Source organism: Girardinichthys multiradiatus, chromosome 9 (genome assembly GCF_021462225.1).
Source record: "Girardinichthys multiradiatus isolate DD_20200921_A chromosome 9, DD_fGirMul_XY1, whole genome shotgun sequence".
NCBI classification, from domain to species: domain Eukaryota; kingdom Metazoa; phylum Chordata; class Actinopteri; order Cyprinodontiformes; family Goodeidae; genus Girardinichthys; species Girardinichthys multiradiatus.
Window position 1 is genome coordinate 20,668,151 of NC_061802.1, and position 144,179 is coordinate 20,812,329.

Genomic DNA, 144,179 nt, shown 5'->3' on the forward strand with positions numbered 1-144,179 from the left:
TCGCCCACAGAAAAGGACATTGTTACTGTCCAACCTCACAGTTGAGTTCCAGAGGCATTTCAGCAGTTCGTAGAGATTACAGGTGACGAAAGAATTCACTTAGCACATTTTGTTTTCTATTTCAAGCTTTTCTTCCCCTACTATTTGCTCAGAAGCGAATGAAAGGGAGGGTTTACACCAAAATGGGATTGGTGTCTATCTGTTGCGTGTAGGTATTGGCACACCACAACTTCAAAGGTTTAACCAGTGCTTTGAAGTGCATCATAAAGAAAGACATCTGCTTTTTTTCCCCTCGTTGTAATAATTGTTCACCATGCTGATACCTAACAAAATGACAAGCTTGAATTCTATGAACATAACAGCTGTACTGGCTTCAGAAGTCTCATTCACATACAAGGGCCTGCAATAGAAAAAGTCCATAGGAAACACCAAATGATACCCTACTTTGGGAATTTTGAATTGGCTTCCACACCAAGCTGTCTCAAGTCAGATTGGAAACACAAACGTTTTTATAGCCCACTGCAGAATGCAGTTTTTTCATGACTTTTCACTTTAAAAATAAATTTAGAATGTCTTGTAAATACACCTTGGAGTTTTTCACATGTCGTGTTACAACTATAAACTTTGAAAGTGCATTTTATTGGTATTTTATGAGATAGATCTACACAAAGTAGTAAATAATTGTTAAGTGGTAGGAAATTAGAAGACTTTTTTTCTTTTAAAAACATAATTCTGAAGTGTGGTGCATACTTGTATGCATCCCCATTTACTCTAATAAAATCTATTGCAACCAAATTACTTCAGACGTGACCTAATAAGTGGAGTCCACCTGTGTGTAATTAAGGGCAATAACTTAGAACTTTTTCCAGTGTCATGGTAACTCTTAAGGAGCTAGAGATAAACAGTTAAGGTAGAGAAAATTCACCAGCAGGCTTTATATAGATGGGTCCAAATGTGAAATGTTTGGCCAAAATACAAAAAAAAAAAAACATGCGTGTTGAAAAATTAATAAAGGACACAACCCTAACCCTAACCCTAACCTTTCCAACAGGACAGAAACCCTAAACAAAGACAAAACCTAATGGTTCAGAACAAAGCATATCGATCTTTTAGAATACACCAGTCAAAGACAAGATCTAAGTCCAATTGAGACTATGTGGCAAGTCTTGAAAATTGGTATTCATAGATGGCCTCATCTAATCTGACTGACTTTGACCTACTATATAAAGAAAAATGGGCAAAATCTTAGCCTATAAAGTAGAAAAGCTGGTCAAAAATATACCCTAAAAGACATGCTGTAAATGGCAGCAAAAGTAATTCGATAAATTGTTGACTTAAGAGGGCTAATGATGGATGCATGCCACACTTTTTAGTTTTTTTTGTTTATTTAGAAAAAACATCTCATTTGCTTTCACATGAAAATTATGCACCACTGTGTGCCACTCTATACCTAATCCCGCTAAAATACTGTACATACATGACAACACGTAAAAAACAAAAACACAAAGTTCAGGTGGGCGACCAGGAGGTCGTCCCGAGTGGGCACAATGTTCAGGCGGGCAACCAGGAACTCCTCCTGTGCAGGCATAAAGTTCAGGTGGGCGACCAGGAGGTCGTCCCGTGCGGGCATAAAGTTCAGGTGGGCGACCAGGAAGTCAGGAGGAGTCCAGGACCCGCTACTCAGAGGCCTGATCAGCTGGCGACGAAGACCTGGAGACCGGCAGAGATGTAGAGACCTGGGCGGCTGGCGGCGAAGACCTGAAGACCGGCAGAGATGGCGAAGACCAGGCAAACCCTTAGAGGCAGACGGGGCATCTGGCAAACCCTCAGAGGAAGAAGCGGCGCCTGGCGAAACCTCAGAGGCAGAAGCGGTGCCTGGCGAACCCTCAGAGGCAGAAGCGGTGCCTAGGGAACCCTCAGAAGCAGAAGCAGAGCCTGGCGAACCATGGGTTCAGAGGCCAGAACGAGGACAAGCTGCTCCTTTAAGCCCTCAGGATCAGGGTCCGGGGGTGGTTCGTCCTGTGCCATTAGGTATGATTAACTTATCCTTAGTAAATGGATATGTACCGCAGGCTTTTAAGGTAGCTTTAATTAAACCTTTACTTAAGAAACCTTTGCTTGATCGAGATGACTTGAAAAATTACAGACCTATATCCGTTCTTATCTGAAATTCTTGAGAAAATAGTTGCTAATCAAATGTGTGAGCATTTACACAGCAATGACCTGTTTGAAGAGTTTCAGTCAGGCTTCTGAGCTCATCATAGCACTGAAACAGCTCTGCTGAAAGTCACTAATGATATTCTTAAACCCTCAGATAATGGACTTGTGTCTGTACTTGTCCTCTTACAGGGATTGGACAATGAAACTGAAACACCTGGTTTTAGACCACAATAATTTATTAGTATGGTGTAGGGCCTCCTTTTGCGGCCAATACAGCGCCAATATACAAGTCCTGCACAGTGGTCAGAGGGATTTTAAGCCATTCTTCTTGCAGGATAGTGACCAGGTCACTACGTGATACTGGTGGAGGAAAAAGTTTCCTGACTCGCTCCTCCAAAACACCCCAAAGTGGCTCAATAATATTTAGATCTGGTGACTGTGCAGGCCATGAGAGATGTTCAACTTCACTTTCATGTTCATCAAACCAATCTTTCACCAGTCTTGCTGTGTGTATTGGTGCATTGTCATCCTGATACACGGCACCGCCTTCAGGATACAATGTTTGAACCATTGGATGCACATGGTCCTCAAGAATGGTTCGGTAGTCCTTGGCAGTGACGCGCCCATCTACCACAAGTATTGGGCAAAGGGAATGCCATGATATGGCAGCCCAAACCATCACTGGTCCACCCCCATGGTTCACTCTGGGCATGCAACAGTCTGGGTGGATTTGGGCAGCCGTGGTTTTATGTTTTTTGGATAAAATCCAGGTTAGCACCCGAACATCCCTTCAAACAGCTTCCTCTTGCGTCCACAGTTAATCCTGTTGGATGTGGTTCGTCCTTCTTGGTGGTATGCTGACATTACCCTGGATACCGTGGCTCTTGATACATCACAAAGACTTGCTGTCTTGGTCACAGATGCGCCAGCAAGACGTGCACCAACAATTTGTCCTCTTTTGAACTCTGGTAAGTCACCCATAATGTTGTGTGAATTTCAATATTTTCAGCAAAACTGTGCTCTTACCCTGCTATTTGAACCTTCACACTCTGCTCTTACTGGTGCAATGTGCAATCAATGAAGACTGGCTACCAGGCTGGTCCAATTTAGCCATGAAACCTCCCACACTAAAATGACAGGTGTTTCAGTTTCATTGTCCAGCCCCTGTTGATCTCAGTGCTTCATTTGATACAGTCAATCATAATAGTCTCTTAGAAAGGCTGGAATATGCTGTAGGAATCAGGGGAACGGTGCTAGGCTGGTTTAAATCTTATCTGTCTGACAGATTCCAGTTTGTTCATGTAAATAATAAATTATCTTTAAACTCCGGGGTTAATTGTGGAGTACCACAGGGTTTAGTAATTGGGCCAATTTTCTTTACTATATTTATGCTTCCAATAGGTCAAATTATCAGGCAGCATAGAATAAATTTTCACTGTTACGCTGATGATACTCAGCTTTACTTATCCATAAATCCTGATGTGCCCACCCAGTCAGATAGACTATATGCATGTCTTGAAGACATAAAAACTTGGATGACTTTAAATTTTCTGCTTTTAAATTCAGACAAGACAGAAGTTGTTGTCTTTGGAACAGAGTCTTTAAAAAAGAAACTGCTTAATCAATCACTTAACCTGGATGGCATTAAATTGACCTCCGGTAATAAAGTAAAAAACCTTGGTGTTATTTTTGATCAGGACATGTCATTTAAATACCATATTAAACAGGTTTCTAGGATTTCCTTCTTTCATCTCCGGAACATTGCTCTAATTAGAAATATCCTATCCAGGAGTCACGCGTAAAAACTAGTCCTTTAATTTGTTACTTCAAGGCTGGACTATTGTAATTCTTTACTATCAGGATGTCCACAAAATGCAGTTAAAAGCCTTCAGCTGATTCAAAATGCTGCAGCACGAGTTCTGATGAAAATTAAAAAGATAGATCATATTTCTCCTATTTTAGCTTCCCTTCACTGGCTCCCTGTTAAATCCAGAATATAATTTAAAATTCTCCTCTTCACATTTAAAGCCCTTAATGATCTAGCTCCATCATACATCAGAGATCTGATTGTTCCATATGTACTTAACAGAGCACTTCATTCTCAGACTGCAGGTTTACTGGGGGTTCCTAGAGTCTCTAGAAGTAGAATGGGAGGCAGATCCTTTAGTTATCGAGCTCCTCTCATGTGGAACCTTGAAATTTTCCTTTTTGATAAAGCTTATAGTTAGAGTAGCTTAGGCTATCTTCCTTATTTTTTACCTCCGCCTTCCTCCCTCCCTGTTGGGACGGAGTAAGGGGGAGTTAGGTTCAGACTAAACTGGCTAAACCTGATTTGGTGTCGCCGAGACCCACAGTGGCGTGGGCAGGAGCCGAGGCGTTGCTGGGGTCCCCGATGACTTGAGCCGAGGCATCGCCGGGACCCCTGATGACTTGAGCCGAGGCGTCCCTCTTCCTACGTCCTCAGCGGCCTGTGGAGGAGGTTGAGGCAAAATTGGGCGCTGGAACACAGTCAGGGGGCACTGGAACACAGTCAGTGAGCAGTCCACCCTCGGATCCCTGGAAACTCTGCAGCAGGCTGTAGACCTGGCGTGGACTGCTCAACAGCAGCTGCAGTCAGGAGACATGGCGTGAGATGTGCTGTGGCAGCAGTGATCAGGTAACCTGACGTGGACTGCTCTGCAGCTGCAGTAGAAGCACTCTGGAAACATGGCGTGGGCTGCTCTGCATCAACAGCAGCAACATTCAGGAGACATGGCGTGGGCTGCTCAACAGAAGCAGCAACCTGGAGACATGACGTGGACTGAGCTGCAGCACCGCTCGGAAGCCTTGGCGTTGGAAAAGGTGGATGGCAGGAAAACTGCCTTACTGCCGTCTCATAATCCTTCTCCATCTGCATGATTTTTTCCATCAGCTCAGGAGGGGAATACTGGTCCTCCTGAAATCTTTAAGCTGGTGGGCATAAAACCTTAAACGTTCCTCCAGTTCATCAAGCGTTGCCTCAGAACACCGGGCTGGAGCGAGCGAAGGCGGCATAGGTGGAGCTGCAGCGAGCCTGGGAGACATGGAAATACTTGCTGCTGCCCCCCGTCAGCTGGCAGAGAAACCACTGCTCCAGACATCTCAGCAGAGGACATGGGAGGATGTGGATTTGACCGCCGAAGCAGGAGCAGGTGGAGAGCGTGACCCTAAGTGAAAATAGATTTAATAACAAAAAACTCACTGACAGGAAGAAACAATAAACGGGCAGGCAATACAGGCATGGCATAATCCAAAAAACAAGACATGAGCATGATCGAGAAAATGTTTCCACCAGGAATAAACAAAGGTGGTGTATATATGGAGCGTGAACCAGGTGAAGTGAGGAGACAGATTTGCTTAGTGCAGGTGAACCGAATAAAGTTGATTAAGACAGGAGAGAACAAAACGTGACAGCAGCAAAACAGAGACTCTTGAATACAAACTAATAGAAACTAGAAAAACATTAAACTAAATCATAACCAGATCCAAAAACCAAACTTGACAAAACATGAACTAGAAGACAAAAACTAAAGCATGACCAGGAAAATAATAAACAGAAGCATGATTCAAAACTTCCACTGTGAATAAGACCAACAAAACCCAAAAACACCCACAAATCATAACACCTTCAGAATATTTTATTGTCAGGTGTATGTGTCCATAAAGAAAACCTTTCACTTTACACAGTAAACAACTAAATATATGTTAAGAAATTAGATAATCAAATAACTAAACTAATTAAATGTACTTGATCTTAGTTTGTCCAGTTGCTAAGTGTCATCAATAACATTCTGCTTTCATACGTTTTAAAGCTTCAGGAGAAGCTTGAAAGAAACATGTTTTTTCCACCTTGTATGCCTATTTTTCACTCGAAAATATGCAACATTTTAGTTAAAGACAGTGTGGACTCCCTTGATTTTGGGATGCATTACGGAGGAGGTCTGCCTAAGTTAATTTGTCATACCTGACTTGTTGATCTGTAACTTCTCAGTCTCACCTTCTTTCTGACCTAAAGCCAGACGTTAGATACTCCCATCCCATCTCTATTGACTAAGCTGAGCATGTCTTAAAGCATTTCTTACATTCTTTCTGCTAGCTTCTCTCATTTAAACGCTTTTACTCTAAGAACTGAAGCACCAAAACCATGCATTTTAAACCTTGGCCATTTAAACCTCTGTTTATGTACTCATTCCATTATGCAAAACCATGCATATTTAGCATATTTTGTAGCATATTTAGATTGCACTGTATAATTCTATATAATGACACTGTTTTTGTCATGGAGTTTAGTTTGACACATTGTAGTTATTTTGAATGTTCATGAAACATCACAACAGATAGCAACTAGAGGATCCCAGGAACAATGACAAAATCTGTTCGTCCCTCTGTTAAGACAGCAAAAACGGCCTGCTCCTCACTGAATCATTTCACCAGTAAATGTCCTTCACCATAAGCTTTTATGCAGCACAGCTCCCTCACGCAGACCTCAGGCCCTGTAAATGGCAAGCAGGGTCAGAGTAATTGAAATCATTAATCGTGTTTTATTCTACTTTGGGGCAAAGTAAGCTTGAATTTAACAGAAGCAGGTAATAGATTTGGAAAATATGCCTGTCTTGAAAGAAGTGACTGAAACAATATTACAGTGTACATGATATTGCGTTTTCAGTGGAGAAATAGCAGCAGATCATTTATTATTATGCGGTCACAATAAAACCATGGATTTTATTGATGGAATTAACTTCACACTGAGATGATTTATTGCTATATATCAAAGTCATTTATAGTACAGTGACTGAAAATAAACCTTACACATTCACATACATCTCAGTATGTCAGTTTCTTTTAAATAAAATGGAAAGATTTATATAAAATGCCCTATTGTGGTTATCTCAAACTGGATGTTTAGAGTTAGTTAAAGGACCTGTTTTAAAACAAAAGACAACAACTAAATATATACCGTGACCCAAAGTCATGTTGTTTTTTATTTATTAAGTTTTAAGTATTGATTTTATTATAGATACATCAGAAATCTCATTAATTATAAAAGACCATTTAAGAATTATTTTTACCTGTATTAACATTGTTTCTGTTCTCAGGTGCCTCAGCCGTAGCTACTATCATATGTGTCTTGGAACAGTCAGGCCTCATGTTCCAGAGAACACAGCATCCTTAGGTGAAGGGGCACAACATACAGCAACTACATGGCTGCTAAACAGCAGGCTGACCTCTAGAGCCATGCCCTTAGTTTGGCTATGACCTCAACATGTTCCCCCACTGATTCAGCCAGGCAAGAAGTGTTAACTTTATTGACCTATTAACATCCCTCCCTGTTTGTGTTTCCAGATAAACAGACACAGGGGGTAAAGAATATGAAAGGAATGTGTGTGCAGTTGTGAGTGTGATTGGGTGAATTTGGCTCTAGTGTAAAGCGCTTTGAGTGGTCAGTATGACTGGAAAAGCATTATATAAGTTCAGTCCATTTCCAGTTTTCCATTTTAAGTGTTAAGAATAACGACTGCTTTTTAGTTATATCCGCTGATGCTTAGTTTTGGTTAACACTAATGTGGTGAAACATTTAAATTCATATATTTTAAATAGGACATACAATTGTAAGGTAGCTTAAGGTCCCACAATCATATCCTGGCTAAGGCCATTTTATGTTGCCTTTCTCTGGCTTCTCCGAGTTTCTCCAAAACATGTGTACATAGATGCTTGTCTTGTGTCTTTTCAAATTAGATGCAAATAATATGAAACAAACAATAAAAGTCTCATGGAAACCAAACCAAAGTGAAGCAAACAAAAAAAGAACTGCACTGCCAATTTATCCAACTGTATTACAGAGTCAGAGAGTTTGCCAGTCAAAAACAAAAGCACAGCCTTGTCTTAGTTATGGGTGTACATGCTGTATGTGGACTTACAGATGTAAATATCAGTTTAGTAATCATAAAAATGAACATAAACAGGAAAAAAAGCAATGGTGATGTAGTTAATTTATGGTCTAAGCCACAGCTGGCTTATGACTCTGTTGCCCATTCTTCGTCTTCAAGCACACTGCATTGTGTATTCCTTGGAGCTTGTCTTTTCAACAGTGGCTGCTTTTCAAAATTAAGATCTCTGTAATCTTCTGTACCCATCAAAGATTTCTTCTGGTGTCAAGTAAAACACAAAAGCCTTTTTTGCTACACAACAGTCAACTTTTCCAGGAGCAATAGTAGCTGTCACAAACCTGTTAACTTCTCTTAACCCTAACACTCTTCTTGCATTACTTCAATCACTAAGATAACAAATTGTGAAGCACATAGAAAAAAAGCTTTACCAAACCATTAAGGTCAAGTCTTATTTGGAGACCACACATCTGGTATATTCATTCCTGATGCAAAAGTGAAATCCATAAGTGGTGGGTCAATATTATAATAAAATCAGAAAGGAAAGTCAGCCTACACCACAAAGGTAACTGCTTAGCATTAGAAGTAACTATCCAATCCCACATTAACTCAATAAGGTTAGAAAATAATGTTTTGTCCCAGCTATGGATTTCAACATTAAAACTCACACTTTTCTGGAACTTTCAAAATAAATTGCATTTAACTGACTTCCAGCAACTGAGGAAAGGGGGGCAGCAGCAGACTTCCCATGATGCCACTGTCTGAATAAGAGAACCCCCTCTCCAACAAGCCGACCTCTTCCATACGGCCTTTCAGAGGGACCGGATAGGGGAGACAAGCACGCTGATATCTCATTGCTGGCAAACAGACATAAACTCTTCAACTGGATCCAAGGATGTCATACGATCATATGCAAAGTTAAGTATGAAGGAAATACTGTCTGTGTATCCGGTATTTTCATTCATGAACGGGGAAATTAAGGTGTAAGAATTGCTTACTTTCTCTCTGAGGCCTGCTAAAGCAAACTGTCCCAGAGAAGTTCCCTACAGAGAAGCAGTCTCTACGAAGCCGAGCGGAGCAGTCTTCCAGTCTGGAAGGAAGATACCAGAGACCCCATCACCGTGGTAACGGTAGTGTGCAGTGTGGGTAGCGGACAGAACGGGCCGTCTTTCATCCACAGCTACGGAGGTCAGCTAGAAGCTAACTGTTTGTTCACAGACTGGCCGACAGAGCAGCCGCCACTCCCCACAGCTAAGGAGGTAAGCTGTAGCTAACCGTTTAAAGACTGTGGACGTTTCTTCAAACTTCTCCGCCTTTGACAACATTCCTCACCACAGTTCATGAGGTTAAATGTTTGGGCAGAAAAACATAGAAGTGATTTAGATTGAAATGATCTAAACGTTTTTCATTTTATGAAGTTTGGTTTTGTTTGCGTTGAACTCAGCTATCTTGGTGCTAGGAGAATATCTGCAGCACACGTGCTCGGGTTGTGTTCTTTGTGTGTTTTTAAAGTTAAGACAAACTTTATTAAAGGGTGATTTTAAACAGAAGATTGATCATAACGCGCCCTCCGCACTTATGCATTTTGCTAGCAGCTTCTTTGTTAGCTTAAGTGATAACAGTTAAGGACAGTGCCTGCTGCTAAATAATATTTACCCAGAAAGGTTTAGTTTTCAATCCAGTAAATAATGTGTCCCTAACATCAATTTACTAAATTTGATAACTAAGTAAACACCATTAAGCCCCATTTCTCCAGAAAGATTTGGCTCTTCCCCAAATATTCCCATAATAATATTTCTTCAAATATTATTTGTATATTTATTATATTTATTTATATAATAAATAAAGGCAGCTAATTAGACACCGTTGAGAAATGGTCATCCAGATGGTTGGTTTTATTCAACAGATCATTCTTTAAAACATTATTTTATTAAAATAATATTTGATCTGATCTTGCATTGTGAATGGTTGTCTAAACATTTGCTTATTGTTGCTTAAGTTAGTTCCAAGACTAACTTAACTTCATTTCCAGATTCTTCAAGATAATCCTTGGTTCTCAAACATAAACATTGCATGGTAATGTTGCATCACTCTTTTGGTCATGGTTTCAATCATCTTTAATCAACTTGTTTATATTGTACATGGCCCATTAGTCTTCGTTATTCTTTAATTCTGCTTGGTAGTTTAGTTGGATTGTTTTAGCATAGTAAAGAGTTTGTTGATTGAAATATATTTGACTTTGAGTTCACTTATTTTTGTTCATAAATTCTTGTATTTTAAGAAATTGTGTGAATTCATTCCATATATGTGCAGAGTTTTGCTGTTCAATAATGTCAGAGCTCGTCTCACACCTTTCTATTTTGTCCTAATACCATCGCCTTACTGGGCTGGTATTCACAGGACAACCCTTAACAGACCGAAATATTATTTGACAAAATATTAAAATATTAATATTAAATATTAAATCATATTCTCAGATTCATAATCCCAACAATAATGACAAGCTATAGTGAGCAGGTGTTATAAGCCTTTGCAAACAACTACATTACCCCAAGCAACTCTGTTCTGCTAACTTAAACAGATGATCAAATATGTATCTACAGAGTGAGAGACTTTGCTTATTTCATGGATTTTGGACCACATTAGATTTTACCTCTGGGTCTACATTTTCAGGCCAGGCTTGCTGATTTCTTTGGAGCAGATCTGATAGGATTTTCCAGAAAGATGTAATCAGCACTGTTTGCTGCTGCCCAGCTCTACTTTCAGCAATATGCAGTACAGAACTGGTTGCTGTGTCTTGGTGGCATAGAGGTTTTCTGGAACTCAACAAAGCAGCAAGCAATTTGAGTTACTGTTATTCCTCTGTGGGGATGCTGTCTTCTCACTGTGTCCTGATATAAGTCAGTCAACACAGTTGGAATATAAGTGTGTTTGGGGCTTTTTTTCGTGACATGTGAACAACTGACAAAATAGTCAAAATACCATGTGTTCATCCAGTACATGTTGATTATACGCTTACTATTCTCTCTCAGACAACTGCCAGGTTTGCATTACCCTGTCAGATTTGTATGACTTAATGTTTTGTATTATTATCATTCTAGAAAGGGAATGTCCCTAATTTAATTAAAAATGCTATCTGGCTCTTGTTATAAGAACAGGAATAACTTTTTGTATGCTATTGATACTTTTGAATTCCGTGTCGGTCTGTACAAACTTGCCAATAAAACTGATTCTGATGCTACTTCTGATGCTGCTTTATATTATATTGATTCATAGTACATTGATATGTAAATACTGACAGTAAAATGTTCTAAATGTTCTAAAGTAGTTCTTTCATCATGCACTATATTATGCATCAAGATAAAAAATCAGTATAATATATTTGTGAAAATATGAGGGTGAAACAGTATTGAAGAAGCATGTACTGGTCTGATACCAGGTATCAGTTTAGGATCCTCCTTAAAGCCTATTTAATATTGAAGTCCCTGACAAAACTCAACTAACAATCCCTGTTGTTCATGCAATGGAGTTTTGACGAAAATTCAACTTGGAAGACTCACCCCCACTTCCGGCTCCGTCTAATTACTCCCCCACATTCTCCGCTCCAACCAATGAGCTCCTTATCCACATTTCTCTTTTTGCCAATCATCCCTCCTGGCTTTGCTTTAAAAGACCTTCAGACGCAGAATCTCCTGCTCTTGAGCTGAGCTTCGACCCTCCTCCACCCCATCTCCACCATCAGGCTTCCAGCTCTTTCTGACTCCCTTATCTCCTCAGGCCTCCACTCCACCACCAGTATCAGGACCCCGGGGGGGGAAGACTTCTCTAATTTTAACCCTAAGATGTTTATTCAAGCTCATGTCATTATCAGCATCCATGTCTTCCACCGGGGTTCAAGCGCCAAAAGAAATCAAACATCAGCTAATAAACTCCTGTAATTGCCATCTCTGTGTTTCTCTCATTTGTGAGTCTTTCCAGGTTGAATTATCTGTGATTTTTCAGCTGCAATCCCAGTGAGTACTGCTGACACTGGTCATTAACTTTTAAATAATTATTTTTCTGCAAGTTTTTTTTTCACACACAATTAGCTGAAACCGACTAAAATATATTGCAAGTTGAATTCATCACCAAGTCAAAACAAAGGGTAATCATGCTAGTATTAGCCTAGCACTTCAGTGCTCTGTATGAAAACATTATATTAGATAGACATCAGTTTATTGAAGACCGTAGCTGTCAAGTCAAATTAAACTTCAGAAAGGAATGATAAAATTATGCTTGATTTAGGTGATGCATTGTCAGAATGTTCTAGTAACAAAACCTGGTACACATCTTGGGACAAGATATCTGTTGCTGCCAGGAAAAACCAACAGGAGAGACTGCAGCATCCTAAATGTCATTTGTAAGTAAATTAAGTGCTAACCCATCTTATGTAGACCATGTAATCTGATGGAATGCAATATTATATTTCTGCATACACATAGCATTGATTGTGATAAACTATTGTGACTGGGGCTCAGTCTCTGAAATGCCTATTCTTACATGACTCCTATGAGGGATAAAAAAAAAAAATCTTTTTCCGACATCCCTACTGCTGTATTTGATTGTCCAACACGCCCGGTATGACCAGTGCCCAGATTTTTTGTTTCACACAAGAAAAGAAAGTCAGATTAAAGAAAGGCACAGTATTTTATTATATAACACATGGGGAACATGGAATTTGCTAATCAGAATTCAATTTAATAATACAATGATTACCTGCCTTTGACACATGGAGCACGGGCAGATGGTCATGGGATTGAAACCAAGGCATCAGACAAGGTGATGGCCTGGTGGAAACATGTGAAGGTAACAAAAGGGGTGAATGGCTGGAAATTAAATCTCCTTCAGAGGGGTTAGCTTTACTCTTGCTTCTTTAACATTTCCCTTTGGTATATCAAAGATAAATTAACATATCTGTAGCTATTCCACTTACATCAAATCAATTCCATTCCCCTTTACGAGAAAAATCATTATTATTGTATTTAAGGTGAATCATCTGTACTCTTGTATACAGGAATATGCTTGTGAACGTGTGTAATGTGTGGGTGTGTTTAAGAGAGAAAGAGAATGCTGTTTGCAAGAATGTTCTCTGGTAGAGGAAATGCAGTCTGACAATAATCAACAGTCCAGTAAATGGGAGTATGTCCTGAGTAAAAAAGTCAGCACAAGCAGTAACCAGGGTCACATTATCTCAACTACACATGGCAGTCCGTTGAGAATGAGAAAATTAAGCATTTAGCCAGAATTAGCAGCTAAAACCAGTTTAAAAAGTTGGAAAATTAAGAGTTAGAAAGATATTTTTTGATTTCCTTTTTCAGTAATCCAGCAATTTAAAAACTGAGGCTCCACAGATGTTTGTGGATGTCATTGTTAAATGATGGACTGAGGTGCTCTTGTTGATTAATCTACATTGTCTCTTTCAAATATACCATACATGAGGTTCCCTTAACCTTAAAACAATTTTTCTTTTGTGGGTTTACAGAAATTTGTGCATATCCTAAAACCAAATTAAGCTGTAAAAACTTTACAATCTTTCAGATCAGCGACTATTACAGTAAGCATAGTTAATTTTTTAGACTTATGTTTTATCTGAGAATTCACAAAGTGTTTGTGGAGGCCCCTTATGCTTTGGAAAGCACAATCAAGGATTTAGTTCTCCTGGTTTGATTCTAATAAAGATGAATGTGCTGTAATTGAAAGACAACAACTGGCTACATCATGATATGTTCAAGGCAATGTGGCACCATAAGGCAAAGGTTTTAACCAGAGTAAAATGAAATTTGATAAACACATTTTCAGGATTAATGTATTTTTTTCATTTCCAACAACACATTTAAAAAGGCAAGGGTAATGATATAATTGAGATTAAAATACACCAGGTTGTATGACATAACAAATAAAGCAAATGTTTTCTTATTTTTACAACTTTTAGTTAGTTGACAACTAAAAGTTGTGAAACAGTAATTTGTATTTGTTTTCATAAAAGTAATATGGAAGGTGTATGATTTTTCATCTCGATGTTATTCAAAGTTGCGTGCCAAGAGAGGTGAGGCTTACTGGATGATGACGTACCTAAACATATCTCACAATTGACTGCCGTGCCCCTCAGCCCATATGAGAGTTTTTGTCATTTCACACGGGGGCCATTTCAGCATACGTGGTAGAAGGTGTGTTTGTACTGTTGTTGTCAAGCATGTCTGGGTTTTCTTTCCTTTTTAAACCTACCACTAATTCTCTTTTCAGCTCCCATCAGGCAAGGAGAGCATTTGGATGTCAATGCAGCTAAACCACCTCTTCTGAAGTAGCGTGCTCTTTGCAGCCAAGTGTGAAAGTATAAAAGCAAATACTGAAAATACAGCCAGAGGAATTAACCATATACATGCACACCAGTCACCAGTTGCATCTAGCTGCAACCAGGTAAAAGCATAAAAATCACAAACCGTCATTCAGGAAAAATTATTAAACAAATCCTAAATATTTCTAAATATTATATTTTGCATCTAAGGCTTTTTTGGTATTGACTGATCTAAAACTGTAAGAAACTTTGGAGGTTTGCATCTTTTCTTGTAAATTTCAGGAAATTCACTCTATCTGGATTAAGAAAATGCATTAAGGTTTAAACTCCTGTGCACTCCTGTCATAGTCACAGAAGCATCACTGTACTAGATAGTACTGCTTCATGAATTAGCACATTCTAATCTTAATCAAGGGCTGCGTTTATTGGCTGCTTTTGAGGTGTGGAACATACTTTTTTATTTCACATCTTCCTGTTAGGATTGTGTTCTGTTTCCAATCTACGCACCTGTCCTGGATTCTATGGAAGCAAATCATTACCATATTGCAAAGTACTGCCCAGAACTCAAAAATTGAAAAGCATTCAGAGCGGCGGGCGCAGCAGAGTGACTTCAGCAGCTGCTCTTCCTCAGCTCCCTGCTGACCGAGCTACCCAGCTTGTTCGGTAGGGGGCGCTGTGCACGTCTGCATTGTATTACATTGCAAACATGCCGAGAAATTGATTGAATTGCAGCAGGGCCAAGCTCAATTTGTGGCAGTGGCAGGCAGAACTGGCAGTTCCGGAACTGCCACAGCCTGCCACAGGGTGGCAGGGGATTCCGCGAGGATTCCAGAAGGTGCCACACCGGCCGTAAAAGCTTGCCAATGCGGTTGCCGCTGTTTTTGTGGAAGCTAATGCTGATTATCGGCAAATGGGTTGTCATGGTTGTTATAGCCTGTTACCTTTAAATAATGATTTCATTATTGATTATTATTTAATAAACAGCTTTAGACCCATAACATAAGGTGATTGTATTTACATGACATGGAAAATAAATAGCACTATGTGTATGTGTGACGTGTTGAAAGGATGACGAAGATTTATTGCACAAACAGCGGGTTTATTATAGAGCATGAGCTGAATTGTCACTCACAGAAAATTATAAATAAATGCTTGAAAACACACTGGATGTCCCAGGCCAGAAGGCTGCCACGAGGATGCCAAAGACTGCCACCGGAAATGCCAGTTCTCTCTGCCACTGCCACAAATTGAGCTCGGCCCTGGTGCAATTCAATCAATTTCTCAGCACGTTTGCAATGTAATGCGATGCAGACGTGCACAGCGCCCCCTACCGAACAAGCTGGGCAGCTTGGTCAGCAGGGAGCTGAGGAAGAGCGGGTGCAGACGTCACTCTGCTGCACCCGCCGCTCGGAATGCTTTTTCGTTTTTGAGTTCTGGGCAGTACTTTGCGGGCAGACCACGAAAACGAAAAAGCAATGTCTGCTTTGTTTTCTTTTTGATTATGGCATAAAATGTGCAGTCATGAAGAAGAAAATGCAAATGCAAATAGGATGGATTACTAATTTTATTTATGGGTCAAATAATTCAGCCACATTCTTAAAATGAAAAAGTATTTCTGGAAATGCTTTTTAATTTTCAAATTTTACATTTCAAATTGAATTTTGGTATCTATTTCGTGGGGTACATTTTGAAAAATAAATCTCAAATGTCTTTTTCATTTTAATTAAGTGAAAGAATGAGCAGTCTTGAAGAAGAAAATTAAAATGCAAATAGGATTATTGATAACTAATTTCATTTATGCAGCCAACAATGCAGCCAACAATGCAGCCAACTTCTTCCTATTCCCTTCCAGGACGAACCCACTGCTTTTTGCATTCACTGTAAATAAACATCATTTAACTTTTCATCTTGTCTCTGTGTCATTGTTCTGTTTTTGCCTGAACTTGGGTACTCCTCTAGTTAAACCGCAACACTTCCATGTGGTTAATATGATGGCGCTAACGATCTAGACTATAATGGGATGCAATTGCCAAGAATAACTATGCCTGTATCGAAAGCCTTTATTGTTCTTTATTGGACACTATTTACACTCTCATTGTGCACTTGGCTAAATTAGGCTTGATGCAAACCCTTGTTAATGAGCTATAAGTGGGCACTGTGTGTTTAGTATAGTCTCCATACAGCTATTAAACACAGCACTTGCTGTTGTGTGATGACAACAGCTATCCTTAATGTCTGATTAGTTTATTTTTATTTAACATCTGCCTAGATTAGCAGCAACGGCTTTTGTTTACTAGCAGTCACTGTTTTTTTTTTTGTTTTTTTTCTTTTTATAACCACCCTAATTGGAAAAAGGGAGAGAATTTCACCCAAAATGCATTGCGATCTGGCCTTTTTGTGACCCCCAACAGTCATGATGTTAGGGTGGGGTAATACTAATTTTTATCCAATCAGATTCATGTTTTGAGACTGAGTTGCTGTGATTGGCAGTGAGATTGAAATGCAACTGGAGTAGCGTCCAATGAAACAGTAAAGTAGGTTTATGTAGCCAGGCTTAAAGAGTGAATTTAGTCAATGCCCCACTTTTACAATCCTTCTTGTTTTACTGGACAAAAAACACTTTACTAAGACAACACTTTTTTTACCGTCTGCCTTTCTTGTGTATCAACTCCATGGGATCTGCGTTGTTTAAAGGTTAATGGTGGTCCAGAGGGTTTAAGCAGACTTCGTAATGAGCTGACACTTGGTCCCTCAGAAAACCACCTACATAGCCCTCAAAACTACACAGCTGCAGGAATGTTAGCATATTATCTGACACCCCCTATTGTCACACCTTTGTCTGGCTGCCACCTTATATTAGTCTCCTTAACATTTGCCTTGTTAAAGTGCATTAGCAGGGTCAAGGAGAAGGACTGAATATTTGACGTTAGACAAGAACAGATTTGTGTGAACAAGAAATTAATTAGCCACTTTGTCTTTTTTTCTTCTTGTTCTCTTCTTTGAACAGATATGTTAAGCAGTAAGTGTAATATGTATTGTGAGTGGTAAAAAAAAAAACACTGACACTAAACTGAAGCAAACCTTTTTATTCTTTCATTTAAAATGGCTTTAGCAATAACAACTTTTTCTTGATGCCTCAATTTTTGTGCTGTAATTATTCCTACCTCCTGCTGGCTGTGTTAAGCTGTTGGATGTGTATTTGAGTTTTCTTTGAAACTGCCGAAATAGTTTGCTTGCAGATCTTTCATAAGAAACAGCCTATCAACAAGCTAAATTTAGTTAAATTTCCCTTTGGGATTAAGTATTTTTTAATTTAATTTTAATTGAATTGAACTTCAACTGTACTCATGTCACCCGCAAAATGATGTGTCTGTATACAAAAGTAAAAAACATGTAACAGTAAGATAATATTAGAGTTTGTATGGATCCCATGTGTTTGTATGTGTGTCTGACAACGTCGGGGGATGCTGCTTATAAGACGAGGGCTGGTGTTCTGGGGTCTCTCTCCTGGACAGTCTGAGGTGCAACCTGCCTGAGTTAGATTGACCTAAACATGATGTCCCAGAGATTATGTATTGGACTTTGGTAAGGTGAACACGGAGGCCAGTCAATGGTATCAATTCCTTCATCCTCCAGGAACACCCAGCATACTCTTCACACATGAGGTTGGGCATTATCATGCACCACAAGTCAGTGAAGAGTCTAACAATGAGTCTAAGGATGTCATCCTAATTAGGTCAGACTGCCATTGTTTTTCTTTTACAGGTATGTGCGTCCCTCCGCTGATATGCCTGCCCAGACCAACACCGACTCACAACCAAGCTGATCAAGCTAAACAATATTGCAGGCAGCATAATGTTCACTGCAGCTTCTCAAGACCCTTTAATGTTTGTCACATGAGCTCAGGGTGAACCTGCTCTTAACTGGGAAAAGAACAGGGTGCAAGTGCCGAACCCTGCAAATACCAGTTGAGCTCCATGGTGCTGGGCAGTGAGCACAGGACCTACTAGAGTTGGGCCCTCAGCCACCCCCCCCCCCCCCCCCCCTCCCTTATTAACATTGTAGTCCCCTATAGTGCACTTGTTCATCTCATTGCCACCAAAACAGCTGACACTGTTGTGTGTATACATACAGGTCCTTCTCAAAATATTAGCATATTGTGATAAGGTTCATTGTTTTCCATAATGTAGTGATGAAAATTTAACATTCATATATTTTAGATTCATTGCACACTAACTGAAATATTTCAGGTCTTTTATTGTCTTAATACGGATGATTTTGGCATACAGCTCATGAAAACCCAAAACTCCTATCTCACAAAATTAGCATATTTCATCCGACCAATAAAAGAAAAGTGTTTTTAATACAAAAAACGTCAACCTTCAAATAATAATGTACAGTTATGCACTCAATACTTGGTTGGGAATCCTTTGGCAGAAATGACTGCTTCAATGCGGCGTGGCATGGAGGCAATCAGCCTGTGGCACTGCTGAGGTCTTATGGAGGCCCAGGATGCTTCGATAGTGGCCTTTAGCTCATCCAGAGTGTTGGGTCTTGAGTCTCTCAACATTCTCTTCACAATATCCCACAGATTCTCTATGGGGTTCAGGTCAGGAGAGTTGGCAGGCCAATTGAGCACAGTAATACCATGGTCAGTAAACCATTTACCAGTGGTTTTGGCACTGTGAGCAGGTGCCAGGTCGTGCTGAAAAATGAAATCTTCATCTCCATAAAGCTTTTCAGCAGATGGAAGCATGAAGTGCTCCAAAATCTCCTGATAGCTAGCTGCATTGACCCTGCCCTTGATAAAACACAGTGGACCAACACCAGCAGCTGACACGGCACCCCAGACCATCACTGACTGTGGGTACTTGACACTGGACTTCTGGCATTTTGGCATTTCCTTCTCCCCAGTCTTCCTCCAGACTCTGGCACCTTGATTTCCGAATGACATGCAGAATTTGCTTTCATCCGAAAAAAGTACTTTGGACCACTGAGCAACAGTCCAGTGCTGCTTCTCTGTAGCCCAGGTCAGGTGCTTCTGCCGCTGTTTCTGGTTCAAAAGTGGCTTGACCTGGGGAATGCGGCACCTGTAGCCCATTTCCTGCACACGCCTGTGCACGGTGGCTGTGGATGTTTCTACTCCAGACTCAGTCCACTGCTTCCGCAGGTCCCCCAAGGTCTGGAATCGGTCCTTCTCCACAATCTTCCTCAGGGTCGGTCACCTCTTCTCGTTGTGCAGCGTTTTCTGCCACACTTTTTCCTTCCCACAGACTTCCCACTGAGGTGCCTTGATACAGCACTCTGGGAACAGCCTATTCGTTCAGAAATGTCTTTCTGTGTCTTACCCTCTTGGTTGAGGGTGTCAATAGTGGCCTTCTGGACAGCAGTCAGGTCGGCAGTCTTACCCATGATTGGGGTTTTGAGTGATGAACCAGGCTGGGAGTTTTAAAGGCCTCAGGAATCTTTTGCAGGTGTTTAGAGTTAACTCGTTGATTCAGATGATTAGGTTCATAGCTCGTTTAGAGACCCTTTTAATGATATGCTAATTTTGTGAGATAGGAATTTTGGGTTTTCATGAGCTGTATGCCAAAATCATCCGTATTAAGACAATAAAAGACCTGAAATATTTCAGTTAGTTAATGATCAATGTACAAGTTAGGTTTGCTATTTGTATCTTGGGGGTACGGGTATGAATAGTGCATACATCTGTGAGGCAAATCAACGCAAAGAAGTACTGAATTCAAATGCATCCCACAATTTTATTTTACAGTCATGCAGTACTTTGTTTTGGTTTATCACAGAAATTCCCAATGAAACATATTGTTTGATTATTAGGGATTGCTAGGTAAAATGCCATATTCTGATGAGGCATCTTTGAAAAAATATAGTATTTCTCATGCTGTTAATGAATTATTTTCAACAATGTATTAAACTTTTGGGCTATATTTTTCTAAACTCTTTTTTTTTTTAAACACACAATTAACACTTTGTTGAGTGTTTGATGAAGCGAATGGTCCCTATTGCTCAGGTTTCTTACTGAAACGTTTATGTATGTTGTTTTCACCATTCCCAGAGATAAGACAGAGACTGGAAATGTGCTCTTTTCTATTCAGTCTTCTTTTTTACACAGCTCTCTCAACCTTCCTCAAACATGTCGGAGTGTTTTTCCCTCAATAAATCAAGGACAGTTGGGAGGACGAGGTGTGATTGCTTTCACACGCAGGAAGTAATCACACCGTACCTGTCACAGCTCTGATTAAGACTGATAAATATCGACGAGGAGTTAATGAGATGTCAGGCTGGAACAAGGCCGTTCCCTTCATGCCTACCGATGACATGAAAAAAAAATGACCTTGACTTGGCAATGTCGTGACCGTCTTTCATAAGTACAAAGCAAGAGCGATTAATTATGTTTGGCTGGTGTGCATAATTGTCAGCGATGCAACTTGAATATTCACATCCAAGAAAGAGTGGCCGGCAGATGTTTGTTAAGCTGTTATTGTGTAAACTGAAATTTCTTTTTTTTTTAAATTCTTATTCACCAGACTGATGTACTTTGATAAAGATTCAACATTGGCAGAAGATAAAAAGCATGGCAATGCATTAATTCACTAGAGATCACGTATGTATGCTGTATGTGTGAGATAAATTTCTATAACTAGCAGCCCCATGTAAATAAGGCTTTGTGTTATGCATAGTGGTACTAGTATTACACAGTGTTTACTGTAAATTAGGCCTCTATCTTATTAACTTCAGCTGTGAGAACAGTCTATCTCTCCTTGCTGACATTTTACTATGCTTGTTCAATGGCCTTCCTGCACCTGAAGGCTGCCATATTTTCAAATGAGACAGATCCCCACTGACTGCCCAGGCTTTGACAATGAACCCTAGGTCCCTCGGCACAGCCCTGTTTAATATTGTTTCCCTGGCAGACATGCTTAACCCGTCAGACAGAAAGTCCATGCAGCTGCACTGAAATACCCAACAATAGGATACTTGTTTTGATGCAAATAAAACACATGCCCCCCTGTTTGGGGTAGGGGGCAATGAGAGTTTGTCACCAAAGGCTTTCAGATGTTTATTTTCTTTGGGGCAATGGTGGCGACAGTAGTAGAGGTTTGTCCTGTTGGCGATTAACGGGCTCGGTGGCTGCCTGTGTATGGCAGCCTCACTTCTGTCAGTCTGCCCAAGGGGAGATGTGGCTACAATGTAGCTTACCACTGTCCGTGTATGAATGGGTGAATAAATAATTAGTGTAACACGCTTTGGGGTCTCTCGGGACTTGGTAAAGCGCTATACAAGTGCAGGCCATTTATCATTTGTATGGAACTATCATTTACGCATATAGGTAAATTTCAATATTTAATGAAGAGAAACAGATCTTCTCTATATGAATTATTTATATAATTAAAAAAATTAGTACTGTGTATTTTGCACATACCACGTTTTATTTTTTTATATTCCAAGAGTAAGCTACTTATTGTCACGATTCACGGCTGTTTGTGTTTTGTGCTGACATAGTTAGTGTTTAGATCCATTTTGTGCCCATGAGTCTCCTTTTCCCTCAGTTACTCTGCATTCCGCTGATTGCATCATGTAGCTCATTATTCCTCTGCTGTATTTCAGTTCCTGGTTTCTATTTCCTCTTTGCTGGATTCTTGTGTTGCTGTCTCCCTGGTTCTTGTGTTTCCCTCAAGTATTGTAAGTCTTCAGTCTGATTATTAAAATCTATAACTTCATCATGTGGGGCCCCCAACAACAAGGATCAACAGTTTTTTTTTTTTTTTTTAAAGGCACTTACCTGGAAGTAACAGCACTGTCACAGCTTATATTAAATGCCAAAAGTTTTTATAAGAGAATGTTGTTAAGTGTGGCACTGTTATTTCAGCCGAATAACTTCCATATTACTATGTGGAGTTCTGTTGGTTGAGGCTGCTGAGTGTATCAGCCTGTCTTAGGAGCTGCCACTTATAGGTCATCTCTAGGTCTGTCAAGAATGGAGTAAACCTTTGGATTTTGGATCAAATTGAGAATTGTGCAACAACATCAAAATGGTATATACATGTGGTTTTTCAGGTCTAGTACAGAATCATCCAGTTCATAATCATCTGATCCACCAAATCACCTGAGGAGGATTGATACAGCCGGCAGGCAAAATCAGCAAACATTCCTGTGGTAACACGGACATTGCTCAGGCGTATAGTTTTTGTAATTTCTACAAACTCACTATGAAGTAACGTCTATCTGCTGTATGTAAAGGACTATCCCCTCAACTTCAAAAATGTTGAACTATTATTTACCTAACATTGAAACAATTGTGAAGAAAGTCTGGACTTAGTTGAACCAATACAGTAAATCTAATTAGCAGAGTGATTCCAGGATAACACAATGGCAACAACACTTGTAATTAATACCACTGCAGTGTTTTCAAATTTTTTTTAGTTTTCACATCTGCTGCTGTTTTTTAAGTATTTCATTTATTTCACATGCCTTTTTATTGAAGGGAGAAAACAAATGCACTGATTAACACACACACAAAGATACCTATATTTCTATATTTCTTTGTTAGGAGGATTTGCCAATTAGCGAGTTGTGAGGCTAAAGTGGTAATTAGGCTTTCCAGTTGGTTGGTGTCTGTGTACAGCTTGCTTGAGACAGGTCTCAAGCTAAATGCCTCACTATTTGTCCAGCAATTATATCAGGTCCCCATGTCACTGTACAGACGTGACCAATTAGCTGTTCTGAGCCAAAGTAAATCAGAGGAATTATGGCAGAGGAGATGAGACAAGATGAAAAGTAGTGAAGGAATGGGTGTGTGGGTGTTATTGGGGAACTCATGGGGAGAGAAAACAGACTAAGGGGACTAAGACTGAATGAAAGCAGCCCGGCTTTGAAAATCAGGAGTCAGCAAGGATGTTGTAAGAAAGCGGATTTCTTTTTTTACTGCTGTGTGATCGTGTTTTCATTGATCCTACTCCTGACCGACATGTGGTTAAGGCATGTGAATGCATGACAATATTTATGCTAATGCTGCCTCACAGACCAAGAGGGGATAAGAAATTCATCTTTATTGACTTCTTAATAATTTTATTTTGCGTTAAATGACATATTTTGATGAAATGGGCCTGCAGATAATCAATATTCTCCAGCTTGGAGTAATGTGACACTATGTCAATAGCTGGAGGAAAGTATACAGTCTTCCAGTTCATTTTGGCATTGGTCCAGATTTACCTCAAACTGACAGATTCTACTACACATTGATCACTAAAGAAGTAGTTACTGACTGAGTTAGCCTAAACAAATTAAAACCTATATTAAGCTCTCTGTGTCCATATCAGGATGTTTACAGTTATGCATAATATTATTTTTTTATATGGGATTTGTAAGACATTTTTGCCAAGGCAGTGCCATAATAAACATATAAATATTAATTATGAGAACAAATTACGAAAAGACTACTGCCACATAAAACAACACCGGATCTTATAGTTATCCTATCCAAAGATAATATTTTAAAACAAGGTTTTACCATGGCGCTAACATTTATTCTGCCAGCTGTGATGCAAAGAATACACTTATGTATAATATTTTGAAGTATATTTTCTTTACAGTTACCAGCCAGAGAACAGACTAAAGGCTCCATGTTTATTTGAAGAGAGTAAATAAAAAGAGAGGAGCTACGGGGTAAGACAAAAACTGGATATGATATCTGAACATTACTGGTTCAGGGATATCATCACTGTCAACACAGGAGCTCCACAAGGGTGAATGCTCATAATGTGTGCTGCATTGTTTTCGTGCTCATGCTGATTTGGTCCCTCATAGCTCCTACACTCTTGTTAAGTCTGTAGATAAGACAGAGGGAAAACAGTCTATACGGAAAAGTATAAAGTCTTAGATGTTGCACATCAATAAGGCAAATATTGATGATAAGTTTCAGCAAGAAACACTGCAAGACCCTAAACATTTGCAGGACCCTCTTGGAGAAGATGAGGAGTAGGAAGAACCTAGTTGTCCATATCTCTGACCAGACCTGTTCCAACAATATCCAAACTCAGACCAAGATGCCAAAACATAGTCTGTACTTCCTGACTGAACTGTGGATATTTTGGGTCTTTGAGCGATGCCAAGGGTTTTCTATTCTGATGTTGTGTAAAGCACACTGTTAGGACCCACAGCCATGGATTGCAACTTTAAAATTCGGTACAAACATTTCTGGAACTTTCAAAATAAGGTGCATTTAACCTATTTCTGGCACAGCCAAGCAAACTGTAACAGCGGACTTCCCATGATGCGACTGCCTGTATAAAACCCCCACTTCTCCCACAAGTTGCTCTCTTCCATGACGGTGACGACCGTGACAGGGGAGGCACAGCGCACTAATGTCTCTTTGCTGGCAAACAAACATAACTCTTCAACTCGATCCAAGGGTGTCATAAGATCACGCGATCATATGCACAAGTTCAGTACGAATGAATCACTGTATGTGTATCCGGTATTCATTCAAGAACGAGAATAATTAAGGCACAAGCATTGCCTGATTTTCTCCCTGAGGCCTGCAGAAGCAAACTGTGTTCCAGAGAATTCCCTGCAGAGACGATGTCTCCACGAAGCCGAGTGGAGCAGTTTCCCGGTCTCAAGGAGGACAACAAAGACCGCATCACCGTGGTAATGTGCAGCTTGGTCAGTCCGACAACGAGCCGCCCCCCACCCTAACAGCTTCAGAGGTTAGCTGAAATTAACCTTCGTTCAAAGTAGACGTTTCTTCAAACTTTGTCATCGCCCGAACAACTCCTCCTCAGCACGGTTCATGAGGTTAGGTTTGGGCAGAGTGACAGCGTGAAAGATTTAGGATGAAATGATCTGAACATTTTTTTATTTCATGAAGTTTGGTTTTGTTTGTGTTGAACTCAGCTATCTTGGTGCTAGCAGGCTATCTGCTCACCACATGCTCAGTTTTGTGTTCTGTGTTTGTGTGTTTTTAAGGTTAAGACAAACTTTATTTAAAGGGTGATTTTAAACACACAAGATCGGCCATAACGCGCCATCCACGCTTATGCATTTTAACCCTTTTATTAACAGTATTTAAAGGTGTGTGTTTGATTCTGGTGCTAAGCTATCAGGTAAGAACACGTATTGTGAATGGTTGTTTAAAGGTATGCCAATTATTGCCTAAGTTAGTTCCAAGACTAACTCAACTTCATTTCCAGATTCTTCAAGCTAATCCTTGGTTCTCAAACATAAACATTGCATGGTAATGTTGCATCACTTTTTCGGTCATGGTTTCAACCATCTTTAATCAACTTGTTTATATTGTACAAAGCACATTAATCTTGCTTATTATTTAATTCTGCTTGGTAGTTAGTTGAATTGTTTTAGCATAGTAAAGAGTTTGTTGATTGAAATATGTTTGACTTTGAGTTGACTTATTTTTGTTAATAAATTCTTGTATTTTAAGAAATTGTGTGAATTCATTCCATGTGTGTGCAGAGTTTATGCTGTTCAATAATGTCAAAGCTTTGCTCACTCTTTTCGATTGTGTCCTAATGCCACCGCCTTACTGGGCTGGTATTTACAGGACAACCCTTAACAAACCGAAATATTATTTGATAAAATATTAACGTATTAATATTAAATAATATATTCAGATTCATAGTCACAACAACACTGAGCATTACATCCTGGTTTAGTAAAAAGCTGTATTTGGGAGTCAGAAGGTCTACCTAAGCTAAACTGAGGATTGGGAGGCTACTGAAGGTCAGCTGTCAAATTCTTGAAAGACATTCACATGAAACTATGTTTTGCCAGAGCTACACGATTTGTCAAGGATTAGTACCACCCCAACAACAGCCCGTTTCAACTGCTGAAAACAGGCAACAGGTATAGAACCATTTTGGCCAACAATCAGCGCCTTTGGAAAATAACTTTTGTCCTTAAACTACAGGACTTTGTAATGAATCACATACCACTGTACAACCATTTAGGGTATCTGAACAGACTGTAATTTTCTGCACACATCCAGCATAACCTTGGGAATAAGGTTCATTATGTAATGTATCCCTAAATTATAATTCTGTAGTTTTTTTCTGCTTGTTTGCTTTAAATGTGAACTATCTCAGTTAGTCTTGAGTCCCTCTTACTGTCTCTCTGCAGAGCCTGCATTTAAGCTCCATGGAGCAGCCCCAGGGGGTGGCTTCAAACTTTCCCAAACTTCACTCTGGGAGCAGTTTTCAAATGTAGTCGGTTTTGCAAATGTAGTCTTCATGCAGACAAGATTCCCTACCTGAACAAAATGTTTTGTGGATACTCTCAAACCTGGCTTCATGTGGATGTGGCCTAAGAGGAGCTTGCCGCTCGTCATTCGAGGCCTAAGTGTCAACCTATCTGGTACCTGTGATTATTTCCAGAGTTGTTAAACTCTTTGTCGGTTCCATTTGCTTTATGGCACTTCCTATCTTTCTCAAGGTTACCTTCCAGGTTCTTATCTGGAGTTTCTACTCAGTGAGACTTCCTGGATTCTTTCTCAAAACCTTCTAAAGCCACAACCTTTCGGACTACCATTTCCCATGACCAGCAACCTTCAGCTCCCCCTTTCTGGAACATCTTAGCCTCAACCCTCCCATGCTTAACTCAACCTCACTCAGTATTTCCGCTCATAGACCTATTCACCACATAGACCAACATCCCCTAAACTCTATTTATTCCTCCCTGGCTTACATCATCAACCTCGGACCTGTAAGAACAGATCACAAACGCTCATCTCCTGTTTTGTTCCACTCATCTATCAGACCTTCCCCTCGCAGTGAACTAACCTACCTGTGTTAAAGGAACCTCAAGACACTGCATCACCATCTTCATTGTATTCCAATTAATCTGTTAAACTTTGAAAATTGTCTCCTGAGAGTTTCTTGCATGTGTGTCAGAAGTTTGCCTCAAAAAAATAACATTTTATTCCCTTTAGAGAGAGGATTGTCTCAATTCCAGCCAGAAACAAATTTATTGGTTCAATGAAAATAAGTACATCTAACTCTGCCAGGGTCATGAATATTTTTTGGCTTAACTCTGTATAGAGAGGATCAGCATACAATTCACTCTTGTACTTGTATAACTGCGTATGTGACAAGATATCTTGAGTGTTTTCAAGTTTAGCACATTTAGCAAGTATTTGATCAGTTTTTTTATGATATTTTGTTTTGTATATTTTTTGCAGTGCTTTTAGCATTTACTTTTATTTTTCCAAAGTAGGCAGACAGGAAGTGTCTGGCTACTCCCAGGTATAAGTCTCTGGGGTCAGGATTCAAACCTGGGATGGCTGCATCGAGGACTAAGGCGTCCGTATAGGGGTTGTATGTTCTACTGCCGCGCCACACGGTGCCGCTTCCCATAATTGTACTTTTTTAAAATTTGTATTGAGTATTTTGTCCTTTGTCTTTGTAAAAGTGAAAGCTAGCAAGCTTAATTTGATATTTGAATCAAACATATGAATTGTGATTATGGTGGAACGATTATTTATTTTCATATTGGCAGCTGCAGCAGAGACCTAAAGCAGCATTAAAAGAGGTTAAGTCTGGATTATTGCTTTTGTTTGTAGCTAAAGACAGGTTATATAAAGCACATTTTGAAAATCAGCCACTTTGAATGACCTCAGGTTTTTCCACAGCAGGGGCAACACTGCAGCTGAAATCCTTCTGGAACAGAAACAGAACCAACATCGCAAAGCTTTTGATGAAAAATGAGCAATTCCGTATGAAAAAGTGCAGTTAGTTTTTGGGATTTCAAATGCATACCTAAAACGTTTTTCTAGCTGATTGTTGGCTATATTAAAGTTAAAAATGAAATTTTAATAAGTACTGAATGGCTAGTTCTGGTAATAATCATAAAAGGAAGAGAATGAAAACATATGTGGTGAGATTGAATGTGTTTGTCTTGGGCAATTACTTGACTGCGGAGCATGAGTGTGATTATAAACTGGCACGGTACCTAAAGAACAGAGAACACTTTCCATGTGGAGGAATTATCAATGCAAAGACCAACAAAGAACCAGATGGGAGATAGGGTCACATTTCTTAAATAATTTAATTGCAAAAAAGGGTCTTTTAAAAATATTTCTACAAGAATGCATCTTCTTTTAGTAATTTGTTGTGTATGTCTGCACCATTAAATACATCTCAATGCTTTTCAAAGAAGACGTAACAATTGCATTTCATTCTTCCAGCCCCACTGTTCCTATTTTACTAATCATGTACAGTACTCTCTGACAAATGTTGCTTATTATTAGAAAAAACTAAAAAGTAATATAAAAGTGACCAAAAGACAACAGGCCTGTGGACATGTTAGAGCACAAAAAAAAAAATTCACTGTGTATATTTATTTAAAACAGACATGTATGGAAACAAAACTAGAGAGTGCTCAGTGTGTGGAGGGTGAGAGTTCTTAGTAGGGAGTGTAATCTGCCATGTTCTGCAGTATATGTGAAACAGAGAAGATAAAGTGAGGAATGTTTGGATGATTAGATTCTTATTGGCACACAAAATGATAACCATAACTGACAGTCTATACTCTGGTGGTCAAACTGTTTTTCCTATAAAATAGCATTGGTTTTATTCCACACACACACACACACATACACCCATAAATGTAACAGTCCATCTTAAATTCAGTCACATGCAGCATGATGGATGAACACAAAAGCCAGCAAATATGTTTTTTTTTTCCTTTTTGTGCACAGTAAACGCATAAAATTTGCACAACTGAACAAAAAAATAAACTACAGATTAATAGTTAGCAGTTAAAATGCGTTAATCTTTTAAATAGGTGAAAATGCTGCAACTTGAGCACATCACTCATGGCCAGTTTGACTCTAGTGAACACAGCTCCAGACCTCAAAGCATCATGTGCACTTCATCAATAGTTTACAAAGGCTCCAGGCTGCCACTTCTTTTGAACATGTATGTATGCCATCTGATTGTGTTTAGCCCCTTTATCCCGCCCACTTTTCTGTATTTCAGTGCCCATCAACAGCATTTGATTTGGAGTCACATGTAAATTATAGTGGCAGAGGAGCTATGCCTGGAGAAGAAGAAGAAAGTGATATTGGGAATTCATGGCAATGCTCAAATTCTATTTGCCATCACTATGAAAACATGTACTATATCAGTCTTTTTCAATAAGGTGAGTTCTGCCAAAATATTTGAAAAATCTGAATGTATTGTTTTGATGACGACAAATTAAAAGTTCTTTACTACACTGTGTTAGTACAAAAATGTTAAACTGCTATTAACTGTTACAGGTTAGGAAGCTCTTCATAATTTTACATTGGTAAAATGATCTGCTCATGGTAAAAAATGGATCATTACAAAGTAGGGAACATATGTTGTTTTGCATGTTACCTTTCTTAAAAGAACTTGAAAAACCTACTGCAGTGCCAAAAACATTGCAATATCATGAGGATATGTATTCACATGTTGCACTGATCAACTCCAATTCAAACAATATGGCGGCTATCTTACAGATCACAGCAGAGATACGGCCCCACTCCCTGATCTACCGGGCCCAAACACCCTAATGTGAGAAGCACATATAGCATGGCCTCAGAGATGCAGCTGCTGTGAGTTAAGATGAAGCTTGCTCCAGATTTTGGCTGGCCTGTATTCCTCATACTGTTGATCCTGCTCTGTGCTAATCATGCAGAACCCAGAGCTTGAGACAGGGTGATTGCAGGTCAGACAGGAAATGAATGAGAGATAATGATAGGTATGCCTGCCCTGTGTCTGCAAATGCCTGTGTGCTGCACATGCATATCCCTGCAACGCCTGATTGGCTGCTGCATTAATCGAGCTGACAGAAAAAGACCAATAGGTTTCTCCCGCCAGACAGCAGTGGATTCTCTAATGAGGATCCTGTTAGATGGAGCAGAAACCAGAAGTCCTGTAATAGACTCCCCCCCCCCCGCGTCAAGTCTGAACAAAATAACACAAAGTTGAAGCGATTAGTTTGATGCAACACTATTCCTTGGACTGTTCCCTTACAAACCTCTTGACAGGCTTAAGTAAAATGGGTTGGACAACAGTTCAGTGGTTCATGGGAGATAAAAATTATGTGCCTAGAAGACAATTAGAAACAGCCCAGTGCTTCACAAATGCTCTTTATGTAGAGAATGAAAATGGGGCTGGGGAGGCTGAATATCAGGTTTATGCAGCACACATAAACTCGTACACACCTACATAGTCAACACTGAGATAATGTATACAGAAAAAAAAGGCAGCACGTTATTACCAGCAATTGAACATGAGCAGTGTTCGTTTCTTTCTCTCTCTTGACATCCATTACGAGCTGATGATTTCACTCTGAGACAAACACTTTACAACAACTCTTTCTTTAGTCATTTATCTTACTTTTGTTACAAAACCTGTACAGGCTGTTTAGAACAACAACAAAAATACAAAATCCAATATATAGGCAATTACTTTGTTTATTAATCATCAATTCATCAGATGACTTCTCTTGGAGTTTCATTTCTCTCTCTGATTGTTTTACTTTCCCCAAACAGCCTGGTCCATCCTTATTTTGATGAGGGATCATGGGTTGGTGGGTAAGGTACAAATAAATACACAGGGCAGGATGTCAAGAAACATAGAGAAAAAAAAAAGATTATTTCTAAATCCAGATAATAGTAAGTAGAAATAAAAGCATCAGTCATGATTGTGTGTGGGTGGGATGTGTGTGTGTGTGTGTGATCAATGTCCATTTTGGGGATCCAATAAAGAAAGGTGAATGTTTAACAGCTGTCCACAGAGTATAGCGTAATTATTTTAGATATAGTGTCTGCTTATTACAGTTCAGTTCATGCGTTAATTCATGATGTCAAATTGCGGAAGCTGTATTGTACAGTATATTTGTATGCAACCAGGTGCACTCTAGCACGTCCAAACACTCGTTAATCATACATACATACACACATGTGCGCACACACACAAGTAGACACTCACATTGAAAAAAATGCACACAAAAGGCCAGGAAATCTTTCAAACAGTGTTGCCACAGTCCTTTTTCCCCTTGTCACATAAAGTGTCCAGAAGACAGGGTACTGGTTGGACTGGCCACGGTTCTCTCAAAAATGCATATGAGAGAAAAAAAAAAAAACTTCTTATGGAAACAGAACATTTGCGAACAGAGGAAATTATTTCATGTGTAAAAAAAACATAGTTGATTAGTAGGTGTCATCAAGGAGAGGAACAATCCTATGCCACTTCAGGTCGTAGTGAAGAGGGTGCCTGGTGACCCAACAGTCGTAGCAGGTGTCCAAAAACCGTGTCTCCCTTCCTTTGACATCTGTCATTCTCTTAATCTTTGACTGCAGCACGTTTAAAGTTTCCTTCACAACTCCATGTCTCTCCAAGCTACTGCCCTTTTAGGTAACACACCTTCAATATGAAGATGGAGAATAACACACATGCACAGTAAAACAGCTTCTATTGGGGAAATTCCTCTGCCTCCTGTGGTCTGGCACAGATATGTCCTATCACCTTGATTACCTTTGCGCAAGGGAAGTTCATCCTTTACCATGTCTTATTACGCTCTGAAGGTCAAGAAAATAGGGTCTTGCATGAGGATCAGACCATGACTAAGGCCAACTTGACAAATAAACATGCATGCAAACATCAACCCGTTCTAGAGTTGGTGAGGCACACATGGGAATTGGGGAAAGGTCCTCATCTTTCAAAAACATACCAATTCTTGATGGAAGAAAGAAACAATGCAAAGAACAAAAGAGTGGGCACAGGAAATGTAAGTGGTATTGAATTAAAGAAAAAAATATTCTTAGGCACTGCAAGCCAGTTTCATAGTGTCTAGTTGGCAGAGATGGGTCAGGCAGCTAGGGTTTTCCTGTGGCCCTCTCTGGCACAGTTTCTCCCCTTTTCTTGTCTGGCTGTCCTTTGACTGCATCCGTCTTGTGTGTCCTGCTGCTCACACCTGGACAGGAAGTGTTTGGTTCATCTGTAGTCTCATGTCCTGAATGCTACCAAGAATTTTCTTCTGATGACCAGCCAACGTCACCCCTATCCGCAGCAGGTCCCTGTGGAGAAATAATTAATAAATGAGAACAGGTGTCTGTGTCATAAAAAAGGAGGACAAACATCAAACCAGCCAAAGATAAAGGGGTAGTTTCACTTTCAATCAAAAGTGAACACTAACTGAACCAGGTGGGATCAGGCACCTGGGCAATCACCCATAAAACGGCTTCCGGAGTGCATGTTAGCAAAACGGATGGAAAGAGTGGCAGTCTTAATGAAACAAGCCTCTGTTACCCAGAAGGTGGGCGAGAGGAAGAGTCAAAGGCCATAACTATGGTTAATGATTGAAGAACAAACTCAACTACTGTTTGGCAGCTGGCAAACTTCACATTGTTTACACCAGCCCATAATTTAACTCAAGGTAGGGAAAAATTAAGAATTGCGGACACTAGTTCTTTTCATTATTTCTTTGTGATTTTGGAAGGTCTATTAAAATTTTTTCTTAAATCAGCGATTGCTTTGTCGCTACTTTCAGTCAAGAACCTGGCTATTTTCATGGGAATTTGCTTTGTTTGTAAAGCTACTTAACTGTGGCCTGTCAACCACTTAGGCATTAAAATACACCTCAAACAAAGGGATAAATTGAAGATGTGTCAAAATGTAACTGAGTACCACTTAAACATAGGCTGGTTATTAAGGGCCAAAAGGTTATAAAAAGTTACTGTTTCCAAATTACTAAAATTGTTTGCCATTCCGTTCCTACGAATTAATGTCCTTGCAACAGGATGCCAGAAGAAGTGCTGGAGTGACAGCAAGTTTTGTCTAGTTTTGTGATGCATAAAGTAATGTAGCACTGCTCATGCCAAATGTGTTGCTGATTACTGCTGGCCAACTGGCTGATAGAAGCCTGGTACACTTTTTCTTTATTTACTACCAAATTGGGCTGCTTGGAAATAATTCTGGGTTAAAAAAACATGGACAGCCATGCCATGGAAACTAAAGGAGCACCACCCATCAATCTAATTAAGGTGATACTGCTTTAAAACTATAGTTTAATCTTATTATACTAATAAACACAGTGTTAGCTTATTTTAGATTTGATAATAGTTGCTGTTCTGTTTAAATATAGCACTGAGGGGCATTGCATGCTGTGGTGGTAGAGCGGTACCCCATATACAGAGACTACAGTCGTCGATGCAGCAGCCCTAGGTTCAATTCCTGACCTTGGGACCTTTGCTGCATGTCTCCCCCCCTTCTCTCTCTTCCAATTTCTTGTCTGGTAACTGTCAATAATGGCCAATAGTGGCAAAAAATGTTTTACAAAACCATTAGATGCTGCATAACATTTTTGTTTAAAATGTTTGAGTAAAAACATTTTATTTTTACTGAGGATTATCATATCATGGGAATCTTATGCCGGCCCAATTGTAAATTGGACATTTAGACATTTTCAGCGGTCCATCATAAAAGTACTATAAGTTTGTATTTCTATATTTTAACTTGTGAAAATTACTAAATCTAAAACAATTTTGAAAGACTAAACTGTTTTTTTTAGAACAAATAAGCTAAGTGAAAAATTGCAATAGCAGAGGGTGTACTGAAGGATATGCATTTTTTGGATATTTGCTATACTGTAGCTAAGCTCAACATTTTTTCAGAAGCCTTTTATCTGCTTTAGGTGTTATTTGTAGGCCTGATACTTCTTTTGTCTTCCAGTTGTCCACTTTTTAAATTTTCCAATGCACACTTTGGAGGACTCTCTGGAAGCCTAACGTACTACTGATAAAACCTTCTTTAGAAGATAATCAGAGTTTTCAGGTAAACAAATAATCTCAGGTTTAACACTTTTTTTTAGTACTGTAGACACTTATAATAAATACTTTAATGACAAAATTAATCTTTAATCTCAACTTAAAAATATTCAGAGAGGACTCATGAATTTTCTGTCATTGTTTATATGGTGTAATTTAATGATAGGGTCTCTAGCACTGTCCAGCAACATTAAAGGACCCTCTAGCTTCCTCTCGCTTATTTGATGTCACCAGCGAACAGGTGGGAAGAGAGCAGATCTTGTCTCTTATTCTTATTCTAAATAGAGATAGCACCAATGACTCTGTGGCTCTGAGTATGAAGATATGGACTCACAGAGAAACAGGCACACATATTCACGTCCATTCTGATTCTGTCAAATCAAAGTGCAAGGAACAAATGAAGAGTGTATTTTTTTCTTTCATATTTTGCCATCCCCTTCACCATAGCAGCGGTGGATGAAATTAAAATAAATGGGAACCATTAGAGGAATTACTGGCCATTAAGGGCAACAGAGAGCCACAGTACGCCACACCTGTCAGCCTAGCCAAATTGAAACAAATTACCCCCACCTCCACTGCTTATTATACAGCTAATGAGAACGATTTATTTATCATTATATTCCTAATTCACTTATTTGATCATCACCAGCCTCTGATTTACATGGTTTCTGTGACATCATTTCCTGTTTGTAAACATGACAAATGCTGGGTCAGCTATCAGCTAAAAATGATAATTACGAAGCTTGTTTTACAAGCTGCAATGCTCTTTTATACTGCTTACATTTAAGTTTTGCAACAAATGTGTTTCTTTACAAGGCTCATGATTATCTAAATTGTCTGTTAAATATTTGTGTTAATATTATTAAAGAATGGTGTCTTTACCCAAGATATATTGTGCATACTGTCAAACAGTAACAGTATACAACAATTTCCTTTTTTTCAAAAGAAAAGCGAGATTTCTATTAAACCAACTAAACTGATAAAATATGCTTTATTGTTAAGGTTTTGACTTTGTCATTCCCTTAGTTTCTGCTAAAGGCCAACTGCTTCCACACCCTTTTTAATTTAACTACGAGGTTATTTTTACTCCCTCAAGGTCAATTCGTATAATTCTAATTTGACTCTCAAAGTCGACACAGTCAATCACTTTAGCCCTGATTAGCTCCACTCACTCTGCCGTCATCTGGGCTACCAGGTCAAAGGAGGCAAATCCGGCGTTGACAAAGTTGTCACGGTAGCGGCCCATCTTGATGGCATCCAGCCAGTCCCCCACAGTGGTGAAAGTGGTATAGTCTGGCACACAGCGATCAAGCAAGGGCTGGGATACCCTACATCAGGGGAGGAGCAGGGAAGGAGGAGAGAGAAAGAGAGACAGAGAGAGAGGGTTAAGCTCACTGCTCTATTGCCTCTACCGGCCAACCTCACCCCCCAAGCGCCACCTCTCCATTTCTCTGAATCTCCTTCTCTTTTCTCCTACTCTCCTCCTCCATGCAGGATGTAAGGAGTTTTGTGCAATGAGGCTAGGGACTTTTATGGTCGTGGAGAGACTGGCCGTAGGCTTGGGTGGTGGATGCTGGCACTGCTGCTGGTGAGGCATGGTCATGTGGTAGTAATCAATGGATTTTTTAGCATTTCTGTCTAACTCATGTAAAATTTCCAGAAGCCTCAATGAATCCTGTAATCATCTTTTCCTTTTTTTTCTTTTGTCTTCCATTCTGCTCATTCTTTTGCAATGCAATGTCAATGTGTGTGTCACTGGCACTGGCAACACAGAAAAACACCTTTGAAATTCAATTTATGTTGTTGGGTGCATTCCCATTCGTAAACCTTTTCACAAACATGGTTTAAATCTGATCTGTAAAGAATGGATTTCATGTGGTTGTTTTGGTCAGTTAAAATCAAATCTAGACCATCTGGAAGAACATTAGTTTGGCTTGCGTTGTATGAATGTTAGGCCTTTAGGCAGGCAATTGCTGGATTTACAGTACTTTCTGTAAGAGCTAACACAACCAACGGATGAATGGAACACAGATTCAAAGAGGTGGACAGACACACTTTGAAAACACAAAAATATCTCTGGAATGTAATCACAGACCATGTTCACATGTACTAGTGGTAACCTGTGACTGACTCATGATGCAAGAATACACTGTGTGCATTTAAGTTTCTTAAATGTCTTCTTTGATCCTTAAAATTTAAGTACAGTATTTTGGACATTTTTGCAAAAAAACAAACAAAAAACAAAAAAACCCAGCCCTAATCATTGCTAAAGATAAAGAGACCACCTTGGAAGTTTAAATAAAATTGTGTAAAAGCTAACAGTGAATTAGAGAGGATAAACAAGAGTTGAGGTGGAGGTGTATAGGATGACGGAGGAGGTGAGGGAAGGTAAATGAGCAGAAACAGTTGAGGGAGCAGGCCCAGAGAAAGAGCACCACTGTCTCTTCTCTTCTCTGCTCTGTTGATCTCTGTCATCCTTTTTGAAGGTATTAGATTCATTAACAATTAAAAGGGGAATGAAAAGAGAGAAAGAGAGAGGAAAGGCATAGTAGGGGGGGAGGTAATAACAGTGATACAGAGGCTCCATTGAGTGGTGCAGATGGAGTGATTTTTAACAAGGCCTGTGCTTCGGAGCCCAAGGGCCTCAGGCTGTCGTTAACGCCAGACTCTGGCTTCTCTTAATTGAGTATTGTTAGCTCTGTTTCTCTAAAGTTGGCTTAGGCTGGGCTGAAACTATTGCCGGCCACATGTAAGCCAAAGGCAGTGGCACAGCAGCAAAGGTTGATAATCCTGTGAGCTAGCTAGTAAGTTTGCTAAAAGTCAAACCTAAATTCACAAAGAGCTATGAGAATCCTAACAGAGGAGGTGTATCCGTTTCTACAAAGGGCCTATTTGATGCTTTACATTTTAAGAAGTTTGGGGACATGCTATGTTGAGTTTGTCAAGTGTGAATTAGGCATGGACCCTTACTAATATAAAGGTTATGGTTTCAAAATCACAACATTTTTACCTCATATCATTCCTACGGTTTAAAGTCTTTTTTATAAAATACCAAAAAGCAGGAGTTTTCTCTAGCTATATGGAGTAGAGAGTAATGCAGCAATTCCCCTTCCCCACTTGTTGTTTGGCACTGCCAAAGACGGCTGCTAAACCTTTTCTGATTATTTCTGGACACACAAACATGGACAGTCATGGTATGGAAGCTAAAGGAGGACCACCCGTTACCCATTAGGGTGACACTGTTTTAAAACTATGGATGACAATCTATGAGAGGCATGTCTTTTAGGCATCCAACTGTGGCCTCTAGCGGAGCAGTTAGCCTGACTAACCAGCTCATATCAGCTTGTCATACTTGTTTTATAAAAGAGCATATGTAGAAAAATAAAATCATAGAATTCTGTGCAATATGCATGTTTACTGAAAAACTAATAAGAGCTTAGGACACATTATTTTCTCTTGTTCAAGTCTAATGAAAGTAATAAAAAAATTATATTGTTAAATTATAACAGCACTCATACAAAAAACTGTAGCTTTTCTGTTTTACAGAGAATTATTTGAAAACTTAATGCCTTAATACCATGATATTCTTAAATAAGGTTGTACCATGAGTATTTTATACAGGCTCATGCCTAATGTGAATCTATTTTGTTATCAAAACAGCAAAATATAAAGTGGAAAGGACATTATTCATGGCACCGGCATGAAACATCATGGCACTGAAGCCATTTTGGTAATGTACTTCTAAATTCATTGTACAACAATTAAAGGACATCATGTCAGACAGTGTTTTTGAAACTTCAGTCGACCGGCTCTGCAGTGCCATCTCACACTACTCCCCTGTTAAGTTTGTCGGCAGGAGGCCACCCCTCTGCTGGCCCGCTTAATATCTTGTTAGTGGCTAATTAAAAGACGCTCACATCTCTTTTTTACATCGCCCTAATCGAGCTAATTAACCACAAGCCTAATCTTCTAAGAACGTCACTCCAGTGGCCAATCGAGACCCTTGTCTCCCTCGTGAGCCCAACCCAGGATTGTCTGAGGCCCTCCCTCAAGACAGAAAGATCCTGATGCAGGGACAGAAAGGTAGGTCACCCCTTTACTATATCCTCCAACTCTACAGCCTTCTGAGCTCTGAACTATTTCCAAGAAATACGTTTCAAATGTAGATTAATCAGCTAAATGTAGATGCAACGTTATTGACTGAACTCCCAGTTGCTGGATGACCTGCTTTAGGGGCGATATTGAGCAGTGGTAATTTGGATGTGTGTATTGTTTAACGCTCCATTTGTGAGTAATAAAGATTTGCATGTACACTTTATATGGTCTCAAATCACTCCTACAGCTGAATCAGTTATGTACACTTTGTCCAGAATCTTTGCAAACCATTTGAGCTCAGGTGCAAAAAGACTGACCAGACATAACACCCCAAGTCAAACAGCCCATTAGATAACCTTACTAGCAAATAAAATATATTTCATTACTCTTGAAACATATGCCTTGATCACACCAGAAGAGATTTTTGCAAAGGTTTCAACACAGTTGAAAACCTTATTGAAACTGAAAGCATCTCCAACATTTGTTTTTTTAATTGCCTGTACATCTAAAACAAATAATCAAGTATTTACTTTCAAGCTCTTACTGACAGAACTGATATGCACTTAATGTGAAATGTCCATAATCCTATATAGGACTTACCCAGTGGACTGTGTGCTGTTGGTGACCAATTTGAGGCTGGCTGCATTGCGAATAAGTTTATCCAGCGTGGCAACAATCTGGGTGAATTTGGGCCGCAGGTTCCTTTCCTTCACCCAGCAGTCCAGCATGAGCTGGTGTAGGGCTGTGGGGCAGTCCATGGGTGGGGGCAGTCGATAATCCTGCTCTACGGCATTTATCACCTTAGCAAAGAAAACAGAAATATTACATTTACAAATAATATTATGTTTGCAAATAATTTTCAACTGTCGATATTTTAAAAACTTCATAATTCCATTCAATCTAACAAGGTTCCCAGGTTAGGTACTGTATGGTGGATCATCCACTATACAGTACCTAACACTGAAAGTTCTTCTCCACATATTCATTCAAAGTCCATAAAGTTTAGGAAAGTCAGTGCTTACATTTGTGATGGCAGGAAAGAAATGACACACCCTGTTGGCATTTACAGTTAGTGCCAAAATTGTTAATACCCCTAAGAGATTTAGTTTTGAAATGATTTTTATTCAACTGAGAAGCTTTTTTGTTTTTTTGGTTGACATGACACATCTATCCTAAAGGAGAATAAACAGATATACTGGGGGTATTAAAAAACACTTTCTCAGGATGAGTTCAATTTCAAAAGAACATGCCATATCAAAATATGTTTATTACCTTCTCAAAAATCTTTTGAAAGACTGGCAATACAACTGTCAAAACATTTTTTATAACGATAGATAGCATCTGACAGTTGTTACAGAGATTTGATGACCCTAAAATGTCACTCTCTGTTGAAGTTCCAGTTAGCTTTGGAGATTGTATGAAGAACAATGTGTCTAAACAAAAAAAAAAAAAAACTAATCCAACTAACTTACATCTTGATTGCTCATGTCCCAATACGGCCGCTCGCCATACGACATAACTTCCCACATGACGATGCCGTAGCTCCACACGTCACTGGCCGAGGTGAACTTCCTGTAGGCAATAGCTTCAGGAGCTGTCCAGCGGATGGGAATTTTCCCCCCCTGTGGATATGCGAATGAGTAGGTGAGCATGAAATACTGGAGGGATGGAGCACAGACAGAGAGGCAGAATCACACACACAAGAGGGGAAGAGAAAGGGTGAGAAACAAAACTCCAAAGGGATGTGTTAATGCACAACACATGGGTGCATGCTGTAGAACTCAAACACCCAAAACACACAAGGTTAGTCAACATTTAGACAAAAATGAATACAAACACATGAAGCTTTTAGAATATTTAATGTTCTGCAAAATGTTTTGTTTTTTTTCCACCATGGTTCCAAAGTCCTTTCATGCAAACAGATAACAAACTCAGTTGTTAGTGTGATGTCAGAGGTCTGATGCTTGCAGTGTTTCTCAAAATATAGAATATGTTTAAATTTTAATAATGGTGTTTTTTGTAAACAGAAGACCTGACATTACTCTTTTTTTTGGACATAGCTCTTGATGCTTTTTTCTTTTTAGCTTGTGTTTTGCAACCCTAAAGAGATTTTTCAGTCAATCTGATTCACAGGTGAAATCCACAGGAAGAGCCATGTTTATGCCTTACAATACAAGAAGTATGAAATGCACATTGTACTGGCAATAACAGACAGAACAGTGGAGCAATGTGGGCAAAATCTGTTAATTCATGTGTGAAAGGTGCTGAAATCAAAACAACAGCCAATAAAAACAATTAACATACCAATGTTAAAACATGCAGTCACCTTGTAAACATTTAAACATGTAATGTGTACACTGACTCACAAGAGAGCTGGTATAGGTGGGATCTGTGGGGTCGTCTTCGAGGAATCGGGACAACCCAAAATCTGACACTTTACACACCAGATTGCTGTTAACGAGGATGTTGCGTGCAGCCAGGTCTCTGTGCACGTAGTTCATGTCTGACAGGTATTTCATGCCTGCTGCAATACCACGCAACATACCAACCAACTGGATCACTGTGAACTGCCCGTCATTGAGCTGGTGAAGGGAGACAGAATGACAAAGTTAAATTAGATAGTGGATCAAAGTTGCATATTCAAAGGAATCCATGGAACATTCTTCTCTCTTTTAACTATTTATACTGCTACATATCCTTTTATTTTCGCTGTCTACTTCTGTCTTATCTTCTTCTTTCACCTGTAATCATAACACTGCAATCATATCACATTGTCTTTGTGCTTTTCCTGCAAACTCATTCCTCACCACTCACTTCTCTATACCTCACTGTTTTGTTTCATTTTATTTGTCAGTGATTGTGTGCTGTGACCGAGGCAGAGAATCATTGGAAACTGACTTTGAGGCGGAGATTCATTGGAAATTGAGCTCTTTAAAAGTCAGCAGCATCACAAAAGCCAGATTTTCCAAATATCTGCCATGAACACTGTGGCTGATTTTAAGTAGACCTTTCGATGGTCAAAACATTCTGACACAAAAATCTGAATGTTCTCATTTGCTAAGGAGTTTTGATAATTAAAAACATCAAAGATTCATATTTTAGAGAGATAATACATGTAAGGCACTTGGGTTACATCCACCAAAAAGCAAAAAGGTTCAATGATATTGGATACAAATTTTTGGCCTTATAACATAACATCATAAATTAAAGGGAGGAAGGACAAATTAATAGTTTATGTTTATAAACGTAACTGAAATCCATTCACTGTGTATTTGAAAGGTTTGTTCCTGTCCTGTTGGGTTTTAGGGTAAAAATTGTTAAATAAACCATAGAAAAAATTGACTAGTAAACATTTCTCATTGATGGTCTGTTTAAAAATTTTTTGCTACTACTTGATAGGATAAAATGTTCTGCACTGTGTATCGGTGTAAAATTACAACCTCAAGATAATGTAAACAGAATTCAACTAAATAAATCCGAAACCTGTTTTTGGATTTAAGTCTTGAAATCCCTAGCTCATTCCCAGTCCCAATGACCAGCAGACATGTCTGGGTATGTCGTAGAAAATTGTTTAGTTTTAAATAACTCTTTACATCACTAAAAAGAAAAAAAGGTTCAATGACTGTGATTGGATACAATTGTTTGGCCTTATAACATAACATTATAAAGTAAAGGGGGGAAGGACAAATGAATAGCTTATGTTTTTTGTTTCTGGTTAACAGACAGGTTCTCTGTCAATCCCAAAAGGAAACCCAATGATCTTATATTGCATTTACACAGATTGTCTAATTTCAGAGTTACAGAATGGCTGACGTGTTTAATTGTAACTGTTTTTCTTACCCTTAGAAAAGAGTCCAGGGCCCCGTTTTCCATGAATTCAGTCACAATCATCACTGGCCGACTCTTGGTGACTACTCCTTCCAGTCGAATAATATTGGGGTGATCAAACTGGCCCATGATGGATGCTTCAGACAGGAAGTCTCGCCTCTGGCGATCAGTGTAGCCCACCTTTAGGGTCTTGATGGCCACAATTATTTCCCGACGCCCGGGCAGCTTCAGGCGACCACGACATACTTCCCCAAACTCTCCTGTGAGAGTCCAGGTAAGACAGCAGGAGAAACAGCAAAAGAGGAAGAGGAGAGATGGAAGAGAGGCATGATGGAAGAGTGGAGGAGAGTGGGGGAAAAGAGGGGAAAGGGAACAGTTAACTGGTTAGAACCAAGGAGCCAGGGAGGGGGAGGAGGAAGGTTGAGTCAGGGGCAACTTTAAGAGAAGCCAGGACTTAAGGCTAGTCTTTGAGGGATGGTGGTGAAATGGGACAATAACTTTGTATTGTTAGGCTAAACACTAAGATAAGCATGGTGATGGACAGTTATGATACTTATGAGTGAAAAATTATGGAACTTGAACAAACAAATTTGAAATTAAAATCAAACAGAGTGGATTAAGTTGGTAGGATAAGTGAAGCTGGGGGGGTGGGATTGTGGATCAGGAAGGAGGTGCTAAGCTTCATTGGGGCTGGAAAGACGGGAGCAGGAGGAAGAGATGGGTGGAGACAAAAGTTTTGGGGGTTTTGCGGTTGTGGATGATTTATATTTATATTCTACACCAAGCATGTGCAAGAAAAATTAGGTGATGAGAGTGACATGTGTCAGTGGGTGCAAAGGTGACAAAATGGGGTAAGTCAGGGAAGGGTCAGCAAGGGGAATGGATGGATGGGGGTTGGATTAAGGAAGGGATAAAGGAGATGAAGGGGAAAGGAAAGACAGGGGTTGAGGGTTTGTCACTTTGAATGCGAATGCTGGAAAGCGACTGGTTTCAAGTTGTAGCCTCAGCAGTAAACTGTCGTAGTAGTAGTAGCAGCAGCAGTAGTATTGGTAGTAGTAGAAGTAGTAGTAGGGGATTCCCATCTCTGCCATCACAACGTCCTCCATAATTGCTCATATACATATGTTAATAAAACCAACCTCACACGGCATAGTCCTGCAGCTTTTAAGCAGAGACATTACTTTCAAATATGTCAGATTCATAAAATAATTCACTCTCTACAACATCATGTTGGGATTGGGGGCTTTTAAATTAAAGGAGAGACAACCACATGATGGAAAAGGTGGAAGTAATAGAAACTAGGGTCAAATATAATGATTCAGTGGAACCTCTTTTTCTTTAATGAAGAGGTTCTCCAGATAATAAGTGGGTAGGGATACAGACAATCCTGGACAAGAGACAATATATATAACATTATGCCATTATCAGATGGATCCTGTGTTTGTTATGCCCTTTTAGGGAGAAGGGAATGTTTATTTTAATAAAACATTCTCCTAAATTTATTTTACACTAATATACCAAATATTTCAAATTCAAATAATTTACTGTCAAATTAAAGCAAAACGTTTACACACTGGCATGCAGAGCAGAAAAAAATATTATCTTCAGTAACAGATCTTGTATGCAAGGGGCTATTGTATTGACATCATGCAAAATCTGTCTGCAGTGGATTCAAAAAGACTTGTCTATGTCTTTTTGTTCTTATTAGTTTTCTTGTTTCAGGATTGGGGTCAAGATCAGGAGAAGAGTGAAATAATTATCCATTTTACAAGAGGTATTAAAACGTCTCTTTATTTGCATGGTGCACTGTGAGTCACACTAACTTAAGGCAGAAGGAATTAATAATTATTTCAAAATAAGGAGGCTGGGTGCTGGAGAAATTACTAAGATTGGTAAAGGGATCCTAAAAGGTGACAAGTGTGGCAGGGGTGGGAGGAAAAAGAGGACTAACGATGAATTGAGTGAAAGTACCGCTTGGTGTGAAGTCCTCTAACGGTATGGCCTGGAGGTGACTAGCAGTCTTCCCCCTGTAGCTCAGGAGCTTTGGTGGGTTACCTGCGCCAATGACCTCCTCGATCTTCACGCAGGACACGTCAATCTCCTTGGCAAACTCGCGCACTGCTTCATTGGGATCCTCATAGGTGAAGGGGTCAATGTAGACCTTCATTCCGGGTGTAACTATTGGGGATTCAATTGCAAGAACAGGGAAGTGAATCTATGCTGCCAAATAAAGTTTGAGCAACAAATATTTAGATCAGCCAATTTACTTTATGACTCTGCTAAACAACTGATGTCATGGGAGCAGTTTGTCAGTCACTGAAACAGTTAATTAACAGCTCAGTATATAAAAGGGAATCTTAGCAAAGATACTTACTGTACTGCTGGAGTTTCTCTGTGTACTCTGACTCTGAACCATTTCTTTGTTTTCTGTAGAGAAGGATGAGAACACAAACTAAGTCACATGCACTTGTGGAATTTAAGTACTGGAAACTAACAAAGGCACCATGAGATAACAGATCTCGGCCTGAGAAATTCCTGGTCTTAATATCAGATGTAGCTATACTGTGATGTGGCTTTGTAAAAATGTTTAGATTCTTTATCTAAAAGCAAGGGATTCACTGATAAAGATTATATCAGCCACTGGTGGGAAAATGATTCTTTTGTAGACACTTCAATGTAAGTCTAAACAAAAAGAATATCTTATAATGAAGAAGCAAGTAAAAGCTATTCACTCTGAGTTGCACCAAAATGAGCAGCCAACACAAAAGAAGGACCAAACAGTAAGCTCAGCTGTATTGCCTTACTCGCCCTACAGACATCACACTTTTCCTCCTAATTTAATTTGATTCCACTCGTCTCTATACAGACTCTAGCACTCTTGGATTTATCCTTTCTTTGCATGTTTTTCATTTCTGTGTTATATTTCTCACATATGTTTTCAGTTTGCCTAATCTCACGTTCCTGCAGAGGTCCAGTTTGCGTTGCAAAGGGGTGGGGGCCACAGATTGGGGACTGGGTTGTTAAAATTACATGTTAATGTGCTTCCTTTGTTGTCTAACCACTAACTGGGGCAAAAAAAACACCCAATGGTGATTTGCATCTTATTTCAAATTCTAATTTTCTTCTGGTATATGCAGGAGCTATGTGTTCCGTATTATTACTATTTTCTCCTTCTTCTTCAGGGGCAGTCAGAGCTGTGGCTAAGCCAAGACCCTGAGAGAGACACAATGTAGCGGTGTTAAAATAGAAGAGAGCGAAGGCAGAATGATAGAGGGGGGAGGGGGGATCGGGGAGATTATTATTCAGTCTAGCATGACCGATGCCCACGCTTGTCAGTCGCTGCCTGAACTGGCTTGTAGAGGGAGCTCAGTGGGCAACAGTCAGCAATGAATGCCAGTCATTTAGACGTACGCACTCACACATTGCATTTGTTACTTGACAAATGAGTTGTATGTGGATAACTGAGTGCGGTTAGACACAGCTGATGCAGAATCAGACTTTTTTAAGCAGCACTTCACATTTTCCCAGTCAGTTGGGCTAAACGAACGTGGATGCATTCTGAGATCCTTGTGGTCAGGCATTCGCAAGGTTGATTTTGAGTGCTGAGCTACGAGTGCAGGCCTATCAGGTTCAACATCTGCTATCGGATGTAGCATCCACTAACCACAGCAGCATTTTTGTCAAAGCTGTTTAATATTCAGAGATACAGAAGGCTAATCTGGCATTCAGTGGGCTCGCAGGTGGTCCAGCAATTCACTGAGACTGCTCTGCGGTTGTTTAGAGGACATGCAAACAAGATGACATTTGAAGCTCTTTCTGTTTTCTTTCAGTTGAAAAATATGCTCAAATGTTATTTTACATTTGAAGAAGTGTTTTGCCACATTATTTATTTATTACTTATTCACAGTACTCTTTCAAATGTTATATTCCTACCTGAGGCAGACAATACCGATGACCACAACTGCGATGATAAAGACCAAGGCTGTTGTAATGGATCCAACGATGAGTGGCAGCTGCTCCTGCCATGACTTTGGGGGGTCGGCTATAGATGTAATATATAGAACACTTAGAGATTTAGGTAAAACAGAGAGAAATCAGAAGCTAACAGATGTAAGCTTCTTACAAAGATTACAAAATTAGGTTTTGACCTTTTTTTAATATAGCTGACTGATCAATAAAATGCTGAGCAATGCTACTGGGAAATGGTAGATTTCCAAATTATAAATCCCATTCTCTACAAGAATTTCAAATTCTCTTTAATGAAAAATTTACAAAAAGGCATTTGAATATCCACCATGTGCATAAGGATAAGACAAATTTTTATCAAACCAAATTTACAAAAGTAGTGGTGTAACTTACTATTCAGATTGGTGCTAAAGTCTGCTGGGGTACTGTAACGGCCATAGCCAGCCACCGTTCTGGCCCGGACTTGAACAACATACGGTGTACCAGCCTTAAGACCCTCAATGCGGGCGTTGCTCCTTTGGGCAGTCATGGTGTGGGCAATGGCCTCACCTTGATCCTGTATAAACAAAGATGAGTGAAGAAAATTCTGTAAACAATTTAACCTGTTTTATTATTGTCTCCTATTTTCAAACCTTCTTGAGATTCTCATGCAGGGAGATAGAAAAGAACTAGATTAATAGCACACATTATGTTAACCCAATGTTACAGGGCAACAAAAAAGTCTGTCATAAGAGGAGGCCCTTTGATGGAGGCCCATCAAAACTTGTAAGAATATGTTTTTTTCATAACTGACTGAACCTACAGGGGTTGGACAATGAAACTGAAACACCTGTCATTTTAGTGTGGGAGGTTTCATGGCTAAATTGGACCAGCCTGGTAGCCAGTATTCATTGATTGCACATTGCACCAGTAAGAGCAGAGTGTGAAGGTTCAATTAGCAGGGTAAGTGCACAGTTTTGCTCAAAATATTGAAATGCACACAACATTATGGGTGACATACCAGAGTTCAAAAGAGGACAAATTGTTGGTGCACGTCTTGCTGGTGCATCTGTGAACAAGACAGCAAGTCTTTGTGATGTATCAACAGCCACAGTATCCAGGGTAATGTCAGCATACCACCAAGAAGGACGAACTACATCCAACAGGATTAACTGTGGACGCAAGAGGAAGCTGTCTGAAAGGGATGTTCGGGTGCTAACCCGGATTGTATCCAAAAAACATAAAACCACGGCTGCCCAAATCACGGCAGAATTAAATGTGCACCTCAACTCTCCCGTTTCCACCAGAACTGTCCATCGAGAGCTCCACAGGGTCAATATACACGGCCAGGCTGCTACAGCCAAACCTTTGCTCACACATGCCACTGCCAAACGTCGGTTTCATTGGTGCAAGGAGCGCAAATCTTGGGCTGTGGACAATGTGAAACATGTATTGTTCTCTGATGAGACCACCTTTACTGTTTTCCCCACATCCGGGAGAGTTACGGTGTGGAGAAGCCCCAAAGAAGCGTACCACCCAGACTGTTGCATGCCCAAAGTGAAGCATGGGGGTGGATCAGTGATGGTTTGGGCTGCCATATCATGGCATTCCCTAGGCCCAATACTTGTGCTAGATGGGCGTGTAACTGCCAAGGACTACCGAACCATTCTTGAGGACCATGTGCATCCAATGGTTCAAACATTGTATCCTGAAGGCGGTGCCGTGTATCAGGATGACAATGCACCAATACACACAAGAAGACTGGTGAAAGATTGGTTTGATAAACATGAAAGTGAAGTTGAACATCTCCAAAGGCCTGCACAGTCACCAGATCTATGTGAGTCAGGAAACCTTTTCCTCCACCAGTATCACGTAGTGACCTGGCCACTATCCTGCAAGAAGAATGGCTTAAAATCCCTCTGGCCATTGTGCAGGACTTGTATATGTCATTCCCAAGACCAATTGACGCTGTATTAGCCGCAAAAGGAGGCCCTACACAATACTAATAAATTATTGTGGTCTAAAACCAGGTGTTTCAGTTTCATTGTCCAACCTCTGTATGTTTCTGTGTTGGCCACCAAAGCATTGGCTCCAGCAACTGAAACACATACTTTTGCTGTTCCAAAAAAACACTCAAGGGATTGGAGAGGAACTAGGGGTCATTTACTGGTCATTTTACCCATTTCATCATTGCTTTCTTTTGTAGTTTTGGTATTTTCCTACCCAGGTTTTGCTGGGTACGAAAATGGAGCTATGAAAATGTGCCGACCATCCGTCAGTCCATACCAGCCACTGAAAGGTTTCATGCTCGCTATGACAACCAATTATCTAATTTTCTAAAGTGTACCATGTAAATTAGGTTTTATAACTCTAAATCTACCAGTAGAAGGTCACTTAGTGTTATTTTGGTTTGACCATCATAACCTATAATATTTTATAAGTGTGAACTGATCCAAGTAAAGAACTCAAGCCTAATACATGGACAAATTTTGCAATTTAAAACTTTAGGAAAATACTATACAATTAAATTAGATTAGCACCGTATTTATTACTTCGCCATGCTCCTGACTATGGTAGCCGTAATGCTCCATAATGCTTACCAAAGTCGTACTAAAACATCTTGACAGAGTGCCATGTACCACACAAAATCACTTTGAGGTTAGTAAGCACAACCAGAATTAATCCATATATAAGGTGCTCCGTATTATAAGGCGCACTGTCGTTTTTTGAGAAAATTTAAGGATTTTAAGTGCGCCTTATAGTCTGAAAAGTACGGTATCTGTATGATTTGAGAATTTTTTGACAAGTTATCTCCATAACCTATGAAAGTATATATTTACAAAGAAAAGAAACTGGTATGCAATGGTTTAAGTACACTGTCAAGTAGGAAGGAGCAAATTGGCGAAGCATAGGTATGAAATAGAGGAGAGAATTAGGGAAGAGGTGATTTAACTTGATTGGTACTAGGCTCGAACCAGCATTGTAACAGCTTTGGTCAAAATAGAGAGTACGTTTCAAGAGAAACATTGTAATGCAAGTGGAGGGGTAAACAGATTCAGAACATAATGGAAGGAAAGGATTGGGAGGGCCCAGACATAGGAAGAATGGAATAAGGAATTGAAAGAAGGACAGAATGTTCCAACAAGAACAGAAGTGGTGACTGGCCTCTGAGCATCCATGTGTGTATCAAAAGAGGCATTGTCTTCCACATTTACAGAAACAGATGAAACATAGGCCTTGCTAATCAATGAAATTGGATTAAGTAAGATATATTTAGTGACACTATTGCTTACCTTCTCATGGTACTTAATCTCATAATCCAGAATGATTCCATTGGGGTTTTCTGGAGGAAGCCAGGATAGACTCATGGTGCTTGCTGTGGCTGCCATTAGATGAACCGTGGGCACTGCAGAGGGAGCTACACGGGTAAAAAAGTAAGGAATACTTGGTTTAGTTATGGTTTTCTATTATTTCTTTCAAAGTTCGTTTTTGTTGTTTTGGTACTCCAAACAAAACATCTGAGGCAGTGAGCTTTGTGAAACACTGCTGACACTAGTTAGTATGCTGAACCCATCCCAGCTAATGCTAAAATTCTATGTCTCAGAGTGCTGGAGCAAGTAGAGGAGATAATACTCTGACGCTAAAAGAATCAAACAGCAAAAATATGCATACATTTCTCAAACATATTACATGTTCCATATAAATGCTAGAAAAAAATCACACACAGAAAGTACATATGTAGATGTTTCACAATTACAAAGTCTCATTGTTTTTTGTGCATATGGTAGTGAAAATGTAACAATACCTCCATAAACTACTTCATAAAATATGCACAGAATGTGAATGCTTAAATTATTCTTTAAATACCATTCCAGACAGCACCAAACATAGTGCCATCCACCCACTTGAGCTTTCCATGCTTTTTCTTTTTCAATGCACCTATCGACAACCAAGCTGTGTGCCTTCTTGACTTGCTTCCTATTTTCTAAGTTGGTCGTGTTCTTTAACTCTGACTCACTCCCCTTTCTCTGTCTATTGCCTGTGTCTTTTAGCTTCCGCCATCAGTCTCTAGTGGCACCTTTTACCAGAAATAAACTTCAGGGCTTTTCTCTTTGAGCACCAAGTCATTTTCCCTGTTTTTGTTCACACCTCCTTAGATCTATCAAGTTTGCCCTCCCCAACCCCTGTATTTTCATTCCGCCCTTGCATTTTTGACCAAGACTGTCTTCTATGTATCTCACTATCTTTCGTCCCCAGAATAGTTTCCTAAGTCTTTTCCTTTTAAGCCAACCCAATTTATTTCTTCTTTTTATGTCTCTCCTTCTCCAACAGAAGACAATACTTCCTAGGGAGGGCCCCTGGATACTTTGGTGGAAGGATTAGAGGCCCTCCGCTGGGGGAGCATGTTGCAGTAACCATGGAGGTGGCCCCTGAGGCTTATAACCACCCTTCGTTTTTATTTTTGTCTTTAAAAGGAGAATGCACATCCTGAGTCATGGGACTCCACAAATGGATAATCTTATCACAGTTGATGCACTTTTGCCCTGTTCCTCTCCTCTATTGCTCTCTCTCTGCACTTTAAGCACTGTGTATGGACAGTCATCTCTGCCATCCCACTGCCAGACCCCTTTATAAAACAATGAGGCCCCTCACATGGGGGTCTGGGAGACCTTTGGGTCCTACACTCACAAAAGCATTCCAAGAGCGTCTTTTAGGAGCATGCACACAAGGTTAGAGGTGAGGAGGACATGGCCATGGATAGAAGAGAAAGGGGCTGAAGCAAAGCATAATCTGGGTTGTTGTCTGAGCCTAGCCACAGCAAATTTAACATAGCGGCTAAACACAACCAAGGCACAACTTAAGAGCCCTGGGAGAGTCTCAGCAAAGAGACTTTTTTTAAGACCAAAGGTATTGAGTAAACTCAAGATCTCAGAAATGTATTGGGGTAATTTAAGGTTTAAGAAACCTTATGAAATATAGAACTACAAAGCATTTATGGAAAGAAAATATCTGGAACCCTGACAATGACTAATAACATATAAATGAATAGCACATGCTATAAACTGTTGTTTGATTCCAAATAATCCACATGCAATATTGTTTAATCTCGACCATAATTACTATGGTGACATATTTCCTACTGTTTCTTTAAGATGAAGAAGCAGTGGGCTGAAGCCAGTGGGCAGCTAAAATACTGAAGGTTTAATACATTGCTGAGCTGTTTCTATTTCAAGAAATTTTAGAAAGAGAATAGTGTGGGTTTGTGTAAAAGGACCCTTTTAATTCTATTCTCATTCAACAATATCTTCCTTCTCAGTCTATTTCTTCACTTAGGGAATATGTAACAAACTCTTACAAGGATACAATATAATTTGTTTCCATACTATGAAAGTTTTCACTGCCTGCAAATTCAAATTCAATGTCTGCCAGGTAGCCACAAAGTTGCATACCCACCGGCCTGATTCGTTGTGATGTTCACTGAGGCAAACTGAGGCGTATAGGGGCTCTTGTTGGACACACCGTTAACCGCCTGGATCTCAAAGCTATACTGCGTGTGGGCTTGGAGGTTGCGGACTGTCACACGGCGCTGTGTCAGGCCCAAGTGGCGTGGAGAAATGTCCACATTGTCATCGCATCGTGAACACATTCCTCGCTCAGGCAGGCACTTTTTACAGATGACGTTAAAAAGGATGTCCTCGCGGCCACCCATATCCCGAGGTTCGCTCCATTCTAGCAGCAGCGATGTTTCGTTAACGCTCGAGATGACACTGCGTGGAGCCGACGGAACAGCTGCGAAAGCGAGGTAAAGGCATAGATGAGATGAGGAAAATTGCTTGGAAATGAGATCGAATTTAATCTCCATGCACAATAGGTGTAAAAAATTGTCTTGGTGACAGTACAGAGAATTCTTGACAATAGACAGTTATATTGTGGTACATAGAATACATATCATTACACTGTATACACATACTTTCATTATTCCACAGCTGTTTTCAGCACAATTCATGTCCCAATAATTTCCCTGGTGCTCAGCTATTAGTACATATTTCATGCATAAACTAGAGTATTTTTTCTTTCCAACTTGCAAAAGACTGTTCCAGCAGTTCTTCAGAAAGAAAGAGGACAGGAGTTTAAATTTGAATTGCATGCTTATTTCCACCGTGACTGTGTGTGTGTAAAATGCTGCAGGGAACAAGTAAGACAAACTATTGCCAGAGCCCTGGCAATTCTTATCCAATTAACGGAGCCTTATCTCACACTGTGGGAGAATCAGACCCCCACCACACAGCAGCAGGAAGAAAAAGAGGATCTTTGCTCTTTACTATTTGACTGAATTTTCTCCTACATTTGCATGTTTGTTTTTAATGAAGGTATAGCTACAGGAAAAAAAATGCGCCACTTTCTGCAGGTCGAGGGGCAGCAACACAGAGAGCTATGGAGCGGGAGGGCTTGGATAATAAAGTTTTGATAATGTTGGGAAAGTAAGCAGCTCTGTTTGCCATTTGTGGGACGGGATGGGAATGTTCTCCTCGGTGCTTTTATCAGCCACTGAAAGAACAATTCAAACAGGAAACCTGGGTGAACATTTACTACACCTCCATAAATTTGTCTCATGATCAGAACTCCCTTCAATATCTGGAAAATGTAAGAGAAGGATTTACTTACTGGTGCATGGGGAGTCTGGAGTATCTGTGTCAGAGCGATAATAAGCATTTCGACAGGAACAAATGCTGGCTGCTCCAGAGGTGGCTCGACTATTGGCTGGGCATGGAAAACATGGGCCATCCCCTTGTTTGGACTTGAAGGAGCCTTGGCCGCAAGCTGATGGTAACAGATAAGAACCCAGATAAGAAGAAAAATGTGAATAACATTGCAAATATTTATTTCAGCTGTCTTTACAGGTTGCTTCTGAGCAGCTATTGTATAGAAAAGTTTATGGTTTTCTTAAATAAAACCTGGAAAAAGCAGTTTTAAAAACAATGGCTAATCATTTGAATTTTTCAAAGAAACAAACAAGTAAAAACGTTATTACAGATCCTATTTCTGTAAATAGTATATACATCCTCAACCTCATACACTCTTCTGACTTGCCTATAGTAAATTCCTTCCCAACATTCTCTCATGGAAGAAGAGAGAATTATTTTAATGCAGTGTTGCTCAGTTGGCAAAAGCCTATGGTTATAGGCACCGTCATCCATTCACCAATCAGGCTTAGTATGACCACTGAAAGGTGAAGTGAATAACACAGATTATGTCTTCAGTATGGCACCTAGAATATATTAGGCAGTAAGAAAACAAGTATACAAATTTAGACAAAATGTGGGACTAAGTCATTGCTTTGCAAGTCACAAGTAAGTCTCATATCTTACACCCAAGTCTCAAATCAACACATTAAAGTCCCAAGTTAAGTCCAAGTAATTCACTTTTTATTTAAAGTCCTAAATGATGCATTTGACCAAACATGCACTTTAACCACAGAGTACCAATTTACAGTTTCTAAATTTCTAAAATATTTTAAAGATATATTCCTTTGCTAAAGCAACCAGCAAGAACAACTGAACTTCAAAAACATCAGCAAATCGGTAATGATCTTGTTTTTCACAGTAAATCCTAAGTGAAATTGAGGAAAAAAATAGTTAAGAGATTAAGAAAAAATAAAAATATTTAATTTTATACACAAAGAATATATATGTCCATGTTGACCAACTGCAAACGCACAAACATACATTTACAACATCATATGAGTAATATCAGATTTTTAAAATAAAGCAAATTATTTATTTGAAGCTATATAACTTTTTGATCAAGTTGATTTTATTAGACATGAGTATGGGGCTGCTGGCTACCAGCCTAGATGCACTGCCTTTTTAGGGGTTTAGACCCACAGTCGGTCTTAAGGAAGGTGCTTCTGTCTGTATTTAAAATCTTACTGAAAGTGCCTTATCATTACTGTGCAGAATTGTGCTGTGTAGTAGCCTAACTGTTGTTTGGGTAATGCCACAAACAGCTTTATTTTTTCTTTTTTTTTTCTTCTAACTTTGTGCACACCCTTTTGATAGAGCTGGACAACAGGAGATTTCCACCACCTTCTGCATCTTTGCTGTCATTGTAGGATGCAGAAGAACATCAGGTAAACAAGATAGTAGATGCAGCATACAGGAGGAGGAAATAATGGCAGATTGCCAGGGGTGCACAGTGGGCTGGATCACATCCTTGGCACAGTTCCATTGTTGCGTACAAGGCATGGTTCTGTAAAAACATAATTTCTGCCCAGCTAAAGATCTCAGTTAATTTCAAATCAAACGAGTCTAAGTGAAGTTATAAGTCATTGGTTTGAAAGTCCAATTCAAGTCTTGAGAACTTCTATATTTTTTAGCTTAAATAGCTAAAGACGTTTATGTTGATTCTGATTTAAAGTTGTCTACCGACAGTGTATAATGGCTGGTCACCTATGGGGTTGCATAGTTGCAGATCCTTCCAGCATAGAAATTCTACAAATCAGCAAAGATTGGTTTGAAAAGAAGGACCTTGAGTTGTGTTGACTTGGCCACCAGATTCCCAAATCTCAGTCTAATCAGGCATTTTTGGGATGTGCATGACAAACGAGTCAAATCCATGAAGGCACAACATTGTCATGGATTGGATTTAAAGGATTTCCTGTCAATATCTTGGTGCCAGACACAATAGCCTATCTTCAGGGGTCTAGTGGAGTCCATTTCTAAATGTGTAAGGGCTATTTTAGCAGCAAAAGGGAGACTAGGCATTTGGTCACAATTCTACGTCTAGTCAGTGTACATAGTCGACACTTAAACAGTTAAAATTATTGCTGCTTGTAAATAAAATTAACCTACGCAACTTTTGTAAGTCCACATAGCGAAGAGGTGTCACAGAAGGAATCATTGTTAACAGAATTTGACTAGAACAAGCATAATGCCTTTTTTTATTTGAAAAAACCTTTCACATAGTTTTACTTAAACTGGTTCTTGATAAACTGATGTCTTATTAATCATCTGAAAACACTGTTATCCTTTAGAAAAGTGATATCTCCAGTTATAGCTGCTATTTAGAAGTTTATAACACCACTGATAAGTAGCAGACGTGGAGAGTAACCATAACATCATCATTGTGATCCAGAACCCTTTGGCGGGCTTCATATCTTTCATAAACTGTCTTGTTAAAAGATGAATGAGCTTGCCGCCATGGTTAACAAAAGAAGACAGAAGAAGGTAAGGCAGGCGAAGTTTACTATGGCCTGTTGATTAGCTGACCCACCGGTACAGTGGCTCGTCAATGTCAAGGACATCGTGCAAAGTTTGTCCTTCTGGATGATGATTAGCACTAAGCTTCTGTGGTGAATTTATATCCCCCACTGAAAAAATAAAACCCTGGAGGTCACATCAACCAGGGTAGCACACTGCTCCTGTTGTTCTCTTGCTTAAAAGCTTCAATATTAGCTCAAAACCGCCAGTCGGCTACACTGTGTACACTAGCACTAAGTGTATTTGTTCTTCCAGCATTAATCAGAGTCATCCACACTGCCGGCTACCAGGAAGTGCTGCTTGATAAACAGATAAGAAATCGGCTCCAGTTATACTAGGTTGTAGAACAACATTTTCGATTGGTATCATAACCTCTGTAAGTTCATGTACACCAAGCAAGAGTAAACTACAAGAAATTTCTTGACTAACGGTGGATGAAATATTAGTTCTTGAACACGCTGGGCCTGACCACAGATGTATTGAGTGCATTTCCATTAAAATAGGCTATCTTTCATTTTCATGAAAAAGGTTAAAAGTGCTGATCAATCACTTGCAGTGAGTAAGGGGGTCATCCTCCTCCTTTCATCCATTTTTCCCTTAGAGGAACCATTAAAGAATGAAGCAGAAAGACAGACAAGTAGTAGAGAAAAAGGAGGGGGGTGCAGGCATAAAAATGCTAATCCTTTAACCCCCCCCCCCCCCCCCCCACAACCCACACACACACACACACACACACACACACACACACACCCACATCCTTTCTGCACTCCCCTGTGTCCTATCCTCTCATGCAGAACATAGAGCTTAAGGAACTGATTAGAATGTATGCTGAAATTGGAAAGTGTGAGGCATGAAGAAAGTAAAGAATATTGTGTGGGGGGTGGGTGAAAAATGTGCGGCAAAAAAAAGTTCATCGATTAATATTAATGCTGACATCCCAAGTGTATCTCTGGTGGCTTATTAATGAGAGCAACAGCCTTCAGATTAGGAGAGAATGTGTAAATGGTAAATGGACTGAACTTATATAGTGCTTTTCCAGTCATGCAGACCACTCAAAGCGCTTTACACTAGAGGCACATTCACCCGATCGCACTCACTATCGCTCACACCCCGATACACAGATCGGTAGGCAACTTGAGGTTAAGTGCCTTGCCCAGGGGCACATCAATATATGGCAGGAGGAAGCTGGAATCAAACCCACAACCTTCTGATTGCAAGACGACTACTCTTCCTACTGAGCCACAGCCGCCTGCTCACCCTCTGTAAGTACCTACTTACACAGGGAAAAGGATTCACCACATGCTCGAACAAGAATAGAAAAGCTCAAAAGGGAGGATGCACAGTAAAAAGACGACGGGCAAAGAGAGTAAAGTCACAAATTGGTCAAGAAGAGGAAAAAAGAGCAAACATGAGAAAAGGTGACGTGAAAAAAAAAAGATGGGAATTTACCCCTTTTGGTTTTCAGTGATTAGGAAATGCTTTATCAGGGCCCAGTCACTGGAGCTTTTACTTTTCTTATATAGACACTCACTCAGCTGAGAATGTTTTTCCAGAACCTGTCAACATAAAGTCTTCAAGATTTCAATGCCTCATTATGAGAATATAAGGTATTGAAGAAATTCTCAGTCTCATCTCTTTCTGCTGAGAGAAAGAATGAGCCTCTAATCCCAAGAAAGCCCAACCCCCCACAAAGCGAACATGCAAAGACATCGCACAATCAGTCTTAGCCGATCAATAACCCTGCTTGCGCCTGACCCTCTCCTCACTTTTTTTCTGCTCTCTTCATTTGACCTACACACTCCGAGCCCAATTTCATGCCCCATAGCCATCAGCACACACAAACAGTTTCCATTTATCCTTCAGTCTTCTCCTGCTGTCACCTGCACTCCAGTCAGAGATCATACTGTTAAACTTCACCTATAGCTCAACCTGTTTTTTGAAGTGACATGTTTTCCACTTGACTAGAAACCATCAGCATCCAAGCTTCCACAAACAGACAGCATTAACATTCCAGCAGCACCTAGCTGCAACACAAAACAGAGGTCAGATAAGTGAAAAGCCTCCAACTGACAATTCTGTAAAGTGTTTTTTTTTTTTTTTTCTGCCTTGTAATTTCTTTATTAATGTGTCCAATACTGAAGCAGTCAATTGACTCACAATTATGGGGAAGCTGGAAAATAAAGCAATATCATTTAATCTAATGTCAACACAATTCAGACTCAATTTTTTAACATTGTCCATCTACAAAAGTAATGTTTTCTCAAAAAGAATGCCCCAGCAGAAGCTGACTTTGACACGCTCAAATCTGGTTGACATTTCCATGGCCCCATTTCCATCCTTGAAAAAGCAAAATCCCCGACAGACATTATGTAGAGCTTGAACCACATGCACCCTGATCAGTAATGTTTAACCTCTTAATCCATATCAAACAAATAATCTTTTTAAATCCACTACCATAAACAGGGGGTAACAGAATCCTTGACTGACTTGAAGTGTTTGTAGTGAAAACACTCACCTTGACACTGGGTATCCTTCATGGCTGGTTCAAAACCAGCTGCACATGTACATGATCCTACAGGCACCATCCACTCTCCATCTCCGTTGCAGTAGAGCTTCAATGGGACAGATACCTCCAAGGCATTGGGAACACAAGTTCCTGGTGCAATAACCAAGGAGGTTGCCTCAGCTCCTGTGGCGGTTTCTGGGAAAACTGCATAGTTGGCGATGGTGGTGGAGCACTTTTTGTAAAACACCCTCACTGAGATGAGTGACATGCAAGCACCAAGGTCCTGGAAGGCCAGGTAGAACCCAGCTTTGGACAGTGGCCCAAAACTTCGAACCTTTGTGTTTACCCTTCCAGACTCAAGCATTGAGAAACTTTCATCTGGGGCGATGGTGTCCACCTTCACATAAGGGTTCTCCATCCAGAAAGGGCTGGTGGCGGTGGCAGAGTCTGAATCAGACTCATAGTAAAAGAGGTTGAAAGTCTCCTTGCAGGAACCCGGTATATTGGGAATGCTGTTGCAGTCACGTACTGTGAATTTCATCTCAACATAAACACGCAGCACATCTTTACGCAGGATGAAGTCACTGCGTAGCCAGTTATTCTGGTTGAGCTCACGTACGTTGCAGACTTGGTATGTCCGGATGGGATTCATGGCATCATCATAGCCACTGACCTCTTCCCACTAAATAAGAGAGGAGAAAAGAGACATTAATAATTAACAAATAGTTACCAATTAATATTGCATGGAAAGCAAACTGTAGAAGTAATGTAATAAAATACAAAGCTTAGAGCTGGTATATTTTTGGCCATATTTTCACTTCCATTCACTTACTTTCACCATGATGTGCTTTTCATCTCTGATTAGTGTAGCAAAAAGATAGGGACAAGAACTCCAAATTTATCACAATTACAGCAACCTGTCACCTCTTTACCACAAAACCACAACGGTATGTTTACCTCATATCTGTTTGGAAGTAGCAGCCACATTGCTTCACAACCAATTACACTTCAATTATGGAGCAATGACTGCAAAGTCCTCTGAAAAAAGGCATTACTTAACCTTCATGCTTTTTTGTTTTTACCTCTACAACTTTCAGTGCTGCTACTGTACACAGGGGATGATTCACACAAGATAAATTGGATTGCACTTTATAAACTTTGATTACTGGGTTTAATAAATGAGTGAAGGCAAACACTGTAAATAAATGAAAGCAAAATCTTTGCTGTAAAACCCAGAAGTCTAATGTATTTTTTTTTAGTCTTGAATGAAGCCACCACAGTTAAATCATTTAACTTCAAACTGCAATTCCTGTGTGTATAATACATCTGTGTCTCTACATGTGTGTGGAAGCTTATGGCAATGCTGCCCTCCACCTCTCTATAACAGCCTTACAAGCATGATTTGTTGTAATATGTGTTAAAACTGCCTCAGTCATGAGTTATAATGTCTAAAGTGGGTTTGTTGAGTTGTTTGTTCTCTCTCAAGCTAAAGAACATGTACATGTGAAAAGGTAAAAATATTTTTTCATATGCTATCTGATGTGATGTATGTCTTGTGTTATCTCTGATTGGTTGATCAGATCATCATGATGATTCCTTTTCTGGAGGCTCAAGGTCCTAAAAGGAGAACTGAGCAAAACCCAATTTCGGGCAAGGCACTTTTCCATTAGTGCTGTTCTGGTGCTGGAAGCTGACTGTTTCAGGTGGTTCTCAGACTTTCAATTCCTCCTTTTTCTCTCACTTATCAGATTAAAATGCATCCTATACTCAAAATTTGATCTTAAAACCCCTTTCCATAGACTCAAGGGAGCTGGATACACTCTTGTCAGATGTTTAATCATTTAGATATTAACATTTTGAATATTTAATTCTCAAATTATGAAACTTCTCTTTTCTGTAGTAGTTTGCTGTGTGTGTTTAGCAGTAGTATTTTTTGTTTTTAGAATACTTATAACATTACATTCATTCTTGACTGCATTTAATAAATATTCTTGCAGATTTTTTATAATCATTAATTAAAATGCTGACTTTATTTATTAACCTTAATATAAATTTTCAGTTATGACAATGGTTGACTTTGGGTAGATTGTGAAACCTGTTAAGGAATCTTAATATAGTTAAATCCTACCCTAGCCACAGAAGCCTCACGTCTGACACTTAACAACACTATAAACCTAGTCTTGGCTGCAATAAACTTTAATATCTGTGGTTATATTTTGGGAGCTTAAGTTTCCCTCAGAACAGTTGAATTTTTCTGAACCTAACTCAAAACTTGCAAAGGGACATCACTTTGCTTGATGTTTCCAAATGAGGTTTGAGCATCTTAATTAGGGATGTGATATGGATGTGGTAGTGACAGGGCTATTCATCCAGGATCCTTTTGGCCGTAAGGCAGTAAGTGGGAGAACGGGTGTAGTTGGGTAGTGGCATTAAAGCGATGGCTTGAGAAGGAAGAAGCGACCGGATGGGAATCAATAATCACCAGCTGGGTCAATGGGATGGCTAAAAGCATGAAGTGTCAATGGATATTTGGTTCGGAGTAATAAATCACCCTCTGCAAAGAAGCAATACATTCAAGTGTTTGTGGGAGTGTGTATAAAGTTGGGTGTGGTTGTTTAACTTGCTTGTGTGAGCCTGTCTTCTTGAGCTAGTTATTTTTCTGTGTGGATGTTTGATTGTGTAAGTAGCTGGTTATGCACATTTAGATAAAGAGGGGTCAACACCCTCCCCCTCCCAAGACATGCACCATTGGACAAATGCTCTAAGTGCTTGCTTATCAAGCTTGAATAAATTAGGTAGGTTCTGTGAAAAAGCCCAAGATACTTGGCACTGAATCTCAGCAAAATTAATTGTGCAAAATTGGCATTCTGCTGAATTGTCTTCGTGTACTTTTGCAATCAAAGCTTTGAGTTTTACTTTCATGATGGACAATTCCTAAGTAACGAAGCATGCCAATTCTTGGAGATCCATAATGCAGCTTGGGAATTATGTTTTCCAACATTTTGGTAAAGACAAACTGATAATTTAAACAGATTGGTGTTGTGCATAGGTGGTTTTGTATCACTCAAACCAAGGTAGGTTTAGCAATATTTCTGGTGTATTTCTTGTATCTTTCAGCTTGCACACTGAAGGGCAAGCTGAAAGATACATGAGAGGTCTGATTCTCCCACAGTGCAGTGTGAGATAAGGCTCCGTTAATTGGATAAGAATTGCCAAGGCTCTGCCAATAGTTTGTCTTACCCTTTCCCTGCAGCACTTTACACGCACACAGAGTCACGGACATGCCCCATAACTCTCATGCCCATCTGCCAAAACTTCTGGCAGATGGAAATATTTCTAGTCCCAAAAACACAGTCAATCATGGTGTGGAAACTAATCACTAATCAGTCTTGGAAATGTAATGCTGTTTTAAAACTACATTTCCCAAGCTACAAGTGGCACCTATATTAAGCAGCTGACTGAGGGCTCTTCCAGAGCAGCCTTAATTAATTATCAGTAATAAGGTACAATATTCTGCATGATAAGCACTTGAAAACTAATACTTCATTTTAAGAGCATTTGTTCCATGTGTTTGCTTAATTGTATGAATCAAAGCACAATAATTGTTTTTAAATTTCAAACAACATAATTTTAACTGCAGTAAGCTGTAGTAATCAATATTTAAATAAATGAACTGTATTCAATTGTTATTTTTTGTTAGACTATGTTATACGTTAAATATTTGTGTCGGTCCATGATTTTGTGAAAATACTGTGAGAATCTCATACCTGCCTACCCCAACTCTTCATGATAATTTGAAGTGATCATGAAAAAACAACTTTTATTGCTATGATACTAGCTTTTCGAATTAACTGAAAAGCTGATGTCGACTGATTCTCAAGATGCTGGATTAACTTTAAAAAGTGTTATATTGGTGTATGGTTGCGAAAAGTCCCGTTCAAAACTGACAAGAACCTTACAATAGTGGAAATTCCCCGTTATCTTTCATCTAGTTTGGAGGCATAAATCCTAAAGCTTATAGACAAGCCTACACAAAATACAAGATTACTGCAATAAATTCAAATTAACTCTAAGAAAATATACAAACACAAAGAATAGTTATAAGCATGCAAACACTGGACACAGAAGTTTGTCATACACCTATATAGCAGGATAGATAGCATGACTGGACAATGCAGATAAGAAGCATGGACAGCATGTAGTATGAGAAATATCAAAATAACTGAAGCATGTATCTTCTGTGGCTGAATGTTTTGGCTTTATTTCTATGTTGTTTGCAGTTGCTTGAAACAAGATGTTCTGATTTAGTTGAGTTTTTTTCTTTTCTGTCTTTTGACTTAAAAATTGATTTATTTTCTCTCTGAACTTCACTCCTTCCTTTCTTCTTGCTGTTGGAACAGTTTGCTGTATTCTATCTCATCTGTGTCTTGGCTCTTTCTCTGTAAGCTTTGTTTGACCTCTCTGCCATTGCTTCCCCTTAAATGCTCATCCATGTAAAATGATCATGTCTTTTGCATTGCAAGAATGCAAAAAGCAAATTAACAATTAAATATATACAATCCAGTGTACACAAATGCAGATGATACAAAGAGGGAAAACAGAACTTAGAATGGCTATTTTTAAGGAGCAAACTTGAGAAAAACACAAAAGACAGAAAGATCGTAACAGTTCTGTCTGTTTCAAGGTAAAGAATTAAAGAAAAAGCCAGACAAAATGTATGTCCTTTAATTTCATTTGGGATATATTGGATACAAAATGCTTGTCACTGTGTGTTTATCCTTTGAAAAGAAGAAACTTGTGCAATTATGTTTAAAATCAAGAGAAAGCCGATGTCATGCCTCCCTGACATGACATATGGGTAGAAGGATCATAACAGAATTGGTGAAAGGATCTCTGCAGCATTGTGGCTTAAGAAGCAGATAGATGTGGAAAGATGGAAGTAGGGGAGGGTGAAAACTGGAGAGCCGGAAGAGGTCATGACAGGCCAGGAGGGGGTTTCGGCCCCAGATTGTTTACAGCTGAGGTGGCTAATGTGTCTGGCTTCGTCAGCCACTAGGAAGCAGAAAGACAAAAAGGCACAATAAGGAGAGTGGGTGGCTTCGAACAGCTAAAGAAGGATCTCACTGCAAGTATGTTGGGGCAATAACAAAATATATATAAAAAATGGGGCCCACCATTGAAAACACAAACCCCAAGTCAAAGACCCACACAAAAGTAAAAGGAGGAGTGCTGGCAAACTTTGAAGTATAGCTGAGGAAGGGTCAAAACTGTTTCTGCTCCTATTCGGCCCATTATAAACACCACATGAGAAAGCAAGACCATCACTGGCACTTTGTGTGTGAGGTATTTATTCGGTCAACACCTAAAGAGCTTTTAATGACTAAATAAGCTTTTTAGGTGGCTTAAGTGGACCAATCCAGGGAGAAAGAAACATCTGTGACGGGGGGGGTAACTGAAATTGGATTGAAGCAAATATTTTCCTAAGAAGTATATCTTGATGAATATTACTATATCTCTATTAGTGATTTTCATTTGGTGTACAGTAAAATTAAGCATTTTGCATCCCTTTGGCCACATTCGGTTCCTTGGGTGTCTTCTTGATCGCATAAGAATATGATACCAAACAGGCTTTGAAATTAAGGCTATCCTAAGAGATATCAGCTCATGTTAACAAAATAAATATTGATACAGATAGTTTTTAATAATACATTGAGCTAACTATTTATTTCATTTATTTAGTTATTATTTAGTTTTTGCAAAAGTCTCAGTTCTCAGGAATTGCTACTTGTATTAAACAAAATGATCAGACTAAGCATACAGTAATATACAAGACCTCTACAATTTTTTAACAATGACAGCTATCAATGCCAAAGATTAAAATTATATTTATAGTATTATTAAATATAAACTTGAAAAAAATGTGTTCACCCAGTGGTTTGGCCCTAAACTAAAGTCAAAATTGTACATTAAGCAGTGCATTAATTATCCAAACTCACCCCAGTCTCAGGGTGTGCAGTCCATGCTAACTCTGTCGTGGCCCATTTCGTGTCCATCAGCGTCTCTGTAAATTGGAGGCATAAAGAAGGCATTTAGGTCAGACAAAGAGGAACAGAGTAGGTCAATAGAACTTTCAATTGTTTTACAACAACGTCATAAAAATTGTAAAAGAGTTCCAGGCAACAGATAAGAAGCTTTGACCAAAGCCGTTCTCAGATTACTTCGAGAATAACTAAACATGGATAGATTTTAAGCAACATTCAATCCAATTAGACAAAAGTGTTACTCTGTGTGCTGGTGTTTGTGTGTGTGTGTGTGTCTATGTGTTTGTGCATATGTAACGGGAAAGAAGAGGGAGACAGAAACAGAAGTGTTTGATCAGTGAGGTATTGTGTAAAATTGTATTGTGAATCCTCATTTGGCTAATTAGTCTCAATTAGTAGGTTGATTTAAACAAGGCGGCAAAACTCAAAGAGAAGTTGTCTTCGCTTCTCACAGGTCGCTGACACACATACACACTCACACATACAGTAAGTAGCATGTTGTAAAACTCTGCGAGATATATAACCCGGCAGAAGGCTTGAATGGGATGAGGGGTAATAAAGTTAGAAGCCACAAAAGAGAAGATTGTAGGGAAAACAGAGCTCAGTAAGATTCAATCACATTTCACTTTGTGTCAATAACTAAGTGTTGACATACTTTTGGTTATGCTCCCTTTTAACATCTATCTCTTGGCCCCCTTAACACACACACACACACACACACACACACACATCTGTGTTTTACTATCTTTATGAGGACTTTTCGGTTACTTCCATTGACTTCCATTCATTTTCCTTGATTTTTTAGTGCCTAACCCTGAACCTAACCCTAACCCTAACCAGTTAATACCTAACCCTAACCCTAACAAGAACTCAATTCATACCCTAGTCCTAAACCTAACCCCTGTTCCAAGAACAGAATTCGAAAAAGTGAGGACCAGAAAAATGTCCTCACTTTGTCAAAATGTCCTCACTTTGCGATAAAAATATGAAAAATGGTTCTCACTCAGCAACAAGTACAAGAACACACACACACACACACACACAAAGGAATAAATACAAAATGGTGGACCTCTCCTGCAAATCCCCACTGTTCTTGCTGACTCTCCACCCTCTAAATTCTACTGGCAACGAGCTACCAGCTCTGTTAAAGAAGGGAAGGAAGACTATAAACGCCCACGCTTTTACTACCTGACGCTCTAGGCGCAGTGTACAGCCACTGTTATTATCTCAACCGCCATGCTGTTCTACATGACGGTAAAAGATGATGAAACAGTGTGGAGAAAAATGTGAGATTGTGCTGCATCTGTTCATTAAAGGAAGTGTAAGGTCAATTTCACTAATGAGGTTTCAAGGAATAAACCTGAAGAAAGTTTTTTCAGCTGCTATGAGTTTCTTGATCTATTTTTTTCTTATTACATTTATTTCACTTGGTAAGCTAAGAAGAAGAAAACAAAAAACAAGTTCAAAATACATTTGTATGACTAGAGATGCTTTGAAAAATTGCCTGGTGACCAGAAGATGATGTTATGCTTGGCTGAGCCTGATCAGAGATTGACCATTCAGAAACAAAATAAATACCTCTTTTTCCCCATAAGCGAATGCAAAATACCTAGCTGCCAGTCTTGGTAATGGCACTCTTCGGTGCGGAAGTTGTTATTAAGTGATGAATGTAGAGGTATTTTATGTATTAGTGAAGTGTTTCAAAATATAGTTGGAGGAGGTTTAAAAAGTTGTTAGAAAACACCACAGAGAGAATGAGAGGCAAGCAAACAGGAAGGCTACATGTATTAAAGCAAAGTTGCTTTGTTTTGTCCTTTTAAATAGTCATAATTTAGCAGTATTTTGTAAATTTCACATTTAAATTTGGTTCTATTTATTCTTTAGAAAATTACACACAGAGACCGATGTTAACAGATAGTAATGCTACCTGCGCTACTTGCACAATATTTATAGTTACGATAGATTACTGACTATTTTTCTCTTCCCAATATTAAGTTGGGCACAACTGTTATTTATTTTTAAATGATCTTGTGAAAAAATAACTCACTATATTGTGAAAAAGCACTCTCCCACATGTTAAAGTAAAAAGAAAACAGAAAATCCTGGTAAGCCATTATCTCTCTAGTTAAGAAGTGAAATATTCGGTCATTTATTTTATATGGGTTTTATCTATAGATGTCGCTATATTTAGATTTTCAGTTGTGCAGAGTCAGCTCTGTAACCTTTGGCTGTTTTTAACAAAGCATTGTTTTGTTTTTCTGTAAAAATTGTATAATTAAGACAGTTAAATTCCAAGTATCGGCTGGACAGAGATTTACAAATTCACTGATTGGAAATTGGATGTAAAATCTCTAATTGGTGGATCTTTGATTATAACCTATATTTCTGCCACTTCTCCATATTTCTGTGTTCAACCCCACTGCATTCAGAAAGATTGGCTATGACAAATGATAAGCCCCTGATGAATTACGGCTAACGCCTAAAATGGCATGCTCGTTCATGGAGGGAACTCGTTTGGACTTTTATCCCTTCACACTATGAGTGACAGCATCACTGACATTCATATTACACTGATAAAATTTATCGTCCTTATGTTAAAGAATGTTCCAGCTAAAGTAAGACATCCTTGGCTACAATCTCTTGTTATACTGACTTGTTCCCCTTCAGGAAAATGGATCGAGGGCTTCATTGCGCAACAGTTCAGGCAATGAGAGTTGTCAGTCAAAAAAGTGTTTGAAGAACTGAAAAAAACTGATTCTTCTTTTTTTGATACTATAAATTGGTAGATGGATTAAATTTATATAGCATTTTTCTAGTTATAACAACCACTCAAAACATTTTACACTTGTGCCACATTCACCTAATTGCACTCACAAAAGCGCTTACATTCATATGCCAATTCGTGGGCAACTTGAGGTTAAGTACATTGCTCTGAGGCACTTCAACATGTGGCAGTAGGAAGCTGGGATCAAACCAACAACTTTTGGATTGCAAGACTACTACTCTTTCAGTCGCCCAATTAAAACACATAATGAAAGCAATCTGGGGTTACCTTCTTGTTTAAATTACAGTTTACTGGTGTCTGTCTCTCAGATAGTGTCAGCATATATTGTGGCATAACTTCCTCTGACTCATATTGTGACACTCTGTGATTTGATGCTTATTACTGACAGATAAACAGGTATACAAGCTGGTGCAGGGAAAATGATCTACCTCCTCTGTCTGGTCTTTATCATTACAACTAGGTCATATGTATGCAACTCTGGATGTTACTAGAGCTGATCTTGCAGAAAAAAGAACAACACAGTAAAACAAAATGACTGACAGGGTTGCAACACTTGTGATGAGAAAGAAAGAACAAAAACTGTGTTGCAGAACAGCAGATATGCAAAGCAAACAAACACTGCCCAGGCTTGTGGTCTAGGCAGTGGATCATTCTGGAGTGCAGGTGTTTTCTATAACCCCTCCTTTTTCAGTGCATGTGCATTGTTTCACCAAACTGGGACTGAGTCTATGTGTGCGTGCCTGGCTGGGATTTTGAGTGTCTGTGTCAGAGGGCAATAATGTGTGTGTCTATTGGGAGCAAAGCCCTGCATTGTGGTCAAAGTGGAGCATCAATCCTGAGTCAAAGGGTCAAAGTAAAGGCATGGGATGACCCAAGTCTAACCAGGCTAACTCTGTGTATGCACATGTGAATTTCTGGTCTACATAGCTGTCTGTGAACATTAAACCGGTTAGATGTATAGAAAACATCAGGCAATACATGTGTATTGCTTTATTTATTGGTGTATCATAAAATGAACCGCAGCACCAGTAAAAGGCAGATGATGCAAAATATAACTAACAAGAAAACAAATGTGCTATATTAACAAATGGAAGAGTTTTCAGTGCCAAACTGAAATACTTATTCTATATAGATTATAAAGCACAAGCAGCCAGACTAAGAAAGATTAAAGAGGGAAAGGTGTCTTTCAAAGTAAACAGTCTCTGAAAGCTTCTAAGAACATGCTGGAAGGTTGCCCAATGGCCCTGGACGAGGAGAAGAGAAATGGAAAGAAAACCAGAAGGGCAAGTTGGAGGAGGAAAAAAAACTAAGAGAAACTATAGAGAATAAGCCTCTTTGATACAAAGAAATTGTTCCTATGCGTTTTATCTCTTTGTTTGAACTCTTTATTTTTCAAAAGTGTGACTGAGAAGGAGCAATTTTAGTATGAACCGTAAGCAATAGTGCAAAGAGAGTAAATCAAGTGAATAAACATGTAAACTTGCCACTATAAACTACACACAGAATAAGGGTAAAACATGAGCCGCTTTAAGCTAGAATTTAGACCCTTTTTTACTGTCTCAACCCATCGCTGTTAAGTCTGTCAGCCACCAAACAAGGTAGTCACAGTCAAATGGTCACTGCAACCTGCTAACTGGAAGATTTAAAAGAAAAACACGCCAGGACTTTAGCGGATTAATGCAATAAATTGGACTTCAACCATAGGTAGTTCCTTCAGTAGCGGTTGTACCAGAAAACTGAACAAAACTGATAAGGTTTCACACCCCACCCTTTTTTACCCTTTAGAATTGGAGATGTCAAAAAAGTTACTTTATTTATTGTTCTCTAAATAGACCCTGCTGAGTTTACCTCTGCATCTCCTGCTATACCTGCTTGATTTTCAAAAGCTCACATCTGTGAAGTATATTGCCAGCTTAATTTGTGATTTATGAATGCCAGAGGCAGCTCAGAGAGGGGCTTGTCTTTGCAGGTTTATGAAAGGACTGTTTTATGAAAGAGGCCATGAGGGTATTGTGGAAAGCATCCTTACACAAGACTGTTAAATATTTTTAACCCATACTCTCTCTTTGTCATCATTTCATGTAAAATTATCAATATAATTTACCCTCCATGTATTTTTCTCTTCCTTTTAATAATCCCATGCTGTCACTAGGGGCAATTTCCTACCTTCTAGCCTGCGCAACCAAAAGGCCTCTGTGGCATAAATTTCCCTATCAGGACGTGCCCAGTAGTGTCCGTTAGAGACTCAGCAGAATTTGGCAAGCGGGCCAGACTTTTTTGACCACGACTGTACATGAATACAGCGATAATAAACCTCTCATTCAAAGGAGGATGCCAAACATGCGACCAAAACCCATGAGTCAGATCATGAGCGGAAGAAGAAAAACAACAATTATGCCTTTTTTTAAGAAATGCAATCAAGGGAGATTAGAGGCTTTCCATTTTCAAATATTTTAACCCAACCTGGACACAAAACTGCTTAAACATACTTTTAAGAAGTACTTTATTCTCGTTTTTTTTTTCCTTGTCTTTTCATTAAACAGTTTACAAGCCAGCATATTATCACCTACTATAATTTAAGAAGGTAGATGCATGTCCAACGGATATGTCTTTATGGTCACTAAGAAGTAACTGGAGACTTTAACAAAAATGTCTTGCCCCTATGCCTCTTTTTTGTAATTTCCTTCTCTTTTTTTGTAAATCTCAATGCCATTGCTCATGTTTTCTCTCAGCACATTGATGGATGTGACACAGAGTGTATGGGGGACTGTTTTTCAACCACCCACTGCTTACCAAGACTTTTCAATTAGCAACTTACTGTTTGCGCAACCTGACGACTGCTTTAGTAAAGTGTTATTTATCACAGAGGTCAAATGCACCTGGGATTACCTTAACAACTGAGGGGAAAATGGCAGAGACATTTGTTTTCTCAGCATGCTGTGACTGTGTGAGAAAAATTGTAGTAAAACAAACAGTCTTGGAGAGATCATACACAAGCAAACAACTGCTTACAAGCACATACACACAAACATACACACACATGCATGCAAAAACACCAACCCCTACAGACTAATCCCATAATGACAGGGCAGGCCTAATAACAGGGGAGGGCACTGAAGCATTCGTCCCTATGGCCACATCCAACACACAGCAACACGCACACACACACACACACACACACACACACACACACACACACTTTCAGAGTTACAAGCGCCTTAAAATATTTCTTTGTTCCAACAAGCAGGCTTCTTAAAAGGAAGAAAAAGGAGAAAGGCCAAAGAAGGAAAGGGGAAGAAGGGTTAATATTGACAGACAGGAATGCATAGACTTTTTACAAGTGCTCAGGTCTCAAGGAGCAGACAGGTGAGGGGTTAAGCTTGGATCTCACTGTGGCTGTTTGTGCTTTTTAGCATGCCAGTCTTTGTTAGCGTACTTCCGTCGGTTGACAGTTTAAAGATATCTTATGTCTCGACAACCACAAAGAGTGTGTGAAATGCTTTCGTAAACAAGAAAACCTCTCCCAATATATGGTCATCAATATTATTAAAATCTGGGTGCAAAATAACTTTTGTAACTGTAGTATTTTGTGTGAAAATATCTTCAAGATTGCTAATGACTCCTTCCTTGAATCTCTTCCCCTGAGGCCTTCCACCCAGTTAATTATCCTCTCTCCACCTCTTCCCTAACTTGCTATTGTAGTGTTTCTCAGTCAAACAGACCAAGCACATGGCAACCTGGCATGAGGTAGCCACTCCATTAAAATACTATGCTGTCTGGTTTCCAAACACTCCAGCCTCTGTTTAGCCATAGAAACAGTGAAATGTGTCAACACTGAGAGCGAGGACCCCACGCTCAACTTATTAGCGCTATTAGCCTGATTGCTTTGTGGGCCGTCTTTGTTGGCTCCACTTTTGTTGCCCGAAGTGAAGTGAAGCTCGAGCAGTGAAAAGAGGAAGACAGGCGGGAAGAAAAGAGGGCAGGAGGAGAAATGCCTTTCAAATTCAAATTGTTCAGGCAGTCTTTTTGCCTTTGTCCGGGGCCAGAGGGCGATGATTAGGAGAAGTCCCCTCCATTTTATGGCAAGGTCTCTGCTTCAACCCCGCATCAAACACACAGAAATACAGAGACATGCTTGCGCACATGCACACGGTAATTGGTTGCTGCAACATGGACAAGCCAAGGAGTTGATTCCTCAGTGGAATTCCTGGGCAGACTTGCCTCCCATGACAATCCCTCCCCATGAGCACACACACATGTGATGACACACACACTTCCTCAGGCTACCACTCACTGTCAGTCATCTCACAATGGCTGTCACACAAGAGGTTCATCTACCATGTGTGCCTGTGTGCCAACAGTATAGCACCACAGATAATGGGTAAATAAGCTCCTGTTCCATCTCTCTTCTTTTCATTTCCCCTGACGAACCAGTGACGAAGTTTAATGAAATCAAGTTTTTGCCCACTTCCATTTGTCACTCGGGGACATTACAGCTCTCAGATTTGCTTTTCCTCTCTGACAAAATGTACCAAAGCTGAGTACTGTGCATGGATTTCAGAATACATGTCTTTTTTGTGTCCCTGTTCAGCCCATCGTGTCTCAAGAGGCACTTTCTGACAAACAGCTCTCGCCCAATGACTCTGTGACTTTGTGATAAATAAACAAAAGCAAGTTTTTTGTTAAATTTTCTCCACACTGTTGGAGCTGAGTTGGGCAGAGCAGAGCAGAGCAAAGTAAAGTAGTTTCAATGTAAGAAGAAAAAGCTTTGTTCACAGAAAGGAGGACATGAACTATGTAACATGTGTATATGTGCAAGTGTCTAGTTTCTGCATCGTTTAAGGGAACAGAATTTGTTTCATTCATTTATTGATTTATAAAGTGCTTTAAAACATTAAAATAAGGAAACCAAAGTGCATAGCAATAAAACCTTTTTGTAGTTTGTTTTTTTTTTTTTAAGGAGAATGTATCCTTTAGTTCTTGAGCTGCTGTTAGAATAGACCTCTTTGTTTTTTACACCCCTTTTTTTCTTTTCTTTTTCTTCTCCTTCCCTTATTCTCTATCTTTCTCTCATCTCTTTCTTTCTCTTTACCACCTTCCCTCCCATCTCTTCCACCTTCCTAATTACAACCCACAGAGGATCTGACAAACAGGTAGCCCTGAGGGCAGCTGTCTAAAGAACCAGGTGTGCGTCTGTGTGAGTGAACATATGTGCGTCAGCATGTGTGCCTGAATTTGTCCATTCATCAATAAATATCATCTTTTTGTAAAAACGAACATGCTTTCAGACATGTTTGGCTAGTGCCACACATAGTGCACAGAAAGTTACAAAAATAGGGAAGTGAATAGACCATTAAGACAAATTAACGCACTTCGACCTGATATACTCTGCACAACGTTTCTTAAGAGTGAGAGGCTGTTCTTGGGGTCAGAAGCAGCTGGAATAAATACTGGAAGCCTGTAAATTGTAGTTTAATTTGATCCCTTTTTATGATTGTGTGTAACTATTAGATAGAGTTTGCTTTTCCTAGGATAAAGATTTAAGAAACTGTTACTATTATATTGTCAGTGCTGTGAATTTATCTTTCCTATAATATGTATCACAACTGGGTGACAAGGACAATCCACTTCTCTTCTCTCATCTATTCATTTATCTATTTCTCTTTTGTCAGACATGTTCCAGCATGTAATTTACTGGGTTTTCAGGTATTAAAAGTTTTGTGAAAAAATCCTGAGGATTTACAACTGTGAAATGTTGGCTGTTTGTTCTGGTATGTAATTAGAACTGCTTACACTTTAGGTTCAACTAAATTCTCCATGAAAAAGAGCTTGTTTGATGCTTAGATTGCTTTAAACTGGATGCCAAACAACTCCTAGAGTTACAGTAAAGTAATGGATTATTATCAAAACGGATAAATCCAGCTGACGGGAAAGGGTGAATGCCTCATAACATTGATTTTATGAGATGAGACATGGTTTTAGTGAATATTATATATAATAACATGATTTGTGGTATTTATAGTTATCTAATTTTAATTTGGTCCTATTACTAAAAAAAAATAGTTCTCCTTTTTTGTGTTTTTACGAATTGAAACAACTTGTATAACTGTGTTTTAAAGAATAGAATTATCCAATTCAGGTTTGATTAGCATAAGTTTTTCAGTTATGGAACTAGAGATGATCAAATACAGTCTTTTAAGAATGTGTGAAATTGCACTTCTTTTTTACCTGACTGGTAACACAACAGGGCACCAAACCAACAATGTCATCTTCATTTTATACTTAAAAATAAAAGGCTATGAAGTAGACACAGGATGCCAAACTATCCTTTACCTCTGGGACTCACGATAATATCATAGATTTATTTTGACAGACATTGCCAGATATGATTGTAGCTCTAATGTGCTTTGTAAGGCAGACTTCATTTATTCAAGAAATATTGAGGCATTGTAATATTGCAAACCCACTTGTAACATCAAAATTATGAAGTTCTTTGTTTTTAGTTTCAATGTGTTGAAATATAAAATGCAAAATGTGTCAAAAAAACAAATTTTCATTATAATCCACAAATCACTGTTTCACTTTAAATTTGGTTTGCAAAGTTTCATTGTGGAAAGATATGTTCCTCATTTTGAAATGATTACTTTAAGGACATAAAGTCTGCCTGTGTTTAACCACCCCAGGAAATGGGCACAACACCAGATTTCTGTAGAGACATGGAATGTTTATATCACCCAACATGGAAAGTATTGCTTAAAACCTTTCCATAAATGAACCATTTTTTAACTCGCATGCATCCAGGAAATCTTTCCCCTCTATGTTTTAATACATTTTAGAATTTAGTACAAGTTTTTTTTTTCTTTTTCACATAAAGCTAAACCTCAAATGCCAACAGTAAACATAGTTAAAGAAAACACATAGCCTATAAATGCAATCCATACAAGCATGCAGCAATGTCCCGGTCTGTGTGCGCCTTTGCGTGAGACGTTTAGATGGAATCATCCGATTTCCTGGCTGATGACTCAGCCAACCACGGCTTAAAAATGCAAACAAGCAAGTGAGTAGCAGGTTTGGTTTTACCTTGAGGATGTGCATATGGAAATACCAACCTCATGGGTGTTTGTGTATATGAAACAATTTGTCTTTTTCTATTCTGTGTGTGGTAGTACATTCTGAGGGATTGGTTTCACCCCAGTTGTTGATTTGTTTCAGCTCTCACTCCCTTGAGGGACATCACTACCTGGAATACATATTTTAAACACATTATAAACTGAAACCATGGTGAGTTTTGACTGATTTACTGCTGTGCCATGCAGAAGAAAAGAAAGAAAATACAGCCACACCAATTGACATCACTACACAAAGGTACCGATTTGAGCTTCCAGATAAAAAAGCTCTTGACACACATCAAAATAACAAGCAGGAGATAAAACTTCTTGTTTTTATCTTACCTTTGACACCTACATATTTGTTGCAGAAAGTGTGTTATTTAGGAACATGTTTCATCAAAGCCCCTCCTTGAACTGCCACCTTAACGTTTTGGAGAGGTTTGAGTGCCTATCCTAGATCCTAGAGGCTACGTTGTCTGGGGCTTAAATGCCCCTGGTAGGGTCTCCCATGGCAAACAGGCTCTAGGTGACGGGTCAGACAAAGAGCGGTTCAAGAATCCTTCATGAGGACTAGTACATCGAGGCACGTGATGTCGCCCGGTACGGCGGAGCCGGGTTCCCACCCTGGAGCCAGGCCTGGGGCCGGGACTCGCTCGAGAGCACCTGGTGGCTGGGTTGCTCCTCGCCGGACCTGGCCAGGCCAAGCCCGAACGAGAGACGCAAGGCCATCCCCCAGTGGGCCCACCACCTGCAGGGGGAACCGTGAAGGACCGGTGCAAAGAGGATTGGGTGGTGGACGAAGGTGGAGCCAGTTGAGGTGGCTTGGGCATCTATACCGGATGCCTCCTGGACGCCTTCCTCGGGAGGTGTTCCAGGCACGTCCCACCGGGAAGAGGCCCAGTGGACGGCCCATGACACGCTGGAGGGACTATGTCTCTCGGCTGGCCTGGGAATGCCAGAGGAGCCGGATGAGCTGGGGGAGGTGTCCGGGGAGAGGGACGTCTGGGTGTCTCTGCTGAGTCTGCTGCCCCCGCGACCCGGTCCCGGATAAGCGGAAAACGACGAGTACGAGTTTCATCAAAGCATTCCTTTGTTTTTAGAAGTGAAACTAGCATTACTCAGGGGTGCTTTAGCAGAGTAAACAGAAAGAGAAACAAAAAGTGCAGCGCTCTATACATTAGTCTAATTTAGAAAAAAAACATATGAGAAAAATTTTATTTTGGCCTTTTCTTTCGCAAACTAGAATGCATTTGATTAACTTTAGAACTGGCATTTAAACAGTATTTTACAAATTCTTATGTGAAATTTATCCCTGTCCCTTGTCCCTTAGTTTTCTACACATTCAGTATAAATATAAAATCTTACAGCAAGGCAGATGGATGGATGGATGGATGAATGGATGGATGGAAGGATGGATGGATGGATGGATGGATGGATGGATGACAGACATATTGTTTAATACTTTGTTTTTCCATAGTCATCCAGATCTGGAAATAGTTTAATCGATTTCCAAACAATATCTCTCCTGAATTAATGAAAAAAATGCCTATTTATTTATGACTTCTTACTGGTGTTCATCTGTGCCTCATTATATGTTCATCAATGAAAGAGAGAAACATTAAGGGGCGACAATGCTCAGATAAAACAGTGTTGATATTCTTTGATATGAAGCCTGCTTCGGTGGCTCCTCTGTGGAAGATGTTAATGAACAAATTACACTCCAGAGCTCCCAATCTGATAAGAATCATGCAAGGCAGTACAGAGGCTGATAAAAACTAAGTCCCTCAAAGGCGAAAAAAGAGAGAAAGATATAGTATTACTTAATAACTATTGAAATAAGCCTTTTACTTACACAGCAGTATTGCTTTAATTATTATTATTATTCTATTTTTTAAATCCTATGAAATTTAAATTAATTGGAGTTGGTGTATGGCATGCATAGACAAAAAAATTGCTTTCACATTGCCTACCTGTGTAGGCCTGTCTGCACACAGAAATTTACCTAGGACCTCTACATCACACGGGTTGTTTAGGTATTAATGGTGCAGCTAAAACTTTGACAGGTGAGTGTCACGGATTCTTGCTAACACCTTCCAAGTCAAATTTAGAATATTGTGTCAGTCGACGGGGTTTTTGTCAGGCCTCAATTTGCCCTGACACCTCAGCTTAATATCTTCCCACTCACCCTATTGCCTTACTCTATGAATGAAAATATTTTATTATCCTGGTTGTGTCTGCCCATTGCTACTCCTAAAAGGAGACCAAGACTAAAAAATAAAGCGATGTTTGCTTGCTGCCTGCAAGTGATACTGGGCCTCATACAAAAAGGATATGAAGAAAGAATGACTCGTGAAAACAAACACACCATGTTTTTGTTTCATGAGCATGTAATGATGCATTCAGCTCATGTGATGAGATGTTAAGCAATATTTTTGCAAAAACTAAACCCCTCCAGCCCCACTACAACAGATATTTTTAAAAACAGATATACTTTTCCTTTCCTCTTCTATGGTGGTGCTCATGCCAAAGAACAAATAAATAAGCTCTATTTTCAGTTTTCACAAAAGATAAAGTTTTTATGAATCTCCTACTGTTTAAAATAATTCTAAATGCACTGATCAAATCATAAGATGATCTAATTGACTGAAGTCTCACAAACATCTAATATAGCCCTTTAGTTTAGCCAAGATGGGAAGCTGTAAGGCCAATGCCAACTTTGGCATCATTATTGCTCAATGCCTGGCTGCCAAATTATTTAAAAAGTGGTGAAGTCTTATTTAAAGTTTTGTAAAACCATTTTTATTAACCAGCTTAACAACCTGTCCTTATTAGTAATGACTCTTGTCAACACAATGGGGCAACTCAAGAACTACTTCAAATCTTACTTCAAAATAAGGGTCTCAGAAATAGAGACAGGGTGTCAAGGTTTCTTTCATTTCTGGACCCAGAAATGGTGGCTTCAACTTTTTTCACTAGACAAAGTCACAGGCTAAAACCAATCACCAATGAGAGACAAACAAATATTATGTAATTTAAAAATTACGTAGATGGAGGCACAAAATTTCATTACACTCCCAAAACTTCCAGCACAGGCTTTCTCATTCTGAGAAATTAATAATCATTACTTTTTTCAAGATGTGTAGGGAGCGGCATGTGAAGAGATAAAAACAATGAGGTAATTATTCCCAGTTTTGGATAGGCCTGCTACAGATTTATCAAAAGCAATAGAAGAGAAACACAAAGAAACAGGAATAGGAGTCTACAGAAGAGACAAGTAGAATGGGTAAAAGGTGGCATACCCAAATGGAGGACAATGGTGGAACAAAAACCATAAAAAGAGTGGTGGAACGAAAGGCATATGGGTGAGGTAACAAAGGAGAGAGGAAGAGGGAGGAGAGAACACAGAGGAAAGAAAAGGAAGGAGGATAGAGAGTCTATACACACTTTCTTGTATTCCCACAGTTCCTGCTCTCCTTTCCTTGCCACTGTGTTTCTGGCATGCTGGCATGCAAAGGCTTTCAGAGACGTCCACAGTGCCCTCGGTATGTTTGTGTGTTTGCCTGTGGTGTGCACATTCAACATGCAGCCTGTTGGGAACTGTTTCTGCTCATTGCTTTACGGCAGGCCAGGGAGCCATTGTCTGCATCACCACTGTCCTTTCCTCAGTTCTTCCTGGTTATTTTCTCCTTTCCTCCTTTTTCTCATTTTCCATTCTCTCTAGTGTTCCCTTGCTCCACTGCATCCATTTATAACAGCTCAATTGCTTTGGTAAAAGACTGTCTGGAAGACGGAAGCACAGACTCCCGGGCCAAACACATACATGAGGCTGATAGCAGCAACTTGTCCAAGGGGACCTCCGTATGAATTGTAGTGGAAACGTTTCATTGGTGCTGAAAGCAGTGTTTGCATGTGTACACACACACTCACCTGTGTGAATGAGTATTTGCTCATATGGTTGGAAGCTGCTGATTAGTGTGTTTCAAAAGCAAATGGAAACATAAACATACACAAAACTACAAACTAATATGCAGTTTTTGTTTGAGAAGCTCTGCTGTGCAGCCTTTGCAGTTGAGTTGTGCATGAGTAGCTACTACAATCGCTGTAATAGCAGGTTTTAGACTATTTAGTGTGTCAGCAATGGCTGACTTAACAAACAAAACTCAAACAAAGGGTTGCACAAACTAATACTATATACAATACTTACATGATGCAAAAGCATACACATTATGCCCTAAAGCAATAGATACAAATAAAACATTAGACATGTTATTAAGGCACATACACATGTACGAGCGCAGGCACACACACACACACACGCCCACACATGCCCACACACAAATCTGACTTGTTCACAGTGGGTGTAGCCTAGAAAGAGCTAGAAAAATCCATTGAATAAAAGCTGTGAGTTTTTGAATGGCTGCGCACCACAAGAAAAGGGGCTTAGCACAAAGCCTCTCCACTCTCTTTCCACAGACACAGAGTCTCTTACCAAAACATGTCTTTTAAATTTTTCTGACTCTCTCATGGCGTATTTCTGCCTCTGCATCCCTGGACCATTGTTTCGCTTAATACATTATTTGCTAACACAGCCATCAACCAACATATTGAGTCACCTTACAATGCACCTCCAGCGCAACGTGTAATGCCTGAGTTAAATCTAATATAAGATGGCTACTTCCTGTTCCACCCGGAACAGCTGCCCCTGCAACTGCAGAGAGGGGCAAAAGCCCCAATGCGGTCCACATTTTCCACATGCCAGTGGCTTCCAATTACTTCAAAATAGTTTGCAAAATATACTGTTGTGGTAGAAACCAAAAGTCTTTGAGATTTCCTTGTTTAATTTTCTTCTCCTTGGAAACTTGTGCAGGCATTATAAACAAGCACTAATGACTTATGAAGATGCTGCAGGATACTTATCAAGACAATTATTATCACTAATTTTGTTTTTCTTTTTTTTTTATTTGCAGGTAAGCCCTCTTTCACCTGTGAAGGAAAAACAGATCTCAGGAGGGACATTTTAGTGGATGAGTAATTATATTCCACCCTGTAATAACATAAATATTATCACAACACCACTCTTTTGTCCTCTTTTTTCTGAAGAAGGTATACGCATAGCAGATGACGTGTATACCCCGACTGGCTGGTGCCTCTTACATCAGCTTTTTAAGTAGGCAAAGGTAATGTCAGACTTTACCTGCTTTCCGTGCCATTAGCCTTTCAGACAAAAAAAACAAAAGAGAGACTGGGGCAGTTACAGTAAAGAATCCAACCAGCCAGGTCAGTGTTTATAAATGCACACACCCTTACTGTAACAATGTACGAGTGTCCTCTTTTTTGTTTTTTTCTATTTGTTTTTGAGTTGATTTAAAGGACCTGATCATAAAAAAGGAGCACACAGCCATGCACTGCAGCAGGAAAAGTATTAATTAACAAGACTTAAACATTTGATCCTTTTTCATACAAAACAGCCACAAAGGTGAACTGTGTGGATTATAAACATGGTTCAATCCTTTCTCTTTCCTGAATCCTTCCTACGATTCTCATCTGTGTCTCTTTGTTCCTACTTTTATAACTGACACATTACACATATGGCTACCGCTCCCATTTATCTTGATCCTTTCCTTCTTCCTTAATGTGAGGTTCTTGGATTTAAATAACTAACCGCCATTTAACTTTTAATTGAAGTAATTAAGGTTTCTGCCCTGCAAAACTTCGAAACTGGAGCTTCTTTTTGCACATGTTGGCAGCACAACATCTCTCTTTTTTCTTTTTTATATGAGCAACAGTTTATAGTCTATGATGATAAACAGCTGTATGCTGAGTTTTAAACACAGTATATTGTTTTTTTTTTTTTTTGGTGCCCTGCTTTCCACATTTGATAGTGGTGTAAAATAAGTGTTTATTTATTATTTGGCAACATTAATTTAAGGTAAAACGGTCAAAGGTGAAGGAGAGAGACAATAATTACTTTGAGCTCCTTTTCCAAACCGTTCTGCTAATGGCTTGATGATATTAATCATGTTGATCCGTTTTGAGTGGATGCTGTGTATCACGCTATCTCTGCCTCGCCTCCTCTCCTTGTTGGGCATCTATCCTTAATTACTGTTAAGTTAATTAATCTCACACTTGGCTGCTGTAAAGACTTGTTAGATGTCCTCTGTGCAAATGAACTTTGCCTCTTTAGCAGCTAAAATCTCCTGTGAAGGACTAGCATGTAGACAAGGATAGTGTGAAAGAGTTTTATGGAGCATCAATACAATTTTACATTTAACATACACTTTTTTCCTGCAACAGCTTCCTATAAGTGTAGGAATAGCCTTTTTGTGAAATAAGATTTAGAATAAAAAGGATGTAGTGGATGCTCCTATGTAAAGCAACATATTGCAAGTACATAATTGCTGCTGAATGTGGACACAATTATCTACATCCAATGTTATATTTGAACAACTGAATATGTATTCAGAAAAGCAACACTTAGGTCCAGAATAATTTTTTTAATGTAATATATCTAGTGCCGTCATCTGATTAATCATAAAGAGTAAATGTATCTCATGAAGCCATAATGAATAAAAGACTAAATTCACTTGCATATCTCATAGAATTCAATAATTTAAAAAAAGTTAAAGCGATTTGCTTTAAGTCCTTTTGATGTTTAGATTATGTCCAAGACTTCAGACACACCCATGCTAAATATATCTTTTTAAAATAGTGTGTGGCCCCAACTACAGATATATTTTTTAAACTTTTTACCAGAATTTCTGAAAAAGCTGCATCTACACGGTTTGTGGCATTAGAGTTAAAAACACTAACAGCTATGGCACAACAACAGGCAGGGATAATTAAAACATTAACAACATAAAAATTCAAACGTGGAAGTTCCTAAGCAAAGCCAGTTTTGTCAAGTTAGAAAATGTATTGCTATAATTAAAAATGCTATAATTAAAAACATATTCAGACCCTTTCTAGCAACTCATTTTCATTAAAAGCAACTGACAGAAATGTAAGAACTTGTTTTGCTTTTGGAGACTTTGACATGAAAGCATGTGTCATTCTTACTCCTCTCAAAACACAGGGTGTGCTGTCGGGGACCCCAATGCAAATGCTCTCAGACGTAGCACAGTCCTTCTGGAGTGGGCTCTCTCAGCTGCAGTCACAGCAAGAGATGCTTTGCACATTTCCAAAGCTGCCTCTGACTGAATCCTTTATTGGGCGAGAGGCAGGGTAAACCCTGGACATGTTGCCAGTCCATCACAGAGACACATAGGACAAACAACCATGTGCACACAATCCTTCGGGCATTTTAGAGTGACCAATTAACCTAACAATAATGTTTTTGGACTGTGGGAGGAAGCCGGACTACCCGGAGAGAACCCATGCATACACAGAGAGAACACACAAACTGCATGCAGAAAGACTCCAGTCTGGAATTTGAACCCAGGACCTTCTTAAAGGGATCAGTGTTCGAGTTATAAGCAATAAAGGACTTTTTGGTTGTCTGGAAATTCTGACAATTTTCTGATATTTTTATGCAATACATTTTTGCATTACATGAAAATAAATTATAACATATTTAATCAACCTGTTATTGAAAAAGAAATGTAAATCACTAGTAGCACACATTGACAGAAATTAGGAAATGAAAGCCAGACTATAGCCCCGACCATCATACACTACCTGTTTTTAAGCCCAGGTCAGCATTATCTGGTCAATCTCATGGTCAGGGATTGCTGGGGTCCCAAGCCTTATTACATATTAATGTATTTAACCTATGGATAAACCCCTCAATAGATAGCCACAGCACAGAGTCCTTACTCTGGGCAATTAAATGTAATTGACGGATGGACAGACAGAGATCCAAGGCTGCTGGGGTCCATATGGCAGGGGGCTTTCAGAGGCCCACTGCAATTACATAAAGACCTCTGTGCATTGGCATGACACAGAGAGAGCCCCAGACAGCAACACAGGAGAGAGAAGGTATAAATCAAGCTGCAGTTAGTCTCTGACAAAGACTAATATGGATACACATAGCAGATACACACTTGCACATGAACAAGTGGCAGGGAACTAAGTCCCAAAATGCAGAGAATTCACACACAGTGCATATCAGAGGACATGACTATTTTTCTCTTACATATGGAAAAAAAATAACAGAAACTTAATGTCACTTTTCAGTCAACAATCCTCATACAAGGAAGTCCAGCATGCCCAATACCAAAATATTATTCTTTTCCTCCTCTTTTATCTAAATGCAACTTGATGTGTCTAGATCTCAATGAAAGACTCTGGGTGTTCATCCAAACAAGGAAGGAAATGAACATAACTTAAAATGAGAAGGGCAAAATGTAATAATAATGGATAATTTATAGTGCACACAGTCTTTTTTCATTTTAGAATTTTCCTACCTTTTATTCTTCTATTTCCTTTGGGATATGAAGTAGAGATAGAGACTACCATAACCAATGTATTATTCACCCTTCATTGATGTGTAACTAAAGCTGGCAGTTTAGAGGGAGCGGGGTGTCACCAATTATCCCACACCACCACCCCAACCTTCACATTCACACACAGTAGCACTAGCCACAGGGCCGCCAGGCATGCATTGATTAATGTACAGACAGAAAAGGCAAATTTCTGCATGCAGAGGTTTCGCTATATCTAAACCATGAACGTCTGTCACACATGGATCATTGGGCATATTGAGATACTCAAATGAGAGATGTCCACAGAAATATTAGAGCAATTATCCACTGTTGTGACACCAAACATCACAAGTATGTGTATCCCCCAAGGTGTTTTGTATAAAGTGGGTGAGTTGATGAAAATCTTTATGAGAAGGCATATAAGTATATTTTACATGGCAGGCAAACATGCAGAAGTTTTTTTCTAATACTTGCAAAAAATTGAAGCTTGTTAAAAACTTGGCTATTAAGGAAAATCAATGCTAAACTTTTTCCAAACTAGAGAAAAATAAAAAAAATCCACCTACCTAAACAGTTGCTTTGTTGTGTTACTTATTGGTAAAATAGCGTCTAACACATTTGTGACCAAATAAGTTAAAAAATAACCCATGTATTTATGTCTAAACTCACCCATTAGCATATACTCTTTTGTGGGCTGTGGTGACAAAACCTGAAAGGGAATAAACCCGAATGAGGTAAAAGTTTATTTTCCTCTGTAAGTGGAAACTTTGCAAACAAGGCGCACCAAAAATATTATTCGGCTTTAACTTTATGATATATATGTAGACTTGTAAAAACACTGGACCAAGCCAGAAAGGCAGAGTAAGTAAAGCCCATTCCGCAGGGTGTGGATCAGCTTTGACCCAATTAGTTGTTTGAACCAGCCAGGAATACAATTAAATGCCCGGAGATTTTAGTCTGTATATCTGACTCTGGACCACTGCTTATGGGATTCCAAAACCACATCACACAAGGGCACGGTGAGTAAGGATAGTGACCCACAACTATAACGACATGAGAAAGAAAGAAATTAAAAAAAATACTGTAAGGTATGTACTTATGGGGCTGGTAATAAATACAGCATTTTGCTACTCTAAGGCTTTGTTTAAAACAAATGTATGAACAAAGTAAATAAATGGCGCCAATGTTAGAAAGCCCCTTTCACAAAACTTAAGTTGCATTCTTTTTTAATTACTTCTCTATTCAATGGCTGTCCTGACTCAACACATCAAGACTGCTCTGGTTATAGCTTAATTACCAGGTGAAAAATTACTCAGACAGATGGCAATAGAAATTGATTTTTTTAAGTGTGGCCTCATTATCCCATGTGGGGGCACTTTATCCAGTACCACAGAAACACAACACCATACAGCAAGTTGTGTAATGTCAAGGTCAAATTGGGTGTTACACTTTGGTGGTGAGCATTGACAAAATAAGGTCTAAAAATTGTCTGGAAGCAGAGCCATTAGTGAGAGACTAATTGGCGAGGGGAATGGTTTCCAGTACAGGTCGAAGCCAGGATTCATAAATAAGTAAGTGCAGGGGCAGCTTGGTCGCTTAATTAACAAAGCGTGAAAAAAGGGTGTGAATCCCATGAGACTCCAGCCCAATCTGGTTTAAGGATGGGCAATAGACAGCAATCCTGTCTGTCTTTGTGGAATTGATTGATAGCATGCTAAATTGAATTTCTAATCATCACCACCCTTTTAGTTCCTGAACCCCTGAGTATTTACAAAGGCCAGAAGTGTCAAAGGAGGCCATGCTTTAGCATACCTGTTTCTAACACTGATGCCATAAACACTGCACAACACAAACCCCTCACCAACTGCACCACACACACAACACACACACACACCACACCTTCCTATGTTAGCTCAAGCATTCCCTTCTGGCCAGGGGTTATCTGACCCCTGTGTGTGTTCTCGCTTGCACTTCCATGTGTTTGTCGATTGTTTTCACACTCTTAGTCATTTGTCTCACTATTTAAGACCAAGACATCCCCTTGCAACTCACACTTAGACACCCTATGCCACCTAAAGCAACATCTTAAGTTACAGGCAACTGAGACAAGTCCGCTTGATGTTTCTTTTGCAACCATTTCTTCACTACTAATCTTTCACATTGTCCAAGCTGACAGGTGGGGAATGCATTTTTTTAAATTAAAGCCTGGAGCGACAATGACAAGTTGGAATAAAAGCGCACACCAAACCTGTCATGTAAGTGTTGGTCTTTGAACTTTGTTTTCTTTTGTTTCCCTTTCCTGTATCCTGAGTGCCATTTGGCTTTAGTGAGATAAAGGATACAATTGCAGTCAGTAGAATGTGTGGAAATTCTATATGTGTTCTATAGCTTTGAGCTGCTAGATTTCCTCTCCAGACATTTAACAGGCATAGGTATACTGACACTTAAGATCTAATTAAGTCTTAGATAACAAAAATAGCACCTGTCTTCCAGCTGCTTACTGTCAGAGTTGGGAGTCTAACATAGACAAAGATAAGAATTATATGGATCAATCAAATCTGACAGACAAGAAATGTTTCACACTGGAGAAAATGCTTGGGAGGTCTCTTTAAAGTTTAACCCAATTACCACAGATGTCTTCCAATGTCAAGAATATGTATAAGTCCAAGAAAATCTATTACAATTTGAGTAAAAAGTAAACTTTGACACACAATAAAAGTAACATTTCAAGTAACCAATTCCATTCTCATGTCCAACAAAGCTCAAGATTTCACAGATATTTAACCAAATCTAAGGTGCCATTAAACTATCTGGTATAAGGATATTTTGCTATCTTGCTCACCTGCCTATCCCTCGTTCTCGTTCACAGTCTAAAACTGTGATGGACTGAAAACCTGTTCAAGATGTATGCCATCTTTCGCCCCTCGACGTCTAGAAATAAGGCCTAGCCCAGTGCCATCTGCAATGATTAAAAGGGCATAGAAAATGGAGGAATGGCTCAAAAAGCCAGACTGGTTCCATCTATATTGAATCAAAGCCTGCTTCTATGATTTCTGAGCAGTAAGGTTGTGCAAGATAAGTACTGTGGGTGGGAGTTAGTATAAGGCACTGATAGAAAACAGTGGATCGTGCATTTCAGGTCCAATTGTGTGGGAGGAAGCTTCATTATCTGAAAGCAAAGAGTTGGACCCCTGTGTTGGTAATATGCTGCAGTGCAGTTTCTATTCTCAAACAGATCTCACAATCTCAGCCGTCAAAATTATTTATCACTTTGTTCGTTTGCTGCCCCTCAGATGACTTTGCCCTCCAAAACCTATGGGCTCCTTAGTTGCTTTGGCAACACCTTTTAAAATGAACGAGACCCAATTAACAGAACATATAAGAACCCTTTAAACCCCATAATGCCTTGTCTCTCCATTTTTCTAGCTCTGCATGAACTCACACATATGCACACATCCACTAACAGCAGGCTTAAAAAACGATAACCTTTTTGACTTTGACTTTATGTGTGGACCTGCAGCATGTGGAGAGCTGGACCCACCACACACATCGCTCAGCTGGCAAAGTCAGAAGCTCACACTCAGTGGAAGGTTGGATTACTATAGGCATCATAGTAAATACGAGACATCGCTAAGATTTTGCATCAGCTATTGTGTTCAGATGTTGCTGCAATCTACAGAGCTATGAAACATCTGACTTCAACTAAAGGTAATAGGAAGGTCAGGAAAACATTAGGAGATGTCTTGCCTGTTTAATCTTTTTTAATCCGATCCTTCTCTTTCAGTTTCAACTCTTGCATACACACTGCTATACAACTACAAAATTCCACATTTCCACAAGGCAGACAGAAATTGAGGGGGTCGTTGAACTGCCTAGATGTTTTAAAACCCCTTCCTCTTCTCTCAGCCTTTGAGCTTCCCTGTTGCTCTGACAAGACAGGGAGAAAGAGCCTGATCGATTGGATCTGGCAGAAATAAAAAGAATGGAGCCAGCTGATTGATTCATTAGCAGAGCTGTGAATGACTGGATGTGCCCTCTGACCCTACCAAGAGGGTGCAAAGGTGAGGATTTTGAGGGGTTTGAATGCATATGTAATGTTTGGAGGTTATTTGTGCATACTTTTGTGTGGTTGAGCAAATAAGCAACTGTCATTATTTGTTTGTGTTAGGCATGTGTTCAAAAGAGAAATGTGAGGTCAGAAGGGAGTTCCATGGGGTGTGAGGGGAAAGAGAAGCTGTTTATGGTCTGACTTGGCACTGAGGGATGGGGTAAATCAATACAGGCCAGCACTTTGATCTGGCTCAATGTGCTATACATAATCGGAATTAAAAGAAAAGGAGCAAACAAGTACTATGTCCAGCAAATATAGTAATACACTGACATAGATCAGAAATCCTAAGAACTTCTAAGTTTGAGACATTTTCTACCCAAAAAATGCAAATGAAAATCTAAAAATTGTGGCATGCATTTGCTCATTGCCCCCCCTTGAGGTAATACTATCAAACCACCTTTCACCTCAATTACATCTTCCTGTCTTGAGGTATCTCTCGACCTGCTTTGCACATTTAGAGACTTATATCTTTACTGTTCTTCCTCACAATATAATTAAAGCTCAGTTATTTTCAATAAGGAGTATATTTGTACTTAGGTTTTCAAGTCTTAGGTTTGTAGGACTTTGACTGGGCCATTCGAACACATATGTATATATGTTAAAATGACCCAGTCAAATTGATATAAATCATGATCTAAATCAGGGATGTCAAAGTCAAATACACCGAGGGCCAAAAAACCAAATTTGCTACAAACCAAGGGCCAGACTGGTTCAATGTTTATTAAAACATATTGAAATGATTGCACATAGCCTATTGAACCAAGACTTAACACAGAGTACATTATTTAATAATTAAATGAATAAAAGCAATATTTTGTTATGGCTCTGTCAGTAACCTCAAGTGGAAACATTTTCAACAGGCAAACAGCGAAAAATTTAACTGGTTTGAAATACAAAGTATGTTTCTTAATATCAAGATGAATACATAAATAAAAGTGCGTGCATTATAAACTTTATATTGCATTATATTCTTTCATTACAGCCAAACTTTCTCCACACAGAAGACACACAGGTTTGCCTTTTGCCTCCGTGAACATGTACTCTGCCTCCCACCTGGCTTGAAACCCCTGTTCTCAGCGTCCACCTTACGTTTAGCCATGTTTGAGGAGGGGGGTACCTGAAAGTTGATCTCTGCTGTGATTGCTGATGAACAATGAAGCCGCTTGTGCGCGCTACAGTGACTTCGCGGACTACCGTTGCATTGTGGGGAATGTAGTGTTGGTGCGTGCAAAACGCCAGCGGACGGCTGTGGCCTGCGGGCCGGTTCTAATAGTAATTAAATATCATCCAGGGGACCATAGATAATTAATTTGCGGGCCGGAGTCGGCCCGCGGGCCTTGACTTTGACATATGTGATCTAAATCATTCCATTGTAGCTCTGGTTGTATGTTTTGGTTGTTATCTTGTTAAAAGCTGAACCTATACCCCAATCTCAAGTATTTACAGATCATAACAGCCATTCTTTAGGAATTTTCCTTTTAGTTTTATCTAGTTTCCCATCAATTCTAGCCTGTCCCTGTTTGCTGTTTTAATGTGACAAAAGTTGAGTAAGTTCAAATGGTGGGAATACTGCAAGGCAATGAAAACCTTCTCATTCAATAGTTGATAGAGAACAATCTTTTAACAGCTTTAATCCCATATGATACTAAGGGTGATACATCCTTCAGACATTTTTCTGCTGCTGAAACAGACCATAAGAGTGTAATCCATTTTACACATACCTCTTTATCTATCTAAACAGGTGCTAGGAAAAAAAGTTACACCTCTACATTTGCTACATTGCCCTTTTCAAATGCTTTCATCCAAAAATGACGTTTTGATTCTCTGACCTTCTTTATATTGTCCTCTAAATAGTACACATGCTTAAACTTTTAAAGTTACTGTGTCACTTAGCCTTCACATCAAATCTGGCTGAGGTTAAATAAATGTTCCTCACAGCTGGCAGCTTCTGAGGGAGGCTGCAGTTCGGAACCATGGAGATTATGTAAATATCTTGACAAAAGGTTGCATCTGATTGGTCCCGCTGCCACTGAAACACATTGGATTTGCCTGGGGTGAGCTAAGCAGCGGAGTGTGTTCAGGATGTCCGGAGTGAATTTGGTGAATTGTTGATAGTGGAACATGGCTCTGGACCTGTTGCTGTTACTCAAAAAACTGAAAGAAAATTGAAAAATACTGTTTTGGAAAAGAGGGACGTTCTTCTTCTCTGAAGGTCTTTTTAAGTGCAGATGAAGCACAGGTGGTAAGTGTTTCTGACATTAAGTCTAACAGGGGTGGCACAATCAGGTATTTTGAAAAGGTTAATATCAATATGAACAGGACCACTTGCATTTAGTCCACCCTACCATTAAAAATATTCACAATACGAGCATTCTCTCTCAAACAGACATTACTGTTAATTATCACACACACTTACATGGGTTGGACAATGAAACTGAAACATCTGTCATTTTAGTGTGGGAGGTTTCATGGCTAAATTGGACCAGCCTGGTAGCCAGTCTTCATTGATTGCACATTGCACCAGTAAGAGCAGAGTGTGAAGGTTCAATTAGCAGGGTAAGAGCACAGTTTTGCTCAAAATATTGAAATGCACACAACATTATGGGTGACATACCAGAGTTCAAAAGAGGACAAATTGTTGGTGCACGTCTTGCTGGCGCATCTGTGAACAAGACAGCAAGTCTTTGTGATGTATCAAGAGCCACGGTATCCAGGGTAATGTCAGCATACCACCAAGAAGGACAAACCACATCCAACAGGATTAACTGTGGATGCAAGAGGAAGCTGTCTGAAAGGGATGTTCGGGTGCTAACCCGGATTGTATCCAAAAAACATAAAACCACGGCTGCCCAAATCATGGCCGAATTAAATGTGCAACTCAACTCTCCTGTTTCCACCAGAACTGTCCGTCGGGAGCTCCACAGGGTCAATATACACGGCCGGGCTGCTATAGCCAAACCTTTGGTCACTCATGCCAATGCCAAAAGTCGGTTTCAATGGTGCAAGGAGCGCAAATCTTGGGCTGTGGACAATGTGAAACATGCATTGTTCTCTGATGAGCCCACCTTTACTGTTTTTCCCACATCTGGGAGAGTTACGGTGTGGAGAAGCCCCAAAGAAGCGTATCACCCAGACTGTTGCATGCCCAGAGTGAAGCATGGGGGTGGATCAGTGATGGTTTGGGCTGCCATATCATGGCATTCTCTTGGCCCAATACTTGTGCTAGATGGGCACAAGTATTGGGCACTGCCAAGGACTACCGAACCATTCTTGAGGACCATGTGCATCCAATGGTTCAAACATTGTATCCTGAAGGTAGTGCCGTGTATCAGGATGACAATGCACCAATACACACAGCAAGACTGGTGAAAGATTGGTTTAATGAACATGAAAATGAAGTTGAACATCTCCCATGGCCTGCACAGTCACCAGATCTAAATATTATTGGGCCACATTGGGGTGTTTTGGAGGAGCGAGTCAGGAAACATTTTCTTCCACCAGTATCACGTAGTGACCTGGCCACTATCCTGCAAGAAGAATGGCTTAAAATCTCTCTGACCACTGTGCAGGACTTGTATATGTCATTCCCAAGACGAATTGACGCTGTATTGGCCGCAAAAGGAGGCCCTACACCATACTAATGAATTATTGTGGTCTAAAACCAGGTGTTTCAGTTTCTTTGTCCAACCCCTGTAGGACCGTCACATCAGTGTATCAAAGCTTTTCCTTTGAAAAAGCAACTATCATCCACACAAGCTGAATCAGAATCACCATTTAAAAATGGTTAAGTTGTGTCTCTGCTCTTGAAAGGAACCAGGCCTGAATCTAGGATAGACACATCAAAATGTCTCGTCATTACTCACCCAGCTATAGCAAAATTCAACAAATAAGGTTCCCTTTTCTTTACTAAATTTCCCTTGTTTCTCTTGTCTCACATTTAACAGCAGAGGCTGAAACCAGGTAATGTGGTCTGTCCCGCCCCTATCCCCTGGAGGCTTTGTGTTTTACAGCTGTGTCCACTATCCACACAGATGTAATGGGCCTTTTTTAAAGAAAAATATCAAAGATCTCATTCTGCTCTGTTGGCAGACATTTATTAGAAAAGTCCAAGGCTTGTAAAGAAACGGTAGGAGGAGGTACTGAGCTGGAAAAGCTGCTGCAAGAAGAAATCCACTTTTGAGCTCCACCCTTTGAGCCTGAGTCACACAGCCTAATAGCTGTCATATGTCATTCTCAGCAGTGTTGGTCCAACATGCAAAACCTTCACCTGCAGGCTGGCAGTGGTGTTAAAGAGAAGTTCAGCACACATCCCTAACATAGCATATGTGCTGTGGTTGTGCTTTGAACGTTCTTTACTTGTGTGAGTTTCTACAGTTTGCAGTACCAAGCAAAAAAATTCATACCCCTTGAACTATTCAAGATTTTGCCACATTACATCCACAGACCTATGTTAACTCAAAGTGGAGCATAATTGTAAAGTGAAAGGAAAATGAAACCTGGTATTCCTTAAAAAATGCAACATGCTCAGGCGCTTCACTATGAAACCCATAAATATAATCCTGTGCAACCACTTTCATTTAGGAGTCAACTAATTAGTACATAGATTCTACCTGTGTGTATTTAAATTTTAGTAGTCATACAGCTATTCTGTGAAGACCACAGTGGATTGTTTGAAAACATTACTGAACAAAAAGCATCATGTAGATCATGGACTATAGTGGACACTTTAGACACTTTAGAACTTATAAAGATGTTTCAATCAGGGTTAGGTTATGAAACAACATCCCAAGCACATTACCTCATACACATCATCCTCATGGTGAAACATGGTGATGACAGCATAATGGTGTGGGGAGGCTTTTTTTATGGAGACAGTGGAACATTTCCTTTCGCATCATAATTATACAAAATTTGTGTTGCTCAATCATATAAAATAACAACAAAATACATTAAAGTTTGTAATTGTAAGAGGGAAAATGTAAAAAAACAAAAAGGTGGTATGAATGCTCTTTCCCTTATCTGCTAATAGGCAGTTGTGAGTTGCACAGTCAGTTTTGTTTAAAAATATGCAGTCTTTCAATGGTATTTTTATTCATCACAAAAAATTGGTGAACCCCTGGGAGATTGATTGTTTTATGACTATTGTTGAAGACAAGGACTTGCCGAGGGATGTGAGGTCCACCTAAAATTAATCTATGGGGGTATCCGTTCGTGGCCCGTGGGTGGAGGTCATGGGGCGTAGGTTTGGCGTGGGTGGAAATCTCAGCAGGTACTAACTAATAATCTGGACAGTTTAACACATGGTAATCTCAGCTGCACTTTATAGGCATCCGGTGCAGACAGGGGTTATAAAACACCAGCACTGATGGCCATTAATATTAAGCTGAACATTTCACCAGCATTTTGAAAGTCATTTATATGCTGTGTTTTGGTGAGAACCTCGAGGAAAGCCCTTGCCTGTAGTAGCCGTCTTTTATCTCTGCATGCACAGGAAACTTGAATATAGGTTAATTTTTCAGCAAAAACCATACACAGCTAAAGTGTACAACATCGCAGGGGGAAGTCAACTAACTTAATTATTTTCCCGCAAACACAGTGTAAACGCAGGTGAGATAATGAATGTTTAAAAGTGTTTGTTTTCTCTACCCAATTGTGCATGATTACCTACAATTGCAATGAAAACAAAAGTCATTCAGGTTTTATCCAAACCAGAGTTTGTTTTTTTAATAAATGTTAAGACAGTGTATACATCGTTATATGCAGTTCTCACGTTACATCTTTTTTTAATCCTCTTCACTTGACACCCAGACACACAGCACCCACAGCAATGCACACATAAAAACACTCCCCTATCTATGTATCCCAACCAATTAAACACAGTCCTTCTGTTTAGATGTACCACCCATCTTGCTCTCCCTACAAGCGCAAAATCTCTCCCTGGCTCTCTTTCACTCCTTGCGTCTGTGTCTCTCCCTTTCTATCTCTGTCATTCTGCTTGGCTGCCTGCAGACAGCAGCAGTGTGTGTGTGTGTGTGTGTGTGTGTGTGTGTGTGTGTGTGTGTGTGTGTGTGTGACTGACTGTGTGCATGTGTGGTGGGCAGGCCCAGAGACATTCTCCCTCCCCTGCTTGCTCTCAACAGTGGGTGTCAAAGACCTGCCATCCCACAAGGCCCCCTTGTTGAATGCCAGGAGAGACTTCCCAAACAAATGTCACACAAGTGAAGCATCCATAAAAACTGTATACATACTCAGAAATTTTTAAAGCTTCAAAAGGAAATTCTGTTTGGGAAGCCACTCTCATAAAGCTGATGCCACTTTAAACTACTGAGAAGGGTTTGTGAATGAATATTGATAAATAGCGACAAGGTGAATGGAGCTATAGCTTCAGGAAGCCATAAATGACAAATATTAGTGTAATTAAGTCTGCAAGGTATTAATCACAGTAAAAGACAAGTTTAAAATAGACCAGTAAAAATCTGGAAACACTGGTCACATTCCTTTGACTCCTATCTTAAACTCACATCCATTTAAGCAAGACTAATGTCAAAGTCAAGGGGACGAATCTACCTGTCTCATAGATAAATCCTTCAAATAATTAACAGAAATATATGCATAATATTAAATAATATTAAAATATACTGCATTAAGGTGTATGAATGGAAATAAGGTAAACCAGATCCTTACCTAAAAATATTTACTGTAATTGGAATATAAAGTGTACATTTAAGTCTCTACAAATGTAACATGGAGGTGCTTGATGATAGGCATGAGGTTTTTTGAGATTACTCTTTCACAATATTTACGCAAAGGTTTAAAACATAAATGTAATAAAACATCTATTTTAATGTATCTTACACAGACAAGCAATAATTATTCAGACTACTGCTGAAATAAAATTACATATTCAGTATTACATTAATAATAATTTTATATAAAGAACTTTATTGTTATTTGGATTATAACAGATTGACCAAATCAAAAATCTTTTAATTTTAGATGTTTTTTGGAATATATATTCCATGTAGTATTATAACCTTTTGCAGTTCTGCTTCTTACTGAGTAACACAAGCTGATATTAAGTGATTAATTAGTTGGTCTATCTGCTGAGGTGGCCACCTTGTTTTCAACTGCTTAACAAACCTGCTACCTGTATCTTGCTAACTTTAAAGCAGTGTTACTGTAATAAGAATGGCAGTCTGTGGTTTTCAGAATCTAAAAGATCCCCAAATAACCATATTTTTATGACTTCTAAGGGAACAAAAAGCCAAAGAGCCTTATTTCAGCCAGCTAACTGGCAGTGTGTATCAAAATCTAGGGGACCAGGTCACTCTGCATTACTCTATGCTACATGCAGTCAGAGAAAACTGGTAACTCTGTGGCATCTTATTAAAATAACTAATCAAACAGAAATGTTTGAATAGATAGATACTGGAACATTACTACTCGTAAAACTACATGCTATGTTACCCAGAAAGTTTAGTGAGACAGAGTTTGAGTTAGACTCATCTTAAAGTTCTAAGTGAGCTCCATTTTCTTCCTTACATAATTTCCATGGTGCATGGACGCCCCTGCAGGCCTAATATGGTGACAGTTTAGCTACATATAAAATTCCTGTTTGGAGATGTCACCATTTAATTAATGAACCATCGGTAGGTAAGCACAAGCATTTTCCGTATCTCTGCTGGATCTGTAAAATCTTTCAACTCTGCTGCTGATCTCCGGGCCTATGACCCAAATCCGCCCCACAAACTCAGCCGTTACCAAAGAGCTTCTCCCACAGCACCCCGCCCTGGCTTCTCAAAATGTCACCATCCACTCCTCCATTTTCCCCCCAGAATGCCCCATACGCCAATCTGAATCTAAGTCAAAGTACATCTGTTCAACATGGCGTCAGACTATAGCATATGACTGGCTCGGATCCCCTGCCGAGGTCAGTATGAAGGGACACTGAAGAGGATGACAGACTGGCACAGTTGTTGTCTCTCATCTCGTTTTGTAATTTCCTTTATTTAAACTTGGAAGCTGGAAAAGTTTCTGAAATAGAGATATCCGTCTGCATTACAGTGCCATGAAGTATCTAATCTCTGAAGTGAAAATTTGAAATGTACAACATGGCCTGTGGTCAGTAGCTTCAGCATGTGATAAACTGAACAGAGAGACAGACTGATAGATAGATAGATAGATAGATAGATAGATAGATAGATAGATAGATAGATAGATAGATAGATAGATAGATAGATAGATAGATAGATAGATAGATAGATAGATAGATAGATAGATAGATAGATAGATAGATAGATAGATAGATAGATAGATAGATAGATAGATACATAGGGTTAAAAAAAAATTTATGCATGCAATACATACATAACAATTTTATTAAAATGTAAATAAAAACCTTATTGTCTTAATATAATTTGCGAAATGCCTCTCTCAATTTCTATTAGAAGAAACTTTGAAAAAAAATATTTTTAAAGCTGAAGTACAAATAGGGCATAGATAGATAGATAGATAGATAGATAGATAGATAGATAGATAGATAGATAGATAGATAGATAGATAGATAGATAGATAGATAGATAGATAGATAGATAGATAGATAGATAGATAGATAGATAGATAGATAGATAGATAGATAGATAGATAGATAGATAGATAGATAGATAGATAGATAGATCCGTCAGTTTAAGTGGCTGAATGACTTTGCTTTTATTTTGCAAATTCACTTTCACGCCTATTTAACCCAATTCCACTCAGCTCTTGAATGGCCTGTGTAATAGCCACCACAGAGCCGCTAATACTTCCCTTTGTCACTCCAACGAAGACCCTAAAATCACTTGTTCAATAATTTGCTTCTGAATGTCGTGTAAAAGAGCTCCCGGAGAAAAGTTTGACGCAGCAGCTTCCCCCGTGAGTCCTGCTGAGGGCCCACACAGCCTGAGCCTGCGTTTATAAGCATGGAGGCCTTATGGCACAGTGAACGCGCCGGACAAATGGCCACCATTTAGTCTCTTTATTGCGAAGGTTAATTGTTCTTTAGCGAGAAGTGGACGCCTCAAATGATCTATAGGGACTAAATTTGATCTTTTAGCTCTTAATGTGAAAGCGAGTAAATTTTACGAAATTATCCTTTAGGTCTTCTTTTTATAGATAAAGAAACGAAAGTATACCCTTAAAACTTTTCCTACATTTATTTAAATTACGTCCAGTTGGTGTATTATATATATATATTCTTGATTTTTTTTTTTTTTTATCTAATTCTATAACATTCTTTATTTACATCAGATGGATGATGACGGCGGTCAGGATGGCATCCCATGCCAGAAAGAGAGGAAAGGAGAGATAAGAAATAAATCATGGGAGAAGGGTTCGATGAAAAATGTGCCAATTGAAAGCAGGCACAGGAAAACTCCTGTGGAGGTGTGATCTCACCCACATAATAACATAAACTTGCGCAACAAAGGACTTGCTTGTGCGTAATCATGCCACAAAATAAATAGCCATAAATAGAAGGAAAAGGGCACAGAGTGGGGAAATCCTGAGCTATGACTGTAAGGTCCAGTTGTCTTTGTTAAGACATAAAAATGTATGTCTGAGTTTAAAATCTAAATTTATAAGTGGACCCGGGCTTATGAAAACACGCACACACGTATGTTACTCAAATACAAAACCCATCACTCAGAGTTAGTTAAATATGTACAGAAGTGAATAAAACGATATGTTTAAGCCTAACTAGCATTTGTGGCTTTAATATAATACAGGGGTGCATTAAGTGAAGCAGCACGAAAGTAATTTGAGAATAATTAGGTCCAGGTTAATACATTTTGTTTTCACCTTCTTTCTCCTTCCACCACAGGTAATTCACACCGAATGGTAAGCAAACTGCCTCAGCAACCACAGTGGACTGTCATCAAAGCAATTTGTCTTCTCAGCCTTCTAGCAGCTGAAGGTTCAACAAGCCAAGGCCTCATACAGCTATTCCCCACCGATTAATACGCCGACCTTAAAGGACGCCGGAACAAGACACGTCGCACTTTGATCAAAGCAAAAGCTGCATAAATTTGTAATCTAAATAAAATCAGAAAAAAACATTTAAAGTGACATAGAGGCCAAACAATTAACATTAAAAATAAGAAAAGCCAATTTCTTAATTTGTAAAAAAAAAAAACGTAACTTCATTTGTCACCATTCAGCACAAAGCCTCGATAGTTGAAAGAGAAATAGCAAATTGTAAGCAAAGCATCTGTTATTTGGATTGTTCAAATTATTATTATTTTACTATTTCTAAGCAATCACGTTAATAGAAACCTCGGACTGTAGTTGTGTCATGGTTGCATAATTAAAAGTAAACTACGAAAGCAAAGAAAACTAAGTAAGACATCTGCTTTCATAATTACATTTACTGTGACGGGTTATACGTGAACAATAGCACGAAAAGAAAAACATGAATTCATTAGGATTTGTTTGTAGCGAGTGTAGCATAGGGTGACCCAGCGACCCGGAGGAGACGCGCTTCGTTCCCGGGGAAACGCGACCCCGGTCGGTCCGCCTGTTTCCCTCGACCTTGCTTTTATCATGATGCACCAGAAACAAGTTCCAGCAGTGGCCCATAAATCATCAGCTTGTATCACAGATTTTTACAACATCCTCAACCTGTACAGTCGGGTGCAATTTATGGTATTGGCCATGCAGGGCATGGATAGTTATAACGAAATACATCAAATACACAAAGCCCAGTACGCAGCAGCGTGCACCGAGCGCCCTTTCTTTCTGTAATTCCCCGCATGCCTGTCCGTATCCACCTTTCGAGCTCCACAAGAATTCAGTCATCCGTTCAAGCCATGTGTTTTAACTCAGCGGCTCCCAACTGGGGTCCGGTGACCCGCAGGGGTCACTGAGAAGGAGCCAGGGGGTCGCAAGGAAAATAATCAGCAACATTTCGCTCAGGGGTAGTTTGATGACTCAATACAATACATTTGAGTCAGTTCTTTGCAGACATTCTCATGGGAGACAGACTGCTTAAGAAATCAACAAACTTTTTTTTATTTTATTTTTTCTGACGAGGTGTGTCTTTGTTTTCTTTGTGTAATTTGTTTGTTGGGACCTGGCAAATTAAGGAGATTTGTGAAAAAAGGCTTTTGGTAACATGAAATAGTTTCACAAAAGTAGAGCGAGAAGTTTTCGTGGGACGTGATAAATAACACCCTTGTTTAACTTTGTTTGAATACAGTTACTGTAAAGCTATTGCATACTTTACAAAGCGGCTTTAGATTTTACTTCAGCCTGTCTCAAATAAAGTCTTATCTCTCCCCTCTCGCTCTCTCTCTCTCTCTCTCTCTCTCTCTATATATATATATATATATATATATATATATATATATATATAAAGGTGCAATTCGCTTGTGTTTAGAAGATAAAGTCTCCAGGTGGTCAAATCGAGAAACAATCAGAATAAAAAAAGAAGCGATCACTGAACCAGTGGCACACTGTCCCACTTTCCTGCTGGCATCAAAAGCACAAGCCAAATGTGCGCCTCGCCTGAAAACCAAGTATTCACAGATTTAGCTCCAGGCCTCCCTCTCTCAGACTTATCTCTACCATTTCTCAGATCTATCATAAAGAGATGCACCAAACTGATCCAAACGACAGAGGAGAAGAACTAATTTGCTTAAAGAAACAACAGATTGTGTTTTCCATTGATTTTACGCACTGAAAACATCAGGACTCGGCTAAAACAGATGGTCTCTCGGTTGAAGCAAATTACTGTAAATCACTAATCAATAGTGTTTTACACAAAATAAATAAATAAGATATACATTTTCAGAAAAATAAAGAAGGCTCTTAACATTTTTGTCATTCTGCGGGTCTCATTTTATTTTTATGTAAGAAATTTAGAAAACATTTCAAATGTACTGAAGGATAAACTTTTTTTTAACTTGTTCCTTTACTTTTTTTAAGCCCACTTAAAGTGATACGCAGTCCAGATGTCAAAAGACCACACAAACAAGCCTAAAATACACGCAGGCGACCTGAAGGGAAAGTGGCAGTGGGGGGCGGGCTGGTGGTGGAGAGGCCGCCGCCACTCCCCGATGAGACCCGCTGTGTGGACATAATTTTCCTCGAAGTGACGAAAAAAGCCCAGCAAATTTGCTATTTGATGTTTACAAAAAAGAATACACGTCTATCATTGGGATGGATGAGCTTTGCAAAACAACTGCGCATTGAAACCTACACCGGAGCGTAAATTCGTAACACCTTAAAACCAGACGGTTGGTCACTTTGAGATCAGTGTGTTAGTTTTAATTCTGAATGAAAAGAAGAAAATGTGAATGTGGGTTAAAAATGAGCTTTCAGGCTCCTGCACTCCGAGGATAGCCTGCGACGCACCACAACAACAACAGAAGATAAAATAACATATATATAGACATATATCTTACCTTCAACGGCGGACACCACAGACACCAAGAGGCTGCATAAAAGCAGAAAGTAATCCATTGTCATAAAGTGGTCAACTTGGACATGAAAACAGAGCCGCGACTGAGAAGAGAGTGACGGTAGAAAACAATCCCGGGGTGACCCGACGCTCCACGCACCCCCAGCCCGTCCTAGTCCCAGCTGCTGCGTCAAGACTCCAGGATCAGAGTTATCCCCATTCAAAAAAACGCTCGCAGGTGAGAGATCGCAGAAAGTAGCTTTCACCTTGGTATAAAGTGTGTAAAAAAACAGAAAAACCCTTCTCACTTTTCTATTATTTCCACTGATCCTCAAAGCACCCTATTAAACCAGAGAGCACGCAGGCAGTGGATGCAAGTCTCCCAGTCCCTTCCCTGCGCACTGAGCAGGAGAGCAGGTAGTCCAGTCCGCGGTCACCATCCAGACAGCATTCCCGTTTGGATTCTGCTATAAAACAACAACTTGCTCCGGGAGATTCCACAATACTTTTGTTTGCGGTTCAGTGTAGAGGAGTCGGAACCATGGCCAGTGGTCCCATATGAGCCTGTGCGTGCTCACGTGCGTCCGCGACCCAGTGGTATTCCCGTAAAGAAAACAGTGGCGCGGTTCACATATATTTATTCCCTGAGCGAATCTCTCTGCTTCTGGCAGCTCCGTTAAACCGTCTGTCTCGCTCGGATCGTGTACAGGAATGAAGCCCAGGCAGAGGAGGAATAAGGAGTGTGAGGAGAGGCAGGGAGAAATAGAGTGGAGAGAGAGACCAAACGGGCACATGGAGGGAGGAGGGGTTACAGTGTGAGCAGCTGCGCTCAAAAAATGCCTACCTATAAAATTATTTAATTTCAGTGTTTTCTATATTAACATAAAAAACATTTTCATTTTAAAATCATGAATTATTTTTCTTTGTTCCGCTGTGCGCCACCCCTCTCACACATTTACAGCAGCACAGAAATCAATGTCCTCCTCTCCCAAATATGTTTTTGCTATTAAAATAGATTTCCTTAGATATATGTGTATTTGTTTTCTCTAAATCATGCGATTTAGCAATTTTTACCTTCCACAATGTTAAACTTTAACTTTTAATGTCTCCTTTATTTATTTCCAGCGGGCCACTTGAATTTCTTCTCTAAAGTAATGGACACACAGCGCCCCTCTGCGGATGTATGTAATCCCAATGAAAAGGAGCTTTCTGCTTATTTGCGTCATTTACAACCTATTCTCAATTTACAAAATCTGTAGGATACCTCCCGCTTTCTGAGATGTAATTGTAAAAACACAAAACCATTATTTGAAATACTGTTATATTTTTTTAAGCCATGACTCCTTCTAAAGGTTTACCTTTAAGAGTTTTGCAAGACTTTACTCTCTGTAATTTGGTTGGACATATAGCTAAATCGCTGGGGATAAATTTTTATTTTTCCACGTCATTGGATGACTTGAAGAAAGTGGGGACATCTGTCACGACTCACCAACAGGCTGCTTTACAGCCTTTTCCCTTACATTATAGTTCCTTCGGTTTTAAACACTTGTTTTATCGATTCCATGTTTTTAGAAACAACGTTTAAAAATACACAATTTCCCCATACTGCACTCTTCTTTGATATTTTACATTGCGGCAATGCTCTAACTGAACTGGTCTCCAACAAAATTAAACGATTCAGAAATGCGGTTACAGAACTTCCAAATTAATTAAGTTTCCCAAAGGTTACATTAAAATCAATGTATTGCCCAATGTCTTCGTTGTTTTAGCTTAATAAGTATGTATTTAATTAATTTGAACACTATGAGTATATCAAGAGACGATTCTCTACATGATATAAGGTGAATTTGAAAAAGTCAGGCTTACTATTGAGTTGCATTTCATGTCTGACTATAAATCATGTTTAATGCTGGTGTATTCACTGGTCCATTTGGAAACACAACACTACCTACGGCTGTAAGACATTTACAGTTACAGTCTATTTCATCGGTTTATTTTTGTTCTGCATGCAAAGAACAGAACTTATGCTGCAGTGGACATCATATTCTGACTTATGCCAAGAAAGAAGTGAATTCCATGTACCGATGGAAAGAAAATATAGGTTACAGTTAGTGTTTAAATTTCATATGGAGCTGTCAAGTAGGCAGATGGTATGGAAATTTATTTAGAGTTATTCATTCCTATGCTTCTTAAAGTAAGGTAAAACTTGTTTACCTTACTATGAACCGTTTTTCAACTAAATTTACACTTGAATTAAAAAAATTTAAATTGTAGATTTAGATGTGGAGAAAATTAATTTATATTTTTAAACAATATTTCAAAAAACCTACAGTATAAAACAATATGTTCTCCTCTGAATAATGTGAGTAAAATGCAGCTTTTTTTAAACATACGTTTTTTTAAACAATTTATGAAAACATACTCGTACATCTGGCAAAACAACTGCAATAACAAAAGCAAGGAGGATGACTAAGAGGAGGCTCCATCATTATACCTAGCCTAAATAATAGTTTATTTGAGCTTTGTGCTAAATGTTCATCTTGAAACAGGGATTGTTAGTTGCAAATAATTGATGTATGTTGTTATTATATTAATAATGTGTCTAAAATGAGAAAAAGAAATCTACCTTAAACAACTCTTTGATTAGGATACAAATAATCATTTTAAAGTAATGTTGGGAACTAATTGTCATTTTGTATATACAATTTTAAAAAATACAGTTTGCAAAAATTATTTAAAAAAAAACAAACATCTAGGTAGAAAAATTTGTATTAGTTTTTTTTCTTTATGAAAGTATCATTTATGTATCATAAGTAGCAGGCATGTATTAAGAGCTTCTTTGTGATTTGGTCCCATTAACAAACAATTCAGTCAGTTTCCCAGGTAGACATTGCTCTATAGCCCATACCACCATAGTCTTCCTGAAAGGAAAATCGTACAGTAAGGCAAAGTGGCGTGGGTAAGAGGAGATGTGGCGACTTCAAAGAACTTTTTTTTCAGTTGTTGCCAAAACCACTGAAGTACAGACTCCCCTGCCAGATTACTATTAAAGGGCGACCAGGCGAGCTCTAAGTCATGGCAGCCACCTTCTTAACTTCAGTGTGCTTCCTGTTTTAAATAGAGGAGAAAAGAAAAAGAAAATAAACTTTGTGAACGACAAAGTTTTTGTTTTATTCATTTACTTTTTTTTACCTAAATCATAAAAACTTGTGTTAAAGATCCCTAAAGACCAGGGAGAGAAAATAATAGTGTCATCTTTCTTCTCATAAATATGAAAAATAGATGTATTCAATTCTAAGTACGAGCTTGGTTTAAACCAACAAACTGAGGAACGAATTGTGTTTTTTTTTTTCCAGAAACTAAAAAGTCAACATAATTAAATCAAGATCTTGTACTTTACAGCAATGGTGTGGTTTTGCTAAACTTAAGCAGGATTTATTCCTCTACATGTTACAAAGTGTATCATTTGGTTTCCCCTGCGGAGAGTCCTTCTAGTAAAGGTAACAGTAAAACTATACCATAGGCCTGTTTTTGTGTAATGGCTGAATTTTACGGCTGCGGGCCATCTGTGTCCACCGTACATACAGATGGCTAATTTTTGGGAATGTTGCAATGACGTTTTTTGCCTGGACACCCACTATAGCCATTACCAATTTCCAAACCATGCCTTTATTTTGAAGATTTCCCTTACCTTTACTCTGTAATTCAGCCCCCAAGAGGAAACAGGATATTTTAGCTGCTTTTGGATGTAACCTCAGTGAAACCAAATTGTGGACATTGATTTTGTCCCAAAGCAGCGTTTGATCTGGTTTGAAGTCCATAATTTGTTTCAAATGCAGGCTAAAACAAATGCATATAAACACATACTGCACACAGACATAAGGAAATGGTCCGCTAAGTGCTCCTGAGAGCATCCCAGCAGCACCTGGCACACATTAGAAACCCAATAAGCAAAGTGGCAGACATTTTACTGCCATATGGAAATGTCTCAAGCTTGCACCTACTGAGCTCTCGCCAGACCCTTGCTAACCTCATCCATCCTTCCTCCCACTCATCTCGTGCCAGGATATCAGTGTCTCTACTTTCTCTCACACAAAAACACAAGACGCAAGACCATGTCTGACGCACACCGAACTTCCCTTTCGATTTCTCCCCCTGGAATCACATGCCTGGATGCTTACACAAACACACACACACACAATCAGCCTGTTTAATGTGTATACAGCTCCTGCAGACTTCACCCACACCAACATACACCAACACACACACACACACAAACACACACACACACACACACACCCACTGTGGCTCTCATGTCTGCGTCTGCTCTAATAGCAGCACTAATGTGATGTGAGTGTGAGAGGATCGCTTTACGGTGGCAATATTAAGTGAACAGCAAGATCTTGGTTCTGTTTTGAGTGTCTTTTGATGTGTGTGTACATGTGCTTGAATGTGTGCGAGTGCGTTCGAGTGAAGAGGCAAAGTGAATAGGTAGTACTGGTGGAGGAGGAGTTGGTGGTGGGTGACTCTGGAAAATCTCACTGAAAGCTCAAAGCTGGAATCCAGGAAGAGACACGTTGTGTGTGTGTGTGAGGGACAAAGAGGGGGGCTGTTCGCAAGAGTTTTACAACAGGAGTCTAATCCTTCAGGCCTTCACCAGTGACCAGGCACTTAACGCAGGATCCCCAAATTCAGTCCATACCGACCCCCCCCCACATCACCCTCACCCACCCTGCTTTGCACAAACATCCACTTGGCTTCATGGCCACTGCCACGACTTTAACAACAGTCCTGCTGTTAATTTCCACCTCCCCTGCAACCTCTCCAACTTTCTTTGTCTCTTCTTTTTCATCTTATCCAGGCCCCAGTGTCTGCAACAACTGTCTCTGGTGACTATCTCTTACCTTTTGCCACCTCTCCTCTAAACCGAGAAAACATATACTTCACTTTCTCAACTCACGGAAGATTTATGACTCAAACTCCAATCACCATGACCCTGCGGTCTTTACCCCAGCAAACGCAGTCAGAATGCCATTCAGGCTGACAGACAGTCACAGATAGTCATTTAACTGCATGTAAAAGAATGACGATATCTTGCAGGCACACGCACGCACAGCTGACACACAGGCTGAGCCGTTAAGCTATAAACTGTTCAGACAACACATGAGAGAAATAACCTTTCAGCACCGTAACAGGATTACATAGAGAACACTCAGAAGTTTGACGGGGCACGTTAAAAGCCAAGGATGAAAAAGTGAGTAAGTCATTGAAGTTGCTTTTCTTGCAAATACGGTTTGGTTTTCAGCTTTAAATGGAGGCTTATGAATTTGGTTTTGGAAGTGTTGGACAGTCGTGTTTTTCAGTAGAAGTAGACAAGAAAAAACACTGAGTTGAGATAGGTAACTTCATATTTTTTCATGTTTTTGTATGGTATCTGGGAAGCAAGATGAGCAATTGTTTTGCAAAATATAAGTAAGCACAAAGATGTCAGTTAATTTTTATTTGTTATGCCTTTATTTATTTAAAATGCCACATGTGCTTTATTTGGCATGCAAATTATTCAATTTAATTAATTTCAAGTTGGTTTAATTCATATAGTACCAAATTACATTATTTATATAGTACTCAAATTACAAAAATTACATTTAAAATACAGTAACTTGCAAAAGTATGTTAGCCTCTTGAAGTATTTTGCATCACAGCCACAAATCTCAATATTTTTATTGCAATTTATGAGATACAGAACAAATGTGTTGTGCATTTATATTCATCAACTTTTACTGTGACTCCACTAAATAAAATTCAATGCAGATTGTCTTGAGAAGAATAGCAATGCATAAAGTAAAAAGCTGGTGCATATCTTTGTCCACACACCTCTCATGTATCCCTAAACCCTGCTCTTTTGAATCCATTCCTCTGTTCCACAAGTGTTGGTGCTTTTTATGTGGCCTTCTTGGCAAAGTAGGTGGAAAGAGGTCAGCTCAAGTCAACACACCAGCAGAAACTATACAGTACGCTTCAAAGCTTTTCCCATTAACACAGCAGAAAAAACCTGGTCACTGCTCTTGAAGCTATCACTGAGAAATGTACTGCAACGCATATTTTTTCTTAATGTGTGACCTACTCGGTCTCTGCTGCTGAGGTACGCCCTGCCTGCACAGGCCAGATTTACAATATCTTCATGCGTCAATGGCTGAGAGTGAAATATCTGAAGTGGAGCTTGTGCCAACACAATTGCTTTAGGTTCATAAATATTTTGGACTGTTCCATCGTTGCTGCGGATCATCTTCATGCTGTAGAGAGAAAGAACACTCAATTTGTTTTTAATAAGTAAACGTTCTGAAGAAATATAGCTATGACTGTTGTCCAAGGAGAAGGTCCAGACATTAGGAGGGTAAGGAGGTATGTGAGGCAAACATTTGACATTGGACGATTTTAAAGGTTCAGGATGAATAATCACCAGTGCTGGTTCAATAGCGGAATGATTGATTGGCCCAAAACTTCTTACTGTCTGAGATAACATTCTTCAAAGTGTCAGAGCACAATGTCAACACACCGTCTCCCTTGTGGGCTGTATTCTTCTTTTACACCCAGAGTCCCCTCACTTGACCTTTGACATGTCAGCATATTCAGCTGCAAAAATGCAATTTTCTATGCAGCCGCTGACCCAGAGGCTGGACGGCAGAGGCAGCAGTGCTCTTTACAGTGGGTTACAGAAGGTCAACATCAGCGTTCCTCAGAAACAAGCCTGAAAATTAACTTGTTAAACCACCTCAGAAATATTTTCAGCTATTTGAAATCACATCAAAATCTGTGATGGGGTAGTTACAGCTGCCCTCACGTCTCACATGGAGGTCAATAGCTTCAGTGTCAACGTTTTATGAGCATTAAATCACAACAAATCAGCCCCTTCCTAGTTACTGTCAGCCAACAGAAAAAAGGGATTTTCTTCCCCTTTAGTGTCCAGATCTACGTTCGCTCTCCCAGAGGTAGTTAGTCATGACAAAGTTTCAAACCACAGGAGCACATGGTTTTAGTTTAGCTTTTGCTACTATTCAACATGGCTTCCATCCGCCTGAACATTTTCTCTCTCTTCTCTCTCTCTCTTTCTCTCTGCACCACTAAAATATGACAAACCACGACCAAAAAGATCCATAATAAGAAACAGAACGCTTTCACTGTTGCTGCCAAGTCTGGGCATTCAATAGAGAATTTCAGCCACATCCGTGGGTAAATACCTTCATACTCAATACTTGGTAAGTACTAATAGCTTTACCCATATGGGTAAAATAGTTCTGCAAAACAGTTAAATGGTATTTCTTTTCTGAAAAGGTGGCTGTGGTTTTGGAATTCAGCTGGTCAATTTGTTTGGCCTGATGTTTGCTATGTCTCCAGAGCGTCATGCATTTGGTAAGAAAGCACCTGGCAAGCTGGTGCAAGACTTTCAAATTCATTGTGAACGTCTGTGTGCATGTCTGTGAGCGAGCATGGCCTTTATTACCTCAGTGTGGGTGAGGTGGACCATTTATATGTTTACGTGCTAAGTTCTTATTAACCTAGCATATGCATAACATAACAAAGGCCCTTATTACTGTGGCAGGATGCTGTGTGAATGTAGGTCTGTGCCTAGACAGCTTCTACCTTCGTAAGAATAAATGAAACTGGAAAACACCATTTAATTAGACAGAAAAGTAAAGTTTGATTTATTCCTTTAACACTGAAGTTATTAAATGCACAATTTAGTTTCTATTTTACCTAATAGCCAAATTGTAACTAGTATTAAGAATAATATACATCTCCTATCCCTTGTTACCTAATTCATGTGGTTAAAACATCATACATCAAACATAATTAGTTCTTGCTAATTTTTCTACTTTAAATATATAATTTGATTTGACAGCTTGCTATGGTAAAAGTTATACATTTTACAGCAGGTGTTAGCATTATCTTAGCATACTTTAGCATATTTTATGTATGGCTAATATAGTAACAAAAAATACAATTACTGGCCATTTTCTTAGGTACACCAGTTCAGATGCTTGTTAAAACATAGTTCAAATCAAGCATCAGAATGGAAGAAGGGTACTTAGGTGGCTCTGAACATGCCACGATTGCTGGTAACAGACTACTAGAGACACAGACTTTATTAACAAGGTTCAAACTACATAAACAAATAAAAAGAAACAATAACATTGATAATAGAAAGAATTAAGAGAGAGTGATAAATCAGTCAACTATAGTGGATGATGAACTGAGGAAATTCAATTGCATAGATTAGTGAGGAACTACTTGAGATCTATATAAATAAAATGTGTCAATAACACTAAAGCTGTAGCAACCTAAAACCATTCATACTCCTGTCAGCTCAGAACAGGAAACTTAAGCAACAAATTGCACAGACTCACTAAAAGCGGAAAATAGCAAACTGGGAAATGTTGCCTACTCTGATGAAAATCAATTTGTGACATTCAAATGGCAGGTTCAGAGTTTGGCATAAGTTACATGAAAGAATGGATACATCCTGCCTTAAATCAATAGATCAGGTTGTTGTTGGTGGTATAATGGTGTGGTGGATGCTTTTTTTGGGCACATTTTGGGCCCCTTTGTACCAAATGACTATTTTCTACAGGGGTTGGACAGTGAAACTGAAACACCTGTCATTTTAGTGTGGGAGGTTTCATGGTTAAATTGGACCAGCCTGGTAGCCAGTCTTCATTGATTGCACATTGCACCAGTAAGAGCAGAGTGTGAAGGTTCAATTAGCAGGGTAAGAGCACAGTTTTGCTCAAAATATTGAAATGCACACAACATTATGGGTGACATACCAGAGTTCAAAAGAGGACAAATTGTTGGTGCACATCTTGCTGGCGCATCTGTGACCAAGACAGCAAGTCTTTGTGATGTATCAAGAGCCACGGTATCCAGGGTAATATCAGCATACCACCAAGAAGGACGAACCACATCCAACAGGATTAACTGTGGACGCAAGAGGAAGCTGTCTGAAAGGGATGTTCGGGTGCTAACCCAGATTGCATCCAAAAAAAAAAATAAACCACGGCTGCCCAAATCACGTCAGAATTAAATGTGCACCTCAACTCTCCTGTTTCCACCAGAACTGTCCGTCGGTAGCTCCACAGGGTCAATATACATGGCCGGGCTTCTATAGCCAAACCTTTGGTCACTCATGCCAATGCCAAACGTCGGTTTCAATGGTGCAAGGAGCACAAATCGTGGGCTGTGGACAATGTGAAACATGTATTGTTCTCTGATGAGTCCACCTTTACTGTTTTCCCCACATCCGGGAGAGTTACGGTGTGGAGAAGCCCCAAAGAAGCGTACCACCCAGACTGTTGCATGCCCAAAGTGAAGCATGGGGGTGGATCAGTGATGGTTTGGGCTGCCATATCATGGCATTCCCTTGGCCCAATACTTGTGCTAGATGGGCGCATCACTGCCAAGGACTACCAAACCATTCTTGAGGACCATGTGCATCCAATGGTTCAAACATTGTATCCTGAAGGTGGTGCCGTGTATCAGGATGACAATGCACCAATACACACAGCAAGACTGGTGAAAGATTGGTTTAATGAACATGAAAATGAAGTTGAACATCTCCCATGGCCTGCACAGTCACCAGATCTAAATATTATTGGGCCACTTTGGGGTGTTTTGGAGGAGCGAGTCAAGAAACATTTTCCTCCACCAGTATCACGTAGTGACCTGGCCACTATCCTGCAAGAAGAATGGCTTAAAATCTCTCTGACCACTGTGCAGGACTTGTATATGTCATTCCCAAGATGAATTGATGCTGTATTGGCCGCAAAAGGAGGCCCTACACCATACTAATAAATTATTGTGGTCTAAAACCAGGTGTTTCAGTTTCATTGTCCAACCCCTGTAACTGCCACAGCCAACCTGTCGCTGAACATGTTCTTCCTTTCATAACCGAAGTGTAGTCATCCTTTGTATGGCATCTTCCACCAGGATAATGCAACATGTCACAAAACTCAAATCATCTCAAGTGGGTTTCTTGAACATGACAATGAGTTCAGTGTGCTCCGGTGAAATGCATAATGACCTGATCTGAATCCAACTGAATGCCTTTGGGAAGAGGTGAAGAAGGAGATTTGCATCATGGTTATGCAGCCCATAAATCTCCAGCGAATGAATTCATTTAATTAAGGAACCAAAATATTAGAGTGATGTTTCCAGCACCTTGATAAAAGAATTAAGTTTCTCCTGAAGGCAAAAGAGTGGCTGGCATATATGCTATAGGATATGTTCGTATTTTAAAAGAGCAAGATTTGTAACTAGACTCATCTTCAAACATACTTGAAGTATACAGAACTGATGGTTTGTCTTCCTGCAAATATATTTAGAACATGGATTTTTCATCGGATAATACATCAGAATACATGATACGAGGCATTACAAGGGTTAATATATGTTTTAAACTGACATATTGTACACATTTTATCCCTGGGTTTAATATTTAACATTTGGAATTATTAGCTTTTTTCTTGATTAAAAATGATTAACTGTGATATCAAAAGTTAGAAATCAGAACACTTCAGTCTAAACATTATAGTTTTTACTGAGGCATTTAAAATCTATCAACGGAAAAAAAACAATTGTGGGTGTATTTGCAAACACTGCTTTCTAGTTTTTAAGGGCTAGAAAGCCCTTCCCTGGCTCCACAGAAACAATTCGGACTCCCCACCCTTTAGAAATGTAGTGTTAATGCTAAGAATGGGTAGCAAAACGTGAAATAAGGTTCAGCCTTATTTCCTTTTGTTTTACCTAAACCTTTGCACAATAGAATATACAGTATAACATAGATTCCAGATTGTCCAGGTTTAGTTTCTTGTGTGTAGAGATTCCACATTGTTTTTATTGGATTGATAAATCACTTATGAAATGTCCATCAGCTGTATTGCTGCTACCCATGCCCTTTTGTTCAGCAAAAAGGTTAAACCTATAGGGAGCCGGACATATTGGCAAGCTAGAGAAGGGGCAGTCAAAATGGTTTATACAGGAGGATAACTCTCAACCTTTTAACTGTTTTTAAGATGTAATCTTGCAATTATTTTCTTCAAAAAGCCTAAAACACACACACATCTATCACTCTTAGTAAAATAGGTGTATCTTTTATTGAAGTCAGCTCAAATAAACACTTCAAATTTAGTAGGAAAGGGTAAACTCCAGGTATGATTTAAAATGCAATGAACCCAGCTGCAAACAGTTTTACCAGTTTAAATTCCATCCTTTATGGAAGTGTCCCCCTGGTTTCATGTAAATATTGCTGCAATGAATTCCTTGACAATTTAAAGCCTAGCCGCATATGAAACAAGCATTCAGTCCCGGAGTTTCGCAGTTGTCTTGGCGTCGACTCGGAAAACAAATCATACTGCGTTACTGTTTGCCTCAAGGTTCCGACATGTCTATGCAGTTACACATGATTACATCATCAATATTTAGGGCAACAATTGAAACTAGTGCTGCAATGCCGGCACTAATAAAATCCATCCTAACTATGAGTCACAGCAAGAGGGCTGTTTAGGAGCCAGGTGACCGGTTCTGTAAGATATCAAACGTATCTTGTCTGGTATCAGAGTGAGCTTGCTTTATTAGTAATATTGATAGACTGAATGCATATGGCTTGCAGCAAACTATCCATCCATACATTTTCTAGATGAGCTTGTCTCTAGTCTGGGGGGTTCACAATGTGGCAGTCAATCTCAGCAATTAAGACACACAGGCAGGTTACACCCTAGATGGATCACCAGTCCATTGCAGGGCCAACACAAACACAAATAACCATGCACTCTCATACTAATACCTGAGTTAACTTAACATGCTGTCATGGTCACATAGGCTTTGAGTTTAGTTTTATCTGAGTTTCTATGTTTTTTGTCATTTTGGTGTTGTTATTCAGCTGTTTCTTTCATACATACTTGTGTTTAGTTATAGTTCCCTGTATTTTCAGTCTTTGTCAGATCCTCCTGTAAAGCTTCCATTATCATTGCTGTTCTCTGCTGCTTTCCTAATTTTTCAACCTGTTTGTACACAGTTTTTGTCCCTGTTGTTTCCCTTCCCAGGCTGTAAGTTTTCCTTTTTCTTTAATAAAGGACCTTAAACATGATTCTTCCACTTTCCTACTTGTGTCAAGTTCCTCCACCGCCACCATTCATGATACATGCATGTTTTTGGCCCATGGGAGGAAGCCAAAGTACTATGAGAACACCCACCCATGCACCAGCAGAATATGCAAAGAGCAAACCTCAAGTTGTGAAACATAACTAACTACAAGGACTACTATTAAGCTCACAAAAAACTTGTGATTTATAACCTTTTAAATGTAGATGTTTTAAATGTTTAAAGTAGATGTTTGACTAATGGACTACTAATGGGTTTCTAATAAAGACCATAAACAATGTTGGAGAAAATGTTAAAAGTTGTGTGGTTCCATGTGCACCACACTGTTTTGCATTCTTTATAAAACCTGGACACAGTGTGGTGTTTTATCATGTTGAAAAATTGGTGTCAATTGTAAGCCAAGAGAATTGGCTTACAATTGGTAGTATTTTCCAAATGGAAAAAAATGGGTTGTTTACAAGTAAGAAATGGGAGAACATGGGCATAAAATGGGAGGAAGATTCGGCAAAAAGAAACTTCACCCACTTCTAAAACTATGCACTTTGGAGATAATGTTATTAATAATTAATAGAATACAAAATGTATATTACCTCTTTTTATTTGAAATTAAAATAGTTTTGTTTGTATGCCATCCAGGCTTAAAGCACCGACTTTTACTGGTTTTCTCTTCAATGAGCAGAAAAAAAATATATCTTTAATGGAGAAAGTTACTCGATGCAATGGATATGTAATTCAAGAACCTGCCACCATTTACAGAAAAGCCTGCACAGTATGCACATGGCAGAAGGAATGAATGCATGCAGTTATGCTGGCCCACACACACAAACACACACATACGCGACTGAACTAGGCAAGCATTTGACAGACAGCAACATACAGGAGGTGGCCTAGTTCAACCCCTTCCCAGTCCTCAGTGACATTTACATGTAATACAGGTTGACATTAACCCAAACCAGCCAGCAATTTTCACAATATGATTATGTGACTGTCTATGAAAACATTAAAGCAGCACTGAAGAATGTTTGATGCGTATATGCATGTTTAGTCAGCAAATGTACGAAGCAAATCATTTTGCCTGAAGGAAAATTATATAACAATGTATCTGAATTGCTGATCCAATTTAAAAATGTGCACATTGTTTAGAAAAACATGTAGAATTATGTTTTTTGTTTTACTTTAAAATGTCCACCCATCTTGAGAGAACAAACATACACAAACACAGGCAATTGCTCCACCAGCAGTTATCCACACATGCACCCTTAACCTCCATTAATCCACGTTATGCTCATCATTGATACAAACAGACAACACAAAATGCTCTGCCAAGAAGCAATCAGTCAGAAAGAGCGCCTCGGTGATTTGTTATGAGCAGGTGCAGTGGAGAAAATTGACAGGCAATGTTTTCTCAAGACAGAGTGAATTTAAAGCCAGGAAATTGATAGCAGACATAATGAAACAATAAAAGTGTCTGCCAGGGCAAGGTCCTCTGAAGCTACATGTACGGTATGGGCGCATACAGTACTGCATGTGCCTTTAGTGTGTTTGCATGCATGTGTGTGTGTGTGTGCGTGTGTTCCAGGGGTTGGGGGCGTGTGGGTGGATGCAGTTCGCCTTCTTTCTTTTTTATGGCCTATTGTTTGCTTAACTGATAAGGAAGTACTCTAGCTCTTTGCAAACAGTGGGAGAGGACAATAGAGTCATTCAACAGTCATACTGAATAAAGAACAGGCCAATTAAAGGAAAGAAGAAACAGTAAGGAGGGTATGTGTGTGAGTGTCCACACAGAGATTGCTCACATCACCATAACAGACAATTTATTGTATATGTGAGTGTGTGTGCACACATTCTCATTTGAATTTACAACTGAACTTCTACTGGGCTGTTCAAACACATCTCACAGTATGGTCTTTGTCCTTCTCATCCCTCAAGTATTTTGCAGCCTTTCATGGTTATTCTTTTGGGATTGCCCTGCTTTTACCTGTATCCATCTGACCATAATTTTCAGCTTCCCTGAAATTGATGAAGAAAACCATCTCCATAATATTATGCTACCGCTACAATGTTTCACTGCAGGAGTTGATGAAAGTTTCTTGGTAATTGTTTCTTCTTGTCTTCTTAGTTTTCATGTTGGCAGATTCTCCCACCTGAGCCTTGGATATGTGCAGCTCCTACAGTGCTATCATGGGCCTCTTGGCTGCTTCTATGACCTATCTATGCTGTCCAGACTTGTCAGTTTAGGAATGTCATGGTAGGTTTGCAGCTGTACCATATTCTTCCATTTCTGGATGATGGATTGAACAGTGCTCCCTGAGATGTTCAGAGCATGGGATATTGTTTTAATATCTAGCCTGTTTTTTTAACTTTTCCACAAGTTTCTCCCTGACCTGACTGCCTTGTCCCTTCATGATGATGTTTTTGTACACTGATGTTTTAAAACCGACACAATAATCCTTCACAGAACACATTTATATTTAGATGAAATTACACATAGGTGTACAAATACTACTTAGGGAATTGGTTGCTCGGGGTTGCTTTGGGTGTATCACTGTAATAGAAATGCGCACCACAAATTTGGTATTTGTAAAACATCCGTTTTTAAACAATTTGTCAGTCAGTCATTTTCCTACTACTTCACAAGTATACACTACTTTGTGTTGGTCTGTCATATCAAATCCTTATAAAATACATTGAGATTTGTTGTTCTAACAAAACAAAATGTGAAAAAGTTCAAGAGATACAAATACTTCTGCAAGGCCCTGTGTGTGGTTTGTTAGTTCACAGAATGGATGCTGTTCAAATAAACAAGCTTTACTAGAGTGGCTAATTGTAAGTATTGTTGTAATATTTCACGTCGTTCCACTGCAAGTCATAGCTGGATGTTTAATTTCTCTGCACAGCACTCTCTGTCTCCCTTACCTCTCTTATGATGGCAACGAACGGCAACAAACAAACCCTCCCCCCAACACATACACACACGCACATGCAAGCACACACAAGCACACACACACAGAAGAGAGATCTCCGTATGGACGCTGCTGTGCTGCTCAAGGGGGCATCTGGTCTTTTTCCCCTCTCAGTCGCTGAAATGTAAACACCCCAGTTGCCTGGATTTGCCAAATGAGCACCTGGTATTTCAAAGTGGCTTCAGCGATCTGACTTTTTTTTTCTTTGAGTTTGGACGGGAGGCAAGGCTGTTCTGCATTATGACTTACACACTAGCAGGCTCGCACACACACACTTCTCGTTGTTCAGCAAAGCCATAGAGTTCTACAGTGGAGGCACAGGGTGAGACAGGCCAGAAGGCCCCACACAGACACACATACACACATTGATGTGGCTCCTTTCACACACACACACACAAATGCATGCTCAGATACACCAACACTATGACCTCACACAGACACACACACACACGCGCGCACACATAGAAAGGCACCACTCTGTCATTCTCTCACCTGGCCTTGTGTTTAGTCTGTATGCGGTGTAATGGTATACGCTGGGATTACTGTGACCCTCCAAGGTGCTGCAGTACAGCCGTGTGGTGTGTGTCAAGACTGTCTGTCCTGTCCATGTGGGCTGCAGGGACCTGTCATCAGAACAGTTAGCCACACAGCCAAGGCAGGCCACAAACCATCACACTGTAAATCTGAGAAAAACATATGGTCATAACACAAAATATTGAATGGGAAAAAGATAAGAATAAAAAAATTCATTGTTATCTATCTATTTTACAAGAGAATGTAATAATTAAATAATTAAAACGATTATTTTAGACATGGCACAACCAGTGAAAATGTAATACAGATAAATAAAAAGAATATTTTACAAAGTCTTTACAATGTCACCAACAGAGTTATGAAAGTCAAATTCCTTGTAAAGTTTTAGTATTCATTTGTGCTTTTATAGTTGTTTTTTATATTTTTTTATAATTTTGTTTTATAATTTTGATTATTTAATATACACACATGCAGTTTAAAGAACATTTATTGTCGTTACAGTAAAATTTGGCCAGAGCTGCTCATTGTAAAATCGTTAAATTGTAAACAAGTAGGCATATATGGTTCAAAATATTGAGTTTAAAATGAAGCAAATGAAATACACAAAATAATTTGGATAAAAAGGTTTGAATAAAAAATTGTAATTATGCATTACTCCCATGTGGTAAAAGTAAAATGACAAAAAAAGCATAATGCATAATTACTGTATAATAACTGTTCTTAAACTGTTGAAAATTCATAGTGTTACATTTCAAAGGTCATGAAAAATAAAATCATTAAGCTACCTAAGATGTAATTTTGAGTAAACCTTGGCAGCATCTAGTTGAAAGTTATACAAAAAACAGGCAGACCTTGCATAACATTTTTATCATTTAGACTGTAACAATTTTAGATAAAACTAATTTTGTTAACATAATCAATAAAGATCAGTGCAGCTAAGTGCTCTCTATTGTAAAAAGGCCTACAGTTGCAATTATATTTTCAAACATGTATAGCGCATCGAATTAAAACATTTGGGTGCATTTACACTGATTCGAACACATAACTGTTTGGGGACAAAACAGCTTATGCCCACAGGGGTTATGTTAAGACCACATTTTATGTTAACCATGTAGCAACCCTTACCCCTGCGCCCACCTCCCCTTTCTTAATCCAGGTTGTGGTTAAAATATTCAAACAAGAAATGGGACACGCATTCAGGTTTGACTGACACTTCATACATTGTTTCTAAGTGTGGCTTTAAAAAGGCCTCAAGAGCTAGAAAGCTATGCTCCTTTACCATTCTCCTGCTCCAAAAGAGATTTGGGATGCTCTACCCCGTAGCATTAATGTGCAAAATCTGGGTGTAGGGCTAAGAACAGGGGCAAGGGATGATTTGGGATTTTGCTGAATTTAAGATTTGATGTCTAGCATGTATAATGTTCCAGTTCAGTGCCTGGGTGCAATAGAATTAGGCATAACTATAAATCTATGTTGTATTTTAACTTAATGAACAGTATGAGAATTTCCAGATGAGTAATAGAAGGATACAATATGTGAGTTTAAGTTCAAGCTTGTCTTAGTGTTTGTGCCCCTGACCTATTCAGCACAATGCTGACAAACTGCATACAGCATGTTTAGCTATGTTTATCAAACCCAGTATTTAGTTGATAGGATTATATAGTCTGGCTTCAATCTGCATCATGAGCTCATCAGACAAAAAGTTTCTCTGCTTTTGGCTCCATGGTTGTTTCTGACTAAACCTAAATTTGTGCTTACATTAGAGGAAATTACAAGACATGTGCTGTCAATTTAAGTTGATGTGAGCTTTATAAACTACAGGTGTCCCTGTTTCTAATGGAGTTCTTCTGATTAAGAAATGTTTTATGCTTATCATTTTTCATAACACTTTTCATTTGAAGTGGGTGATATTCGGGGACAAATTTGATATAACTATAGGGTGCAACAGTGTTATTTGTTATTGCTCACTGAGGTTTCTCTAAGAATTTTTCCCAAGCAAGATAATAATTTGAAACAAATGGCATGTCTTAGAAAAAAAAAAGAAAACCAAGCAAGCAAAGGCTCTGTGTAAAAATAAAATGTTATGATATAATTTTGTGCAGCCACAGAGTCTCACAAAACAAAATAATCTTTTGTGATGAAACAGCATTCTGGCACAAACAGACAGACTAAGAGACATCTCTTTCTGGCCCTGCAGGCCATTTACTCATCTCTACTAACCTCTTCCTAAAATGGAAAATGTCTTGCAGCTAAAGCTGCTGTGATTTGCAGTCTGTTGCTGTTGGGCCTGAGTCACATTCATGCGATAACAGATCATGTCATATCATTGCATGTCTCGACATTGACAGTTTAGGACCAACACCGGGTGTTTGTCATCGGTTAACACTAACATATCCGCGCCTACACCCACGCAGACCTGAATGAAGCATCCTGGGTAGAGCATGAGATATCTCTTTTTTTAGCCATGCAAACACATTTCAGGGCACTGAATCACTGGGATCATTCATTCAAGAAATAAAAATTTGGCTTGTGTGTATTATTTATGTGTGTATGCATCTGAAGTGACAACATTGTGTGTTTATTCAGCTGGGTAAATGAGTAGAGAATAAAGGGTGGGTAAGTAAGAAGGCAGTTTTATGGGACAAGCATTTGGTGTATCAAGCATTTGGTGTATCAGAGTATAGTCCAGATCAAAGTAGTTTGTTAAGTTTCTGTGCTTCCCTGTATGAGTGTCTGGATGTGTGCGAGCACTCTTATGTGTCTCAGTGAACAAATAAAACATTTCTCCTCTCCCACTTTCAAGAAAGTTTTCGCAGGGGACTGTGATAGCCTCTTTTACAGAATCCACCACAAAAGGAAGTTTTGTCTTTGTAGCCAGTCCATGTTTTCTCATTTGAATGCATAGACTGGGGGGAACAAAAAAATTCTGCCGAGAAGCACAATAAAGTCCCAGACAAAATGGAAAACTAACAGCATTCACTGGTACAGAATTCTAGTAACATGAGTTTTGTTTTTTTCCCCTTACTTTTTCGCATCTGTGAGCACACACACAGAAATTTCCCATGGGTACTGTCGGAAAAAGCTCCCAATAACATTTTATTTAGACTCTTCAAGGTTTTCCGGAATTGACTCCTTGTTTTCCTCTCCACTTTTGTCCTTTCCTTTTCTCGTTGTTCGTCCCAATTTTTTCTAATGTGTGCTGGGGGCAAAGGTGTTCTAGATTAAAAGGAGCTTTGGAAATTAAATTCACACTTGATGAAACAAACAGATTTGCATGTATCTACCCACCTGAGACGGTTTGGCCAGCTCCAGGCAAAGAACTTTACCACCTCCGAACAGTGTAATGCACTAAACTAATTAATTGTCTCTTATTGAGAAAATATGTCACGGAGTTCGAGGTGAGAGGATGTGAAGTGGTGTGACCCAAGAACAAAAAAAGGTTAAGGTCTTTGAGAATAGGCTGAAATCAGGTCATTTCTTAACCCATTTAGAGTTTCAGTCTTTTTTACACGTGATATAACAGTTGACCTTATTTAGAAACATGGAAAAAGATGCAATATTGGTCTGACCTGTTATGTCAAAATCATATATTCTTGTTTCTTTGTAATAGTGGAGCATCAAATTAAATTTTTATTGAAAAGTTAATTAATTGCAGTAATTCAAATTACAAAAGTGAAACGTGTGTAGTTTCATTACACAATGTACATTATTATACAAAATATATATTCACCAACCACTTTATTAGATATATGTTACTAGTACTGACATGGACCCCCATTTGCCTTCAGCGCTGCCTTAATTCTTTGGGGCACTGATTCAAAATGGTGTCGCAAAGGTGTCACAAACATCATGCAATTGCCACAGATTTGTGCTCCATTGGACTGAGATCTGGTTACACTGAAGGCCATTGCAGCACAATGAACCCATTGTCACATTAAAAACAGTTTTTAGATGGTTTGAGCTTTTTGACATAGTGCTCTGCCCTGCTGAAAGTTGCATCACAGTATGGGTACACTGTGGTCATAAATATATGATGTCATGGCTGTTGGTGCCTGTCTGGCACTGATGTGTAAACAACCAACTAAACAGTTACATCAAATAATGTGGCCAGTGAGCAACTATCTTTGCTCAGGTGTTAAGGAAGCCTAGGCTGCTTTAATAGTGGTCTTCAGCTTATCTGCATTGTAGAGTTTCTCTCATCTTTCTCTTGACAATATTCTATAGGTTTTCTGCAGGGTTCAGTGCAGGAACGTTTGCTGGGCAATCAAGCACAGTAATATAATTGTCATTAAACCAGGTACTGATACCTTTGGTAATGTGTGCTAAGTCCAGCAGGTAAAATAAATCTCATCTCCATAAAGCTTTTCAGCAGAGGGAAGCATGAAATACTCTAAAATGTCCTTGTAGACAGCTGTACTGACTTTGAACTTGATAGCCCCTTACTGCCTGAATTTATTTACAATTATATTAAAAAATACATTATTTCAATTCAGTTCAATTAAACAAAAACTTGATTATTCGAAAAAGGGATAGTAAATATTGTTGGAGCTCATATTATACAGGTTTCTTCAAAGAGCACTTGTAGATGGCCGTGGGCAGAAAGGATCTCCTGTGGCGGTCTGTCTAACAGCAAATCTGAAGAAGCCCCTGACTGAAGACACTGTTGTTGAACGACATACTCATGAAGAGGACACTCAGGGTTTCCCATTATGTTCTTCTTCTTTGCACGATGATCTCTAAAGGTTCTAGACTCCATGTTTTTGCGTTTTTGTTGTCAGACAGATTCTTAATCAAAAGATATTGCTAATCTGAATACAGCACATATGATAGAAATAAATGTAATTATTTAGCCACCAGGCATACCTCTGACCACTAAAGGGGAACAAAATGCTCCCAGCATCATCTTTGGTGTGTGTTGAATATGTATATACAGGGGTTGGACAATGAAACCGAAACACCTGGTTTTTGACCACAATCATTTCTTAGTATGTTGTAGGGCCTCCTTTTGCGGCCAATACAGCGTCAATTCATCTTGGGAATGACATATACAAGTCCTGCACAGTGGTCAGAGAGATTTTAAGCCATTCTTCTTGCAGGATAGTGGCCAGGTCACTACGTGATACTGGTGGAGGAAAACGTTTCCTGACTCGCTCCTCCAAAACACCCCAAAGTGGCTCAATAATATTTAGATCTGGTGACTGTGCAGGCCATGGGAGATGTTCAACTTCATTTTCATGTTCATTAAACCAATCTTTCACCAGTCTTGCTGTGTGTATTGGTGCATTGTCATCCTGATACACGGCACTGCCTTCAGGATACAATGTTTGAACCATTGGATGCACATGGTCCTCAAGAATGGTTCGGTAGTCCTTGGCAGTGACGCGCCCATCTAGCACAAGTATTGGGCCTAGGGAATGCCATGATATGGCAGCCCAAACCATCACTGATCCACCCCCATGCTTCACTTTGGGCATGGGGTGGTACGCTTATTTGGGGCTTCTCCACACCGTAACTCTCCCGGATGTGGGGAAAACAGTAAAGGTGGACTCATCAGAGAACAATACATGTTTCACATTGTCCACAGCCCAAGATTTGCGCTCCTTGCACCATTGAAACTGACGTTTGGCATTGGCATGAGTGACCAAAGGTTTGGCTATAGCAGCCCGGCTGATTATATTGACCCTGTGGAGCTCCCGACGCACAGTTCTGGTGGAAACAGGAGAGTTGAGGTGCACATTTAATTCTGCCATGATTTGGGCAGCCATGGTTTTATGTTTTTTTGATACAATCCGGGTTAGCACCCGAACATCCCTTTCAGACAGCTTCCTCTTGCGTCCACAGTTAATCCTGTTGGATGTGGTTCGTCCTTCTTGGTGGTATGCTGACATTACCCTGGATACCATGGCTCTTGATACATCACAAAGACTTGCTGTCTTGGTCCCAGATGGGCCAGCAAGATGTGCACCAACAATTTGTCCTCTTTTGAACTCTGGTATGTCACTCATAATGTTGTGTGCATTTCAATATTTTGAACAAAACTGTGCTCTTACCCCGCTAATTGAACCTTCACACTCTGCTCTTACTGGTGCAATGTGCAATCAATGAAGACTGGCTACCAGGCTGGTCCAATTTAGCCATGAAACCTCCCACACTAAAATGACTGGTGTCTCAGTTTCATTGTCCAACCCCTGTATATGCATAAGCGGGATGGATATACCACCTTGGCTGTGTGGTGGTTTTAGGTGAATTTATGGCAATAGTTTACAAGGGGCAAATCAGAGGACTTACAGCAACAGATCACATGACTCTACAAGCAATCGCTGACTGCGGAACCCTCCAATGTCACGAAAACTTCCAATCTTTCTGCAAAATCAGGAATCTTCATTTCCAAAGGGAATGTCTTCAATATGTCTGTGTGGGGTGGCTTTTGAAGAATCTAATTCCAGCTGTTGTCCATTCTTTTGAAATCTCTCCCCAAAGAAACTCTTAAATGGGGTTTGTTATCCCTGTTACCTACAGATCTTTTTGAATCAGACTTTTCCCCTTCACTCAACTTTCCATTAATATGGTCACTTTCAAAGAGTACTGTTAACCATCTTACTCTCTTTGTAATTCTCTGCTGGACAATTGTTAAGTCCACAATCTTTCACATGATTATGTATAATATTTATGGTTATGGTTATAATGTAATATCAATTTTGGGTTTTTGTTAAGCCATACTCATTTAAAGGAACTGAAAAAAACTGAAAGTAGATCACTCTGTTTAATGAAAGTGTTTTATATTTTTGATTGAATAACTGAAATAAATCCACTATCAGCTATTTAAGTACTGTGATGCTCCTGTATAATCACAACATGTAAATTGTTCAGGATGCTCTTTGGCTATACTGTAGTAGCAAAGGTCCATTTGGGTTGAGAGCAAAATGTCTATTAGCTCATTTTTATCATAATGACCATAATGATGGTGTGGTTTATCACAATATATCAGCTTTTTTTATAGTTTTTTTCTGTAATGCTTCAAGTCACATACTATAACAGCAGCACCTCCACACTGCTTTGTTGCCTTTTAGGATAGCCTCCCTGCTGATTGCCAACAGAGGTCGGTGGATAGACCGGTTGGGCATCAGCGACTACAGATAGACAGTCCACTGTCGAGAAGTATGGCAGAAAGACTCAGAGGACTGCCGAGGGCAGACAGGCTGACGCGTATCCGCCTCTTCAGTGTCTCTTCTGCTATCTGCCAGACGGAGATCCCATCTGAGGAGGAATTTCACACCCTATTGACAACGTGACTGCTGTCAGCTGCCGCTCCAGCAGCTAGTAACAGAGGCTCATCCTTCCGTTTTCTTCTTGTTGCCCTATGTGTCTCTTCCTGCCTTTTTCTAATCCTTCAAGGGGGTTCTGGCCTCTAAGGTGTGAAAATAAAAGTCAGGAACCTGACTTTAAAATCAAGCAGTGATGATTGGTATGTGTGGCCAGGGCGTGGCTTTATTTTTAACACCCTGGGTTTGTTTAGTTGGTGGGGGGGGCGACTTGAAAATCAGAGTGCTAAAACCCAACAGAATGATAAGTGACATTTGGACTGTGAACGTGTGACCATCCTGGGAAACATTTGAACAGCTGTTAGTACTAACTAAGCAGGGTCATTTGCAGCCCCCACCCATTTAGAGCTGTTATTCTCACGAAGGTGTTAACCTCACAATTTTACCCACCTCCTTGCAGAATTTCCTGGAATGAACTAACAAAGTGTTGTTATTTAAGAGGAGAGGTTAATGATGTTATTGTTTGCTGTGGAGATGAACCAGTCATTTAAATTCAGGGATCATGCAAGGAAAATGTTATAGACAAGCAAGGACAGGAAACTTTCTTAGGCCTTTCCATTAGTAATGGTTAAGTGGACCCGTTACTATTTTTAGTACCTGGTTGGATGCGGTCCCAACCGTGCCGAGTCGTACTGAAACGTAACGTCAGAGGACTGTTGGTCGCTGATTGGGCAGGGGGTGGCGTCACTAGTTACAGCATTTCTTAATAACTAATATCTTCAACCGTTAAATAGGTCATTGTGTATATGACCACTATAGCAAGCTAGGATTAGGTAGTGTTAGCTTGTACCCTTCAGTTTGATACCGCTCCATGGCTTCCCTCTCCCTCCTGTATTTATCGAGAGTGTTTCATCTTGCTGCCCGCAGCCTTCTCTGGCTCTTTTTTTTCACTCTGAGTCTGATAACAGCTATAGACTGAGCAGCAGTCAAGGCTGTTGTTGTGTTTGTATCACTACAATTCACATTTCTTTTTCGGACTGTGGGGCTGCTTTGCTATTGTATTTATCCCCCTTTGCTGCCATAATTTCAATTAATAATTAAATGCATTTGTGAAAAAAAGGTTTATGTTGGACTATCATATAAAATCCAAAAAATTACATTGAAGTTTGTGGTTGTAATGTGGCAAAATTAGAAAAAGTTCTAGGGTCATGCAATGTATCCTACTTTTAATCATCTTTATTGGTCATTGCACATGTACATTACAATGAAATTTGTCCTGTGCATTTAACCCATCCGCTAAAGGGAGCAGTGGGCTGCCATTGTGGGGCACCCGGGGAGCATTCTGGGGCTAAGGGTCTTGCTTAGGGACCCAGAGTGGTAATCTGTGGGATATGAACCTGGTCCCTTGTGTCCCCTCTGGAACACAAACCTCTTGTTCTAACCACTAGGCCAACAGAGTATTGCTTTTTCTTCTCTGTGTGTTTGTGTGTTGCTCTAAAAACAGAGAACTGAACTTAACAGTGGCTAGTGCGTGTTTATTTAAATTTCACCGAGCAATCCAGGGTACGAGCTGTGAGTGATAGACATGTCAAAGTAAGCTTGGTTCAAGGTGTAGTGTTTTGACTTTGTGATGGAAATGTTTTCAACTGCAAAGTAAAAGTAAAGAAATATTCTGGTTTGAGTGAAATACATGGAGGACCTTTACACCAGCTTTTGTACTGACAAAACACTGAGACGCTATTGTTGTTTTTCTTTTTTAACATACAGCTGAACACAGCAGTTGTGTATGTGTAAGTATGAGACAAAACATGTTATTATGACACGGTCCATACCACTTGACACAAATAGCATTGACACTATGAGAAGTATTGCAGTTATACATTTAAAAATTAATAAAACAACTGGAGAAAAGCAGGATCTTCTTTCAAAACATGTTGGATTGTATTAACTGCTGTATTTTTCAGCTTAGAAAAAGTCAAACCTAAAACATTCATATGGTATGCTACTTGAAGCTTGACTAAGTCCATATTGCCATAGAAACCGAATATTTTTGGTTTCAGAATATTTTTGCAGTATTAACACAGCTACTTCTGAAGCCAAGCTACCCCCCCATCATCATTTAGTGTTCACATGAGGCCTGGGAGCAAAGGGCTTTGGTACCAGGCCATTATGTTAACCTTAAACATGATTAAAGAACTGACGTAACAAAATGAAATGGAATGAAATTCGTGGATGGGGATAGGCTTAATTAGTTTAATAAGACTGGGGAGAGTGGGAGCAGTCGGAGGTGGGGGTATTGCAGATCTTTCAGAAGGGGTCTCTGTGCCATTGAGTGTCTCTTGGAACATGCCAGGCGTACAACAGGGGCTTTAATCCAGCAAATTGAAAGGTGTTTGCAGAGAGGGCTGGGTAACAGGTGAGGGACCCCTTCTTAAATTCCAGAAATAGAACTGAAAAAAGGAATGTGGTTGAATTATAACTTGATTAAATCATAATGTACCTTTGAATAAAACACTGTTTTTTTGAGTCCGCCTTTGGCATTTCCACAGCGAGAAGGCCAAATGTCAAAACCTTACAGCCACCCATTTCTCCAGGAACTTTTTCCTGTTCTCAACATGTTCTCTTTTACCACACTTCATCTGTTTGCTTTCATTCTTTCCACTCATCTCTTTTGGTTGCCTTAAAAAATGCAAATAAATAATGCACTTTATGATTAAATCACAATATTAATTTTACATGAACTGATGTAAATGCAAAAACAGTATAGAGGGCTCATCTCGTTATGAGAGAAAAAACAAAAGAGTTGGCAGCTGCTTGTTTTGTGGGAAATCTGACATTGCTCTTTAAAAAGCCTGATTTAGTAAGCTTCCTGTCACAACATGTTAAAAAGCAGTATATAAAGACTCTGACCATATTTCGCCTATTCATTAAAATATAGTGTTATAATAGAAATGCCATTATTCAATTAAAATTCTGCATTAAAGATTATTTTATTGCAACAATCTTTTAGCCCCCAAGCAAACAATCATATCTTTAACTCAGTTTTGACCAACCCATAATCCTTGGGGCTATGTTGGCTTGGGCTTTGATACCAGGTAGTGTGTCTTTTTACAAATAATCCTCAGAGGAGGTGGACTTGGAGCAAGACTATAAGCATAGCAGACGACAGTAATAGGTGAACATCTTACGGGCTTGGGAAACCAGGGGAAATGGGGTAACCTCCTAGGTTGCGGTTCAGTGCCTGGTGCTCAAGTCTTCGCTCCTGGGATTTGACTCAAAAAAATTGCAGGAGGCCCCCTTTATGTGGGCCCATCACCTGAAGGATGGAACATTGAGGTTGGATGCCTTGCAATCTGGGTAGCATTCGAGGGTGCTGGCCTGGATCTGCAGACTCCGCAGATAGGACTGTAAGATATAAGGAGATTACATAAAGATTGGGACAAATCTGCAGCAGTGCAAGTGTTGGCCTGGTCTGTCGAGTTAAGGAAAGAGTCGAGAAAACAGCAAAGTTCTTAATTTACCAGTTAGTCTATGTCCCCACATATGGTCACGGGATAATGGATTATGACTGAAAGAACGAGATCGTGGATACAACTGTCCCAGCCTTAGAGACAAGGTAAAAAGCTTTATCCATCATGGGGGAGCAGGAAAAACAGTCAGCTCAGGTGATTTGGGTATAGAGTCTGGTTTCTGGAGTGAATCATGCCAATGTGAACTCATCCCAGACCCTGAAACAATACAGAGAACAATACCATGGCACTGTTACAACTGCTGGACCATTAAATGGTTCACTTGCTGTGTGACTGCATGCTGGGCCAATGCACCAAAAGCAGGAAGAGGAGTACATTTGAGTAGAATAAGGAGAAGTAGAGGAAAAACAAAGCAAGAGCATGAATCTGAAGTTTGAAAATATCTCATGAGTCTATGTGGAGTAGTGACAAAACAACATTTGAACATCAAAGTAGCAGCAGAAACCCCGATAAGGTGGACTTTCCTTTTTGTGCTTTTTCTCATCTTGATCAGCGCAATACTGCTCCTGAAACAATCCATTGCATGTGCATGACTTTGTTTGGTCTGGTGTGAATTTTCTCATTTTTAGCCATCCCTACACTGGACCAGCAGTGTGAATGCACCCTAAGGCCCCGTCCACACGAAGCCAGTTTGACATTATCGGCTAAACTTCTTGATTGGATGAGGAGTCTCGTCCACACAAAGTGGCTGTGAAAAAGACTACAGATGAAACTTGCTTCCAGAGTGGGAAAGTTAAAAGCCACCCCCTGTGGCAGCTCCATGTGGAAAACCCTAACGGCTTAACTGATTACAAACTGGCGGGCTTCCCTCCCCTCTCCGTCAACACAAATAGGCTGACTAGCCGAAAACAATAGCAACAACAATGGTTGGTTTTTGAGTTGAGGTTATAGTGAAGCTTTTCCATCTGTTGTGTGTTTAACATCCAAACCTTTTGCTTCTTTATGATGAGTGTGAGTGCCAACAGGAGTTGGAAAACTACAGATTCTTAGATTGCCACTCTTTGTGTGGCACTGACAGGTGTATTAACCCTTCTTCGTCCCTAATCTGGTTTTATAGCGTTATATACTACCTTCTTTTCTTTGTGTTTTTCCAAAGCTATAAGGCAAATTACCTCGCCCTTCATTGTCTGATGACGCCATGACAGATAGTGTGGAAAATGTAGAAATTTGCCACCAGAAATTTAGGAAATTAGTACGCTCATCTATGAAACCATTAACGTCCAAGGTGCGCGCAGAGTCTGCACTCATCCTATGCAAGCTTGGCTGTTCTGTATTATCAGACTGGTTTACACCACAACACATTCCCAAGACTTTCCATCATCATTGGAATTTCTTTACTGACGAACATACACTACTAAAAATAAACAGCTAAACTGCATATATGTCCTCCTACCACACAACACAAAGAATAGGAATGGGTGTCAGTAAGATGGAAGCTTTTCAGGACTGGGGGTGGGGGGAGAGAATCTGAAATGATCTGAAATTAAAATACTCCAACTTTGGATTTAAATGTCTGAGTGGAGGCTCAGAGTGGATCTGTCATTGAAATGCAAACCGCTTCTCATGCAGTGCTGTACACTGAGGTAAAAAAAATTAACATACATTTTGATTTTCAACACATAAAAACCAGTACCTTTTCAGCCAACATGAGAGGATTTGGAAATGCATTTATTCAGCATGCAGTCATTCATTATTCATGTTTAAATGTGTACACTTCATGACTGCTTTGTTCAGAGTCTGGTCTTGTGTCAACGTAATGTCTTTTGACGGTTTATAGCTTAACTCCTTGAAATGTAGCTGCTTCAGATGTAATGAATGCCTGCAGACACCCCGGCACAGTGTGCCAGGTCCACCAGCTGTTTGCAAACAGCTTGGCCACTGTCACTCTGAAAGTGAGTCACACAGGACGTCCCGGTGGCCAAGTGGCTCAAACTTCCTCCCTCATCTATCACCTCAGGTTTTACAGCCCATTCTCTATAATGGCAGTCTGCTTCAAAGTGCAATTCTGTCTGGTATTATAAACCACTATCCCCTGACCATATGTGCTTTTTTGTGACCCTCGGAACAGACATAGAGACATTTTGAGTCAGATCTTTAAAAATGATCTTTTCTGTTGAGTTTCCATCTGTCCTTTGAACACAATGTTAAAATTGGCCTGGGTAACAGGTAATTAAACATGCAAATTGTCTCAAGCTTTAGCAGAGTAGGGGATTATTCTTTTCAATCTACTGTGATTGTTATTAATGTTTTTACTGGGTGACTAAATTTGATGAATGGGATTGCAACAGTCCAGTAATTTCATTTCTCAGCCACGACCATTATGTTATTACTTTGGACGTAAAAGTAATAGTGGACCTGGCATTTTGTGAACAAAATCACTTCAAAGTCTCCCCACACCTTAGGCTATTTAGATTAAGGAAAAAAATATGCCACACTGACTTCATACGCAGCAATAATTGTAGTCTTTACAAAAAACTAGACCAGCACTTCCATGAAAAGTGTAGAAAAAAACCCAAATACAATTATGGTTATTACCTCCTATTTATGTTCCCTTTGCATTTCAAAGGAAAGGACCTTCCTAACTTGTCACACCCTGGTTAACAGTTTAATCCTGACACGGATGAAACCCACAGCAGCCCCTTTGTGTGCAAACTCCTAAGTGTCTTAAAGCTGAATGGTGGGGAAGTGATGAAATCAGCAGGAACGGATGAGGAAGGAGGGAAACAGAGGAGATGATCCAAGGCTGCTTCAGCAAAAGTCACAACTAGTGATTGTCATCAGTGAGTTGAAGAGATTAGCCAGGAGGTGTTGAGTGCACAGACGGAAGAAATAAAGTGTCCAGTCGAGAGCAAAAAGGTGAACAGAGATCAGAGCCTTTCTTTCTTTATTTATTTTTTTACACAACATGTTCACAGGTCTGATACACAAGGCCCAAACAAAAAAGGTAAATGTGATGTTTTTTTAAATGTGGCTGCAGGTATGTTCTGTGTATGACCCATCTCGCACGCAATGTATTAGTGAAGGCAGTTGGACAGTGTGTGCACATTTTCCCAGGTAAAAAAATTAAATGGAGGATGGAAACAGTATATAGATAATGACAGAAATCAGGATAATTAGATCAAAGAAATGACAAGAAAGATAAGTTTATATACATGTATTGACACAATTTCAGAGAAACCTTTTTACGCATTTGCCAATAACTGTCTTTGAAGTCGGAAGAACGAAAATTTATATTTCTTTCTCTAAGTTTTATTCAAGTGGTTCAACAAATCAAGCCTAAACATATCCATAATTAACTGTAACTCTTCTGTTATGGACCTAGATGAAAAGAGAGTCATTGTAATTTTTTGTCTGTTCCAAGTAGTACTGAGAACTGCAAAAACTTCTGCTCATTGTTAGTGGAGCCACAGAAAAGCTTGTTTTTTTACAGCTAAGTTTGAAATTCTGCTCTTTGCCTCCGGTGGAAGTGGACTTGATCACTTAACCTCCACCCTGGGACCTCTCTTGATCACATGGTTGGCTGATCTGTGACCCAACCTGACCCCATTGCTTAAAGGGTACACTGCTGTGTTGGAGAGGTCACTTAGAGGTACTGCTAATAACACTTTGCACACTTTGACTCTTGGATCTGCAGGCTAAAGCTGCTTAAGCACTCCTGATGTAGGAAGATTTTAGAGCAGACTGAAAAACATACAGAAAAAAATAGACAATCTGGGACTGATAATATGGGCAATTTTTGAACTCTACAGGTCTTCTGTACCCTTCACTCTTTCTTTGTTCTCAAATACAGTATATATAAGGCTGAAACCAGGTGTTTACATGCACAGTGAAAAGACACATAACCATTTTTTGTCTCAATGTCTTTTTGACATGAAATCAAACTGAACTTTTCCTGTTTTGTGACAGCTAGGATTACCAAAATGATTTAAGTTAAGGAAACACTTTGACAACAGATGTAATCTCAATTGGAAAATAGCCATGCTGGATATCCATACCAATACAGAATAGGTAATGTGTTAAGAGCAAAAGGATGCCTGATCATTTAATGAAAATGATTAACCCACAATGGGTCTAATCCGAAGTTATCGAGCAATTTAAACTGAGTAATTGATGCAGTAGCCTAGCTCAATTTGCTGAAATGTCATTGCAGCCGCTCAAGAAGGTGCTCAGTAGTTTGTATGGTCCCCACATGTTTGTATGCCTGCCTGATAACGTTGGACCTTGTGCGCTGACACATGTTGTCCTGGGGTATCTACTCCCAGATCCAGACCAGGACATCCCTGAGCTCCTGGATAGTCTGACGTGCAACCTGGTGGCGTCAGATGGACATAAACATGATGTCCCAGAGATGTTTAGGTCAGGGGAGCGTGGAGACCACTCATACCCCTGCCTACATACTCTTGCCCAGTGTTGGGAACGTTACTTTGAAAAAGGAACTAGTTATAGTTACTTGTTATTTCTCCCAAAAGTAACTGAGTTAGTAACTTGGTTACTGCACTTTCAAAGTAACTAATTACTTGGCAAAGTAACTCTTCAGTTACGTTTTAGAATCTAAAATGATGTTACAAGTTGCTGACCAGAAAAATCAAGCCTTTTCTGTTTGCATGGTGTAGGATTGTCAGAGCTTGCGCTGGCTGCAGCAGGGCTCAGGTTGTTGACCACAAGTGTTGCGGAAGGGTGAAAGGATGTGAAGTACTTCATAAGGTTGGAATTGTTGGTCACTGACGTGGATGATTTCTTTGTTCCCTGGACATAACTTGCAAAGCGCATGCACATTTTTGCCTTTAACTTCAGCGAATGTGAAATATTGCCTATTTTTCCAGCTTTCGAACGCTCCCTCCATCGTCATGTTTCTCTGTTACTGTTGGATTATTCTGCCTGTGTGGGGAAAACTTGCCTACCTGATGCCTTCTGAGCCAATCGTTGTCACGTATGCCGCAATTTGTCTGTGCCCCCCTCCCACACCTCTTGTGTTTTCCTTGAAGAGCTTTTAAAAACAGTCACTGCAGCTGTGGGAGAAAAGCAGATCTCTCCACAGCACTACTCTGTACTCTCTGCTTTTAAACCCCGCTTATTGAGTTGTAGTAACACGTTGCTTTACATTGTAAACATCATAAGGGCATTACGGTTTGTTAGAATGGCCCTTGGCAGCTGATTAAGGCAGGAAGCTTGAGGCAGAGAAAAGGTGCAGGCCCACTGGGTGTTTATTCACCAACACTGAAGACATACAGGCACAAGACCCTGTTACACAAGTCACAGCTACAGGTGCTACAGCCACCGGCAGCCTTTTATAGCCCCTCCCATTAACAGACCTACCATGACAGGCGAAACAAACATATACACTAACATACATACAACATAGCTAAAACATCACTTTATTTAACAAACATTATTACTAAACATCTCTAAAACAAGTCTCTACCTAGGCGTAAGTTGTTAACACTAAAGACTAACATGCATACAGTTTACTCCTCCCCTTCAATTTATAATGGTCTCTTCCGGAACCTTTAAAAGGTGCTCAGGCCCCTGGGGAATCGTTTAGCCCAAACACCCTACAGAGGAAGAGACAGAGGTAAGTCATTTATTTAACAATACACTGGAAAACAACTAATTCCAAAGACTGGTCACAATACTGGTATTTTATCCATTTGTTATGTTTGTTTACCAGGACAGGTCATCATCAGTACCAGCTGAGAAGAAGATGCCTAAAACAGCCACAAACTAAGAATAAAATACTCCAATCTCTTACACAGTGTAATTTGTTCTTTCAACAATATTCAAAACAGAATTTTAAGTGTTCCAGCATACGTAATGAAGCTATTCATTACACGGTCTGTGCGTCCCTTTATTGATATGCCTTAACAGACCAACATTAACCTACCACTAAATTGATCATGCTGAACAATGTTGAAAACAGTACAATGTCTGCTGCAGCTTCTCAGAGTGAACCTGCTGTCATCTCTGAAAAGAACAGGGGTGCCAGTGTTGAATCTGCCAATTTCAATGTTCTCTGGCGAATGCTAGTCAAGTTCGAACTCTGCAGGGCAATGTGTGCAGGGCCTACTAGAGAATGTGGGGTGCTCAAGTCACTCTCATGAAGTCTGTTTCTAATGTTTTGGTAAGAGACATTCATGCCAATGGCCCCTTGAGGTCACTTTGTAGGGCTCTGGCAGTACTTATCATCTTCTTCCCTGCAGAAAGGAGCAGATACCGGTCCTGCTAAAGAGTTACGGCAGCCCCAACGGCCCTATCCAGCTTTCCTAAAGTAATTAATTGTTGCTATTTTAATGCACCTGTGATTAAGTAAGGGTTTGTTTATATGGCAGGTTTTTACAGACAGATGTCACAAGTTGTTTCAAAAGCAGGGAAGCCCAGCAAAATACACTACAACTTACAATACAGAAAGCTAAACACAATACAATCATACATGCACATCATAAAATCTCAAGTGTAACTTAAACTTACCTTAAAAATTTCTTGGAACAAAAGTATCCACAGAGTCCAAACTTCAAAGGAATATATGCTTGCATTTCACAGGCTGGTGCAACAGCTTGGAAAAATCAGTCTCCTCAAATTCTGAAGCGGGTGTGTGGGACTAAACGGTTTTGATTCGATGACTTCTGACTACTTGATAAGGAACCTGTCTATTTAAAGCTCTGGAGGTAAGACTAAAACATGTTGTTAATTTAATTAAACCAAAACAGCTGGGACTGATTAACTACCCCTCTATTACATTACGTAAGAAAACAAATTTTTTATAAATATTCATAATAAATCAGGAAAATATGAAGTACAGCATTATAATTTATTAAATTTATTAAACTTAATTTTAATAAATACTTTACAAGATAGTGTATGGCTATGCAAGATTCTCCTAGGCCAACAAAGGTGGGTGACCACTCCATCCAGCGATAGCTTGTTGTCAACAAACAGGTCTACAATCCTTTTGTCCACCATAGATCCACAGGGCTCTGAGTGAATTTTGCCTCACCTAGAGCCTTTGCAGACTTGTCAACACGCCATTCGTGTTTAAACAGAACAAAAGCTTCATTTTCACCTTCCATGACTTGAAAAATGTAACTACAATTCAAAACCAACCTTCAGTTCGCTTTGTTTTGGATGAAAGCTGGCTGGAAGCTATTTGGATTGTTACACCTGTACATTCACAAGCCTGCCGCTGCCCTAACCACCAGAGAAATGGGGAAAACCACTTCTCAAGCAAAACTCAACTGCCACTGAAGGTGGTCCCCCACCTCCCTGTGTGTTCCGCCATTTTCTTTCACATGTCCACGCACATGTGACACACACAAACACACACACACACACACACACACACACACACACACACACACACACACACACACACACACACACACACACACACACAGAGTTGTTGTTAATGTTCCACTCGCTGACCTAGTCAGGAAAAAATGAATAAAATAAATAGCAGAGGGAGTAGCACTTATGTAAAGACGAGCCAATTGCTTGCCAAATAGACTCTTTGAAATATGCCCACAATGGAAAGTAACAAACTAGCAGGCTTAAAGTTGGTGGAATCTAATTTAGCGGAAGCTAATTGTCCTCTTAACATTTTCCAAAGTTTTCCAAAGTTTCCAAAGATTTCGCTAAACAAAATGTTTTTCTGGTTATCAAAAGCTTCTAACAATAGTTTCCTTGAATTTTGGCCCATTCCTCCAGACAGAACTTGTGTGACTGAGTCAGGTTTGTGTACCACTGCTTAAACACATATTTTTCACACATTTTCTATGGACATTTGTTGTTCTTTACCTACAATGTAACTAATCTGGCAGTATGTTTAGATTCACAGTCACTTTTGGAAAACCCTTTTGCAACAAAGCTGGAACTTCATGGCACTTTGGATTAATTGGATCAATTAATTAATTTGTTAATGCATTTGCAAACTGTAATCTGTTTGGAGTACTGGCTTCTTCCCCTGAGAACCCTTTTAGCCCATGAAGAAATACAACTTGTTTCACTTTGGATTAATTCACTCTCTTACAAGTTTTTACTAGCATCTTTGCAAGGTCTTTTGTTGTTTGGTTGATACACACACATACTCATACTGAACCCAAAGATGAACCAGAGTTGTGGAGGTCTACATCCTGATACTTTGCCTGATTTGTTTGGATTTTTTCATGATGTCAAACATGGATGCAGTGTGTTTGAATTGCTGCCTTAAAATACATCCACAGATGTGCCTCCATTTAGCTTAAATATTGTGACTTAGCAGAAGCTTACAAAGCCATGGCAACATCTTCTGGGCTGTCCCAAATTACTTAAATCATAGTAATCCTAGTCTTTGTTGTTATATAAAGTAATAAAATATTATCTCTGAGGAGGAGGTACTCATAGTTGCTACATAGTTTGTTGAACTTTTAGCCACAGATGGTCAGGAGATTATTAAGTATGGAAGAGAAAAAATGGGATGAAACTTAGTCGTTTACACATTAACATACTGTAAATTTTACACTCTTCTTCCCAATACACATGCGATACAATAACAGAGGGGCACATAACAAATAATACAGCTTTTTTCTTGATTATTCACCAAATGCAATTCATTTCTTCGTGTTTGGACCCATACAAGCAGCTTTTTTAGATACCATCATATGATAAGAAAAAAACGATGTGACAAAACCTTTATGAAAAAGAATTTTTAAAAATTTTGCTTCATTTTTTGTTTGTATTTTTTTATTTCCTTAGTAAATACTTGCATGTTTGTCAATTTACATATTTTATTTTGGAAATGTAAATAGCTAAAAATGTTCAATTGGTATAAACTTTCTGTTTACAAGACAAGAAACAGTAACATGGATTGTGAAACTTCTCACATATAAGAGTACATGTTAGCCTGTTTGTTTTTATTCACTGTCCTTCTCATTCACGTTACAACTTTGTTCAGTGACCAAAAGCTGTTTCGGCAGTAATGTTGCACATTCATAGCAATTTAGTTTACGCTCAATACACATATCCAGACCATACATATTTATTCTCCAGGTGTGGCAGTTTTTGATCCAAAGCAGAAAGCATTTTGAGACATGACATTTATAAATCAAAGTGAAATTAAAATACTGGAATGGGAGCCAATCCTCTGTAGCCTTCTCTTGGATTTTACCTGCTTGTCAGCTACATCTTGCTACATCTTGTTCCTCAGATGTCTCACAGCCACGTACACACACATAAACACACCAAACCTAACCTGCTTTCCCACAATATGCTGTTCCACGCAAACAGTCACATATTGCCAAAGTTACTAGATACCACAAGAAAATGATTTCTACAAAACACTTAAAGAAAAACCTTTTTTTTTCTTCATAATCTACAATTAATCAGATGGTAAAGGATCGTACAGGTATGTTTTCCTCAGTTTGACCTATTTATTTGATAAGTTATATTTAAGAATTGAACTGGAATCTTTTCACCTGTCTTTAACCATAGGACTAGTCTAAGTGTAAAGTACTACTTGTTTCAGTTAATTAGTTTTACTTGGCAAAACTTACAAACATTCTTGCAAAGCAGACGAGCAAAAGCGGTACCAAATCAGCACCAGGGTGCTGGTTTCTGTCAGCAGAATTAATATAGTGTGATATTGGGGTCAGTGCCACATGCCTTCTGCTTCAGTTCTATAGTCAGAAAAAACATGACTGTTTTCATTTCTTCGTGTACATTTTCTGAACTATGTAATTACCCCTGTCATCTGTACTGCAGCGCCATTTCATCTGAGCCAACACAAATGTACAACAGCAAATTGGAACTGGGTTAAAAAATTAAATATCTTGGCTCATAAAATTTAGCTAGGAGGGGGTTTTAGTCTGTTTTCTTTGTTCAAAGTGTTGTACAGAAAACCACAGACTGCCCCAAGAACTGAATTCACTTTCTGTGCTGTCAGTGGAAGAAAGGGGTGGGTGGCCTGGGGAATGCCGCACAAATAACATGTTTGTTTATGCTGCTTAGATGCAAATGATAGACCGAGGTCACAAACTTAGAAAAATCTGTGAAACAAAAGGCGTCTTACATGTAGCTACTCTTCATGGATGGGACTGGAGGTTCATCATTACTCCCCAAAGGGTGTGTTTGATCTGGCCCGTCTTTGCCTCAGACTTTTGTGCCTTGCTCTGTTAAGGCTGCATCTTCTATGCTGTGCTGAGGATCATTACAAATTCTGATTCAAAAAGTTCAAACAAGCAGTCCCAGAGGAGAACTGCTTATTCCATTGCAGAAAAAGAGTCACGGCACCCTGCCGACACTTCCCCCCGCTTTTCAGAAAAATAGAGAAGATGAGGGTGGAAAGGGGGTCTATAGGGAAAGAGGAATGTTTGAGTAGTTGATTATCCTCCCATCTTCTCAACAGCTGTGCAGAAGGATGGGCTATAGTCTACAGGCTTCAAATGTATGCATGTGTGTCGCTGATCTGATGTCAGACATATGGTGACTAAAGAAGGAAGAATGTGGAGTGATCTAAGATTGAGAAGAGTTAAGAAGCAAAGATGATTATTGCACAATCTGTCTGCAATGTACAATAAAGAACAAAAAACAAATTTTAAGTGAGTAGGAACAAATATTTTGTGTATGAAGTCATTGCAGCTTGGGCAGAAAAAAAAGTAATTTACCCCTACTTACTCTCCTAACTTGGTCTTAGAAAACTGTGCAATGGTTAAATGACTACAGCTTGTATTTGGCAGTAAATAATGTAAGATTTATTTGCATTATGGAAAAAAATGCTATTTAACATTAGCTAGATACTTTGCCATGACAAATAAAAAGCGGGGAGTGGTGGCCTAGTGGTTAGAACAGGGTGCTTACATCCTTGGGAAGGCTGCAAGATCCCTTGTTTGAATCTCACAGACTCTCTGAATCTCTGGGTCCCTGAACAAGACCCATACCCCACATGCACTGTTTGCCTTGTGCAGCCCACATTTTTGTACCACACTGACAACAACAGTAATACTCCTATTTAAAGAGTGACACCAAACTCATAGCAAGTAAAGAAAAATGGAATACAGAAATTAAACAGTAGAAGAAAAACATCAATGGCCCTTGTTCTTAGGAGATACAGGGTGGACATTTTTTGTTATTTTCCAATTTGGATAAATTGTACTCCAGGGACAAAAAAGACAAAATCTGCATTGATTGCTTTTTGAAAAATCGCTTTATTTCATTTATTTTTACTTTTCTTTTCTTCTGAGTTGACAAACCAACACATTATCGTTACCAATAAATATGGAGAGAAAAAAATATCTCTCAGTGGAACAAGGGGGGGTTTACAAAAGTAGTATGAATACAGACACATGCATTTTGACAAGAGCCAATCAGCATGCGATTGCAGACACAGATATATTTAATGTTAACCTAAAATTGAAAAAAATATAAATAGCACATTGAAATAAGTCTGTAATGAGTTTTTTTTTTAAATGCAATTTTTAAAGGAGAACAGAGTGGGCGTCACAAACACATTGTTTACAAATATTTTTGCTTCATTGTCAAATAAATTTTATAGGCTATTATTTCTTTTTGCATTGTTCTGTTTTGTTGATCCATATCAACTTATTTAGGTTAGGGAAATAATCACCACAATTTATAACAATTGACCAAAAAAAAGATAATTGTGGTCTCAGTTTAGGTTCAAGTGTCTGGCATGCAAGCAAATTCCCTTCCATTACAGTAAACCCACCACTGGGTATTGATGGATACCAACTGGTAAGAAAGATAACCCAGTAAATGTTATTTATATGACATATGTATGGCATGTGTATGAAATTTTTACACACCACTCGCAACCACATGTTTATTATGTACCTCTGTAAAAGAATGTTTCATTCTTTCTTGATCATTTTCTGTTCTATTGTTACTCTATTGCACATATGCCTGGACATTCAATAACATAAGATGAACACAACTTTGAGTAAATAACGCTCTGCCATTGACTTTCTACAAATTTGATAAAATAGCCCATATAATATGATCTCCAGCTAAGCCAGACTGCTATAGATTTTTTAAGACATGACATTACAAGGCACCATATGGACCACTGCCACAAATCTGCCCAAGTGCTACTTAAATGTCACAGCAATGACCTGATAATACCATGCCTTACCCTGGATTTACACTATTTGCACCTCAGCCACACCACGCAGTATTCCCTCATGTCCGGATTTATATAGGAAGCATTGTAATTTGCTCCGCCTCCGAGAATAATGCGTGGGAAATGTGAGGTTGCACAGTGATTGACATTTATCTAATGTATGAAATTGCTCATATACATTTATACACTACCAGTCAAATGTTTTAGATACACTATCTCACTTAATTGGTCTCTTTATTTTCATGACTATTTACGTTGTAGATTCTCACCAAAGGCAACAAACCTGTGAGTGAACACACATGGAACTGTGTAGTAAACAAAAAGTATATATATAATATTTTAGGTTCTTCAAAATAGCCACGCTTTGATTTGATGACTGCTTTGCTCTCTTGGCATTTTCTCCATGAGCTTCTTGAGATGGTCACCTGAAATAGTTTTCCAAAGAGTCTTAAAAGAACTTCCCAGAGATTCATTGAGAGATGGCCAAAGGTTAATATTTCAATCATCACAGCATCTTTTGTTTGCTACATAATTCCATGTCTTCACTCACAGTGTTGATGACTTCAGAAGGAACCATCGTACAATGTAAATACAGATAAACATAAGGAAAACCATTAAAAGAGAGAGGAGTTCTAAATCTTTTGACCAGTAGTGAGTGTATATATATATATATATATATATATATATATAGAGCCCATATAAAAAAATAGCCCATGTAAAAAAGTGTAGGCTTATGTATGTAATTCCTAATTTATATCTATTTTACATTAGCAGGAGAAGAAGGGGCAGGGTTTGGGTACATCCTCTAAACCAACACAAAAGCAGACAAGGGGATGTTTATCATATGGTTGCTGAGCTGCGACTGGGCAGCCAAAGGCAACACCAATATTTCCGCATGTCAGCAGAGCATATGGGTGAACTTATGTCCCTTGATGGCCTTGAACTGAGAAAAAAAGTCTACAACATTAAGAGCTGCTATTGAACCAAAACAAAGACTAGCTGTTGGATTTAGGCATGCAATTTTACACATTGTTGAATATAGCACTTAAATGTACTTTGTAATTTCATAGCAAACTCTCAAAATAAAAAAAAATACTTGTGAAAAATAGAACTTCTATCTATCTATCTATCTATCTATCTATCTATCTATCTATCTATCTATCTATCTATCTATCTATCTATCTATCTATCTATCTATCTATCTATCTATCTATCTATCTATCTATCTATCTATCTATCTATCTATCTATCTATCTATCTATCTATCTATCTATCTATCTATCTATCTATCTATCTATCTATCTATCTATCTATCTATCTATCTATCTATCTATCTATCTCTATCTCTCTCTCTCTCTCTCTCTCTCTCTCTCTATCCATCCATCCGTCCATCCATCCATCCATCCATCCATCCATCGCCTTACACAGAATTACTCAGACTCATATTAAATGTTCTAATATGTAAATGAAATGTCATATTTATATATTCTTCATCAACCTGAATGATAGAAACTAATAATGGAAGATAATGAGTGTATTTTTACTAGATTGCATTCAAAGCGCTTTGCTGTCTCTTGAGAAAACCGCATATAACAACAATATCTCAATACACTAAAACTGCACTTGATTAATTTGTGTTTGACCTTTAAAGTCTTTTAGTTACAGAGTGTTTTGTTTGAAAGGTAGACAACATTTTTTGGATAAGTGAGGAAGATGAGAGTGTAAAAGGAGGACAAAGAGAAAAGAAATGGATAAATTAGGGTAAAATTGGGAGCTTGGTGAGGGGGATGCTGGATCCCCTGGAGAGCCTGGCCATGCATTAATCTTCTCCCCTTGACAGCTCACTGAAAGTTTCTCAAGAAGGGCCATTTCCTTGAGCTATTATAATGCTTCACTCAAGCACAACTCCTATGCTGAGAGTTTGGAAGAAAGAAGACCTGATAGATGAGGGAAAAAGAGTAGAGAAACCTGTGAGGCCTTGGGAGACAATATAAAGAATAATTTAATGTCTAAGTAGCAAACTGTCACACAGAAAAGATGGAGGAAACATTAGCTTATGGGGGATATGATGATGAGGAAGCTTATCGTGGAATGACCAAAGCTGTAATCTAAAGAAACTTGACCATAACATTTTAAAGAAATAGTAAGTAGAATAAAAGTTTTCAAACACTGAAGAGGGATTTGTCCGAGCTACCGCAACCTGTTGGCGGTCAGACGCCTCGGTGCTCCTCCGGATCATCCCCAGAAGCGCCTGCACTGTTTACATTCACTTTCTCTTAAACGAATGACTCTCAAACTGTTCTATACGCTCAACACTTTTATTCTAAATAAGGCAGAAGAATAGTTACAAAGATCAGCCCTGATGGCTCCCGTCCTTAACCCGCTCGGTGATTGGAGTGACAAAACAGCCCTGAAAGAAGGTCACACATGGTTTTTATACCTGGTACTCCCTTCATGGGATGTACACTCCTTCACCGTTTATCAGTAGACTATGTGTCACCATTCTGGTGTCTATCTGCTAGAGTGTGTAATAGCAGGTGTCCAACCCTGAATCTAAGTGTGGCTGCAGCATTCTAATCAACCCAGTTACAAAGCGTTCCATCATCAACCCAGTGCACTAAACTTTATGTCAAACTGTAGGTAATTTGTCCTTATAATGTCCGTCGGTGAGGATTCTTATCCTATCCTAACAAAAGTGAAAACATTAGCATTTATACATTATCATTCTGGTCTGTGTGTAGAAGCTCATCTATTAATTATATATAAGTTATTTAAGCAAGGTTTTTCCTGACATATTATCTCTAGAAATTCCACTGATTTTGCAACTGATTTAGTTTCCAACAACATAAGTCAAACACATTTTTCTCATACAAACCAAAATAGTTTTTTATAAAAAAAAAAAATGTTTTTCCACACTGACTTTAAAATATACTATATATAAAACCTATTTCTATTGACTATGTGTCTTACAGTATTTATTTTTTTTTTTGATTGTACAATTTTTAAGATGCAACATTATCACAAATGATATATTAAAGATGTTATTTAAAAATCTGCAGTCAGCCCCACCTTTTTTACTACATTAAAGGTTATTCTAGTCTTTGGCTCCACACTCGATCAAAAAAAACCATCAATAAGCTGTCATGGCAGTGCTATAAAAACCAAAATAGTTGGGAAGTTTTCTGAAATAGAAAACACACTCTGATTTGTTAATATAAGAAAATCTATTTTTAAAAGACTGATACAAATGAAATCGTACTGATTGACTAATTGGTCTGCTTCATTTAAACATTTGGGTCTGTATTCACAAAGAATCCTAGGACTAAAAGTAGTACCCAGTGACATTATTCTAATAAAAATCTTAGAATCTCTCGAATTCTAAGATTTTCCCTTGGTAAGATAAAAGTTATTCACGAAGCATCCTAGGCCTTAAGAGAGCTCCCTTCATGAGGAAATGTTGATGAAGTAGTAAGTAGGACTTTTAGTGAGCCTAAGAGTGTCGTAAGCAGAGAAGATGGTGGAAAGGCCAAGAGAAAGGAAAGATATTCTCTGTACAATAAATAACATCGAATTAATAAAACGCTACCGCCTCGATCGCGCAGGGATCTACCCAATTAATAGTCGAGTAAATGAGCACATAAACTTCTATGACAATCATACAATTTTTAATATAGAGATAAGATTAACCATATCATCCCCCTAGGGAAAAATTAAATAATTTAAGGGACCAGACAGGTTAAAGGTGCACCTCTAGTAAGGTAATATTAGGAAGGATAAATAAATAATAGAAAAATAATGAATAACCATGAATAAAAAGCGAACGAAATTACAAACAATATAGTACTGAATTATTTAAATATGTACAGACTGTAAAATACTGTCAAAAAATACATCTGGAAAAAATTTGAAAAACTCGAAAATATATATACATAAATAGAAACTCTAGACAAGATACAGTACAATAATATAAGCACTATATACATAGAAGGAATATGTAAATGAGGTGAATAAGTATTTGCTGTATTGTACATGATGATGTCAGCAGCCTAAGCCTAAATGATCACAACGCTCCCCGTCTGTGGTGAAGTTCTCTGGTGTTCTGCTATCTCCTTTCTAACTTCTGAATACAGCAGGAACCAGAGCTGCTCACATTCCAGGCTGGTGCTGAAAGCAGAAGGAACAATGTATTGATCTGCTCAGGAACGCCTGTTTGTTTCTGCCGTGATCCCAGGACCAAATCTACCTTTCAACACTCCTCTCTTCAGGCTCTGCTCAGCTGTTTAGTTTGGTTTTCTCCACCTTTTTTTCTTGTTTTGGTCATTTTATCAAACTAAACCTCATTATACAAGAAGGAGATCATATGAATTTTCATATTAATATAAAATAGATGCACTATGAAAACGACCAGAATGGTGAATAAACATAATAATAATCAAATCGAAATAATGATGAGCATGTAAATAAACTACATGCAAACATGTTGATGCTGTGTGACAATTAATTTAATCTTGCTAAGTTTTACCATCATGATTTACACATTTCAGAATCCAGTCTAAATTCTATCGGTTAATTTCTCTCCATTGATTACCAGGAGCGCATTTGCTATTACTTATTTATTTTGTTGGTTCTTTGTAACAACCAATCACAGCTCTCAGAAGACAGTGTAACACCTAGCAATGGGGTCAACCACTCCTCCTCACAAGGAAGTTTTGTCGTCTCCTCGCTCAGAGTCGCTGTCAGCAGAGAACGGATCAATCTTAAGCTAGGAGTCCATGGCAGGACTTTTTAGACTAAATTAGGAGGTCTCTGAGAACCTTTGTGAATATGGGCCCTGGAATATAATGTTTATACTTTAAAACGACAGCACAGACACAAGCTTGTTCCTAGAATAGGTTGGACTTCGCCAGGGCTTCCTTTTATTACCGATCCGGTTTGTGTGCTGTTGGTGTGCATAAACAGGAATTTAAGGTGTAGTCCAGATCCAGGTTACTTCTTTGGAATCCTGAGGTTCTCATCTTTGGGTTTCACAAACAACAGAGTTCTGTTGGTGTATTTGGGATATGACTTTCAGTTTGCAGGCAAGTTTAATGGGGTCAGGTTTAGACTCATTCCCTTTAAGTCTGAGGCCAGTTTCTTAACTGGCAAAGATGTATTGCTACCTCTGCATTCGGGATTAATTTGTATCTCAAGATGCTTGAATTTCTCCTTAAAGAGGAGAGAATCAAGTAAGAGTCTTGTTCCCCAGAGAGGGATAGACAGATTGGAGCCTTGTCTGCAGCAATGTCGGTTTTGCTACAATCTGTTGTGAAAAAGAAAGAATTGAGCCAAAACAGTCTGAATACCCCTAGACCCTCACCTTAGATCATAAGATAAGGCTGATGTTTTGAAGATTGAAAGCCCAGATGTGTGTGAAATAAGTTTCCTCAGTAGACATCAGTGTTAGTGACAGAGCGACGAGCTGATCATCGGACGGATCTCAGAGTAAAGGCTTTGCTGTTCTGCATAGAAAGGAGTAAATTATGGGGATTTTAGCAACTGATCAGGATGCCTCTTGGGTGCCCTGCTTTGGAGGTTTACTGTGATGTCCCACTGGTGAAAATGTTGGGGCAGTTAATGTGTGGATTTAATTAACTTGGTTGGGAATGCCAAAAAAATCACATCTTTATTTGGTTTTGAAGATTTTAATTTTCAGATCATGTATAACTGCAAACTATACACACCGTTTAAGAAACGCCACCATCTCTCAATGGCTCACTTCATCCCTTTTGTTAGCTAAATAATTGGTTTACATTTTTACTGTAAGCTAGTCACAGCAGGCTGTATTTCAAAGCAAGAAGACAACCTCATTTCTAGGTGGACCAGAGTTTGGTTTGCGCCACAGATTGGATGAATTTTCACACCTGCCCAAACAAACCATGATAACGAGGAGACACACTCAAATTCTGGTCCACTTAAATCAGACCTAGTAGTACCATGAGTGTGTTTTCTTTATTCCACACTATGCCAGGCTCCATAGCAACTCAATACGTATAGACGATATCTATATTTATATATATTTACACAAAGCAGTGCAACATGACCAGCACTGCTTACAGAAAAGGCTGGTACAGATTATCTCTCAGGAAAAAAAAAAAACACCCATGCTACTGTTACCCAACTCTGACATCTGTAATTATAATTTACCATGGCTTGCACAAGGTCAGGGGCACTTCCTGGGCCAGGTAGCTTCGAAATCAGTCAGCAAATTGGTTTCTTGTACTAAGTCCAAGTTCAAGGACAGCAGCCTCCTCTGAGAGACTAGGGATGTTAAACTGAAGAGGAAATTGGGTGAAAAGAATTTCCTTGTGGAGGAAAAATTTGCACCAGCGGAAATTAGAGAAGTATAAATTATAATTGATAACTTCATACAGATCATCTTAATGAGATACAAAAAGTATGTTGGAAAAAATTTCAAACAGATGGGGCAAAATAATAATGAGGAAAGTTATTTTGAGTGATGACAAGAAATCCTGTAATTACCTCATGTGTGAGTATCTTTTAGAGTTTACATTTGCCAGAGACCAAAACACAAAAGACATTGCATATTGTGGCATAATTAAATAAGCGCATGTAGGAAGGTGTGATGAATCATAATTGGTGTAAATTAGATGCTCTGTTAGATGAAATAGACAGCAACTACATTTTTACATCACTAACAGAACCTGACAGAACAGATGTTTTACAAGATGCTGTATGACTTTCAGCATGAGAGTAAAATCAGATCAAAAGTCTTAACAAGATATTCATTCAAGAATAAAAGATAAACGACAATTTCTGTAACATATATTTCAAAATGTAACTAAATCCCCAAAGTTCTCAATACATTAAAGGCTT

The 144,179-nt window shown here is 39.2% G+C and overlaps 1 protein-coding gene across 1 annotated transcript; it reads right to left on the reverse strand.

Moving 5' to 3' along the window:
* Window positions 1-30,770: 30,770 nt before the first annotated feature.
* On the reverse strand, window positions 30,771-99,489 carry LOC124873398 (ephrin type-B receptor 3-like). Its single transcript, XM_047374031.1, has 16 exons — window positions 98,763-99,489; window positions 63,856-63,920; window positions 57,869-58,541; window positions 52,760-52,915; window positions 51,548-51,883; window positions 49,387-49,511; window positions 46,508-46,670; window positions 46,082-46,190; window positions 44,523-44,575; window positions 44,204-44,326; window positions 42,161-42,408; window positions 40,687-40,902; window positions 39,793-39,942; window positions 38,921-39,120; window positions 35,398-35,553; window positions 30,771-32,476 (listed from the first exon to the last, which is right to left on the reverse strand). Exons 1-16 carry the CDS (start codon window positions 98,824-98,826, stop codon window positions 32,368-32,370), a joined length of 2,946 nt encoding a protein of 981 aa, XP_047229987.1. The 5' UTR covers window positions 98,827-99,489; the 3' UTR covers window positions 30,771-32,367.
* Between the last annotated feature and the right edge of the window lie 44,690 nt (window positions 99,490-144,179).

Coding starts and splice junctions, on each gene's coding strand:
- LOC124873398 (XM_047374031.1), bottom strand. CDS start 98,826: ATGACAATGGATTACTTTCTGCTTTTATGCAGCCTCTTGGTGTCTGTG. Junction 51,884..52,759: donor TCCAGACTCCCCATGCACCA/GTAAGTAAATCC, acceptor TCGCTTTCGCAG/CTGTTCCGTCGGCTCCACGC. Junction 35,554..38,920: donor AACAGCACACAGTCCACTGG/GTAAGTCCTATA, acceptor CCCCTGATGTAG/GGTATCCCAGCCCTTGCTTG.